General features: G+C 33.7%; 12 protein-coding genes and 1 pseudogene across 13 annotated transcripts in view; 6 read left to right on the top strand and 7 right to left on the bottom strand.

Moving 5' to 3' along the window:
• Nucleotides 1–2,957: 2,957 nt before the first annotated feature.
• On the top strand, nt 2,958–6,415 carry LOC120143299 (methylsterol monooxygenase 2-2-like). Its single transcript, XM_039157658.1, has 7 exons — nt 2,958–3,163; nt 4,213–4,350; nt 4,499–4,644; nt 4,820–4,939; nt 5,045–5,257; nt 5,368–5,448; nt 6,026–6,415. The coding sequence occupies exons 1-7, from the start codon at nt 3,134–3,136 to the stop codon at nt 6,105–6,107; spliced, it is 810 nt and encodes a 269-aa protein (XP_039013589.1). The 5' UTR covers nt 2,958–3,133; the 3' UTR covers nt 6,108–6,415.
• A 16,447-nt stretch (nt 6,416–22,862) lies between these two features.
• On the top strand, nt 22,863–24,534 carry LOC120143310 (elongin-C-like). Its single transcript, XM_039157667.1, has 4 exons — nt 22,863–23,139; nt 23,266–23,371; nt 24,060–24,162; nt 24,331–24,534. Exons 1-3 carry the CDS (start codon nt 23,028–23,030, stop codon nt 24,136–24,138), a joined length of 297 nt encoding a protein of 98 aa, XP_039013598.1. The 5' UTR covers nt 22,863–23,027; the 3' UTR covers nt 24,139–24,162; nt 24,331–24,534.
• Nucleotides 24,535–25,080: 546 nt separating this feature from the next.
• On the bottom strand, nt 25,081–26,268 carry LOC120143320 (annotated as a pseudogene).
• Nucleotides 26,269–27,059: 791 nt separating this feature from the next.
• LOC120139892 (proliferating cell nuclear antigen-like) lies at nt 27,060–43,172 on the bottom strand. The gene is made up of 2 exons (XM_039154996.1): nt 43,050–43,172; nt 27,060–27,440 (listed from the first exon to the last, which is right to left on the bottom strand). The coding sequence occupies exons 1-2, from the start codon at nt 43,155–43,157 to the stop codon at nt 27,240–27,242; spliced, it is 309 nt and encodes a 102-aa protein (XP_039010927.1). The 5' UTR covers nt 43,158–43,172; the 3' UTR covers nt 27,060–27,239.
• A 9,785-nt stretch (nt 43,173–52,957) lies between these two features.
• LOC120141344 (proliferating cell nuclear antigen-like) lies at nt 52,958–53,482 on the bottom strand. The gene is made up of 2 exons (XM_039156255.1): nt 53,233–53,482; nt 52,958–53,073 (listed from the first exon to the last, which is right to left on the bottom strand). Exons 1-2 carry the CDS (start codon nt 53,465–53,467, stop codon nt 52,958–52,960), a joined length of 351 nt encoding a protein of 116 aa, XP_039012186.1. The 5' UTR covers nt 53,468–53,482.
• A 2,530-nt stretch (nt 53,483–56,012) lies between these two features.
• Nucleotides 56,013–61,541, bottom strand: LOC120143328 (alpha-glucan phosphorylase, H isozyme-like). Its single transcript, XM_039157681.1, has 15 exons — nt 61,294–61,541; nt 61,029–61,208; nt 60,704–60,880; nt 60,529–60,614; nt 59,972–60,161; nt 59,623–59,715; nt 59,019–59,194; nt 58,793–58,910; nt 58,596–58,724; nt 58,215–58,433; nt 57,913–58,116; nt 57,406–57,564; nt 56,764–57,027; nt 56,425–56,615; nt 56,013–56,345 (listed from the first exon to the last, which is right to left on the bottom strand). Exons 1-15 carry the CDS (start codon nt 61,483–61,485, stop codon nt 56,219–56,221), a joined length of 2,505 nt encoding a protein of 834 aa, XP_039013612.1. The 5' UTR covers nt 61,486–61,541; the 3' UTR covers nt 56,013–56,218.
• A 766-nt stretch (nt 61,542–62,307) lies between these two features.
• Nucleotides 62,308–63,281, top strand: LOC120143339. The gene is made up of 2 exons (XM_039157689.1): nt 62,308–62,380; nt 62,502–63,281. The coding sequence occupies exons 1-2, from the start codon at nt 62,347–62,349 to the stop codon at nt 62,936–62,938; spliced, it is 471 nt and encodes a 156-aa protein (XP_039013620.1). The 5' UTR covers nt 62,308–62,346; the 3' UTR covers nt 62,939–63,281.
• LOC120141355 (beta-xylosidase-like) lies at nt 63,237–64,338 on the bottom strand. The gene is made up of 2 exons (XM_039156258.1): nt 64,155–64,338; nt 63,237–63,776 (listed from the first exon to the last, which is right to left on the bottom strand). Exons 1-2 carry the CDS (start codon nt 64,336–64,338, stop codon nt 63,262–63,264), a joined length of 699 nt encoding a protein of 232 aa, XP_039012189.1. The 3' UTR covers nt 63,237–63,261.
• A 16,572-nt stretch (nt 64,339–80,910) lies between these two features.
• LOC120143350 (lysosomal beta glucosidase-like) lies at nt 80,911–83,361 on the bottom strand. 2 transcript variants are annotated; one of them, XM_039157698.1, is made up of 5 exons: nt 83,125–83,361; nt 82,934–83,034; nt 82,865–82,885; nt 81,363–81,452; nt 80,911–81,023 (listed from the first exon to the last, which is right to left on the bottom strand). In XM_039157698.1, exons 1-5 carry the CDS (start codon nt 83,273–83,275, stop codon nt 80,928–80,930), a joined length of 459 nt encoding a protein of 152 aa, XP_039013629.1. In that variant the 5' UTR covers nt 83,276–83,361; the 3' UTR covers nt 80,911–80,927. The 2 variants fall into 2 exon arrangements, 1 of the variants encoding a protein (XP_039013629.1); XR_005517930.1 differs by lacking the exons at nt 82,934–83,034; nt 83,125–83,361 and having other exon boundaries at nt 81,363–81,453; nt 82,866–82,933.
• A 40,484-nt stretch (nt 83,362–123,845) lies between these two features.
• LOC120143363 (E3 ubiquitin-protein ligase AIRP2-like) lies at nt 123,846–125,094 on the bottom strand. Its single transcript, XM_039157706.1, has 5 exons — nt 124,941–125,094; nt 124,684–124,834; nt 124,535–124,601; nt 124,257–124,461; nt 123,846–124,118 (listed from the first exon to the last, which is right to left on the bottom strand). Exons 1-5 carry the CDS (start codon nt 125,006–125,008, stop codon nt 123,908–123,910), a joined length of 702 nt encoding a protein of 233 aa, XP_039013637.1. The 5' UTR covers nt 125,009–125,094; the 3' UTR covers nt 123,846–123,907.
• A 2,217-nt stretch (nt 125,095–127,311) lies between these two features.
• On the top strand, nt 127,312–130,965 carry LOC120143373 (protein DAMAGED DNA-BINDING 2). Its single transcript, XM_039157712.1, is given in 11 exon segments — nt 127,312–127,699; nt 127,802–127,892; nt 128,060–128,187; nt 128,757–128,879; nt 128,988–129,076; nt 129,235–129,352; nt 129,455–129,546; nt 129,684–129,813; nt 129,991–130,239; nt 130,329–130,525; nt 130,646–130,965. Coding segments are annotated over 11 exon segments (1,653 nt in total). The 5' UTR covers nt 127,312–127,483; the 3' UTR covers nt 130,866–130,965.
• A 382-nt stretch (nt 130,966–131,347) lies between these two features.
• On the top strand, nt 131,348–143,140 carry LOC120143389 (nudC domain-containing protein 2-like). Its single transcript, XM_039157725.1, has 5 exons — nt 131,348–131,448; nt 131,528–131,674; nt 131,767–131,815; nt 131,982–132,124; nt 142,936–143,140. Exons 1-4 carry the CDS (start codon nt 131,398–131,400, stop codon nt 132,089–132,091), a joined length of 357 nt encoding a protein of 118 aa, XP_039013656.1. The 5' UTR covers nt 131,348–131,397; the 3' UTR covers nt 132,092–132,124; nt 142,936–143,140.
• Nucleotides 143,048–144,179, top strand: part of LOC120143379 (SMR domain-containing protein At5g58720-like) — a 3,230-nt gene continuing 2,098 nt past the window's right edge. The window contains exons 1-2 of the mRNA XM_039157716.1: nt 143,048–143,140; nt 143,245–143,860. Of these exons, the coding sequence (XP_039013647.1) occupies nt 143,258–143,860 (603 nt within the window). The 5' untranslated portion in view covers nt 143,048–143,140; nt 143,245–143,257. The remainder of the gene's footprint in view (nt 143,141–143,244; nt 143,861–144,179) is intronic.

A 144,179-nucleotide genomic window follows, 5' to 3' on the forward strand; every position in this document is an offset into this window, starting at 1 on the left:
TGTGGGTGTTTTATAAGGAATGTCAGATATTTATCATTTCTCATGAGTTTGGACTAAAATACCCTTAAAACAGATGAATTATTTTAAAAATATCTTTATCATGATAGTTGAAATAAAAATATATATATTTTTTATGAAGGGTAAATTGTAAATTTATCCTTAAATTGTTTTAGATTTGCAAAAAAGTCCACAATTATAATTTTATATGAAGTTTATGGTTCAAAATAAAATTAAACTTGTTTATCTTTTAAATTTTGTAAAAATTTATATGAATTTTATGAATTTAAATTTTATAAAGAAAATATATAAAATAAATATAATAAAATAATATATTTTCTATGATTTTAAATAAATATTTTCATTTGAATATTTATAATTCTACAAGTTAAAAAATATATCACAATAATAATTTAGTAAAATATATATAAACCAAATACAATAATATAATATTTACAGTAATGTGTTAGGTAATATTATATTTTGTTAATCTTATCCTCAAAGTTAATTCTACATTCCATGAACCAAACGGTCACTATGCGTAATTGGGGCAGATTTACCACTGGGTAAATGAACCAACTGAGAATGAGAAAGACATGACATAGAGTTAGTCAAAACCGAAAAATCTGATACAACGTGATTAGTGGCTACTTGGACGAGGAATAGAAGGAGCATTACCCACTTTGTTAACCACAGCATCATCAGAAGGTACACGATTGAGAAGATCCAGGATTTGCTTACACTGCTCAAGAGTAAAAGCTGGTGCAGGAGGCAAGGACTGCATCAAGGAATCATCAGTGGAACCAGGGATTTAAAATTACGGTCTCAGATGCATTTTCGGTTGCGTTGCGTTTATCGCGATTGCGGACTTAATGGATGCTATTGTGGTCACTTCGAATATCACGAACGTGATTTTTTTAAAATTTACACAACTTATTATAAAATATAATAATTATAATTATAAAAAATCACCTTTAATATTTTTGTAGAGCTTTCGAACACATATAAACTTCAATTAATACGTGAACATAATTTTTAAAAATTGAGTTCAACGTGGAGTGAGAGTTGCACAAAATTTTCAATGCAACAATTGAATATTACTAAAGAAACAATGTTTATTGAAGTCTTAAAACTACAGGAGAACAAATTATGAAATTAACCTATCAAATTCCCAATTTTATATACAAAGAAACATGAAAATAGAATTAGAATTTAGAAATATAAACAATTCATTATTTCTATTATCAATAATATAATAAAAATAATAATCATTACTAATAATGAAAAAAATAAGATTATTGCATAGAATAATAAATTATAAAAATAGTTTGTGTATAAAATTTAAATTGAAAATTCAATCTCACAAATAAATCTTAACTCATTTAAAAAACTAACCCATAAAAAATTATAATTTAAAACTCATAAAATTAAAAATAACTCATCTTTTATTTAATATAAAACATATGATACTATAAGCTTATAACCCAAATCTAATTAAATTATTATTCTGTTTTAGTCCAAACCCAAAACATTAAAAGTAAAAAAAAATATTTAAAACTTAAAATATAAATAAAATAAAAAATTATTAACTCCTCAAATCCCTTCTTTTTCTTCTATCGTGTTCTTGAGTGAGAGAGGAAAGACAGAAAAAGAAAGGTAGAGCAAAAGTAAGAGAAAATTAGGTTTAATTTTTTTTTTAAAACGTCCATTTGCTTGTTAATCTTTTAAGTTCTTAAAATTATTTTGCTTTCTATTTCGATTCCTACCGAAAATACTCAAATTTTTTTCTCAAAATTTTGCATATTACACCTAAAGAAAAACAAGAAGGAAGAAGAAGTTAAAGCAAGAAGCAAGAAATAAGGTGATCAGGCATGTACTTATTCAGTTGGATTATTTTTCTTTTGTTTTGAATGATTGAATCCTTGTTCTTGACTTCCTGTAATGAAAAAAACGGAAATAACGGTCCGTTATCACTGCGATCGGTCGTGTAGTTGCGGCCGTTATCGACCGTTATCGGCGTGAATCTGATTCACACCGCTATTTTAGACAATAAAGATAACGGACGGCACCATAATCGCGACACGGCCAATATTTGAATCTCTAAGTGGAACTCTCTTGAAAATAACCATCCGAAATTCCGAATTGACCAACAACGCAGCTTGAGGAGGAGTCAATCTTTTGCAATTGAACTTGAAATCAGGAGGAAAGCCAACCAACCAATAACAATTCGCACGTTTATGCCCCTTGACACCACAATTATCACAGTTGCCAGAGAACCGCCGACGAGAGGAACCAGAGACATTAGAAAGCATCATCGAGACCTCCAAAATAGGAGAAACCCCATAAAGATGAAGGCGTTGGGTTTCTTCCTGAATCAACCTAGAGTACGCCTGATTTACAGAAGGGAGGGGATGCATCAACAACAAATAACTCCGAATCGCTGAATAGGTATTGTTGAGCCCTCATTAAAAACCGGAACAACCCCTTGCTGAGAAACACTACAATCACACGTGGTAACTGGAACCAAGGCTAAGTACTCATCCCAAAATGTTTTCAGTTTAGAAAAATAAACAGAAATGATGGAATCCCCTTGTGTGAGAAAGGTTATCTCACGATGAAGAAAAACACACGCAATCCATCAACCTTGCACAACGTGTAAGTAATACTTGGGAAATACTTGGCATATGATTGGGCAGGAAATAACATTTGGGTTAATACTATTGCACCTGGGTTTGTCAAAACTCACCTTGCTCAACGTGAAGTAAGACTCTTCCACGTGCTTATCTTTTATATTTTGTCCACAATTAACCTTAATACAATTTTTAATATTTGAATCCAAGACTTCAACAACGATTTAGAGAGTGAATCTTAAATTTCACAAATTTTTATTATATAAATTATTTAAAAAAAAGGAAAGAAAAAAAGGCCCACAGAGGAAGCCCAGATTCCATTTGACAGTCTGTAGTCTGTACTAATCTCGTGGTCTCTATTTACTCACCCTCTAGATTCACTCTCAGTCTCCTCACTTGTCAGTCTCTCTTTCTATATCCCCCCGTCTCACAAAGATTTCAATTTTCCTTCTCTTAAAAATCCCATTTCGGATTAACAGTATTTTTTTTCTTCCAAGCTCTCTCTCATGGCTTCCATCATTGAATCTTGCTGGCTGGTAAAATTCCTTTCACTTTGGTTCTTTCTTCATGCTTTCGCCCATCGCTTGTTTTGGATCTGTCTTTGTTTGGTTTATATGGTTTTTGGGATGAGAAAAGGTTGTTGATTCGTTGATTATATTTGATTTGAAAGTTTTTAGATTTTATTTATTTATTTTCCTTTTGGATGTTCTTGGATTTTGACATTCGCGATTGATTCTAGACGGTAGGTGGTGGAAGTTGATGTTTACACTACAATAATACAATATTTGATTGGTCGGTGTTCTTGGCTTTTCTTGTCTCATATTTACTGATATTCATTTAACCACCATAGTTTGAATACGAACACATACATATTGCCTTCCTACATATGTATCAACGTATGTATACACATACATACATACATATGTATATTTATATCTTTGTTTTGAACATTACTGTCTTGGTTTACATAACTTGGATGATGATAGCTTCAGAACTGACATTGATTTGGGTTTTGAGTCCTGGTCACTGATTCACCCCCAGTTTTTTGTCGTCTGCGTTTGTGTGTGTGTGTGTATATATATATATATATATATATATATATATTTATGCCTGTGTTAAATCGTTTTAAAGCCATTGATAAGTATCTGGAAATGTAATCCAGGCTAGAGGACCTTGCTTTTCAATGGTGAATATGTGTTTCTTCCGAGTGATTATTTAGATCCTATTTTTTAACCATTTTCCCTTTTCTTTATTCACTGTAAATGCAAATTTGTCTGCTTGTTCTTATTGGTTTAATTCATTCACAACGAAGGATCTTTAGTCGATCTTTGATTGAATTTGTCTATTTGTGCTTATTCATTGTATTAGCCTGCATCAGAGTATCTTCAATGAACCTTTGATTTCTTCTTTTTTTTTCAACTGATTAAGCGCAAAATTATCTAAATTTGCATACTGATTTCACTTCTTGATGCATAGTTTGTTAATTAGTTTGAGAAATATCATGCTCGTACTACATTCAAAAGTGTTTTTATGTCATGTGATATAAGATATTGGCCCTCAAAATGTTGTTTTGTTTACCATGCAGTATCTGATCACACATTTCAGTGACTTCCAACTAGCTAGTTTGGGAAGTTTCCTGCTTCATGAAAGTGTTTTTTTCTTATCTGGACTTCCATTTATATATCTTGAAAGAGCTGGGTTGCTAAGCAAATACAAGATTCAGGTTCACTTCATCTTTGCTGCTATTTTTGTTGATGGTTATGACTTTTCTAACATACAAATCGGGTTGTTGTTCATGATGAAAAAATATATTTTATTTTTGTTTAATTCATAATAAATTAGTTTCGCTTGTAATTCGTGTTTCTATGCAGACAAAAAACAATAACCCTACTGCTCAGGAAAAATGTATCACTCGCCTGCTTTTTTATCATTTTAGCGTCAACCTACCGCTTATGATTCTCTCGTATCCTGTCTTCAGATTCATGGGAATGAGAAGTAGTCTACCATTGCCATCCTGGTATTTTCAGGTTCTTTATATGCTAGTGCTTTTATTTTCCTCAATTTGTACCTCATTCGAACATAGTAGCCTTGAATTTATTACTATCCGGAATATACCATCCATAAATTTGCCTGTGGAAATGAAATTATCGGTTTTGGGGTCTAATTGGTTACAATGTTATTTGTTTCCACAGGAAAGTGATCCTAACTCAGATAATATTCTACTTCATCCTGGAGGATTTCGTGTTTTACTGGGGACATCGTGTTTTACATACAAAATGGCTGTACAAGCATGTACACAGCGTCCATCATGAGTAAGTCCAAACATTAGGTGGTTGTACTAGTAAAAATTACGAGCAATATTATTCATGGTAGGTTCTTCTGCATGTGCTAATTGGATAATTACATAAACCATACAGATACGCTACACCATTTGGACTGACATCAGAATATGCTCACCCTGCCGAGATATTGTTCCTTGGCTTTGCCACAATTGTTGGCCCGGCCATAACTGGCCCACATCTGATTACTCTCTGGTTGTGGATGGTTCTTAGAGTCCTCGAGACAGTTGAGGCACATTGCGGTTATCATTTTCCATGGAGCCTCTCGAACTTTCTACCTTTATATGGGGGGTGAGTTCTGCGTTTGCTTATTGCTTTTACTTCATGAGTGTACGCAGTTCTATTGTTTTATCTTTTATTCATCAGCTGTGAAGTAATTATCCGTATTATCGTTTTTCCAGTTCCGATTTTCATGACTACCATCACCGTTTGCTTTATACGAAATCTGGCAACTACTCATCCACATTTGTTTACACGGATTGGTGAGTTTTTGGATTTGCTTTTTCGAATCATTAGCATGTTTCCCAAGGTTAGATCGTAGGTTATGGCAATTGCCACTATATTTGATTATTGAAGCAGGTGATTTTTTTATGGATCCCATCTTGTCTGTTTTTCTTAGACATGTTGATACATTAAGCTTATTTTGGTCTGATTCTTCTTCTTTTTTTCTTGAAGTACCTTTGCCGGACGCCATTTTTTCATGCACACACAATCATGTGCCGAGGGGTATGATAAATATCGGTCTCCCAACGCCCTCGTTAACACTCATCCTTCCAAATATAATTTTCTATCATCTGTTAAAATGACTGGAACGGTATAGATATACACGGCACTTCGTCACTAGGAACTTCTTTATGCCATTTGAACTTATACCAGCTTTATAGCATCTAATGCACCATCAAAAGTTTCAGTATGGACTTTGTTAAGCTCAGAAGAATTGTCTGCCTGCTCACTTCTATTTTATAAGAATCTAGATTGTTTTTCATGTTTTATTCAAGCCTTGTTAGGATTCATCATGTACCTGTCGATGTGTGCTTTAAATTTTGTAAATTCCGACAGGATATTTGGTACCGATAAAGGCTACAGAAAATTGAAAGCACTAAAGCACAACGGAGTTGAAGGTGGCAGGAAGCAAACGTAATGGTGAATGCTAGTTCAGGATGTTCACGGAAAAGGTCGTCATTGAATCTTTGCATGCGATCGTTGGTTTTCTTGGTTAATCTTTGTCCATGTTGATAGCCATAAGCTATGTGGAATCATTAGATATATTTTCCTTTCAACATTTTTACAGTCCCTTTCTGTGCTTGAACGAAGTTGCCGTTCTACCAAGGTAACCATTTGTTGTTTTCTTCTTTGAAATCATTTTATAAGGGTAACCATTGTAGATTTTGGAGGTTGAATGTTTGAATAATGTACAATTATTTAATATTTGTTGGTTTTTATGGGCAATTTGATGCATTCAATGAGATACCACACCCACACAAGATGCCCTAGTTTGGATATAAATGTTGAATTTGAAAAAGAATTTAGAGTTCAAATTAAATCATTATGCCGTGTTCTCATGCTGGCATAAATCTCCGTACGGCGTCCTCGAAATGAATGTGGATGGTGCTTGTCCCCTGTTCAATGGTGCTGCTGCTATGGGTGTAGTGATCAGGATGAGCGTGGGGATAGTGTTTGATTTCGTGATCCTACTATTGTTGAGATATATGCTTTTTAGCGGGTATTTGTCCGTGGTTTGTGACTACTATATATAGTCGTGAAAATATGTGCAAGTATATATAGTCAAACAAGTAATAAAGTGATGAGTGGGTATCGTATCCACAGGAATTGGAAGAAATTTATAAGCTTAATCACAACAATTTACTATTTCACCTAAGTATAGTTAGTGATGATATGTACAAATGAGAATATTGTTGCAAGATGAAATGGATGTTGTGGAAATGGAATAATGGTAATATGGTAGTAAATGGAAATGTCATGGCAAATTATATTGTGTTTGGTGCAAACAAAAGGAAATGTAAAGGCAAAACAAAATGTTAATGTTGGATTTGATTATCAAGACTTTAGACTCTTCACATGACAAGCTACTATGGGAATGAATGATAAGAGTTACTTAGGAAATTTAAGTCTACTTCTCAGAATGACCTTACTTCTATGTCTTATCTGCCCGACACAGTTTACTAGGAGTACCCTATGCTATCTCTAGTTAAATGACTCGATAGATTGAATGTGCTATGGGAAACCTATTGGCGTTAGCTAATGAAGGGATCCTATTTGTCTAGATAACAAGATATGTCACGGCAATACCTGACATCATTAACATCTAACCTCTCGATCACACACTACTCCTTTTAGTCGACTGAAATCCTAGCCTTATCTCTAAGGGTGCATTAGGCCTAGTTACTATCTAGAACCCCTTATGTGGTTTCTCCCTAGTGTCTCTCGAACACTAAGGATGTGTTACTTAGCCATTCTCTCGAACACTAAATAATCTCCTAAGGAATGACTACTCTCATAGCTCCTACAACCTTAAGGCATTAAACATCATAAACAAAACATATAACAACATAAAAAAACAACCATTCATTAAAGTTAAACTTAAATATCCAAAATGAACTCCCACTAAATAAGACTAGTTCATGGTGGGGTTTGAATGTTTCAAACACAAAGCAAGAAGTTAATATGTTCCTTACAACTCGAATGATAAAAATGAAAGCAAAGAGCAAAGGGAATGAGGAAAAGCCTTCGACGTGCACCGCCAAAGCTTCTCTCGGTCACCACGAACTATCTCAGCGAGCTAGCTCCTCTCGGACGCCTAGTTCGCCATTCCCTCTAGCTTGTCAAAGGAGGAATGCCACGACAATTAGGATAGGTAGAGAAAAAAGAGACCTTTTTCCTCCTAATTATTTGGCTTAAGGCGACGTGCGTAAAAGTCCATTTTCATGGTGGCTTCATATCCTATTATAGGGGAAGAATAAACCTAGGACTTTGTATTAAAATTCCTAGGATACCCCAAACATGCTTAATTCACGTGAGGGAGGTGAGAAGAGGTGGTAGTGGTCCCCTCCAGGCAACTGGCTAAGTACTCGACAAGATCAGGCTGTAGTAGGTCGTGGTCCAGCAAAATCAGCTGCAGTAGTGCGTGGTCCAGCAGGGTCATCTGCAGCAGTGTGTAGTACCCTTTAGGAAGATATATCTCCTCTCGAGTAGAGGTCACGTGAAGATAGAGACAGCTAGCTCTGAAAATATATTCTTTCGTTTTGTTCGCTCTCGAAATGCCAACCGAATCGGCATTTGCATTATGCTCAGCAGTCTCATCATGTCACGACACTTCCCTTTTTCTTTTTCTTGCTTCCAAATCCTGCACATCACCGAACAAGCACCTTCCCCATAATGCAGCACCGATTACAAAATAAAAATGTTGTTGTAATACCCCAAAAATTCAAATAATGATCAAAATGAAAATTGGGAAAGTTTGATGGTCAAAGTAGAAAATTGAGAAAAAGTTTAGGGAATTAAGTGATAAATTTCCTCAAAAGGATTCTATTCTATAAATAGATAGTTTACTCTTGAGAGTGGGGTTTTATAGAAATCATATTTTTGGATTTGAAATTTTAGTAAAGAAAAATTAGAAAGAGTTAAAGCCGGTAAGGAATCGGTAAATTCAGATCGAATTGGAATTTTACAAAAATTTGAAGGATGTTATAAAATGTTTGGAAATATTATTTAAATATTTTGGATTAGAGAAATTTGGTTTGAAAATGTGCAATTTTTCAGATTTAAACAAAACAGTGGAATTTAGTGACTAAAACGCAATTTTTGAAAATTCATGGGAATTTTCATAAATCAAAGTCAAAACAATTTATCTTTGGCTTTGAAAGATGATAAGGATGAGGTGTATAGGTTTTATGGTGAATATGGATTAATGGCAAAAATAGAATTTCCTATTGATTTGAATAAAAAAAATTCCATTATGTTATATTATGCCATGTGATGGATTATTTAATATTAGACTATCAATAATGGTGGAGCATTTTCAGCTTCTTCCTCATCCAAGCTGCCGTGGGTTTTCTCCTAAGGTAAGAGAAAGCTTCAATTCAATTTTCAAGCAATTTCATTAGGATTTTGAGTATGCTGAAAATAGAAAATTGTTATATGCGAAAAACGCTATCATTTGATACCAATATTGCATGATAATATTGTTAGTGTTCAAGTTCATCTTGAGTTGATGAAGGGGATATTGATTTCTTGTGTTTTATGAGTTATGAAGAGTTAAGTGATTTTAAAGAGTTGGTTGTAAGAATTGATGAAGAACCTAAGGATGAGGTTAAAGAAAACAGTTTATATTTGAAATTAGCAGTGGGTTTGAAAATTCACCAGAAATTATAAAAAATTTGGAGGTTATTTTATATATTTGTGTTCATATATCGATCTAGTTTTGTTTAAAAAAACGGGGATCAATTTTAAGGTGTATACAAAAAGATATGAATTTTTAACCAAGGAAAGGTTAGAAAAAAATCGGACAGCAGATTCTACAAAACAGATTCTGTTGGCAAACTTTGAAAATTCACCATAAATTGTACAAAATGAATTATAAAGAGTTCTTTATATGGATAGATTCATATTCGAGTCTAGTTTTCAACAGAATAAACATAATTAAATTCCAGTGTGTATATCAATACATAATATTGATTCTTTAAAGGTAATGCGAGTTGTCTGAATATGGAAAATTGATGGGTTCCAGTGTGTATAATTGATGTACTATGCTAGAAAATGTTGTTTTGGAAGTTTGAAAAGGTTTGTGATTTAAGTACAACATTTGTATAGTTGGGGTACTTAAATGTAATTCTGCTTTTGTAAAAGCATTTGAATGGAAATAATTTCAATGCTGGAATTATTGGTATTAAGAATTTAAGTGGTAAAATGTGAAGGACCATTTTGAGTAAATTGGAAAAGTTGGTTTCAATATTAAAAAGAATTAATAAGTGTTAAAGTAATTGGTGGTGAATAGTTTGAAGTATGATTATGGAATTTATTTTGGAAATATATTTATGTTAGTATAATACTAACATATATATGGGTATGAATCTATATTTTGTACAGATCGTGATTTATTCGGTGTTCAAAGCGATTCGAGTATAAAAGAAAAGGGTTATTGTGGACGGGGTTATTTATTGTGTGGAGGGGGTGTTAGTGGGAAAATGGATAAAATTAATTAAATAAACCCTAAAGAAAAACTAAAAAAATTAAAAAAAGGTGAAAAAGTTAAAAAATTTCCCTCCTCTTTTTGTCTTATTGTCGCCCATTCTCTTTTGCTTCAACCGTATAGTCATCACGTACCGGCTGCGTAGAGCCTAATCTTTCAAAGAAAAATAAAATAATCACTTAAAAGAAAACTGAATAAAATAGTAGCAAAGTAAAGTGTTATTTATCCACATAAGTATATCCAAAATGTAACGGCATCTTCAAGATGCTTAGCAAGTTTCGACATCGTGCAAGAGGAGTGAATATTTGTCATGCATGGGCAGAGCTCCTTGATAGGCCTTCAGATGTTGGCCATTGACTTTGAAAATGGATCCATCATCCATATTCTTGATATCCACAGTTCCATGAGGGTAAACACAGTGTACTTCAAATGGTCCTGACCATCGTGACTTCAATTGGTCCTGACCATCGTGACTTCAATTTTCCAGGGGAGAGCTTAAGCCTCGAGTTAAACAAGAGCACCTGCTGGCCAATATGAAAATGCCGTGGAAAAATCATTTGATCATGCCACTTCTTGGTTTTTTCTTTGCAAAGCTTGGCATTTTCATATGCTTGTGCTCGAAACTCTTCTATTTCATTCAAATCGAGTAACCTTTGCTCCCTAGCTAATTATGCATCGAAGTTCAGTTTTTTGATCGCCCAATATGCCTTATGTTCTAATTCCACATGTAGGTGACATGCTTTTCCATATACCATCTTGAAATGTGACATTCCCATAGGTGTTTTGAATGTTATCTGATAAGCCCAGAGCACTTCATCCAGCTTCGGTAACCAATCATTCCTTCTAGGGTTCACCACATTTTCTAGAATTTGCTTGATCTCCTGATTGGACACTTCAGCTTGCCCATTGGTTTGTGGGTGATATGCCATGGCAATTTTATATTTTTGTAATGCCTTGGCAATTAGCTTATTATCAAAATGAGAGCCTTCTTCACTGATGATGGCTCTTGGTGCTCCAAATCGGGTAAAGATGTTCATGTGAAGGAATTTGAGCATAGTTTTAGAGTCATTCCTCGGTGTGGAAATTGCTTCAACCCACTTAGATACGTAGTCCACAGCAAGCAAAATATACAAGTCTCCAAAAGAAGATGAGAACGGTCCCATGAAGTCAATACCCCAAACGTCAAAGAGCTCTATCTCCAGAATATTTTGTAATGGCATTTTGTGTCGTCTGGAAATGTTCTCAGTGCGTTGGCATCTATCACATGCTTTGCAAAACTCGTGAGCATCCTTAAATAATGATAGCCAGTAAAAGCCTGATTGAAGGACCATAGCAGTAGTCTTCGCACCTCCGAAATACCCTCCACCGAGATTTGTTTGGCAATGGTGTAAAATGTGTAATTGCTCATCTTAGAGGACACATCGTCGAATCATTTTATTGGCGCATTGTTTAAACAAATACGACTCGTCCCAAAAATAGAACTTGGCATTATGCTGGAACTTCTTCTTACCATGGATGTTTAATTCATAAGGAAAAATACCATTAACAAGAAAATTAACAATGTTAGCGTACCACGGGATTGTTGTGGCATATCTCGTTCTAAGTATTTTATAGTTGAGTGATCAGTGTGAACAATGACTTTGGTTCATATCAAGTATGGACTAAACTTGTCAAATGCAAATATCACAACAAATAATTCTTTTTCAGTGGTAGTATAATTCAATTGTGCTTCATTCAAGGTACAACTAGCATAATATATAACATGAAAAATTTTACCTCTACGTTTCCCAAGCACGGCTCCCACGGAAAAATCGCTAGCATCACACATTAACCCAAATGGTGACGTCCAATCTAGGGGAACCACGATAGGTGCAGAGATAAGTCTTTGTTCCAGCTCGGTGAATGCGCCATAGAAATTTTGATCGAACACAAATGACTGATTTTGTTGAAGCAGGTTACATAATGACTTGGATATAGTGGAGAAGTCCTTGATGAATCGTCTATAAAACCCAGTATGTCCAAGGAAACTCCAAATACCCTTTACAGAAGTTGGTGGGGGTAGCTTCTCGATCACCTCGATTTTGGCTTTGTCCACTTCAATGCCTTTTTTAGAGATCTTATGGCCTAGAATAATGCCTTTGGTCACCATGAAGTGAAATTTTTCCCAATTAAGCACAAGATCGACCTCCTCACATTGCTTGAGTACCTTTCTCAAATTACCGAGGCATTTTTCGAAGTCATCTCCAAAAATAGATAAGTCATCCATAAAGATTTCTAGAAAATCCTCAACCATGTCAGAAAACATGGCTTGCATCCAAAAGGTATTCTTCGAAAATCATAAGTGCCATAGGGACACGTGAACGTTGTCTTCTCTTGGTCCTCTGGTGCGATGGCAATTTGATTATACCTCGAGTATCCGTCCAAGAAATAGTAATATGCCTTGCCAGCTAGTCGATCCAACATTTGATCAATGAACAACAAAGGGAAGTGATCCTTTTTGGTGGCCTTGTTGAGTTTGCGGTAGTCCATGCATATTCGCCACCCGGTGAAAGTGCATGTTAGTAGCAGTTCATTGTCTTCACTTGTCACCACGGTCGTGCCGCCCTTCTTTGGCACACATTGGACAGGACTCACCCAAGAACTATTAGAGATGGGGTAAATCACTTCAGCATCAAGGCACTTGAAAATTTCTTTCATCACAACTTACTTCATGATTGTGTTTAATCTTCACTGTGGTTCTATGGATTTGCTACGGCATTCTTTCATCAGGATTTTGTGCATGTAAATGGTTGGACTTATTCCATTCAGATCTTCTATCGTCCATCCTAACACTCTTTTGTACTGTGACAAAACACTTAGCATACTACATTCTTAGTTAAGAGTAAGGGCAGAAGAAATAATCATAGGTAAAGTTTTATTACTACTCAGATAAACATATTTAAGATGTTGTGGAAAATTCTTTAACTCTAGGGTAGGTGCATGTTGTAATGAGGGCTTAGGAGGAATAAACTTATCAAAATTCAGAGGTTCAAAACGCGTACCTGGGCTAGCTATGAGGAAGCTAGCCTGCTTCTCCTCGAAATAAAAATCATTAGGCATTTTGGCCTTTAAGTCTTCAAATAGCCTCTCATAAGTTTCCAGCTGAATGAAAATGTCATGGTAAAATTTATCTGCTTCTCTTGCTAACAATGAATCCATTTCTAAAATGCTCTGGCATTCTTTAGAATCATCCATGTATTTGAGAAAACGAAAGACATTCAGAGTGACACATTGATCGGCCACCCTCATGGTCAGCTCACACTTTTCACAGTCAATAAGAATGCAACCGGTAACTAAGGAGGGTCTCCCCAAAATTATGGGTGCTGTGGCATCGACCTCATAGTCTAAAATAAGAAAGTCTACTGGAAATATGAACTTGTCAACCCGTACAATGACATTCTCGATTCGCCTTTCGGGACGAACATGTGAACAATCGACTAATTGCAAGATAATAGAGGTGGGTCTCGTATTTCCTATTTCAAGCTTCACGAAGATTGACTTAGGCATTAAGTTCATTCTTGAGCCAAGGTCACATAATGCCTTCCCAACTTAGTTGTCTCCCATCGAATATGGAATGATAAAATTGCTTGGATCTTGTCTTTTTGGTGGCAACTTGCTTAAGGCAGAGCAATATTCTTTTATCGTGACAATTGTTTCGTACTACTCAGCCTTTCTTTTCTTGTTAACAATATCCTTAAGGAATTTAACATATGTCGGTATTTGTTCCATAGCTTCCAGAAAAGGAACATTGATGTGAAGTTGACTAAGAATATCAATAAACTTTTTAAATTGAATGTCATCGTTATGCTTCTTCAGTCTTTACGGGAAATGAGGTGGGGTCTGACTTCCTGTAATGACGGGGTGGGAACAGTGTTTTTCTTAGCATTTTTGTTTTCCCCCAAACTTGTCTTCTACATTGATTTGAGTACCACTCCGTAGAGTTAGTACACTGTATTGTTCTTTACCATGAGGTTTTGTGACTTCAGTGTCACTCGGAAGATGACCTGGTTGTCGTTCTTGTAATGTTGTGGCAATTTGACCAACCTGACCCTCCAACGCCCTCATAGATTAACTGTGGCTCTGAAGCAAAGCTCATTGGTTTTTTACGGAGGTCGTATTGTCTTGCAACATGGTATTCGTATTTACGATGAACTCTTGCATTGTGGCATCCAAAGAACTTGTGTTAGAAGAAGATGGCCCTCTTTTGTAAGAATTATGCCATGGCATATTCGTTTAAAAACCTTGGGAGTCATTGGAATTCTACTGCCGAATTGGTTGATTAGCATTGTTGGTTCCTTGATTTCCCACGCAAAGTTTGGATGTTGACTCCATCCAAGATTATATGTGTTAGAATAAGGGTTGTTGTTGCCTTGATTATAGTTTCCCACATAGTTGATGGATTCTTGATTGGTCGGGCACTCTCTCTCATGGTGATTTCCATGGAATAATAAACATACTGAATTGGCTGCCTTTACTTCTCTCACCTCACTTGGTATCTTCAAATTCTTCAACATATTGGTGATATCAGCAAGTTGGGCGGACACCGAATCCTTAGTGTCTAGCTCGAATGCTCCATGTGATTTTTGCCCAAGTCTAAGCCTTGTAGATGGAAATTGATAATCGTTGTTGGCAATCTTATCCAGAATGTCAAATGCCTTTGCAGGTGATTTTTCAAGTAATGTCTCATTTGCCGAGGCATATAGCATCATCCTTATGGGTGCATTAACTTCGTTATAGAACATCACCACTTGAGTCCAATCTTGAAAACCATGATTTGAACATTTACGAAGTAATTCTTTATACCGATTCCAGTATTCATATATTGATTCGTCATCAGCTTGATGAAAAAAAGTGATGGTGTTCCTCAGTTGGGTGTTCATGTTCGGAGGATTATACCGTAGCAAATTTTTTTTTGCACAGATCAGTCCAGGACTGCATTGAACCCGTTAGAACGCCACTTAACCAAGCCCTTGCACGGTCACGCAGAGAATATGGAAATAACTTTAACTTCAATACATCTTCGTGTACTCCTTGTTGACGGAAAGAATCGTACACCTCCAAGAAGTTACAAATATGTTGTATGGCATCTTCATTTGGCATATGCCCCCAAATTTCCTTATGGAATTTAACATATTGAACATGACAGGTTTGAGCTCGAAATGGGTTGTCTGAATCTCGAGTGCCGTAATTCTAGGATTTAAGTAATCCAATATAGGGTTTAAGTGATCACGAATGGCACGAGGTCTGGCTGCATTCCCAGCTTTTGGAATTACCTCGGCATTCGGATCTTCCTCATGACCAATGCCTTGTTTTCCGATTTGATATATATTTGCACATTGAGCACGCCTTATTTGCCTAAAAAAACCTCTCGTTCTCAGGTTCAACTGGTTCTAATGGCTCGTCAGAGTGTCTTCTGGTCATACACCAAGAAAAACCTGAAAAAGATAAGGGAAATAAAAAGTAAAACTATATATAAAAAAATAAACAAGTAAAATAAAATGCTATGAAAAAACAAATTAACTTCCAGTTGTCAATCCCCGGCAATGGCACCAAAAACTTGTCCGCGGTTTGTGACTACTATATATGGTCTCGAAAATATGTGCAAGTATACACAATCAAACAAGTAATACAGTGATGAGTGAGTATCGTATCTAAAGGGATTGGAGGAAATTTATAAGCTTAATCACATCAATTTACTATTTTACCTAAGTATAGTTAGTGATTGTATGTACAAATGAGAATGTTGTGGCAAGATGAAATGGATGTTGTGGAAATGGAATAATGGTAATATGGTAGCAAATTGAGATGTCGTGGAAAATTATATTGTGTTTGTGCAAGCAAGAAAAAATGTAAAGGCAAAACAAAATGTAAATGAAGTCTACTTCTCAGAATGGTCTTAATTCTATGTCTTATCTTCCCGACAGAGTTTACTAAGAGTGCCCTATGCTTTCTCTAGTTAAGGGACTCGACAGGTTGAAGATGCTATGGAAAACCTATTGGCATTAGCTAATGCAGGGATCTTATTTTTCCAGATAACAAGATATGTCACAGCAATACCTGGAAGCATTAACATCTAACCTCTCGATCACGCACTACTCTTTTTAGTCGACTGAAATCCTAGCCTTATCTCTAAGGGTGGATTAGGCCTAGTTACTATCTAGAACCCCTTGTTTATATGGTTCCTCCCTAGTTTCTCTCGAACACTAAGGATGTGCTACTTAACCATTCTCTCGAACACTAAGTAATCTCCTAAGGAATGACTACTCTCATAGCTTCTACAACCTTAAGGCATTAAACATCATAAATGAAACATATAACAACATAAAAAAACAACCATTCATTAAAGTTAAACTTAATTATCCAAAATGAACTCCCACCAAATAAGACTAGTTCATGGTGGGGTTCGAATGTTTCAAGCACAAAGCAAGAAGTTAATTTGTTCCTTACAACCCAAATGATAAAAATGAAAGCAAAGAGCAAAGGGAAGGAGGAAAAGCCTTCGATGTGCACTGCCAGAGCTTCCCTCGGCCACCATGAATTGTCCAAGCGAGCTAGCTCCTCTCGGACACCTAGTTCGCCACTCCCTCTAGCTTGTCAACGGAGAAATGCCACGGAAAATAGGATAGATGAAGAAATGAGAAACCTTTTTCCTCCAATTTTTTTGGATTAAGGCGGCATGTGTAAAAGTCCATTTTCATGGTGGCTTCATCTCCTATTTATAGGGGGGAGAATAAACCTAGGAATTTGTGTTAAAATTCCTAGGATACCCCAAACATGCTTAATTCACATGAGGGAGGTGAGCAGAGGTGGAAGTGGTCCCCTCCAGGCAGCTAGTTGAGAACCCGACAAGATTAGGCTGCAGCAGGTCGTAGTCCAGCAAAATCAACTGTAGTAGTGCGTGGTTCAGTAGGGTCATCTGCAGCAATGCGTGGTCCCCTCTAGGTAGATATCTTCTCTCGGGTAGAGGTCACGTGAAGATAGAGACAGCTGGCTCTAAAAAATATCTATTTCGTTTTGTTTGCTCTCGAAATGACAGCCGAATCGACATTTGCATTCTGCTCAGCAGTCTCATCATGTCACGACACTTCCCTTTTTCTTTTCCTTGCTTCCAAATCCTGCACATCACCAAACAAGTACCTTCCCCATAACGTAGCACCGATTACAAAATAAAATGCCGCGATAAACATAATTCCACCACATGCAACTATATGATCCTAAATGCATCTATATGATCCTACATGGGCTCTTAGACAGTCAATAACTTAAGTGAAAAGGTCCCAAATATGACATTTTTACGAAGTTATCAGTATTCGTCATGCGATTGATCCTCAGTTACCGCACGTCATTTGTCAAAAGTGATACCTTTAATTTAGTTCGCCAATTGATTCATTGTTGTCTTAATTTTCCGGTAGCGAGCTATCACCTTGTTGAGACGCAGCAACTCTTGGATGCTTTTCTTCATGTTGGGTGTCCTATGTCCAACGTTTTGCAAAAACAAGTCGCTCATGACCTTGCTGACTGCCATTTTTCCAATTTGGTTTCCTTTGATTTCAATTAGTCAATAAGATATTAGTTGTGTTGGCAAAGTTGAAGTCATGCGTATTTAAGTATTCAAGTTTGAGTTCCACCATGATTAATTATCATGTGCAAGCTCTCTTTTACATTTATTTTGAGTTTAAATTCTAATATTATGTATGAGTTTGTATGGGTATATTTTCTACTTTTAGTTGAATTATGATTTATATCGATTTAGTTGTAATTATAGTTTTTCTGGACATATTATTTTGTGATTGTCCTTGTAATTACAATTGTAAACCTAAACAAATGTATAGTGGGACTATTACATATAATATAAGGACGATTTGCCTTATTTGATAAAAATTTAAGTAAAAACTAAAAAATTGTCTGAGCCATGGTTTGAACCGGAGACCCTTAGGTGGCGTTTGGTTCGCTTGAATGTTCATGAGAGAATTGAAATCTGTGAAGGAATTGGAATATGAATCTGAAACCGGGGACCCTTAGGTGGCGTTTGGTTCGCTGGAATGTTCCTGAGGGAATTGGAATCTGAATGAATTGCAATTTGAATCTGAAATCTGTTTGGTTGGCATGAAATTGAATTGGAATCCAATTCCATATTCTATTTGGATCGCAGACATGTCAGATGAATTTTATTTCAGTAATGTAAAATGATAGAATTGCCCTTCTTGTTTTTTTGCTTAATTTTAGTTTGTTTTATAACTTACATGTAACAATATATTATAAAAATTTTAAAAATATTAAACTTTCATTTTATTGATTGATTATTCATTTCAATAAATTATAAAAATTATACTAATAAAAATCATAAGTTAAAATCATCCTAATTAGGGATGACCATGAGTTGGGTTAGGTCGGGTTTTTGGTCCACCAAACCCGACCCGAGAACAAGGGAACCTCCACCCGATACCTGACCCGGCCAAAATAAAGTTTCACCCGATCCGACCCGAATATATGAATTAGAAACCCGACCCAACCAGAGATAATAAAAAAATATTTTATTCAATAAAAATAGTGACTTAATTAAAAAAAATTATATATAGAGGGGTATTATTGTAATTATTCCTAAATATATAAGGTAAAATTATATATTTTTTCGGGTCGGGTCATGTATTTTTCACCCTAAACCCGAACCCGACCCGAATATCACACTTAAAAAACCCGACCCGAATATCACAATTAAAAAAACCCGACCCAACCCGAACCCGAACCCGATTTTTTTTATAAAAAAAAATCCGACCCGATCCCAATTTTTTTTTAAAAAAAAATCCCACCTGACCCGAATATCACACTTTAAAAAACCCGACCGACCCGAATATCACACTTAAAAAAACCTAACCCGACCCTGAAATTTTTAAAAAAAATCCGACCCAATCCTAAAATTTTTTATAAAAAATCCGACCCGAATACCAAAAGATTGATGAGGGTAGTATGGTCAAATTTCACATTCCCTCCTCCAAAGGATTTCAATTTCATCATGTTATGGATGTAATTTACTTTCTCTCCTTTGATAGAATTGTATTCCAATTATCTCTTTGAAAACTTGAATCAAACATGAGAAATTAGTTGAATTGAATTCCAATTCTCCCTAATTCTAAGGGATTCCAACGAACTAAATGCCACCTTAGTGTGTGAGGCTAACGTGATGACCAAATACACCGCCCGGACGATTAAACTTGATTTTGGTAACAAAAAAACTAATCTATATCTTATTTTAGTTTAATTCGACCTAAAATTGGAAATTGAAGTGTCTGAGCCATGGTTTGAATCGGGGACCTTTACTATGTGAGGCTAACGTCATAACCAACTCACCACCAAGAGAATTTAATTTTGGTTTGGAGCTAGTCAAATGCAGCTGCACCAAAGCAAAAGGTTGTTTCGCATATGAAGAAGAATACTCGTTGGGGTTAAAAGCAGAGAGCGTAGATGAATCGAGTTTTTCATTGGTTTATTTTTAAGGTATTTATGTTTAATTTATGTTTGTTTAAATTTTTAATATCGTATTTATGTTTATTATTTTTTTAAGGTGTTCGTATTCGGTTTGTTTAAATTTGCGAATATATTTGTCAATATACCCGATTAGGCAGTGGTGGTACTCAATATTATCTTTCTGGAGGGTTGTTTTTAATATATATATATATATATATATATATATATAATACCTTTGTCAATGCAATTATTTATCAAAATATTATACTAATAAAAGAAAATTTTACAAATTCTTAAAATTCATTTGTTCACATAAAAAATTTAAAGAAATAAAATACATCAATAATAAACTATTAGTGTCCCTAAGTTTTTATTTTTAAAAATGCAAATTCATAAACCCACATAATAAATATAGATATTTAAAATAAAATCATAAATAAAAATTAAAAAATAATACTTCAATTAAAATAAAATTGAAAATTGATAACTTAATTGAAATTCTCAACTCAAAAAGGAAAAACAACCAAACACAGAAATGCACAAAGAATATTTTTATATCATGAAATAAAAAATGACAAGAAAAATGGATTTCACTCATTTAAAAATAAAATAATAATACAAAAATGATTGTTAACTGTTTTTTAATAAACAATATTTAATTATTTTTCAATTCTAAAATAATATATATTATTAAAATTATTAAATTTAATAACTTATACACGTCTTTATGAAACCAAACTATATAATTTAATATATATATATATATATATATATATATTATGTGTATAAATATATAATATATATTATTTTTATATTTTTATATAAATATATAATATATTTTTTAATAAAAATTTTGTTTGGGGTTGCCCCTCTCTTGTCCCTTAAGCCTACGTCATTTCATTTAAGGTTTATCAACATGTTCTTTTAGGGTTTGTTAATATGTTCGTTTAAAGTTTATTAACATATTCGTTAACATGTTCATTTTCAACATATTCATTTAGCGTTTGTAAAAAACATTGTTTATATGTTCATAAATGGTAAAATTATACCACTAATCTCCTTAGATTTCACAATTTGGAGTTCAAAATTCACATTGTGTTTAATTTGATCCCTACCTTCACCTATATTTAAAATATAAAAAATACACGTAAAATGAGAATTGGATAAATGAGCACATAAATGAGTTAATAAAGAAACTTGATCACAAACATAAATGAACCATACACACCGATTAATATTACAAGACCTTGTGAAAAATAGTTAGTATGTTAAAATAGTAAGTTAAATGGTTGGCATGTTATATATGTTTTACAGAATTCCATTATAAAATGTACTTTGTATCTTGGTAATATGTTACTGCATTTTAACATATCAATAGCCATTTAACTTGGATATGGCTCTACTAGCATCTTCCTTATTCACAATGGTGACAAAACCAAGTCTCATACAAATTCCACTTGTCCGATGCAGCACAACATGAACCCCACTCACCTTACTGAATGACTAAAAAAATTATCTTCAATGATCATATCTCATAGCAGATCAACATGTTTTCTTTGACTGACTGAGTATAAAGACCATTATGCCTAAAAATAAATTCAGACTTCAAAGGAAGAATTATGTTAATCCTTCTTAATAAACGATGTTTCTCTCATTTTCATCTGACTCCATCATTACTATACACCATGCTTAAGGTTGTATAAAGACTTTCGTAATCTACATATCAATGACTTACCATCTAATCCAACTTAAATTACAATATGTCGACTCTTTCCATTAAGTCCCCACTGAGGAATACCATCGAGTACTCAATTACTGGAAAGAGTTATACCCAATAAAATTTTAACAAAAAATACTTTAACCACAAGACTATAAATATTATACAAGTCAAAATTAGTTAGGGGCAGATGTATTAATTTTCCTAAAGGGTCAAGTACATCTTATTATTTCGATTTTTTTTTAAATGATCTAATGTATTAAGAAGAGGAGAGAGAAAAATAAAGAAGTTTGCATATTCAATTTTTTTAAAAAAATGAGTGTATTAGAATTATGGACCCTATTTTTTAATTTTTAGATCTATCCCAGTTATCAATCGAATCTTCTTTTAAATGATACTTCCGTCAATATTATATTTAATTTTAACATGTATCGATTGAATTAATAAACCACATTTTATTATCAATTGAATGTTTTATTTTTGTATTGCAATTTGAGCCGCCGCTTTGTACCATTCTTAATCCATGACTGATGATTCCCCCAATTCCCAAATAATGCGAGGGTAAACCCAATACTCGCACATCTTCACGTGTGTGAATCACGTGCTCTACCCGAGACCATTCTAAATCTGCACCCAAATTGGTAAGATGTAATAAAAAGAGAAAAAAAAAGGAAAAAAGGCTTAATTTCCAAATAAGTGTCCAAACTATCCCTTTTATGTTAAATAAGTGCCAAATAAGTGCCCACGGTTTTTTTTGTCCATCCAGGTGTCTAATGTTTGTAACATTGCCCTTTTAAGTATCCAGTTCGTCAACGTCGTTAGTTTTTCCTGTTAAGTGACACGTGTCAACACCTGGTAATTTTTAAAACTTTATATAAAATTTTTAAAAATAAAATTATATATTTAAAAAAAAGAAAAAACATAAATTTTGAAATAACCCCTAAACTTTGAAAACTTTAACTTCAACCTCTAAATCCATGTTGATCGCCGCCCTTTACCGTCGAAGAAGCTCCACCTGACCTTCCCTCTCCCGGTGACTATAACCCCTATGAAATCGTGACCGGTTGACGATCAATCGACCACAAATCGACATTTTAAATCTCACAAACTATAGGATGAAAATCGTGATCCCATGTGATTTCAATGGTGAATCAGTGACAACTACGATAATATATAACAAGTATGATGTCAAGTACTACGTCGGTGACGGTTGTGGCCGAAGAAGGCGTCGACAGAGGATTAATGTTAGGATTTAATATTTTGGGGTTATTTTATAATATTAGAAAAGTTAGAGTTTTTTATAAACATAAAAATATTTTTAATATTTTTTATAAAAAATTAATTTTAAAATTACCAGTATTGACATGTGATACTTAATGAAAAACTAACGGCATTGATGATTTAAGTATCTAAAAGGATAATATTTATAAGGTAAAAAAAATATAGGCACTTCTTTGAAGGAAAAAAAAGCATAGTTTGGGCATTAAGCCCCCAAAAAAAAATCCCTTGATTTAGAAGTTTCTATTTCCGTTTGAAGTATCATCGTCGCGAAGAATTAACACCCAAGAATCTGATTATTCCCGGAAAATCACTGACAATTTGACGGACTCTCTTGCGATCTCAAAGGAAAGATGAAGAAAGAGGACACAGTGAAACTCATCAGCGCTGAGGGGATGGAATTTGTTATCGACAAGGAAGCTGCCATGGTTTCTCAAACCATCCGTAACATGCTTACTTCTCCAGGTCTAATTATCTTTTCATTTCTTGTTATTTGATCTTTCTGGGCAATTGGGTTTTCTGGGTTCTTGCTTTTTTTTATTGGAAAAGCCTAATTTTGGACTTTTTTTTCTGTTTTGGGTGATGATGAAGGTGGTTTTGCGGAGGCGGAGCATGGGGAAGTGACTTTTCCGGAGATAAGTGCTGTGATTCTTGAGAAGATATGCCAGTATTTTTATTGGTCTCTTCAATATGCCAGGTTTGGGTTTTGTTTATTCTTGATTGTTCTTTTAGTCTTACGAGCTTCGATCCATGTCTGTTTTGGTGTCTTTTGGAAAGAAAAGTCCATGAATTGCAGCTTTATTCAATTGGTTGTTTTTTTCCTCTAGGAAAGTTCTTTGTATTGATTATATTGGAAGTGAATTATCAAATTATACAGTGGAATACTTTCATTGTTCTTATTAGGAACCAAATATAGTGTTCTAATGAAGTCATTGACAATTCATAGTGGCTCCTTCTGTTTGAGAGGAGTTGTAATTAAAATGGGAATCAAGAGACAAATGTTTCATTGCTATATGCTATAAAAAAGATTTGTCAATGAATTGTCTGGAAATGGAATGGAGAGAGGATGGAAAGTTTGTTATTCAAATTGTTGAGATTTATGATCACTTTCTTACTTCGTAGCTTAACCATTAGATTAACAAATTTTTCATCTTCACTCCTTTCCATCCTTTGTACCAAGTAGACCCTAAATATTTTCCAAAGATAGGAAGTTTTCTGAACATCTCTTTAACCACGGTATGGTATTTTAACAACTAATGAAATTCTTTAAACTCATCAAACTTAGTCTCTTATGCAAGAGCTATCAACTGGCTTTTTTTACTTTTGTTGCGAGCTCTTCCAATTTTTGTTTTAAGTTGAAAAGAAAAAGGATATAATTTTCCCAGGGGCAAAGAGACTGAGTTCCACATTGAACCTGAACTGACGCTGGAGCTGATGATGGCTGCTAATTATCTCCATACATAGCGATCTACTTTCCTTTATTATTAGGTAAAATGTTCTAGTTAACGCTGTGGAGCTTTTTGGTGCGCAAATGTTATCATTTCTGATTGTTTTTAGTTTGTCAATCTTTTGATTCAGCAATGGATTGGTTATTATTATTTCTGTACCAGTGTCGTTTTCAAGTTATCATCTGTCTCCTTTGTGTCTACCTTGCAGAAAGTACTCTGGCTTGGTGTTCTTGCCCGAGAGGAGTATCTATGTTGTGCGCGGTTTAGCTCTCTGCTGCAATGCATAGTGGTATATCTAAAACTATCTTATGTGATTGTTTTGACTTGGAACATAGACTGTTGTAGGCAAATGACAGCAGTTAATGCTAGACGTGTTATTGATTCTATACACTGAAATCACAATTTTAGACTACGAATGTTTATCGACTAATTGTATGTTTAGTTCAATGGATTTCCTTGTATGTTTTGTTGAATGGCTTTCCTTGTATGTTTTTCTTTTTATGGTATCGTATAACCTCGTATAGTTGTGCTACAGTGCAGGACCTTTTTGCTGCTTGAATTATATGATAAGCCTTCCGAAAGGCTATGTTACATTTTTCTTGAAGTATCCATGTTAGACACCCTTGTTGGACACATCCAAACATTGGTATAACTAAATGGTGTTTGGGAGTTTTACCTGCGCCTCGAACTGGTCATAATGCCTTGATTAAACATTTGAATTAGACGCTATTTTCTTATGAGATCTTTATGATGCAAAATAGGCCATAGGATAGGATAATGGTTGCAATATTGAGATCGAATACCAATCCTTTCAAATGTTGTCTTTAAGTAACAAATGCTTGAATCGTCGGATCTAAGGTCCAGGCTCAAATTTGCATGATGATTGAATTTAAAAGGAAAATGAGATTCTTTCACAATATTAAGAAAAATGAAACAGAAACTGGAAGTTGAAGTATTGCATCATCTCATTATTCCTCATATTCAGCTTCCTCTTCCTCATACTCTTCTTCATCGTCAGCTGTTGCATCTTGGTACTGCTGATACTCTCAGACCAAATCATTATTACTCTTCCTCATACTCTTAATTATTCCTCATATTCAGCTTCCTCTTCGTCATACTCTTCTTCATCCATGCCTTCACCTGTATACCAATGCAAGAAAACCTTCCTCCTAAACATAGCCGTAAACTGCTCGCTCACATGCCTAAACATCTCCTGTATCGATGTTGAATTCGCGATGAATGTCGATGCCATCTTGAGACCAGTTGTGGGATCTCACACCGTCGATTTCACATTGTTCGGAATCCATTCAACAAAGTAGGATGAGTTCCGGTTTTGAACATTCAACATCTGCTCATCCACTTCCTAGGTACTTGTTTTACCACGGAACATAGCCGATGCAGTCAAGTACCGGCCGTGTCGTGGGTCGGCTGCATACATCATGTTCTTTGCGTCCCACATTTGTTGAGTGAGCTCCGGAATGGGTTAGAACTCGGTATTGTTGGGATCCTCTAGAAGTGAGTGGTGCAAAGCTCAAACAAGTTTTTTTTAGATTAAAATAATTCTCTGTTACCTTGAAGACAATCGCAATTTTCAGCTTCTTTTCGAACAACATCAAGGACGGAGTCCATTAACTCAGCACCTTCAATGTAATGGCCTTTAGCCCAGTTGTTACCAGCACCAGACTGACCGAAAACGAAGTTGTCCGGTCGGAAAATATGTCCAATGGGACCGGATCTGATGCTGTCCATGGTACCAGTCTCAAGGTCCATAAGGACGGCACGAGGAACAAATCTACCACCACTGGCTTCATTTTAGTAGATATTGATCCTGTCGAGCTGAAGATCTGAGTCTCCATTGTAACGCCCAGTTGGACTTGGATCTATGCCGTGTTCGGCGCATACAACTTCCCAGAACTTGGCTCCGATTTTGTTGCCGCATTGGCCACGTTGAATATGAAGGATTTCACGCATTTTTGTTGGTCACCGGGAGGTTTCTTCAGGTTGAAGATGATGAGGGTGATTTAAGATTGCATTATTAGGAAGGTATTACAATGGGATTCTAATGGAAGAGCTGAGCTGTTCTTCACTGTATTAATTATTATTTTTTAGCCAATGGCTTTTCCTACATTTTTCAGTTTATGAGGCTGGCTTGCTGGTTCGTTACCACGGAATTTTGTACCGGCTATGAAAGATGCCTACTAAGAGATAATATACTAGATTTTTATAAATTTAATTACGTGATGTTATTTAAATAATATTTAATATGTATTTGAACATAAAAAATCATTATTAAAAAACGTAATTATTTTTTATAACAATCAATATTTTATCTATTGGTTGACTAATCTGAATAGAATAATGTAGGAATAAAGACAACTCTCCAAATTCTATATATTCCATTCGTCAACACCGAATTGAAAATATAATTGTATTATATCAATTAATAATTATATTTTTATATAATTATTGTATGATGTGAAAACACAAATATTCTAATAATTGGAATCATACCATGTAAGTGAATTATAAGGGAGAAACAATTATTCATCAAGAGAGCCTGTATTACCCCCATGTTTTTAAACTGAGCATGGCTAAACAATTTGCCAATGTCTGACACAGGCTAAAGACTTAACCCAGTTTACTTTGCTTAATCCAAATCTCTCCAGATCGGCCCATAAGCGAAATGGAAAATTTCCCTTAAACTTGGAGATCAATCGTTACCACCGGAGATGTCATGCTTAAAACATTAGACAAATTAGGTAAAATTGAGTGATTACATTTGTATTTTACCCAACAATATATATATATAGTGTTACCATCAATACATTCTCGAATTCATTGTAGCCATCAAATACTCAACATAATTAACTAGAACATATTAAATTGCAACAGAAATGAATACAAACAAGAACAAAATATGCAACAAATATTTATGACTTATCATCCATCGATACTAAACTACTTGATGTCTAGCTACCAAGTTAAAACTCAAAATAGAACTCTGATGGAACTTGGAAGCGCTAATAGCACAAACATGAATGCCCCATTTCACTAAACCAAGACAACCAAATCCATACCACAATCAAATTAAACTTCTGGTTTACTCTCATCTTCATCCTATTCAATCTTGGGTGCCAAATATAACCTAATATAGCCCATCTCATCTATCTTGTACTCAACCACAACTGGCAATTCCGAAGACAAGCTGATTGTCACAGTACTTGACAATGGAGTAGCCTTTGTAAATGAGTTCATGTACCTCAATGCGAATGTCAAAGAAACCGGCTCATTCATCTCTATGATTGTTGCTTCTTCTGGCTGCAAAGTGTTTTATAAAAAAAACTTCAACAAGACACCAAATTAATCAACTTAGATTGTATAGAATTACCCAGATTCAAGCAAATCACATTGCTTTTAGGAAAAGAATTGATGTGATCTCAATCAGCCCTGACTTTCGTCTTGATCTGATTAAATCATTGAAGTTCACCAAGGCTGATTTAAAGAGAGTTTTACCTTACTTCATCCTATATCTGCTCATTTATGCACTATATTTTATCATATGTTTGTATTTATCTCTTAGGATATGATTATCATATGATATCATTCATTGCATGAATTTGCATGAGTTTTATTAGTTGCAAGACATTAATTGCATTTAATAAGTGTGCTTTTCATTTAAGCATGCATTGCATTTAAAGCATCTAGTTCATTTAGGGAAGTAGTTCATTTATGCATATTTAGATCATTTAGTAAACTACTTCATTCATGCACCTAGTTCATTGAATAAAATTAATTCATTAATTAAACTAGTTATTCATCAAACTAGTTCATTTACTAGACTAACTCTTAATTGTTTCATGCATGTTTTCAATTAAAGATTGAATAAAATTCACCTGTGTCTAGATACATGAGAGAAGTTGAACGGTTTCAACATATGAAATAATATCTGTCAGAATATTTTCTAATTCTGGATGTGATACAGACGTTTTTGGGTCCATAAATCAATTGGAAAGTATTCTTCAATCTCTTAGCTTTCCAACGCCTTTTGAATCACCTCAATCCGATATCGGGAGCTTGAGATATGATTGATTTACTAAAGATAGTGCACGCTGGAATTTTCATTACGGGAATTTTATACACTGATGATTTGGATGAGTTTGAGCCAAGGAAGACTCATTTAATCTTCTACCAAGAGACAAGCAATTGATGGCCATCTTAATTAACCAATTCAAGGCATTCAAGATTGATATTATCTCCCATTGAAGGTCATTCATGTTCAAGCAAGGGGACGTGCAATAACCAACATTCAAAACTTAGGATTCAAGGCCTTTATCATCTTTTGAAGGTTGATCATATTCTACAAGGGAACAAGCAATGAAGGCTGATTTTGTTTCATTTAACCACCAAATTAAGTGATAAAATCAATAAGGAATTTGAAGAGACAAGTTGATTTGGGGATGTCCACATTTATGCTATAACTTCATTTATCCTCTTTTCTTCCATTTGCAAGCAAAACAAGGCAGTCCAAGAGTCACCCCTCCTTTTTGGACGAATTTAAGGATAGAATTACCTCAAATTAAAGCTTAATTCATCCATTTTCAATCTACATAATTTTCCATCAAAGGATAAGAAGAATGACAAGTCATTTAATTGAATTCAATTGATTTAGGTGATTGTTTATTTTAATTGTAAAAACTCTTCATATAGTGCCTATAAACACTATAAATAGGCACCTCAATGGCATTAGTACTTAAAACTTTTTGCATAATAAACTCTCTGAAATGTTGCTTTCATTTTAGTTCTTGGATTAGAACTTTATTGGTTTCTTGTCAGTTTTAAAGCCTTTTCCATTTCATTTTATTATAATGTTGATTCCTAGCTCACCTATAGCTAGTGGGTCACGTTCCATCCTCTTCCACCTCGATTCCATCATATTATATTGTTGGTTCTTAGCTATATATAACTAACGAGTCACAATCCATCATTTTTCTATATTCCTCCTCGCCAACTACAACCATCCTTCACCATTTTCGTTACATCCATTCAACCATTATAACCACCACACTTCTTTCATTTGAAAACCACTTTAAATCCATCCACATTCTTTTCAATTTCATTCTTTATTTGTTTATCTCATATTCACAACGTTAATTTTGCACTTTCAGAATCATTTCAAGCATTGCGGGGTTCTTTACAAGAATCATGATCAGGAAACAACGTATATGACACGAAACACATAATCGATATCATATCATTTGGTATCATAACGTAGGTTGGTTCAGTAAGATTGTAGTTTTCTCTCTCCCGAGTTAGTAAAAAAGAAAAAATTGAAAAAATAAAAAATAAAAAATTTAAAGAAGGCATGAGCAGTTCTTTTCATCTTTGAAAAAAATAATTAAGAAGGTTTCGTATTCGTTTCATCGCTTCTTTTATTATCTTTACAATTTCATTGTCTATTCTCATCTTCGTTTTTTCTTATAGCCAATTATTTCCTTACTCACATCATTTTTCCAACAAAGCCCCAATTGTTTCAGCCGAAGTCTACGAGACGCCTTGTAAACCTCGAGGGAGTTCCACAAGAACTTTAAAGGAAAGCAATAGCGGTAAAAGGCAAGAGACATTAAGGGTAAAAGCCATCCCGAGTGAAACACGAGAGGAGAAACTTTTCCTTGGAGTGTATTGGTGAGATTTTATTGGTGAGGATTTAAATCTTGTTATTTACTAACTATGTCTCAATAATCGAGAGATAATTCTCATGTTTTAGGAAAAGGTGACAACAAAAGTTACGGTGTTGCACCTAAATTACAAACGCAAACAATGATTCATGAGTTGTCAAGATTATGGAGGGAAGAAATAAGAACCATTTCAAGAGAAAGAAATATTGTAAAAAGATTATGGAGGGAAGAAATAAGAACCATGAAAAGATGACATAGTTTCTCAATCGAAGGAGTACATGTCAAAAGAGAATACTACTCCAACTAAATGCAACTTATATCCATATTTTAGATGCTATCATTGCTTGCGAAAAGGGCACACACCTAGTCATTGTCAAAATTGGAGTGCTAAAAAGCCTAAAGGCATTTATAAAGTCATCGCCAATTGTAAACCAAGAGAAGAAATCAATGTAGAGGCGATTGAACAAGTTAACCGAAGCCAAGATGAGAGCAAAGTTACAACCGTTGTAGATTCGAGAGATGAGATCTATTTGGAGATAAGTAAGTATGATCTTCCTTTAATTTGTACCACCAATGTTGGAATTGTTCCTAGTGCAAGCAAAGGTGTAAATATGTTTACATCAGAGGAAGAATCTAACTTCAAAGAGGAAAGCAACATAGAGTCTTCCACTGAAGGATATTTCTCAACAGGTCAATCCACAACCATTTGCAACGTCAATGATGAAAATGTTTGTTGTGTGCCCAAAGGCAAAGGCGAAGATGTGTCAAGAGCTATTCTTGAAATTAGTTACTGCACCAATGAACAAATAAAAAAAGGGCATTTGCATGAAAGGAAAAAAGTGGAAAAATGAAAAGAATGAAATTGAGAGAGTGGATGAAAGAAATGCTGGAATTGAAAATAAGTGTAGAAAAGAAAAAGAAAGTGGAGAACAGATTTTACCTAACAACTCTTCTTCTCCTATTATTTATCTTGTTTTGCAGGACAATCTAAGAGAAATCTTTTTCAAGAAGATGAGTCAAGAATCATGACTTTTGGAGAACTAAAGGACGTGTCATTTGAATCATCAATAGACATGACTTTTGGATACTCACAGGACAAGTCACTTGATGTTACAAGAGTTAAGCTATTGAAGTTCTAAAGAATGTCACTTGAAGTCCTAATAGTTGTGTTCGTTGACATTCCAAGAGCAATGCTAAGCTTGAAAAACATTCAGCAACCAACACCCATTAAATACCCACCATGGTTAGTTATTTTCATTCATTCTATTAATTACTTTTCATTTTCTAATTTTGGTTTATTTTGCACCAAAATAATTCATGTGCTTGGAGTTATCTTACCTACCTATGAGGACAAGTTCCATTTTCATTTGGAGGAAGATTGTCCCAACAAAAACAAGGCTACTCTACAAGTATATATTATGTCCAAAATCAGTCGATTCAAGAGTATGAAGCAAGCATCGTCCACCTACTCAAGAGCCATTTTATGGAAGGGCACAAAGATTAAAGGAGATGGTGTAACCTACCTACTTGAAGGAGTTCAAAAGTAAAGACTCTCCACCCACCCTCATGATGATTCAAAGGAACACAAAAAAGGAGTGCAAAGAACATATACCTCTTCAGATGAACAACATGGAAATGAAGTGCACAAGCAAGCAAAACTTAATTCCAAAGAATGAGGCTTATGCAAAACAAGAATGAAGAAGTTCCCAGCTAAAAGGAAGTCAAAAGTGTTTCTTTTTGTAGCAAGCTTCGATTTGGGGACATGTAACACCCCAATTTAGGGGCTAAATTTTATGAATTTTAAAGTATTAAATTTAATTGGTATTTTGGAGAAGAAATTGAAGATTAAATTGTAAAATTTTAAAGTTAGCATACTATTTTATAAAGTGCAGGAAATTCAGTGACTAAACTCATAATTTAGCCATTTTCCTTTATAAGAGAATTATAAGTTCTCTTCCCTCGATTGTTTTCTGCAAAATTTCCTCATTTTCCTCCTCCGGTCAATCCACTTTGAGCTCCGATCTACTCACCGTCCGGTCACCGTTCGACGAATCGAAACCACCTTCGTGTTCGTTGTCGACCGATGAACAAAACCCATCAAACCTCTCGTCGTGAATCGGCGTCGTTCGTCGTTAATTTTAATCGGAAGTATCATCAGTTTTAACTCAACTTCCGTTAGTTTTCCGTCAATTCAGTTCGATCCGGCCATCTGTTTTCGACACATCCCGCACCATCGTGTTCCTTGCATCGTTCTGAGTCCACAGGTGTCCTCCGTGTCTCCGTCGTCGTCGACGCGTGAGGGGGGTAAGGAAGTTAAAGTTTCCGACGTTTCGAAATCGAGCACTCCGCCATTCAAAATTGTGAACCGAGCTTGGTAAGTGTCTCAAAATGCCATAAAATATTTTTTATAAATTTTTCTGGAACTTTTCGGACAACGTAGCACTGTTCACGCGCCCCACGTGCCACCCCCTGCGATTGGGCTTCGTCTGGCAGCTTGGTGAACAGTTGAGCCGAGCCGCTGATCCGAGCCGAGCCAAGCCAACTAAGTCAACATGCGCTGAGTTAACACGGCTGAGCCAACTCACTGGGTCAACTCGTTGACTTTGACCGAGTCAACCTGTTGACTGTTGACTTTGACCGAGTCAACCCGTTGACCGTTGATCGTTGACTTTGACCAAAAAGTCAAAAATTTTGAAAAGTTATATTTTATGTTTTGTCGACGTCCCGAGTTCGATTCCGTTGTCCGTTTTACCAAATTCAGACCGAAAACCTCAAAATTATCAGTCAAACCGGTTGACTTTGACCAAAAAGTCAAAATTTTTTGAAAAGTCATATTTTATGTTTTTCGATGTCCTGAATCCAAATATGAAGTCCGTTTTGTCAAATTCGAACCCAGTAAGCTATTTTTCACTGATTTATAATCCGATTCGATTTGATTTTCGTAATTAAGCTCCGTTTTTGATGAAATTTCTGTTGATATGTATCTGAGGAATTATTGGAAATTGATTTCGAGATCGAGGACGTTCGAATGAAGTTAAATGGTCGATTATTATGACACAAAAATCGAGGTAATACATTACTACCTCTTTATGCTTTATGGAACATGTTGATAATGGATAAATGCATGAATGTATATGATTGGTCTATTATGCCTGTTTGATTATGGATAGATTCAAACCGAATACGATTTAAGTGATAAATTAGTTAAGATTCTATTGAATTTAAAGTCTTGTGATTAAGTGATAATGGAATCAGTCCTGAATATGTAAATTATAATTTATCTCATTAAAGGTACTTGGATGATAAATTATGAGAATACTTCGACTAGGTAAAATTAAAAAAATACCCTTATGTTGTAATAAAGACAAAAATTGACCCTGGAAGTTTGATAAGAATTTTAAAGACATATTGGTATGATGAAACCACTGATGTGTACAGAAAGTACTGGTTTTGCTTAGGAAATCTGGATAACCGATTTCTAAATCAAAGATGACTTGTACCAGATACTAGAAGTTTTTTTAAGGAATAATTTAAAGTTTAGAGATTATCCGGGAAAGAGATTAACCCTAGAATCTCTAAATTATAATTATTCTTGTTAAGAGTTTTAATAATGAAATTATCAGGCTAAGAAATTATGAAAACGCCCTTGAGAGGTAAAAATAGTCCGAGTTGACCATGAACGAGAAAATACTTTGAGAATTCGTACTTAACCCGATAAATTATAGATTTAATTGTTAAAATCATGTCTTTGTACAAAAAAGTCCTGATATCATGTTTGTAACATCTGAGAAAGCAGTTGACCTGAAAATCTCCGAGTTAAGAGTATATACTTGAAGAATAAATTATTGAGGGTTCTTCTTTATATGAATTGTTCGAAAGGATTAGAATAGATGATAAGTTTAAATTAAGTAATAAGATCGGACGAAAGGAAAGGATTTAAATACCCTGAATCTATAAAATGACAAAAATACCCCTGAAATAGAAATGACCCAAGAATATCACCAAGCCCATGAATGAATGGTTATCCTCAAGCTCTGAAATGAATGGAAAAATATTAAGCACCAAAATTACCAAAATACCCTTATGGACTAGATTAAGTAAATGTCTTGGATTAATTAAGGAATCCAAATAAGCATAGGTGTTGTACTACCCTTAAAAGTTATGGAACACATTAAACTGGTCAAGCAACGCTATGGCTATATTAGTACCTGAATGGCATAGATGCTACTTGAATGCTTGTTCTTCTCCTTAAGTTTGGATCGATGATAATTATAGAAGTACTCAGCTCAGCTCAACTCTAAATCGCATTCGATACTAAGAAGTGGATATTCGTTAGAAAAATCAACAAAGAAGACCAATTTGAACTGAACAAAAATACAATATGTATCCGAAATTCAGAAATGTCCGAATTACTCTGGAAAACTCTGAAGTAACCGGGATAGACTTGAATACTAAGTGAACTAAGTAAGCTCAATGACTGATGATTAAATAAGTTATTTGGATGAGTTTGGGAATGCTAATGAACTTACATGATGTACTGTCCTTATGGGTCATGGACTAAAAATCAAGCACGTCAACATTTCATGGTATTGTTGAAACGTGGAAATGAAATAAAAACTATTGGAAGATTTATTCGTCGATGATTCTGAAGATGATCAATGGACAAGAATTTTTGGTATTAAAGAGTAAATAACCTGGAAGGACAATGAATTGACCAGTCGACAAACATGAATTATGGGAGTTGTTCCTCTCGAGTTATTCGATCGATATATTTTGTATAAAGGTTTCTGAATACTTTTCTGATGCACATGAATCATAGTGTAATTCTAAAGTATCAACCTTAAATGTTGGATTAGATCAGTTAGTAATTGATTCCCTTCAATAGGACCTCGTTTTTGGAATCCGATCAAATTACATCAGTTTCATGTTATCCATTCTGATAACTACTAGGTGTCTCTGAAAATACTTGGATATCCTAGTGTGTTCCACATGTACTACATGACGATTTTATATGTTTTTAAATGAGTTTCACCGAAATTATTGATTTACAAGTTTATGAACCATGTCAACATGTTATATGTTTTCCGATTATGGTTTGCACCGAAAATATGAATTATTCTTGATTTATGACATCATGGAATCTACTGGTTTTATAAACTATGGTTACTTGAAATATATTATCGGGTTTCCTGTTCTCACTGGAAAATATGATCTTGATAAATCACATACTGCATATTTTTATGAGACAATACTCGATATTCTGAATACAGTTTATTTTGATATCTGATTTACCACATATTTTTTATATGGGTTCTGGTTACGGTATTTTTGTACATGATTTCTAAATATGGAACATTTTCATATTTTAATGGATTAATTACCGTTACCGCATGTTCCTTTGTTGTGTGCAAGGGTAAGCCTTACAGTTTCCCCAGGTTCCTTTGCTGTGTGCAAGGGTAAGCCTTACAGTTTCCCCAGGTTCCTTTTCTGTGTGCAAGGGTAAGCCTTACAGTTTCCCCAGGTTCCTTTGTTGTGTGCAAGGGTAAACCTTACAGTTTCCACAGGTTCTTTTGCTGTGTGCAAGGGTAAGCCTTACAGTTTCCCCTAGGTTCCTTTGTTGTGTGCAAGGGTAAGCCTTACAGTTTCCCTAGGTTTCTTTGTTGTGTGCAAGGGTAAGCCCTTATAGTTTCTCAGGCTCTTTTTCTATGTGTAAGGGTAAGACCTTATCGTTTTTGCATGCTCCTCTACTTTCTGAATAGAGTAAATATGTTTTAAAATGCTACTGTTTTAAAAGAGAACTGTATATTTTTACTGGTTTTGCGGGAACACAATAGATAACCTATTTTGATCTCCTGAACTCAATCATTCGAAATATTTACCTGAACTGAAAGCTCATTGTCCGTTACCACCTGAAATATCAGTAGGATCTCCGCTTAGCATAAAAATATGTAGATGTTCGGAACCAATAAGGAAATATATGTTTATATGTATATGCACGTTCTTCAGCATCACCTAGTAATTATGTATTACTGAGCTTTCCAAAGCTCACTCTTTACTCATCTTTTCAGGTTAAAAGAATCATACCAGTGCATCTATCAACATCAGTAAAGAAGCTTTTCCGGCGTGGCTTGCAGAGAATGGTACATGTGATTAGGGGCATGTAATTGTATTTTGTTTTATATACGAGTCTGAAAATCTGTTTTATTTCTGCATACTGATAAATCATTTTATAAGTTACATGTTTTAATAAAAGTTTTAAATTTTCCACTATTTTTACAATGGGTCGCTTTGGTGGCCCTAATGTGACACTCCAGATCGAATCTGGTTACCCGCATTGGTTTGAGGGGGTTACATTTAGTGGTATTAGAACGATAGTTGAGTTAAAATTTTCATGATAGACTGACCGGTTGAATTTCAAAAGATGTCTTATCAGTACATGCCCCTAGAATACAATCGTACTTCTCTGAGCCGTAACTCCAAGGTTGAGTCCCTATCTGTAGCGAGCAAACCTAAGTTTTAATCCGTTAGGAATCTACCATTGCATAAAGGAATATCAGTAACGTCTGTCTAAATTCTGTAAGTACTTCACGAGCCATGTGATAGTTACTCATTTGAGAAATTCCAAACCAACTCCAGAAATGAAATTGGGATATGTTATTGCTCTATGGGCCTATTCTCATAACCAATGATGAATTGATTTCACAAGGATAAATTTGTTCTGATTCTTTTATTGAAATGAGGGAGTTATGACGAAAATGTATACTCAACTGGTTAAGGATTAGTAAAGAACACGTACTTATGTAAAAGTTATTTGAAGATATGAAAGAACAGATGGAATTTTCATTTCTATATTTCAGTGACATGAATGAATTTCAAGGATGAAATTCTTTTAAGGATGGGAGAATTATAACACCCCAATGTAGGGGCTAAATTTTATGATTTTTGAAGTATTAAATTTAATTGATATTTTGGGAAAGAAATTGAAGATTAAATTGTAAAATTTTAAAGTTAGCAGACTATTTTATGAAGTGCATGAAATTCAGTGACTAAACTCATAATTTAGCCATTTTTATGAGAGAATTATAAGTTCTCTTCCCCCTATGTTTTTTGCAGAATTTCCTCATTTCCTCCTCCGGTCAACCCACTTTAAGCTCCGATCTACTCACCGTCCGGTCACCGTTCGACGGACTGAAACCATCCTCGTGTTCGTTGTCGACCGATGAACAAAACCCCTCAAACCTCTCGTCGTGAATCGGCGTCATTCGTCATTAATTTCAATCGAAAGTATCATCGATTTTAACTCAACTTCCATTGGTTTTCTGTCGATTCACTTCGATCTGACCATACGTTTTCGACACCTCCCGTACCATCGTGTTCCTTGCATCGTTCCGAGTCCACCGATGTCCTTCGTGTCTCCGTCGTCATCGGTGCGTGAGGGTGTGAGAAACGCAACGTTTCTGATGTTTCGAAATAGAGCTCTCCGCTATTCAAAATTGTGAACCGAGCTTGGTAAGTGTCTCAAAATGCCATAAAATATTTTTTAGAAATTTTTCTAGAATTTTTCAGACATTGTAGCACTGTTCACGCGCCCCACTTGCCACCCCCTACTAGTGGGCTTCGTCTGGCAGCTTGGTAAACAGTTGACCCGAGCCGAGCCGCTGAGTCGAGCCAAGCTGATTGAGTCAACCTGCGCTAAGTTAACTCGGCTGAATCAACTCACTGGGTCAACTCGTTGACTTTGATCGAGTCAACCCGTTGACCGTTGACTTTGACCAAAAAGTTAAAAATTTTGAAAAATCATATTTTATGTTTTTCGACGTCCTGAGTTTGATTCTGCAACCCGTTTTAGCTAATTCGGACCCGAAAGTCTCGAAATTGACAGTCAAACACGTTGACTTTAATTTTGACCAAAAAAGTCAAAATTTTTGAAAAGTCATATTTTTATGTTTTTTGACGTCCTGAATCCGAATATGAAGTCTGTTACATCAAATTCGAACCTGGTAAGCTATTTTTCACTGATTTATAATCCGATTCGATTCGATTTTCGTAATTAAGCTCTGTTTTTGATGAAATTTCTGTTGATATGAATCTGAGGAATTACTGGAAGTTGATTTCAAGATCGAGGACGTTCGAATGAAGTTAAATGGTCGATTATTATGGCAAACAAAATCAAGGTAATACATTATTACATCTTTATGCTTAATGGAATATGTTGATAATGGATAAATGCATGAATGTATATGATTGGTCTATTATGCCTGTTTGATTATGGATAGATTCGAACTGAATACGATTTAAGTGATAAATTAGTTAAGATTCTATTGAATTTAAAGTCTTGTGATTAAGTGATAAAGGAATCAGTCCTGAATATGTAAATTATAATTTATCTCATTAAAGGTACTTGGATGATATATTATGAGAATACTTCGATTAGGTAAAATTACAAAAATACCCTTATATTGTAATAAAGACAAGAATTGACTCTAGAAGTTTGATAAGAATTTTAAAGACATATTGGTATGATGAAACCACTGATGTGTACAGAAAATACTGGTTTTGCTTAGGAAATCTGAATAACCGATTTCTAAATCAAAGATTGCTTGTACAAGATACTAGAAGTTTTGTAAAGGAATAATTTAAAGTTTAGAGATTATCCGGGAAAACGATTAATCCTAGAATCTCTAAATTATAATTATTCTTGTTAAGAGTTTTAATACTGAAATTATCGGGTTAGAAAATTACAAAAATGCCCTTAAGAGGTAAAAATAATCTGAGTTGACCATGAACGAGAAAATACTTTGAGAATTCGTACTTAACCCGATAAATTACAGATTTAATTGTTAAAATCCTATCTTTGTACAGAAAAATCATGATAACCTGTTTGTAACATCTGAGAAAGTAATTGACCTGAAAGTCTCCAAGTTAAGAGTATATACTTGAAGAATATATTATTGAGGATGCTTCTTTATAAGAATTGTTCGAAAGGACTGGAATAGATGATAAGTTTAAATTAAGTAATAAGATCAGACGGAAGGAAATGATTTAAATACCCTGAATCTGTAAAATGACAAAAATACCCCTCAAATGAAAATGACCTAAGAATATCACCAAGCCCAAGAATGAATGATTATCCTCAAGCTCTGAAATGAATGGAAAAATATTGAGAACCAAAATTACCAAAATACCCTTATGGACTATATTAAGTAAATGTCTTGGATTAAATAAGGAATCCAAATAAGCATAGGTGTTGTACTACCTTTAAAAGTTATGGAACACATATTAAACTGGTCAACCAATGCTAGGGTTATATCAGTACCTGAATGGCATAGATGCTACTTGAATGCTTGTTCGTCTCCTTAAGTTTGGATCGATAATAATTATTAAAGTACTCAGTTCAACTCTAGATCGCATTCGGTACTAAGAAGTGGATATTCATTAGAAAAATCAACCAAGAAGACCAATTTGAACTGAACATAAGTACAATATGTATCCAAAATTCAGAAATGTCTGAATTACTCTGTAAAACTTTGATGTAACCGAGATAGACTTGATTACTAAGTGAACTAAGTAAGCTCAATGACTGATGATTAAATAAGTGATTTGGATGAGTCTGGGAATGCTAATGAACTTACATGATGTACTGTCCTTATGGGTCATGGACTACAAATCAAGCACATCACCATTTCATGGTATCGTTGAAACGTGGAAATGAAATAGAGACCATTGGAAGATTTATTCGTCGATGATTCTGAAGATAATCAATGGACAAGAATTTTTGGTATTAAAGAATAAATACCCTGGAAGGAAATGAATTGACCAGTCGACAAACATTAATTATGGGAGGTGTTCATTTCGAGTTGTTTGATAATCAGATCAATCGACATATTTTGTATAAAGGTTTCTGAACACTTTTCTGATGCACATGAATCATAGTGTAATTCTAAAGTATCAACCTTAAATATCAGATTAGATCGGTTAGTAATCGATTCCATTCAATAGGACTTCATTTTTTGAATCCTATCAAATTACATCACTTTCATGTTATACATTCTGATAACTACTAAGTGTCTCTGAGAAATACTTGGATATCCTAGTGTGTTCCACATGTACTACATGACGATTTTATATGTTTTTAAATGAGTTTCACCGAAATTATTGATTTACAAGTTTATGAACCATGGTAACATGTTATATGTTTTTCGATTATGGGTTTCACTGAAAAATATGAATTATTCCTTATTTATGACATCATGGAATCTATTGGTTTTATGAACTATGGTTACTTGAAATATATTATCGGGTTTTCTGTTTTAACTGGAAAATATGATCTTGATAAATCACATACTGCATATTTTTATGAGACAATACCCAATATTCTGAATACAGTTTATTTTGATAATTGATTTACCACAAATTTTTTATATGGGTTTTGGTTACGATATTTTTGTACATGATTTCTAAATATGGAAAATTTTCATATTTTAATTATCGTTACCGCAGGTTCCTTTGCTGTGTGCAAAGGTAAGCATTACAGTTTCCCCAGGTTCCTTTGTTGTGTGCAAGGGTAAGCCTTATAGTTTCCCCAGGTTCCTTTGTTGTGTGCAAGGGTAAGCCTTATAGTTTCCCCAGGTTCCTTTGTTGTGTACAAGGGTAAGCCTTACAGTTTCCCTAGGTTTCTATGTTGTGTGCAAGGGTAAGACCTTATAGTTTCCCAAGCTCTTTTGCTATGTGCAAGGGTAAGGCCTTATCGTTTTTGCATGCTCCTCTGCTTTGTGAATAGGGTAAATATGTTTTAAAATGCTATTGTTTTAAAAAAAGATCTGTATCTTTTTACTGGTTTTGCGGGAACATAATAGATAACCTATTTTGATCTCATGAACTCAGTCATTCGAAATATTTACCTGAACTGAAAGCTCATTGTCCGTTACCACCTGAAATATCAGTAGGATCTCCGCTTAGCATAAAAATATGTAGATGTTCAGAACCAATAAGGAAATATATGTTTATCTGTATATGCACGTTCTTCAGCATCATCTGGTAATTCTGTATTACTGAGCTTTCCAAAGCTCACTCTTTACTCATCTTTTCAGGTTAAAAGAATCGTATCAGTGCATCTATCGACATCAGTAAAGAAGTTCTTTCGACGTTGCTTGCAGAGAATGGTACATGTGATTAGGGGGCATGTAATTGTATTTTGTTTTATATACGAGTCTGAAAATCTGTTTTATTTCTGCATACTGATAAATCATTTTATAAGTTACATGTTTTAATAAAAGTTTTAAATTTTCCACTATTTTTACAGTGGGTCGCTCCAATGGCCCTAATGTGACACTTCAGATCGGATCGAGTTACTCGTATCGGTCTGAGGGGGTTATAGGACAAATCACATTAAAGAGTGAGGGAATGATGTGATCCCAATCAGCCCTAACCTTCTTCTTGATCTGATTAAATCATTTAAGTTCACTAAAGTTGATTCAAAGGGAGTTCTACCTTACTTCATCCTATACATGATCATTTATGCACTATATTTTATCATATGTTTGTATTTACCTCTTAGGATATGCTTATCATATGATATCATTTATTGCATGAATTTGCATAGTTTTATTAGTTGCATGACATTTATTGCATTTAATAAGTGTGTTGTTTATTTAAGCATTCATTGCATTTAAAGTATCTAGTTCATTTAGGGAAGTAATTCATTTATGCATATTTAGATCATTTACTATGCTACTTCATTCATGCATCTAGTTCATTGAATAAAGCTAGTTCATTAATTAAACTAGTTCATTCATCAAATTAGTTCATTTACTAGACTAACTCTTAATTTTTTCATGCATGTTTTCAATTAAATATTGAATAAAGTTCACCTTTGTGTCTAGGTGCATGAAAAAAGTTGAATGATTTCAACAGATGCAAGAATATCTGCTAGAATGTCTTCTAATTTTGGATCTGATACAGACTTTTTGGGTCCATAAATCAATTGGAAATTATTCCTCTATCTCTTAGCTTTCTAACGCCTTTTGAATCACCTAAATCCGATATCGGAAACTTGAGATATGATCGATTTACTGAAGACAGTGTAAGCTGGAATTTTCATTACGCGAATTTTATACAATGATGATTTGGATGAGTATGAGCCAAGGAATACTCCTTTCATCTTCTACCAAGAGACAAGCAATTGATGGACATCTTAATTCACCAATGCAATGCATTCAAGGTTGATGTTATCACCCATTGAAAGCCATTCATGTTCAAGCAAGGGGACATGCAATAACCAACATTCAAAACTTAGCATTCAAAGCCTTTATCATCTTTTGAAGGCTGGTCATATTCTACAATGGAACAAGAAATGAAGGCTGATTTTATTTCATTTAACCACCAAATTAAGTGATAAAATCATCAAGAAATTTGAAGAGACAAGTTGATTTGGACATGTAAGATGTCCACATTTATCCTATGACTTCATTTATCATATTTTCTTCCATTTGCAAGCAAAGCAAGGCAGCCCAAGAGTCACTTCTCTTTTTTGGACGAATTTAAGGCTAGAATTATCTCAAATTAAATCTTAATTCATCCATTTCAATCTACATAGACAACCATCAAAGGATAAGAAGAATGACAAGTCATTTAATTGAATTCAATTGCATTTAGGTGATTGTTTATTTTAATTGTAAAAACTCTTCATATGGTACCTATCAACACTATAAATAGGCACCTCAATTTCATTTTATTATAACGTCGGTTAGTAGCTCACCTATAGCTAGTGAGTCACGTTTCATCCTCTTCCACCTCGATTCCATCATATTAATTGTTGGTTCTTATATAGCTAATGGGTCACAATCCATCCTTTGAATTTATATCATCCTCCTCGCCGACTACAACTATCCTTCACCATTTTCGTTACATTCATTCAACCGTTATCACCACCGCACTTCTTTCATTTGAAACCCACTTCAAATCCATCCACATCTTTTTCAATTTCATTCTTTATTTGTTTATCTCATATTCACAACGTTAATTTTGCACTTTCAGAATCATTTCAAGCACTGCGGGGTTTCTTATTAGAATCACGATCCTCGAAACACAATCGATATCATATCAAGAATAATAATAGTTTGGCTAATAACTATACCTATAAAAGTTAAATAAATTTAATGATCATTTTATTAATTTTATAAGCTCAATGGACAAAACAATAATTTGAGCCTAATAACTACAAAATTGCAGTCCTAAAGGGTAAAAAGCATACTTTATCCACTGAGGTATTTTGCCTGAGAACAATAGTTGCAGTTCCAATATCACCTCTTGCGGAAAATATCACACCTTTGGTTACAGAGATAACAACTGCAAACCACATCGAAGAAGAGTTTACTTTGAACAAGTACATGGGACAAACATAATGGATGATACCATAGTCGATTATGGTCAGTTTTTGTTCATAAACGACAACATTCCATAAAATAACAACGTATCATGATTCTATAAAACATCAAATCATTTAAAGCAAAAAGTTTCAGCAGTACCAGTATCACCAATGCTAGCAAGATCTTTACAAATCCTTGCCAACTCAGCTGAAGGCATCTGTTGAGTTAATCGATCGACGGAATCAGCCAAGAGGGAGGTGAATTGGCAATTAAAGATTACGTGGAAGCTTTTGCAGAAAAATTGAAAGTAATTGCACAGCGATTTACAGTGGTTCGACTTTCTCAAACAAAGTCTACGTCCACTACCTTAGCTATCCACACTAAGGATTTTCCAACAAATTCACTAATTTGTTCTTTCTTTTGAGGCCAAAGAGATAACCTTACAAAATCCCTCAAGAGTATACCTCAACTCTTGAGAACACTCTTTTTCCCAAAGAGAAGATTACAAATTTGCAAACTTACAAGAAAACCTCACAAGGTAAGATGTTTGCACAATTCTAGAACAAGAAAAGAACACTCAAAGATAATTACAAATGAGCACAAATGGTGTTCTTGAAAGCAAAATGAATATTGAAAGGAAAATTGGCTTGATTTTCACAAACTTGGTGTTTGATGCTTTCTCTCTTGTTTCTCTATGATTTCTTGTTGATCAAGGGCTTCAGAACTTGTTTAAATACACATTGAATCTCTTCTGAACGTTGGGGATGATTAGTGAAGATCATATAGCCGTTTTAGTGTGAAAACAATTAATAAAACAGTTTAGAGCGTGGGGGGAATCGGTACCCCCTATGGGGAATCAGTTCCCTAAGTGTAAAATTCAAATATTTCGACCGTTGAACAGGGGGAATCGGTACCCCCTATGGGGGAATCGATTCCCTCCGAGCATTCTGGAAATCTCGGAGCCAAACCATTCAGGGGGAATCGGTACCCCCTTGGGGGGGAATATGTTCCCTCTGAGCAATCTGGAATTTTTGGCTTTGAAATGGTTCGAAATACTTTGAAAGATTATTTTGAAATTATTTTAAGATTAAAACTTAATTTTACACTTAAGTAAGGATTAAAAATGATTTTTGAAATATTTTAAGTAATGTTTTGATATTCGAATAATTATATTGAATATACTTAGAAAATCATTTTGGAAAATCTTAAAATTCATTTAACTTAATTTGTTATATCGAAATATCAAAATGTTTTCAACAATCTCCCCCTTTTTGATATAACAAAACATTTTAGTAATTTTAAGATTTTGAAATCAAGTTTTGAAATTACTCCCCCTTACTTTAACACTTCTCCCATTTATCATTTTAAAAACACACTTCTCCCCCTTTTTGTTAAATCAAAAAGATTCAAATAAACGTGAAAAATATTAAGCCAATTGATTAGGTATATGTATGCATAAGCTGCTAAGATCACAATTAAGAGAAACGTTAGCCATTAGTTCCGTAATCAATATTCATAAATAATGTGATATGGCAAAATTGGTCATATTGCTAATAATGATGTAAATGATGCAATAATAAATAAATCACACCAAACATATAAGTTCAAACCATCCATAAATCCAAACAAGTTCACAATCCTCAAATTCAAACATCCCAAAATATTCAAAATGTTAAAACAATAAGTTTGGAAAACAAAGTAAAACATTTAATCATATATCCGGATTAGGAGGAGGAAAACGAGCTCGCATAGCGGCCATTTCGTTAGTGAGGTCATTAATACGTGCGTTGGTTGCTTCATTATTTGCACGCATTTCCCGAAGAATTTCTAATTGTTGAGCTCCCATTGTGGATAAATGGGACTCTATAGAAATAAAGCGCGAATCCATGGTCACATATCGGTAATCAAATGTCTCCATAAAAGATTAAAAATATGGATGCATTTGAGTCGATTGTTGTGCTTGCTCTTCGGGCTGCTCCTCGGCCTGCTCAGGTTCAGCTTCAGCTTCATCGATGTCTCGCATTAGTTTCTCAAGCTCGAGATCTTCGTCAGCTTCGGGTGGAGCTTGTGAAGAACTAGCTCCCGGAGTAGTTGTAGAAGTTCGAACCCATTCCCCGGTTTCCTTATCCTTAATCCATCCCGCTCTCGTTAAGGAAAGAAGGTTAATTTGTTTCTTAAGAGGAAAAACGACATCTAGACCGACTCTAAGCCCAGCTTTGGAAAACAGATTACTCAAAATACAACCGTAAACAAGAGATGAACAAAGTTTTTTATTAGGAACAAGATTTGCGGTTTCAACAATTTCAGCAAAAATAATCTGAGGTAGGTTGATTTTAATATTGTTTTCGAAACAATGTAACCACCAAAGATCTAAGGCTCTAAGAGTAGAATAACGACCTCCAGATGGTCGAAACCACCAAGAAATCATTAGATGAAGAAAACGTTCATGAAGGTCTAGGACACTTGCACTATCCCTTCTTTTATAACAAGATCCTAAAACCTGTTTTTCATTTGAAATCCCTTCATTATCTAATCCGAATGTATTGGCTATGTAAGCCGAGTCAATATATAAGAATTGTCCTAGAAGGTAGGAACAAATTCCTATGGTTTTGGTTTCAGTTTGGTCTTTAACACAAACGACATTAGAATAGAAAATACGAACAAGGTGATGGTAAACGATGGGTTCAAGGTCAAAGAGTTTATCAAATTTCCACTCTTGTAAAAGAGGAAGATATTTAAAATTGATAGCTAACATAGCTTGACGAGAAGGAATACGTTCTTCCCGGATTTTGTAAGAGTCGAAATATTGATAATACCAAAAACGATGATTTCTAGGACCAGGATGACTGAAACACGAATTTTGGATAGTCAAATTAGGATCAATAGGATTAGGAGTAGAAATTGGAATAGGTGGAGGATTTGGAGGTGGATTTGGTTATCGGTGTGAACGACTAGATGAAGACCTAGCACGTTTAGGATTAGACATGGTGAAGGAAATCAGAATAGATTGGATAACCTGCAATTTTAAAAACAAATGTATGCAATTCAATTAATCCCAAAACTCAATTGAGTCCTCAATATTTCAAGGTTCTCTAAATCAATCCTAATGGGCAAAGTTTTTGAAAAACTTTTTTTAAAAAATATGGTTTTGAGAAACAATATATGTATAGTTTTCATAACAATAACATAATTTAATCAAAACACAATGATTTGAAAAACAACAATAATTTTTTTTTTAATTTCGAAAATTTAAAATTTTTGGAAAATTTTTGTGTTTTTGATGAAATTAGTTGTAACATCTAGTTTCTAATCACTAAACAATCAATGTCCGATCACTATTTCAACCTAGAACTAATTAAAACTAATCCTATGTTCAAAATCAATGAAATAGAGAGTTTAAAAAAATTTACCTTGAAAGATGAAGATTGAGGGGATTTAGATGTTGTTTGCACGATTTTAATGATGATTGCAAGTTTAGGAGATGATATTTGAAGTGATTTTCGATTAAAATCAATGATTTGAGGCAAGAATGGAGATTTGAGTGTTTGAGGGAGAGAAACGACGGAATAGGTTTTGGGGTTTTGGGTGTTCTTGCCCGATTTTAACAGAACCCCAGGGGGGTATCGATTCCCCTGTGGGGGAATCGGTTCCCCTTCAAAGGGGGAATCAGTTCCCTTATGGGGGGATCGATTCCCTCTGTACCAAAATGCTAAAATCTGACTTTTAAGCACATAAAATGCTAAATTAATCTTCTCTAGTAGTATAGGCAACTCATATATTGAAAAATAATTATGTTCAAACAATTAAATTAATCTTTAAACATTATTTGAACATAAAATTAATTTTCACTAAGAATCATAAACCCCCCCTAACTAATAGCAAGAATGCAATAAAAAATTATTATTATAAGCATTTTTCAGTATTTATTAAAAGTGCTAAATTATTTTAAACACTAAGTGAAGATAGGTTAGTTAAACCTAATTCTCTTCTAAGTGTCCAAAACTTTTCCTTGTCTAAGGGTTTTGTAAAGATATCCGCTAATTGATGCAAAGTATCAACATATTCTAGAACTACATCTTCCTTAGTGACATGGTCTCTAATGAAGTGATGTCTTATTTCAATGTGCTTAGTTCTAGAATGTTGGATGGGATTTTTAGTGAGACAAATAGCACTAGTATTGTCACACTTGATAGGAATGGTACCTACTTCAATTCCATAATCAAAAAGTTGTTGTTTCATCCATAAAACTTGTGCACAACTACCGGCTGAAATGTATTCCGCTTCAGTGGTAGATAATACAATACAATTTTATTTCTTTGAAAACCAAGAAATCAGCATGTTTCCAAGGAATTGACAAGTACCGGAGGTGCTTTTCCTATCTAATTTGCATCCTCCATAATCCGCATCAGAAAAGGCATGCAAGCTAAAGCTAGAGTCTCTAGGATACCAAAGTCCTAAACTAGGAGTGTCCTTAAGGTATCTAAAGATTCTCTTAACCGCTAGTAAATGTGATTCTTTAGGACATGATTGAAACCTAGCACACAAGCAAACACTAAACATAATATCCGGTCTACTTGCGGTTAGATAAAGCAAAGAGCCAATCATTGACCTATATAATTTAACATCTACACATTTACCTCCTTCATCTAAGTCAAGCTTTGTTGAAGAGCTCATTGGAGTGTTATGAGGTTTCCCATTTTCCAGTCCAAACTTCTTGAGCATATCTTTGACGTACTTAGCTTGATTAATGAAGATGCCATCTTTTCTTTGCTTGATTTGGAGTCCCAAGAAAAATGAGAGCACCCCCATCATGCTCATCTCAAACTCACTTTGCATTAGCTTAGAAAATTCTTGGCAAAGAACATCATTAGTAGAGCCAAATATTATATCATCAACATAAATTTGAACTACTAATAAATCTTTACCTTTATGCTTTAAAAACAATGTAGTGTCAACCTTTCCTTTTGAAAAACCTTTTTCAATTAAAAAATTTGACAATCTTTCATACCAAGCTCTAGGAGCTTGTTTTAAACCATAAAGAGCTTTTGTCAATTTAAGAACGTGATCTGGAAATTTTGAATCTTCAAAACCTGGAGATTGTTCCACATACACTTCTTCTTTTATAAAACCATTTAAAAATGCACTTTTAACATCCATTTGATATAATTTAAATTCATGAAAACATGCAAATGCTAATAACATTCTAATTGCTTCCATCCTAGCTACGGGAGCGTATGTTTCATCATAGTCTATGCCCTCTTCTTGAGTATACCCTTGAGCAACAAGTCTAGCCTTGTTTCTCACTATATTACCACTTTCATCAAGTTTATTTCTAAAAACCCATCTAGTACCTACAGTAGATTTATTACTAGGCCTTTCAACTAATGTCCATACTTTACTTCTCTCAAATTGATTTAATTCTTCTTGCATAGCCATAATCCAATGTTCATCTTTTAATGCTTCTTTGATGTTGTTAGGATCTATGCATGAAATAAATGCAACATAATTACATATATTTCTAAGAGAAGATCGAGTAGTTATCCCTTTTGATGGATCACCTATAATTTCACCATCCTTGACATAGTTGTACTCTCTTGGAAAAGATACTTCCCTTTCTTCACTGGTTGGATTCTCGAGGGGATCATGAGTTTCCTCATCTTTTGTTTCTTCCTTTGATGATGATTCTCCAACGTCATGTCTAACGTCATTTGCTTGTACAATACCTACATCATCATTAACAGAAGAATCCTTCCTCGAAAGGGGATTATCATCGAAAACAACATGTATAGACTCTTCTACAACTAAAGTTCTTTTATTAAATACACGACAAGCTTTAGAATTTAAGGAATAACCCAGAAAAATTCCTTCATCACTTTTAGCATCAAATTTGCCAAGGTTTTCTTTATCGTTGTTTAAAACAAAATATTTACATCCAAAAGGATGAAAATAGCTAATGTTAGGCTTTTTTATTTTTGAGAATTTCATATGGAGTTTTCTTTAAAATTGGCCTAATCATTACTCGATTTACAACATAACAAGCGGTATTTGTGGCTTCCACCCAAAAATATTTTGGCAAATTATTTTCACAAAGCATGGTTCTAGCCATTTCTTCTAAAGTTCGATTTTTCCTCTCAACAACTCCATTTTGTTGAGGGGTTCTAGGTGCTGAAAAATTATGGCTAATACCATTAGAATTACAAAACTCAATAAATCCAAGATTTTCAAATTCAGTTCCATGATCACTTCTAACACTAGTGATAAAGTAACCTTTTTCATTTTGGATTATTTTTGAAAATGTGATGAAATTTTCTAATGCTTCATCTTTAGTACTTAAGAATAGAACCCAAGTGTATCTAGAATAGTCATCTACCAAGACAAATGCATATTGTTTTCCTCCCAAGCTAGTAGTTCTAGTTGGCCAAAAAAAGATCTAAATGGATCAATTGTAATACTCTACTAGTTGATACATCATTAATAGATTTAAAAGAAACTCGCTTTTGTTTTCCTTTAGCACATGCATCACAGATTTTATCATTATCAAATTTAAGCTTAGGCAACCCTCTTACTAAGTCTCCTTGAATTAACCGTTGCAAAACACTCATACTAGCATGACATAGTCTCCTATGCCATAACCAACTATCATGCTCATCCTTAGCAACTAGGCATAAATTAGTCATATCAATAGAATCTAAATGCACCATGTAAATGTTTCCTATTCTATGACCAACAAGCATAATCCGATTAGATGCAATGTCAATGACTTTACAACCATTAATTTCAAATAAGACATTGAATCCTTTATCGCATAATTGACTAATACTCAATAGATTATGCTTTAATCCATTCACATATAAAACATTCTTAATTTGTATGGAAAAGGTATTACCTATTGTACCAATACCTTCAATGTGACCTTTTGAATTGTCTCCAAAAGTCACTTCTCCTCCATTTTTGGCGTTAAGCTCAATGAACCGGCTTTTGTCTCCGGTCATATGTCTTGAGCATCCACTATCAAGGTACCATGAATTTGAATTTGTTTCACGTGCCTTGTAGCAATGCTCCTTTTCCCTACAAATATAGATTAATTTTTGATTTTTTGGTACCCAAATTCTTTTGGGTCCATATTCATTAGTTTCCAAAATCCTAGTCCCCTTAGGTATCCATTTGTGTAGGATATTTTTATCTTTAGTAGTAATGAGTTCTTTAGGAACCCACATACTTCTAATGATTTTTCCATTAGAGGTTCTTTGGGGACCTCTATGATTGTAGTTTCTAAAACTTTTTCTAACAAAGTTGGATTTTGAATTTCCACCTTTTTCAAAATGTTTTGTTCCAACTTTATCAAAAGAAGTTTTAAGATCATCAATTTTCTTTTGATGATCATCATTGATCTTTGAAAGTAAATTTTGCAAATCTAAAATTTTCTTTTCAAACTCTTCTAGTTTGATTTTCAAATCTTTGATTTTACTTTCAAGATCGTTGTTGGTTTTTGGATATGAGTTTGTTTTCATTTTTCAATTTTGAAACATCATTTTTATATTTTAAAAACAATTTCTCATAATCCGAAGCCAACCCATTGTACTCCTCAAACAACTCATCATAAGATAAATCATCAAAATCGGATGAGTTAGAGGTTACCTTAGAATCTTCCCCGAATGCCATCAAGCACAAGTTTGCTACTTCTTGTTCCTCTTCATCGGAACTTTCTTCATCGCTCCATGTAGCCACATGAGCCTTGTGCTTATTCTTTGATTGACCATTTTTCTTCAATTGTGGACAATCATATTTGACATGCCCCGGCTTTTTGCATTCATAGCAAATGATTGGGTCCTTCTCTTTTGGTTCATTTTTGAGGCCTTCGTTTCGTTTGAATTTTCTTCCTTGGTAAGGTCTCATCATTTTTCTGAACCGTTTGGCAAACAATGTCATTTCCTCGTCATCATCATCATTATTAGAATCACTCTCATCTTTTGTGGATTTGAGAGCAACTCCAATATTTTTCTTCTTCTCCTTTTCCTTTGGTGTTTCTTCAACTTTATCAAGGTCCACCTCATCTTCAAGCATCATCTCATGAGTGAGGAGTGAACCAATAAGTTCTTCAAGAGTTAAGGACGATAGGTCCTTAGACTCGATGATTGCCATCTTCTTTGATTGCCATGATTTTGGGAGGGAGTATACTAACTTCCTCACAAGCTTTTCATTTGAGATGATCTCTCCATATGATTTGAGACCATTGACAATCGTTGAAAATCTATCTGTCATAGCTTTGATGTCTTCATTTGGTTTCATCCTGAAATTTTCATAGCTATGCGTTAGAATACTAATTTTTGATTTCTTTACCTCATCTGTACCTTCATGTGTGATTTGAAGCTTGTCCCATATTTCTTTGGCGGTTGTACACGATGAAATCTTCCGTATTCATCTGGTCCAAGAGAACAAAAAATAATATGGATGGCTTTGGAGTTGAGCTGGAACATTCTTGTCTCTCCTTCACTCCACAACTTTGGATGAGTGAGAGGTTTGATGTATCCTTCTTCTACATCATTCCATGCTCTCATGTCACTTGCTTGAATGAAGTACATCATTCTATTCTTCCAATAGGCATAGTTAGCTCCATTGAAGAAAGGAGGCTTGTTGACGGGCATCGAATCGAGACCGGAGTCGAAGTTTGAAGCGGAGGCCATTGATGACTTTAATAATCGATATAACTCTTCCCGAATCGACTCAAGAGGCGATTAAACCTTCAAATGAGTTAGGCTCTGATGCCAATTGTTGAGTTAATCGATCGACGGAATCGGCCAAGAGGGGGGTGAATTGGCAATTAAAGATTACGTGGAAGCTTTTGCAGAAAAATTGAAAGTAATTGCATAGCGATTTACAGTGGTTCGACTTTCTCAAACAAAGTCTACGTCCACTACCTTAGCTATCCACACTAAGGATTTTCCAACAAATTCACTAATTTGTTCTTTCTTTTGAGGCCAAAGAGATAACCTTACAAAATCCCTTAAGAGTATACCCCAACTCTTGAGAACACTCTTTTTCCCAAAGAGAAGATTACAAATTTGCAAACTTACAAGAAAACCTCACAAGGTAAGATGTTTGCACAATTCTAGAACAAGAAAAGAACACTCAAAGATAATTACAAATGAGCACAAATGGTGTTCTTGAAAGCAAAATGAATATTGAAAGGAAAATTGATTTGATTTTCACAAACTTGGTGTTTGATGCTTTCTCTCTTGTTTCTCTATGTTTTCTTGTTGATCAAGGGCTTCAGAACTTGTTTAAATACATATTGAATCTCTTCTGAACGTTGGGATGATTAGTGAAGATCATATAGTCGTTTTAGTGTGAAAACAATTAATAAAACAGTTTGGAGCGTGGGGGGAATCGGTACCCCCTATGGGGAATCGGTTCCCTAAGTGTAAAATTTAAATATTTCGACCGTTGAACAGGGGGGAATCAGTACCCCTATGGGGGAATCAGTTCCCTCCGAGCATTCTGGAAATCTCGGAGCCAAACCATTTACGGGGAATCGATACTCCCTTGGGAGGAATCGGGTTCCCTCTAAACAATCTGGAATTTTTGGCTTTAAAATGATTCGAAATACTTTGAAAGATTATTTTGAAATTATTTTAAGATTAAAACTTAATTTTACACTTAAGTAAGGATTAAAAATGATTTTTGAAATATTTTGAGTAATGTTTTGATATTCAAATAATTATATCGAATATACTTAAAAAATCATTTTAAAAAATCTTAAAATTCATTTAACTTAATTTATTATATCAAAATATCAAAATGTTTTTAACAGTATCTTAACAATGTATTGGTATTCCGCCTCCGGAATTCGAAGGTGCTCACTGTCAATATCCATCAGCTTCATCTCGAAATCTGATATCTTGTCTTGTGCTTTAATCCCATTAACGCGTACATAATACGCACAAGGAGTGTCAGATCATCTTTATATTGACAACAAAACTAGCAAATCTTTAAGAATCTGTCTTGATTTAAGACTAAGACCTCAATAATAAAAGATGTCAAAAGAGCCCAGAGAAACGATGAACTTACTGGGGCTCTCGATCATGAAAGTAACGGTATCGCTTCCATCATGGGCCTTGAGCGTTATGATATCATCATTCCCGGCACATTTCAGCATCTTGGACATGTTATTGAGATTCATTCCCATGGAAATGTTCCTGTCGCAGCGATAGTGCTCGAAACCTTCCGATCTCAGCAACAGAGCCACCAACGCTACGTGGCTTGCAACGAGAACCCCGTCGCCAACAGTCGAAGTTCGCGTCATTGACCAAATCTTTAATCGCTTCCAACACTTTCTTCAAAAGCGAGCCTTGAACTAGCCTAAGCTCAAGCATTTTTGGGCCTTTTTCTCCTCCTTCGACTGCTTTTCTTTGGGACAAAGATTACGAATTCTAGGGTTAGGGGTTGTATAAAAGGGAAAGAGAAATTTCTAATCGTGAGGTTGAATCGGTGGGATTTGTAGGGATTTAGTTCCCGCCAAAGAATTTAGTAAAAGGGGCGGCCGGTAAGGATTTAGTAGAAGAATTTAGTAAAAGAGCTGTGAATATCTAATATATTTTTAAATATATATTACTTTATATTCATTTTGATTAACAAAAAAAAATACTATATCAATGGTAGTTAAACAAATTATGTTCACTTCCAAATACCAAATTTCATTTAAATTAATTTATATTTATAAAAACTTAATGATAATGTAAGAGTTTATAGAATACGTCACATACCGTAATTTACTACTAAAATGACATACCGAAACGTACTACAAAAAATTATTTTTATCATATAACTATTAAAATGTATAAAGATTTATTTAAAATTTAATATTACTTTTAATAGATTTATAATGATTTTGATTTCTTTTAATAGATATTAAAAAAATATACGAACTATGATTGACACTGACATGATCTCCAGTTTTATACCTGTAACTGTTTCACTTATTAATTGCAATAGTAAAAGATCATAAAATCAGAAAGCAGTGTTATCTTTCATTCTTTCTTTTTAAGGCCAAAATATGTGATGTCAAAAGCACTTAAACGCAGCAAAAATATTAATACTACTTTCACATGGAATTCCAGGAAATCAATTTTATAGAGTAGCAAACATTAGAAAGCTTTGAACTTACGTTATACCAGTCCCTGATATGTCAAATTCCATATGCACGCAAGAACCATCAGATTCAGGCTTGTGGAGCTCTTTCTTAACGGCAACATTAACTGTGTGCAGATCATTTAATGATGATCTCAAAATGGAAACAAAAGGTGGATGTGGGGGAGAAAACCAAGACAACACACATCCCTGCTTATTACCTGCAAGGATGGTGGATGTCATGTGAAGATTTCCCATTTGTGATATTTGAGTGATTATCCTCGATGTGAATCACAGAAGGATCACGAATCACTACTCTATACTCGGGGAGTCGGGAATAACAGCTGTATATAGGGTAGACACAGTCTTTTCATCTTATTCACCTCTAAGAAGTTGATCTAACTCTGGCCATAGCAATTCTTGTTAGAAAAATCGTGCATTAACCCGAGAATGACATAGAAAATAATAATAAATAAATATCATTATAAAAATGAAAGGTATAAGTTGTCTTTAAGATTGTTGACCACATAAATAATATGAGACGAAATCAAACATGAGAAAATCAAACAAAGAAGTTAAACTTCAAAGAGTAATTATCCTACTAATATTCAAATTAAATAATATATTTAATCTGCAACGGTCAAATGATAAACTCCTTTTACTATTCAAACTTAAGCAAATATGATTTTAATTTGAAATATACAAAAATATATAATTATCTTTAATATTCAAAATTAAAAAGATAAAAAATACTTTTTAAATTGATTTATTAAAAGAGTAATTATCCTACCAATATTAAAATTAAAAATAATCTTTTAATTTACAATAATAATAAAAACTATGAATTTAATATGAATATTAAATACATCAATTAAATTCACCCTTTTTCCAACAATTATCTCCTAAAGAAATCAAAGATATTAAAGGTAATATTAAAAATAATATTTAAATAAATTTAGACTTTTGTTTATGCCACCATTCATATTTTTTTTGTTAATTAACACTCACTATTTCACTGATTTTATGATTTTTACTATTGCAATTAAAAGTGGAATTGTTAATGATATGAAACTAGAGATCATGTTGGTGTCAATCATAAGTTCTTATAAATTTTTTAGTATCTATTAAAAGAAATAAAAATCATTATTAAATTATAAATCTATTAAAAATAGTATTGAATTTTAATTAACAATTAATTTTAAATAAATCTTTATTTTTTTAGTATTTGTATAATAAGGAAAAATTTGTTTATGATACGCATCGATACATCGCTTTAGTGGTACGTTGCAATTAGTAACGTGCGCTATAAACTCTTCCTAATGGTAATTGACATTTTAAATATTTTCTAAAAAATATATATTTTATTTAATATTAATAATTATGTATTTTTTATTTTTTATCAATTTTGCAAACATAAACAAATTATTTCACTTTTAATATTTATCTTATAGCCAATTTTTTACATAAAATAAATACCTTAATATTTAAAAAAAACAACTTATCATGAAATTAAAAATATTAGGCAGATATAGTTATTTAAAATATTAGGCAGATATAGTTAGTTAAAATATTAGGCAGATATAGTTGAATGGCCTAGTCTTAGAATATTACTCTAACAGTTATTTTTCATTCATTACCAAAAAAAATATCAAATGCAAAGATAGATTAATATAGACAAAAAAAAAACATTTTCCAAACAAAGCATGTATATGAACTAGCTATGTATATAATATAAAAATATATTCTTAATATTTTCAAGGTGTCTAAGGATTTAATCCTGCTTACTATGATGAAAGCAGTCCAAAATTAGTGAGAAACAATTCAGTAAAAACACAACTGAGTGGAAATGGAGACGCAGGGTTTCTCGCTTATTTTCGTTTTGCTAAACACAAATTATGTAGGAAAGGAAATCCGAAAGCCATAGGAACTACGGCACACGGCACTCCTGGATGTTCCAGATTTCCTTGGCATACTGAGCTATAGTCCGGTCGCTGCTGAACTTGCCGCTCCCAGCTGTGCTTAGTATAGACATCTTTAGCCACCTCTTCCGATCCCTGAAATGTCACAACATATAGCATGGATAATTTTCTTCATGTAACTCGAACCATTCAGCTTAAAACCAAAAAGACTTACTTGTAAGCTTCATCTACTCTGGCTTGAGTATCCAAGTAATCTGGGAAATCATGACCAACAAGGAAATAATCACCTCGGCCGTAACCCGAGTCACCCTCTAGAGAGTCGAGAAGTGGGTTGTAGTCATAACTTCCAAATGCTCCACTTCTTATGTATTGCTTGGCCTCTTCAAACCGAGGATCGGGTTTGAACTATTGTATAAGATGGAAGTAGTATTACACTAGGGTAAAACGATGCAAATAGTTACAACGTGCATGGCTAACTAGCATTTTCAACAACTTTCAGCTTCAGACAATCGGAGAAACGTATATGGATAGATATATAAATCAGAATTCATACCAATCCGTTCTCTCGCTCCTTGCGCAACCTAGGGACTTCATCAGCTCTTGCACCGAAAAGAAAGAAATTTTCCTCCCCAATTTCCTCTCGGATTTCCACATTAGCACCGTCCAGTGTTCCGATTATGAGGCAGCCATTTAGAGCAAATTTCATGTTGCTTGTCCCACTAGCCTCCATACCTGCAGTACTAATATGCTGGGAAAGTTCGCTTCCTGGAATAAGCATTTCAGCTACGGATACATTGTAGTTTGGAACAAATACCACCTGAAAATTCCCGATGATAGAACAACAAAAGAATGATAAGTTCAGAACATACTGTTTTGTAGGATGAATCAGACATAATTGGAACAAAAGAATTAACACATCAAAACGTTTACCAAATAACATATGAGAAATATCAGAGTCTGCTGAGGCCCTAGACTTGAGGAATTTTGTACCAATTACGCAATTATAACTACTTTCCATTTACACTACGAATACGTTATGTCAATTGCGCTGGTTACTTTGCTAAATAACACAGTCTTCAAAGTTCCACAAATAACAAATATGATACAAAATATTGATGTAGCAGAAATGGGAAAAGGAGTTCAAACCTACACAATAAAGATCTTGAAAATACGAGTAGAAAAATAATTAATTCACCTTCAAGTAACTATTAACTTCAGGATCATTGTTGACTACTTCACCAACATCATTCACCAATTTGACTATACGTTTAGCATTTGTATAAGTAGCAAATGCTTTTCCTCCTATCATAATAGTGCGAGAAGTTGTATTTTTCCGCTGCTCAGGATTCATCTCCTACCATAAATTAGTTTCAGGAAAATAAATCAGTGTAAATTGTCATCGACTTTGAGTTGATATAAGCATCAAGTAAAGCCCAAAAAATGATCTAAAATCAATGAAATTAATGAAAAGTGAGATATATGAAAGCTCATAGAAGGTGAAGCAATTAGTTTGAGTTCTTAAGTAGGTAAGTTTATTCTCAAGTCGTTTTCATAGCATAATTTGATTAAAGGCAGCAATAGGATTGAAAAATGTGCACATACACGATAGCAATAGAAAAGGCATATTGCATTGGTTGAAATGTCGGAAATGAAATTATATTAAGCGAACAAAATGCCAATAATGATTAGTATGCTTTGATACCTTTAACTTCTTGTACCTATAGATTGCACCCAAAATGTTCAGCAGCTGTCTCTTGTATTCATGAATCCGCTTAACTTGTATGTCAAATAAACTGTTTGGATCAATACTTACTCCTGTTACACGCAATATGTATTGTGCCAAACGTTGCTTATTAGCCATCTTAGCAGATGCCCATTCGTCTTGAAATTTTGCATCATCGGCAAACTGTTGGAGAAGCATAAGTTCAATATGCAACATTACTGCAGCTATAAGTTTGAAAAAGATAAAGAATGTATAGTCCATAGAATTATCCTGATGCATACTTTTCTAAGACCAGAAAGCAGGTCAAGGTTGGTCACCCATTGATCAGTTTTTAGCCACTTGGTGATTATGTTACTGAGCTCTGGATTGCAAAACCGAAGCCATCGACGTGGAGTAATGCCATTAGTCTTATTTTGGAACTTGTTAGGCCATATAGAGACGTAATCAGCAAACAACTCATCCTTTAAGATGTCACTGTGCAGCTGCGCTACACCATTCACCTTAAAAGAGGCCAAAAACACTAAGTTAATTTTGAATATCACGTGCAATATCGTTGAACAGCTGAAAAGTAGTACTTTTTGATTTATGAAAGAAAGACAAAAATAGAGTTTCCGACTACAATTTTATAGTCTTAGTGGCTATCGTAGAATGATTTTACTTACTGTATGTGCAGACACCACACATAAGTTTGCCATCCTCACTACTGGTTTCTGGGGATTATGATCCAAGATGCGCATGCTAGGAAGCTTATGCTCAAGATCAGGACGGGTGTCCTTGATCATTGCAAGAAACTGCAAAAACTTAAAATTTGCAATTAGAACACTCTTAACAAATAGAAAAGAAAAGACAAGTGAATCACCCTTTTGTCAATTTCTTCTATGATTTCCATGTGGCGAGGAAGAAGCTTCCACATGACTGGTTGAGACCACTTTTCTAATGCTTCAGGAAGGACAGTATGATTGGTATAAGCAATTGTCCTGATTCAGTTATTTACATTTACTTATGTTAAAAAAAATCTGATAGCAAAATATGCCATAAAAGCAACAGAAGCTACTATAAACACTCTCAGAAGTTGAACTAGGCACCTTGTTGTCACCTCCCAAGCCTCATCCCACCCAAGTCCTTCATCATCCATTAATAAGCGCATCAGCTCAGGAATTGCAAGTGTAGGGTGAGTATCATTCAGTTGTACAGCTACCTTGCTGGAAAATTCAGACCACGTGTATCCACCTCTTTGAACCTTGAATCTGGAAATAATGTCCTGGAATAATCCAATATTGAGATTCAAGACCAATATAATAAATTCTAGCAGAAGAAATCAAAAGCTCATGAAATTGTTGAATTGGGAGAAAATGATCTCAGTAAGAACTGTGGCATTCTTCATAGCAGAAAAGGTGTACCTTCATATTTAGAATTCATATACACTTCAAACTTATTTGACCAGAAAATTCTCACATGGAACTATGACCGAGATTATTCTTTCAAAACATATTATATCACGCCCGAATTCTATAAAGCATGCAGTAACTTTTACATGCAATAAACCTCTGTCATATGTTATTTACAAATGTTCCTTTGCTTACAAGAATGCGCTAACAAAAGAGGCCAGTAACAACAGGAAAAAAAGCAATAGAAGAATCAAAAAACCAGAAATGACATTGAAAGAAAGCAATAACTGTATCAACTAACCTGCAATGAAACACTACAGAGGAAAAATTGTTGTTTCAGACGTAAAAGCTTCCCATTTTCAGTAGCATCTCCAGGATACAAAACAGCACATATCTGCAAGTACAAAGTACATATATTGTAGGTCCCAAGTAACATGTGGTGAGATGAGTGTATGAAATGTAGACAATTATTTTCAGAAGCTTATATAAGCTAGTCAACTGAATCAATTTAGAAGCTTGGTGATTAATATCATTCTGTACCCAGAGACCATCAATGAAATAGATTATCTTCCATAATTAGCATAGTAGGTTCACCCTGCAATATGAAGGCTTTCAAGACCAGCTTTTCAATAATGGTCTTAGTAATTCACCTGTTCAGCTCTAGCATGAAGCAGTGCAGCAGATTCATATTGTCCATCATTAAACTGAAAAAGATTGAAATCCTCAGCACGAGATCTTGCTTCCCAGAGGCGAAGACTTATTGTATTTTTGGTTTTATATCCCGGAATTGGAACATCATAAGCCAGAGCTTGCACTACCTCTCCTCCAATCCATTTTCGACTGCAATGCATTTAAATCAAATAACATAAATCAATGAAATGTTAGTGAAATCCATATTCATATTCATATGAAAACCAAAGCAATTGACAATGACATTCAGACCAGGAAATCACCAGCATAATAAAGTTCTAAACCTCCATCTGGCTGTTTCTTTTACTACTTGCTTTTGCTCCCAAAACTTAATTGCAAAAGTGCATCGGAGAAACTAGTAATATTGAGCAATTGCAAACTAAAACTGAACATACCTTTTTTTTTATTATTATTAAAAATGCATGAACTAACTTTGCAAATTTTGGGTAAGTTTAAAACAAAACCAAGTTAAAATATCAACCAAACATAGCATATCATGTCTTAAATTAACACTTACGACCCATCTGGATTAACCTCAACACTTCCAAAGAATCTGACAGGATACACTAGATCATGCCTAACAACCTCCCAAGGACTAAACTTCTGCAAAAAAATCCCAATCAAAATAGAAACATCAGTGCATATTCCAGGACATCTATGCAACTTCAAGGTGAGAGACAAGCTGAACCGACTTCAAGCCAATCTTCCGCAACTTCCTCTTGTCCTTGTTTAGTGATCCGCTGTTTGAAAAGCCCATATTTATACCTTAAACCATAACCCCAAGCAGGCATATTCAACGTTGCCATTGAATCGAGAAAACAAGAAGCAAGTCTTCCCAAACCACCATTTCCAAGAGCAGCATCTTTTTCCTGCAAAATTTTCAGTCATAAAAATAATGCAATTTAAAACTAAAATAGGCTTCTTCCGATTATCTGCACATTAATTGTTTGATATAAAATTTTCTGAAAAAGGTAGCAATTAACAAAATAAATATGACTTAGTTGATTTACGAATTACCTGCTCAACAACCTCTTCGAGTTCATGTCCCAACTTACTCAAAGCCTCGGCGTAAGCATTTTCAATGCCGAGATTCCCAACCGCATTAGTCAAAGCTCGTCCTTGAAGAAATTCCATTGAGAAGTAATAAGTGTGTTTCTGATTAGCTCTGCCAAAATGCCAGAAAGTGTCCTCCCATTGCTTCACAAAAAAAATCCATAATTAGCCAAAAGACTTGTACAAAGAAAATAAATTAAAGAACACAAAACAAGGACACACTAAATACTTTGATGAGACGACTGCGAACGCTCTCGGCCGTAGCAAAGAACGCTTGTTCTGGCTCAAACTTGAGCGGAGAGAAATGAGGATTGAACTGCACGTGGTAATTGATATCCGATGCGATTTCCGTCGGATTCTGGCTTAACGGATGCGCAGCTGCCGGTACTTTCTCCGTTTTAGATTTGCCGTTTTCAGCCATTTTCAAATCTGCTTAACAATAACAATAATGAACTTAAAATTTAGAAGAAGAAAAAATAAAATTGAGTGAATGAAAAGAGTGTTGTGTAGATAGTGGAAACTCACTATAAAAATCTTTTTATAATTTTTCTCCAAACGAAAGTTCCAAAATTTCCCAACGCAAGTGGCGAAGTAAAGATATTTTTTGGGCTGATAATATGCGGTTGAAATGAGATATTTTAAATCAAATAATTAGATTTTGGAATGAAAAAATTGTTTGTTTCCGAGAAGGCGTGGAGGAAGCCATGTTCGCTAGCTTGTTTGGGAGTCGGACAAGGCAGTGAACACGTGGTTGGATTAAATGTAAAGCGCGCCGAAAGAGAAGCCGATCCGACGGATCTGAGAATAGAATGGGCTATTTTCACGGATTTCATGTCTTTGCTTGACCTTTTTCGGCTGATGGAGACCCCAAAGCCAACCTTTTTAGTAAACCCTGAAAATAATCGAGTAAACTACAAGGATGGCCACATTAATTTTAGCTTTGTTCATTGATTTTTCTTTCGAAACAAGATAATATAAATTTTCTTAACTATACGATTATTTTCAGTTCAGTTGGTAGAGCAATGCTCTTTAACCGTCGGAGGTCTTTCTGGAATATGTTCTCATCTTCACGTTAGAGACAGCCTATTATTTTACCTCACCTTATACTATATACAATTATTTAATAAATCTCAAAATAATTTATTTTCAAATTTATCCCTACATTTTTCAATTCATTTTTTATTGCAACAAAAAACAAATACTTTTTCATCCTTTCTTGTGTGTTATCATCCGACGCACTCCAATTATTTCTTGATCAGCGGGGTTTTCGTCTCTTAAAGCAATGGTTCGGAAACAATATCAGGAAGCTAAAACAGGTAAAATTCCATCGTCAAATGATGAGCAAGTTAGCGTTATTTTTCCTTCAATTAGTTGACTTCAACGCGTTTGATGAAATGCCTAAATGAAACTAGTTTCTTTTCTCTCTCAAAATTCCAGGGTTCCAGTTGTTGAAATCGATAGATGTGGATAAAACTTTGAGGAAGATAGGATTAGGCAGAGAAGATCATCACTTTTGGAAACTAATTGGGAAAGCATTGTTGTGCAGGTACACGCTCTTCGGCGTCTCATGGCACTACAATGAAACGTCGCCGCTGGGGTGGTGGACATTGAAGCCTAGGCCGAAGGAAGAAAGGGAGTTAGCCCGTTTATATGAGCGCAGAGAGTTTCCTTATCCCGGTGATGCTGAGGCCATGGAAGAGTTCATTGCCAAGGGAGGCATGATTGGGACGACGCTTGGCCCCAAAGGTATAATTGAGACTGATAAAGATTCGTTTAATTATCAGAAAGAGTTTGAGCAGGAAGCAATGAAGCTTGGGCTCAGGATGAGGAATGAAGTTATTTCAGAGCTTCAAGAGAAAGGGAACGGTGCTTAGTGAAGTGGTTTTCTGCAATGGTGTTCAGATTGTTAAGCTCGGTTAAATTGTGGAGGGTTTTGCATGGTTTTCTTTGTTTCTTGTTTGGAATTGGAGTTTTCCAGGATGATGTGTGTTTATCAATGGTTCTGTTAACCCTTTTAAATGTTGCATATTATTTCTTGTTTGATATCCCAGTTACGTGCTTACGTTGGGTGTAACTGTGTCGAGCTCAAGCTGTACTAGTCTCAAGCTAGCCTTGAAATTTGAGGCCAAAGCTTGATTAAAGCTGGATCACGTTTCATTTATAAAGGCAATGTTGAACCAGACTTTAGTTCATAGCTTTATAATGACAATGTGTTTGAGCACAAACATTTACAGGCAATATACAAGTGGTACAACAACAAATAAGAAGCGTACTGATAGAACAATTGTTTATCCCATTGATTATCCATAAATCTAAGACCAGCAGCATGCCCTGAACTTGTGTACTCTTGATGTTTCCTCTCCATATTGTATGTCAATCCAAACCCTAGGGGAAACAAAGGGTCATATGAATTATGCCTGGGATTCATCGGTAGCTGTTTGGTGCTTCTAAGCCACGTCATTGGTAATCTGCTATTGAATTTGAAATCTCCGAATACTAAATCTGTTATACCCCTTCCTTCAGTTCCAGGAAACCAAGCATCAACTAATGCTTCGACTTTTTCCAAAACTCGAGGTTCTAAAACCAAGGGTCTTCCGGATATCAGCATTGCCAATGTGGGGATTTTGTCGGCAACCAAACTGATTATATCACTTCCATTGAGAGGGACTACAAGCTCTTCATTGTCGCCCGAGTTTCCGCATAAGGTGGTTCACCTACAACTACAATGGCAAAATAGTACTTTCCTGCTAAGAAGTTTGTTGAGGGATATTGATCATAGATCACCTCTGTTCTATCTCCTACAGATTCTCTAATGGCATCCAAGATGGTCGTACCTAAAATAATATTTAAAAAATCAATCCAATGCTTACATCACATGAATTTGGTAATAAAAAGCATCTCACTCGTTGGTTATTGGAAGACACAAAACAAGTATGATCATTTCATTCATGCAATCCTTTTGTCAAATATATGAAAGTACAAAATCTATGTATCATGTCTGCGCATGCATTTTGTCAGTAAATGGTATGGCTTAATGAACTAGTGATATAAACTTTAAGGAAGCATAGGGAAGAGAAAATATCAACAAACTGCATGAAAAAATGCCTAAGAGAGAAATGGTATCGATCGAAAAGCTTTTGAGAGCAGCAGGAGTGGCAGCAGTTCGCTCGATTTGAGTCATTTGGCCCATTTTTTCTTGTATAGTTCTTCGAGAAAGAAGGTCTTTGACTCGATCCTCTACGAGTGCATCTGGGTTCTTGTAAATGCTATCCATTGACAAAATTCGAAGTGTAAATCTTCTGTCGGCTCTTATTCAATGGAAGATTTTAAAGAAGGTTAAACAATTTGATTAGCAATAATAATGGTTCTAGTAACTTTATAACATGTCTTAATTTACATAATGTAAAAAAATTATTAAACAAAAAAACAAAAGGGTAAACTTTATCATTAGCCACCAAACAATTATCAAATTTCTTATTTATTGATCATACTATATGTAGACATGAGAAAACATTTTTCTTTTTTGGGTAAAAGATATGAATCCTTTTTTTTTTTTAAAGGAATTTGATCTCGGCATAGGCAATGTGCTTACGTCCTCGGTGCCTAGGCGGCGCTAGAAGTTTTATTCAATGATCTTTTAGGTCTAGGTTACATCTCTATTTATAATAGAAAACCCTGGTACATAATTACAAAATCAACCCTGTACCGTACCGCGGGGGCTGCGCCCCCACACCCCCAACCCACATAATTCGTAACCCCACAACGAGACTTTTTATGAGCCATACATAACAAATCTCCACCTTGGCGAATATCCTGCCCCTTGGAAACTTAAATGTGGGTTGGGTTACCTTGCTTCTTTAACAACTCGAAAACATTCAACAAGTCCAAGCAATGCTTGAACTTGTCTGTCGTAACTGGCTTGGTGAACATATCAGCGGCATTCTCATCAGTATGTACCTTCTGAAACAAAACCTCTCCAGATGCAACCAACTCTCTGATCTTGTGGAACCTTACATCAATGTTTAGTTCTAGCACGATACACCTGATTCTTAGCCAAGTGAATAGCACTTTGATTATCACAAAGCAACTGAACTCCACCTTGTTGAACACCCAACTCCTTCACTAAACCAGTAAGCCATAAAGCTTCTTTTGCAGCTTCAGCCGCTGCCATGTATTCAGCTTCAGTTGTAGATAGTGCCACGACAGATTGAACAGTAGACTTCCAGCAAATAGGCCCTCCACCAAGAGTAAACATACCCTGTCGTAGATCTTCTATTATCCAAGTCACCTGCATAATCTGAATCCACATATCCTACAACCAAAGGATTATCCCGCTGACTCCCAAAAACAATTCCATGTCCCACAGTACCCTTTAAGTACCGAAAGATCCACTTGACTGCATCCCAATTGCTTACCAGGTTTAGACATGTACTTACAAACTTGACTAACAGCATGAGCTAAATCAGGACGACATACCATCGCATACATCAAGCAGCCAACAGCATTAGAATACGGAACCTTTGCCATATTTTTCAGCTTCCTTATCTGTCTTAGGGCACTGTTCTGATGAGAGCTTAAAGTGATTCGCCAATGGAGTGCTAACTGGTTTCGCGCTGCTCATCGCAAACCTTTCTAGCATTTTCTCAACATAACCCGTTGAGATAGCCGCAGTTTCCTTGAGTCTCTGTCCCTGCAAATTTCCATTCCAAGAATTTTCTTTGCAGCACCTAAATCTTTCATCAAATTCCTGACTCAATAAAGTTTTCAAACCGATAACATCATCCATGTTCTTCGCAGCAATCAACATATCATCAACATACAGTAATAGAAAAATAAAAGAACCATCATCAAGGCTCTTAACATAGACACAACAATCATACTCACATCGGTTGTAGCCAATCTTGATCATATAGGAGTCAAACCGTTTATACCACTGTCTCGGAGACTGTTTTAACCCGTACAAAGATTTCTTCAATCTACAAACTAAATGCTCGTTTCCAGGTTGAGTGAAACCTTCAGGTTGCCGCATGTAGATCTGCTCCTCTAAATCACCATGCAAAAAAGCAGTTTTAATCCATCTGCTCTAAATGCAAATCCCAACTAGCCACCAATGCAAGTACTGCTCAGATTGAAGTGTGCCTGACCACAGGAGAAAAGATTTCATCATAATCAACTCCTTTCTGCTGTGAAAAACCCTTCGCTACCAAACGAGCCTTGAACTTCTCCCCCCTCTTTTTCTGTTTGCTGGTTTCTTCTTATACACCCATTTGCAACCAATCGGCTTCTTACCCTCAGGAAGGGGAACTAACTCCCATGTGCGATTGTGATTCAAAGACTCCATCTCCTCAACCATGGCTGCCATCCACTTGTCGTTTTCCTGACTAGTAACGACATCATGAAAAGTAACTGGATCATCACTGCTAACAGTAAGTGCAAAAGATACCAAGTCTTCAAAACCCAATATGTTCGGAGGCTTTATATTCGTCCGTCTCACCCTGTCTCTGGCGAGACTATAATCCTGCAAATCATCCGTAGTGGAACCACCAGAAGTCGGTTAAGAAGTTTCTGGTTTCTCAACTGGAAACTGTTCGAAATCTACCACTGTCGTGTCTTGCTTCTGCTGCAACATAGACTGTTCATCAAAAACGACATCTCTACTAATCACAACTTTCTTCGCAACTGGATCCCAGAACTTGAATCCTTTGACACCTTTATTGTAACCCAGAAAAATGCACTCCTTCGATTTTGCATCAAGTTTGGATCTCTCATCAGCAGGTACATGCACATAAGCAGGACAACCAAAAATCCGTAAGTTATCAAAACTAACATCATGACCAGTCCATACCTCTTCTGCAACTTTCCCAGCCAGCGATGCCCTTGGCGATCTGTTGATAAGGTAACACGCCATGTTAACAGCCTCAGCCCAGAAGTGTTTGGGAAGCCCCGTATTCAACCGCAAACATCTGGCTCTTTCATTCAACGACCTGATCATTCGTTCCGCAACACCATTCTGTTGTGGTGTCTTGCGCACTGTAAAATGCCTCTGAATCCCATGTTCCTTACAGAATTGTAGGAACTGTGAATCTGTGTACTCCGTACCATTATCAGACCGCAAACACTTGATTTTTCGTCCTGTTTGGTTTTCTACCTCAGCTTTCCACAGCTTGAACTTCTCAAAAACTTCAGATTTCTGTTTCAAAAAATACACCCAAACTTTCCGTGAAAAATCATCAATAAAAGTAACATAGTACCTAGATCCACCCAAAGACGATGTCGTGGAAGGCCCCCATACATCAGAATGCACATAATCAAGAATCCCTTGAGTTGTGTGCTTCGCAGTCTTGAAACGGACTTTAGTCTGTATACCAAGAACACAATACTTGCAAAAATCGAGCTTACAGCTTTTGACACCATGCAACAAGTTTCTCTTGTGTAATTCTGCCATACCACGTTCACTAAGATGAGCAAGGCGCATATCCTCAATTGACGGACAGTCTCGCTTCATATGTAAGAGTAGTCACCATGTGTTCGTAAGAGGAAGGCAACGAACACAACAGAATCATCGCTCTGTCTTCATCCTCAATTTTCACATCAAGCCGAGCCAGATCAGAAACGATTTGATTGAAGACATTCATGTGTTGCGCCAAATCGTGATCGTCCTGCATCTTCAGCCCAATACAGCCGCTGCTTCAGATACAGTTTTGTCGTTAAGGATTTGGACATAAACTGACTTTCCAACTTCCTCCAAATTTCGTCTGGAGACGATAGATGCATGACGTGATACATGACCTCGTCCGCCAAGCATAATCGTATGGTTCCTGCCGCTCGCTGCTGCAATTCTTCCCAATCTTCCTCATCCATCGACGCCGGCTTTGTAGGTCGCAAAGCCTTCAAGATCCCTTGCTGCGCCAATAGATCCTTCACCCTCGTTTGCCATAATCCGAAGTTACCCTGACCATCGAATTTCGCGACTTCAAATTTTGCTCCTGACCTCTGATACCAATTGTTGACGAAAACGGGTAAAGAAAACGAAAGAACACGAGAATTTTACGAGGTTCGACAATGTGCTTACGTCCTCGGTGCCTAGGCGGCGCTAGAAGTTTTATTCAATGATCTTTTAGGTCTAGGTTACATCTCTATTTATAATAGAAAACCCTGGTACATAATTACAAAATCAACCCTGTACCGTACCGCGGGGGCTGCGCCCCCACACCCCCAACCCACATAATTCGTAACCCCACAACGAGACTTTTTATGAGCCATACATAACAATAGGTAACACAACTCTGTAGTAATAGTGATGATCTTCTCTTGTCTCATCCCAAGATACCTCGTTCCTCGATTATGGCATTCACTTTTCAAATGCATCTCCAATTTCACAAAGATCTGCTTCGGGAGTGTCCTTTCTTTCATCGTAAAATTCCAGCTCTTTTATGTCCATCATTAGCTGGATCAAGGCTCTAAATTTGACACATTCTTGTACATCATGTCCGTCTTCATTGTGATAACAGCAATGACTGCCACCTTTGCAATCTGATGTGCTAGGATGCAGTGCAAGAAACCCCACATTTATTATTTGCCTCCATACCCAAGCCAGAGGTGACTTCACTTCGGAAACTTTGGTTTTGACTTTCTTACCCTTCTCCTTGGTGATTACATTTTCCCCATTCTCTTGGTGATTAGACAGAGGGTTCTGTGTAACGTTGGGTGATTCTGAATTGTTGAAATGAATCCAGTTCATGTTGCACATTCTTCAGACAATTCTCTTAAAGGCGAGGCAGTTTTCAATAGCATGCCCTGGACACCGCCATGATATTCACAGTGTGCATTTTCATCATACCACCTAGGGTATATGGGGGCTTTAGAGGTTCCTTTGGATATGGTGACACCACATGTGTGTCAAAAAGCTATTGATAAAACTCCTTATATGTCAAGGGAATATGATCGAAATGTTCCTTTCTTCTTTCTCTCATTGATTCCCTCGAATCTTGTCTAGAAGTACCTGACGATACATATGCAGTTGGTTTCAATTTAGAGATCGTAACGTTTTTTCCTGGTGTTGAAAGCGTTGATGTTGTTAATCTCTCATTCTCTCTTCTTCATGTGAGGTTTTCTACTTGACCTACCTCTTTTTTTCTTTCCTTGCTTAATGGTCGTTTTCACCATCTCTCAAGCCATCGTCAAATCAGAAAAATTCCTAGATGTAATTGCAACCATATGCCCTAAGAAAAATTCCTTGTACCATCTCTCATGTGATTTACATGCTTGTATTGCTCCAAAAATGACTTGTCAAGATCTTTCCACGTCCTGATGTGAGAGCGGTTTAATTGATAGTGGTTTAATTGATTGTACCACCAGACGACTGAACCTGTCAGACTCTCTTGGAAGTAGTGAATCAAGAGCTGGTCATTCCTTACATATCTTGTCATCTTTCGACATAACATGGTGATGTGAGCTGAGGGGCAATTATTACTATCAAACTTCTCAAAATTTGGGATTTTAAACTTAGGAAGAATAATCCAATCTGGGACTAAACTTAATCCACAGTGTCAACTCCATAATAATTATCTTATCCTCTAACTGTCTTCATTTGATCTTCTAGCTTCTTGATCTTTTTCTTCATCTTTGCTTTATTTTCCTTATCAAAATCTAGAATATGAAAATTATCTAGATTATTTTAAGGATTGGTTACAGAGGCATGTACTTTCGCGGCAGATGAATTTCCTTAAAAACATGGTAATATTCCTGGTGAAATAACCACCTGCGGGGTAGGTGGCACAGTCACTCCTTCAAATATCCATGCCCAAGGTGTACTTGCTTGATTCATGCCATATAACTTTACGATGATTTGATCAACTAAAGACTCTTGGCTTTTAGTGATTTATTCCAAAGTGCTTTAATTATTCTGACTTATTTTTTCTTCAAGCTTCTTTGTAACCTCAACATATTCTCCTCAAGTTGAGCGATTTTACTTCCATTTGCTTTTTCTTTGTACGGGTATTGTGAGAATGATGTGTGTCCAACGCTTGAGAAGGTAGACCTAGTATTTGTTCCCTTATTTGATGAGACATTTTCTGTTAGTTAATATGAATGTAAAGCAATGAAAAGAAAAAGAAAAATAATGTGAAATATGCAATAATGCATGATGTATGAAGTTTCGAGGCACTGATCCAAAAACATGTTTGTTATTATAAATAATATTTATTGGGACAAAAATGTTATTTCTAAGAGATCAAAACAATTCAAATGAGCATTATGACTAAATCCTCTAGACCTCGAACAACTTATAATAGGTTAACAAGTCTTCTTCCTTCATCTGTCAATGGCTAAATACCTTGTCAAGCTGCGTCGGCTTCTCTCGCCAAACCGTATAAGTGGCGTGCCACTTTTTGTACTTGCTCTAAGAAGTCTCAAATGACCATATATCTAGCTTTCACCATTTTCTTGTCCTGCTCTCAACGAAAATGCCATTGAATTCCTCCGTCAAAATGAACTATCTGAAGCTCACTTGCCTGCTTCTTGAATTTGTCAACAATGGCCTCCAATTAAGCTATAGTTTTTCCATCATATTCTTGTTGTCTTTGAAGGGACTTCTCCAGATCAGCTACCTTGGTCTTCAATCTCTTGTTCTGGTGTTGGCTTTCTAACAAACGTCTTTGGGAAGTCTTTAACTGATTTTTCAGTGTTTTTCTTTCATCTGGTCCCTCAAACTTCTTTTTCAAGCTGCTAGCTTTGACTTTCCAGTATTCGAAAGACCTTTTAAGTAGAAATTATTCTAAACTACCTCTTGATACCCTTTTCTCAAATCTTCCAACTCAAAGAAGACTTTTTTTATGTTCATTTTATAACATGTCTGCTCGATCTTTTTGAGTGTCAGCATTCAACTTCCATTGGAATCTCTTAACTTCGAGTTCCTTTAGTTTTTGTTTCAACTCCATCTTTGCTATATCTAATTATAAGGAAATTGGTTTAAGATGCTCTTATATGGCCCGAGTATCTTCATGATCTGGTGAGGGAACGGTGTCATTCTTCCTTAGCTTCCTCCATTCTTTGTAATCTAGAGTAAGCATGTCTTTAGCAACTACGACATAGGTACAAAATATCTTCCTTCATGATTCAACTACATCTTTAACATTCGTTTTGTAGTTGTCCTCAGAGTATACAAACTTTGATCCAAATATCTCATGTGTAATTGGGACAAACTGACGTGCCCCATACTGCCGAAGTGCTAAAAACGGAGAATAACCAACTCCTCCCTACAACCCAAGTAACATTATGATTCTTGAGTCTCCACATCGATAAAGGATGTCACTATGGGTTAGCCAAGGGGCTCTCCAGACATTGTCCTTATCTTGAAGGTGCATGAATACCTTCACCCATTTTTCCTTCGGAATGCCTTCTCGCCACTTTTGTGTAAGGAATTCCTCCAAAGGGGAGTAAATGGTGCTGGATCGATGGTAAGAAATTTCATCAGTCTTCTAAAAGTGACTATGGATCCACACCTGAAGAAGTTGTGTGCACCCTATAAATCTTCCGCCGCCAGTCCTTCTGCAATGGTTTAGTGAACAAAAAGTTTCAGCTAAGATTGTTGGCGCAGGGTTCACTCGCTTAGGCAGTTATTCGAACAGTTCCACTACAACTGCCTCAATGTATCCCAAAGTTTTTGGAAAGATAACCAAGCCGTAGATACCTAGTGTGAAAAGGTTAATCACCTTTCATTCATCAGGATGATTCCGCATTAATTACTTGATGTGGGTCCAAGCAATTCATTCTCCTTTACCTTTGTGTTGAATCCAGTCAATTACCCACTTTTCATCTACCCCTACAACCTTTGCCAACCCATTCTTGAAAGGTTAACTTTTGATATATTTGGTGTAGACCCAGTTCATTCTGATTTCTTCACAATGTAGTAAAGTAGTATACTCCTCAATTGTGGGCACCATGTCTTCTTGGTTGAACGTAAAGCATATGTACCCCGGATTCCAAAATTGCACCAAAGCTCGAATTAGGGGCTTCTCTATCTTGACATTGAGCAAATGTGTGATATCACAGTACCGCTGACAGAACCTTTTTTTACTGTCATTTTTCCAACTGTCCCAAATGCTCCGCAACTCTTGAACATCGTTATGTTTATGGTTGACAAAATCATAACCAACCAGATCTGACACATAGTTACTTTGTAGAATGTCTCCCTTTTCCTTCTGAGTCTTTTCTGACCATAGTCGGACCTCTGCATTTTTCACCTCTTGCAATACAACCCCTTTTTCCATTAATACAAATTATTTGAGATTAACGAACACTTTTTGCGGATCAACACCTCTTGAAATGATACAAATGATGAAAATAAGAGAAAAACCAAGATGAAAAGAAAACAAGTTAGTAAGAAAATAATAATCAAAATACTAATGAGAATAAAAATTCCTACCCCACATGATTATTATTCCTACTCGGACATTGTTGAGTTAATCAATCGACGAAATAGCCAAGAGGGGGTGAATTGGCAATAAATATTTTGGTGGAAGCTTTTTTAGAAAATAGAAAATAATTGCACAGAGATTTAGAATGGTTCGACTTTCTCAACCAAAGTCTACGTCCACTACCTTAGCTATCCACACTAAGCATTTTCCACAATTTGAGGACAAAGAGTAACCTTACAAATCCCTCAAGAATTATACCCCAAATTCTTAAGAACACTCTCTCCCAAAGAGAACAATACAAATTTTGCAAACTTACAGAAAAACCTCACAAGACAATGTGTTTTCACAAATCTAGAACAAAGAAAGAACACTCAAAGATGATTACAAATGAGCACAAAATGTGTTCTTGAAAGCAAAATGAATATTGAAGGAAAATTGGCTTGAAATGCACAAACTTGATGTTTAATGCTTTCTCTCTTGTTTCTCAATGAATTCTTGTTGATCAATGGCTTCAGAACTTGTTTAAATACACCTTGGATTGATTCTAGCCGTTGTGAATTATTTGGGTGTGTAGTGTGAAAACACTCTTGAAAAAAAAAGTCTGTTGAGAGCGTAGGGTATCGGTACCTGCAGTGTAAAATTCAAATATTTCGACTGTTATATGACTAGGGGTATTAGTACCCATGAGGGGTATCGGTACCCATAGGGCATTCTATTTTTCTCAGAGCCAAAACTTGCATAGGGGTATCGGTACCCTAGGAGGGGTATCGGTACCCACTGGGCAATCTGTTATTTTCCGAATCCCTTCTATTTAAAAATTATTTTTGGCTCGATTAAGGCTCGAAATACTTTGCAAAATTTGTTTCAAAAATATTTTAAGATTAAAACACAATTTTACACTTAAGTAAGGATTGAAATTGACATTTGAAAAACTTGGAGTAATATTTTGATATTCGAATAATTTAATCGAATATACTTTAAAAATGATTATAAAATCTTAAAATTCAATAATACTTAATTTGTTCTATCGAAACATCAAAATATTTTCAACAATCTCCTCCTTTTTGATATAACAAAACATTTTAGTAATTTTAAGATTTTCTTTCAAAAATCAGTTTTGAATTCAATTTTGAAAAATTACTCCCCTCCCCTTACTATAATACTTCTCACCCTTTTTGTTAAATCAAAAAGACTCTAGAAAAAGATTTTAAACAAGAATTTAAAATTTAAGCCAATTGATATTTAGATATAACGTAAGCTGCTAAGATCAAAGTCAAGAGAAGATTAGCCATTAGTCCATAATTCAATATTCATAAACAATGTGAAATGGTAAATTGATCATATTCTAAATAATGTAAATGATGCAAAAATTAATAAACATTAAGTTCAAATTAAAAATTCAACCAAACCAAGTATTCAAGTTAAACATCCAACATACAAAACAAATTCAAACATCCAAACATATCATTCCAAGCACATTCAAAATGTTTTAACAATAAGTCCTAAATCCAAGAAAACAAAGCAAGAACAATCTAATCATCTATCGGAGGATCGGGAGGAGGAGGATAACGTACTCGCATCTCGAGTGTAAGCACATCTAAACGTTCATTCATCTCCCGTTGGTGAGCCCTCATAGCAGTTAGATGGGACTCTATGGATGCAAACCTTAGATCAAATGACTCTAAAAACGATCAAAAATATGGAGGCATTTGATCCTCTTGCTATGCCAGCTTGTTCTCGGGTGCTTCATCGTCAATATCATCGATATCTTACATAAGTTGTTAAAGCACTGGATCATCGTCCGCTGTCGGTGCCCGTGGAGCTCGTGAAGAACTAGCTCCATGTGTTTTCTCAGGGGATCAAACCCATTGGTCACCTTCTTTTTTCCATCCCGATTTCTTTAAAGATGTCAGATTAATTTCGTTTTTGAGATGGATGGCTACATCAAGCCGAACTCTAAGTTGGGCTTTGATAAACAGGTTACTCAGAAGACAACCGTAAACTAGAGTTCCATAAACCTTTTTATTAGGGACATGGTTTACGGTTTCAACGAGTTTGGAAAAGATAATTTGAGGTAGGCTTATTTTCTTATTATTCTGGATACAATGTATCCACCAAAGGTCTAAAGCTCTAAAAGTGGAGTATTTGCCTCCGGATGGTATAAACCACCAAGAGATCATCAGATGGAGAAAACGATCGTGGTGATCTAGCACACTCGCACTCGACTTGACCTTGTAAGGAGAACCTACTACTTGTTTTAATTATCTAATCCGCTATTATCTAAATCAAATGCGTTAGATATGTATTCCGAGTCAATATAAATGAGTTGGCCTAGAAGATAGGATCAAATTCCTATTGTTTAGGTTTTAGTTTTTTTTTATACAAACAACATTTGAATAGAAAATTCAAACAAGTTGTTGGTAAACAATTGGTTCGAGTTGAAAAGTTTATCAAATTTTCAAGCTTGTAAGGTAGGAATATATCTAATATTCATTTCTTACATGGCTCGAAAAGAAGAGATGTGTTCTTCCTGAATTTTATACGACTCGAAGAGATAGACAACCCTATGGTAAAGATTATCCCTACGGCCAGGTTCGTTAAAACACGAGTTTCGAATTGTCATTTTGGGATCATCGGATTTAGGAATTTGTTGAATAGGAGGTGGGTTTGGTGGTCAGTTTGAACGACTACAGGATGACCTATGACGTTTATGAGACATGGTTTAAGAAATCGGAATAGGATATATACATGTAATTTAAAACATATATATGCAATATAATCAATCCCAAAACTCAAATGAGTCATCAATATTTCAAGGTTCTCTAAAATAATCCTAATGGGCAAATTTTGAAAACTATGTTTGAAAATAATGTTTGAAAATCAATATGTAGTTTTCAAAACAACATAATTAAATCAAAAACAACGATTTTAAAATCAAAACAATTTTTTTATTTCAAAATTTAAAAAAATTTGAACAAATCTTATGTTTTTGATGAAATTAGTTGTAGATTCTTGTTTTAAAACAAAATCTAAGCAATGTACGATCACTATTTCAACCTAGAACTAATTAAAACTAGTTCCATGTTCAAAATCAAGAAAATAGTAGTTTTAGAAAAATTACCTTGAAAGATGAAAATTGAGTGGATTTTGATGTTGTTTGCACAAAATTAATGATGCTAGTAGGATTAGGAGTTGAAAACTGAAAAGTTTCCGACTTGAAACGTTGATTTTGAGCAAAGTAGAGATTAGGGGTGAGAGAGAGGGTGAACGCATGAGAGTTTTAGAGAGAGAAGGGTTTTTGCAAAAATGAGGTTTTGGTTTTAAAATATCAGAACCCGAAGGGGGTATCGATACCCTCATGTACCCATTCAAAAGGAGGGTATCGATACCTAACAAGGGGGTATCGATACCTGTCACATAAAAAAAGTTAAAAATCTGTATTTAAACACTCAAAATGCTAAATTAATTAGCTCAATGGTATTGATATTACGAAAATTAACTATGTTCAATCAATCAAATCTATCCTTAAATATTATTTGAACATACAATTAATTTTCTCTAAATATCATAAACTCTCCCTAACTATTAGCAAAGAATACAATAAAAAATGTTATTTTTATAAGCATTTTTCATTTATAATTAAAAGTGCTAAAATTATTTTAAACACTAAATGTGGATAGGTCAGTTAAACCTAATTCTCTCCTAAGTGTCCAAAATCTTTCTTTATCTAAAGGTTTTGTAAAAATATCCGCTAATTAATGCAAAGTAACAACAAATTCTAGAACTACATCTTCTTTAGCGATATGATCTCTAATGAAATGATGTCTAATTTCAATGTGCTTAGTTCTAGAGTGTTGGATGAGATTTTTAGTAAGACAAATAATACTAGTATTTTCACACTTGATAGGTATGGTACATACTTCAATTCCATAATCTAAAAGTTGTTGTTTCATCCATAAAACTTGTGCACAATAACTACCAGCTAAAATGTATTCCCCTTCAGTGGTAAATAATGCAACACAATTTTGTTTCATTGAAAACCAATCAGCATATTTCCTAGGAATTTTTGATTGTCGTCTTCTTTGATTGCCAGGATTTTGGAAGAGAGTAAACTAACTTCCTCACAAGCTTTTCGTTTGGAATAATATCTCCATATGATTTAAGACAATTGCCAATTGTGGAAAAACCTATCCGTCATAGCTTTGATATCTTCATCTGATTTCATCCTGAAATTTTCTTAGCTATGAGTTAGAAGACTAATTTTAGATTCTTTTACCTCGTCTGTGCCTTCATGAGTGACTTGTAGTTTATCTCATATCTCCTTTGCAGTTGTACAAGATGAAACTCTCCCATATTCATCTAGTCCAAGAGCACAAAATATAATATGGATAGCCTTGGGATAGCCTTTGAGTTGAGTTGGAACATTCTTGTCTCTGCTTCACTCTATAATCTTGAATGAGTGGAAGAAATACAATATCCGTCTTCTATGATATTTCATTCTCCCATGTCACTTGCTTGAATGAAATACCTCATTCTATTCTTCCAATAAGAATAATTAGCTCCATTGAAGAAAGGAGGCTTGTTGACGGGCATAGAATCAAGACCGGAGTCGGAGTTTGAAGTGGAGGCTTGATGACTTGAATATCGATATAACTCTTCTCGAATCGACTCAAGAGACGATTAAACCTTCAAATGAGTGAGGCTCTGATACAAATTATTGAGTTAATCGATCGACGAAATAGCCAAGAGGGGGTGAATTGGCAAAAAATATTTGGTGGAAGATTTTGTATAAAATAGAAAATAATTGCACAGCGATTTAGAGTTGTTCGACTTTCTCAACCAAATTCTACGTCCACTACCTTAGTTATCCACACTAAGCATTTTCCACAAATTCACTAATTTGTATTTCTTTTGAGGACAACGAGTAACCTTACAAATCCCTCAAGAATTATACCTCAAATTCTTGAGAACACACTCTCTCAAAGAGAACAATACAAATTTCACAAACTTACAGAAAAACCTCACAAGGCAATGTGTTTGCAAATTCTAGAACAAGAAAAGAACACTCAAAGATGATTACAAATGAGCACAAAATGTGTTCTTGAAAGTAAAATGAATATTGAAGGAAAATTGGCTTGAAATGCACAAACTTGATGTTTAATGCTTTCTCTCTTGTTTCTCAATGAATTCTTGTTGATCAATGGCTTCAAAACTTGTTTAAATACACCTTGGATTGATTCTAGCCATTGTGAATCATTTGGGTTATGTTAGAGCCGTTGTAGTGTGAAAATACTCTTGAAAAAAAGTCTGCTGGGAGCGTAGGGTATCAGTACCTCTTGTATGGGTATCAGTACCTGCAGTGTAAAATTCAAATATTTCGACCGTTATATGACTAGGGGTATCGGTACTCATAGGGCATTTTGTTTTTCTCGAAGCCAAAACTTGCATAGGGGTATCGGTACCCTAGGAGGGGTATCGGTACCCACTGGGCAATCTGTTATTTTTCGAAGCCCTTCTATTTAAAAATTATTTTTGGCTCGATTAAGGCTCGAAATACTTTGTAAAATCTGTTTCAAAAATATTTTAAGATTAAAACACAATTTTACACTTAAGTAATGATTGAAATTGACATTTGAAAAACTTGGAGTAATATTTTGATATTCAAATAATTTAATCGAATATACTTTAAAAATGATTATAAAATCTTAAAATTCAATAACACTTAATTTGTTATATCGAAATATCAAAATATTTTCAACATACATAATCTCTATCTCGTATGTTAATTTTTTGAATAAATCATAACCGCATATATTTCTAGTTCGCATGCTTTGAACAGAAAATAAAGCAGAAAATAACTCAAGCAACCTAGGTTTTGAAATGAAGTTTTGGGATGGGCTCTAATTCCTTGCAATATCTCGGTTTAGGTTCTAAAAAAAAGGTACTCGGGTTCTCCTTGCTGGTGCCCCCTTGGGCTTGCCTAACTCTCAGGCCTAAGCCCATTATAAGCTCATATGGACCAAGTTAAACTCGAGATGATACATTCCCTCATGTTTGTTTGAAGAATAAATTCACACGAGGACATAATATATATGAATCCCGAAGGTTACTTACTAGGCCTATACGGAGAATAAATTCCCACAAAGGTGTCACTTTCACCTCCACTATGAAAGGGTTTAGAGCTCAGGTATAGAGCTTGAGATGAATTTTTGAAAAGCTGAAATCATTTAAAAAAAATCAGTACAACTATTTATTTTGAAAAATAATCAAAGGAAAATAATAAGGATCGAAAAGATAAATTAAAATTTAAACTTACAATTTTCGCTTAAGAAGACAACCAAAAATTAATTTTGGCCTCGCTTACTTACCTGTCCCCAGCAGTGTCGCCAAGCTGTCGTAGTCGTCCTTCGGGTGGGCATAGAATTGGGCTTCGACTTAATTTCGTTATGATGGAGCCGCCACCGATCAGTTCTTTTTTAAAAGTAGGTTGACCGAACACCTCAGTTTTCTATCTTACCTGATCTGCATTTTACCATAAATAAATCAGATTCGAGAGTTGATTACAGTCAATGAAGGATTAGCACCCTTGTACTGCCCTTTCGGTACCAGTTTAATTTTTTGGTTGTCCTAATCGCGAAAATTACAAGCTAAATTAAAATTTAAAATTTCTATTCAAATTACTTACCTTTAATCGATTAAAAATATTTCTAAAAGAATAAAAAAATGTTAAATAACGGAATAAAAAACAAGCATTAGGGTTAAAATAAAGTAAATAAATAATTAAAATAACATAAAATAAATATTAAATAAATAAAAGAAAGAAAGAAATAAAAGAAATTTTAAATTAATTGAATTAAATTAAAAAAAGAAAAAAAATGTCAAATTGAATTAATTGAAAGCTGCAAGGAGAAAAAAATAAAGGTTGGGGGTTAAATTGCAAAGATTATAAAAAATAAATAAGGACTGAATTAAATTAATTCAAAATATCATGGCCAATTTACAACAGGTGACCAAAATGAATTACGCATCAAAAGTGCAAGGACTTCGAAAATAATTTAAATTTTTTATAATTACACCAAGACCACTATAAATACCCCTTAAGACCCAAAAACAATTTATTTGTAACCAAATTCACAAAAAAAAAACTCTCCCATCTTCAAAAACCTCTCAACCCAATCCCCCAACTGCCCAAGTGTCGGCCAACTTCCCCGTAACCAAATTCACAAAAAAAAAACTCTCCCATCTTCAAAAACCTCTCAACCCAATCCCCCAACTGCCCAAGTGTCGGCCAACTTCCCCGGTGGGACACCACCTCCCATCGCTCCGGCCATCGTCTCTAGTGGCCGGAAAAAACCAAATTTAACCAAAATGTTCCTCCCAATCACGTGAGTACGAAATCGAAGCATGGTCGTCCCAAAAAGATTTCAATCGGCGTAAATCTAAGTTTTAAGGCTCAGATTTTTACCTTTTCCAGCGAGCCTTTTTAGCTTTCGGTGATTCTTCTTTTCCGACGAGATTCCTACGTGCTCACGATGAAGCAAAGCTCAAAGCTTTAACCTTTTTGTTTTTATATTTCGAATGGTTTGGCTTAATTTATTTGGTTGCTCATTTTTTTGGGTGATGCTTTGTTGTTTTTGTTGTGGTTGTCGTTCGATTTTTTTTAGTATTCTGCTACTCGTATTTCTCCTGTGGTTACTGTCTTTTGCTTGGCCTCGCCGGAGGCTTTTTATAGCCTTAAGTCCGGCCGTTTTGAGTCTCAAAAGGGACAGGATTCCTGTGGGTTGTTATGGTTTTGTGATTATTTGGGCTATTCGTGGTTCATGTGGTCGAAAATCATCCCTAGGCACTGCTGGGTCAGGTAGATGGGCTCGGGTTGTTGGGCTGGATCAGGCCTGCTTCGGTTGGGCCTCATTTTGGATCGATGTTGGACTCTCTAAATCTAGACCAAATAAAAAATTAATATAATATAATAAAAATAATACATAATAAATATAAAAATATAATATTATAATATATGATATATATATATAATATAATATATAATAAAAACTATATAATATTATATTTTCGAAAATAATATGTTTTCAAAAATTTTATATTATACATGTTTCCAAAAAAACAATTGTTTTAAAAAACTATAAATATGTTTTCCAAATATGTTTTTAAAACTATATCATATACGTTTTCAAAAATCGTTTTTAAAACTATAAATTATACGTTTTCAAAAATGTGTTTTCAAAAATATATAATATATGTTTTCAAAACCGTATTATATATTTTCAAAAACCGATTTTTTTTAAAACTATATATTATATGTTTTTTTTAAAACGTTTTCTAAAAACTATATATTATATGTTTTTAAAACATATTTTCAAAAACTACATTTTATTATACTAAATAAACCCCGGACGAAAATGAGTGACTACAATTCCACTGATGGTTTTCCCTACAAACATGTAATAATGGAAGTCATTTTTCTAACGATGTCGACGTCTTCGCTATAACTCTCGTAACATCTTCCCCATCTGGGATCCTTGCATACCTGTGATAATCCATTAATACAAATTGCTCGGATAAAATGTTGTTTCAAACTCAAATATTCAGATAATACTATAAGTAGGAATCCTATATCCACATGAAACTATGATTCAAATGCTATTGTGATACTGCCAGTTAGTGTGATAGGGACATGAGAAATGTGACGACCACTGCAAGCTGTACATTAGACTTGGGAATATTAGACATATATGATTACATGAAATGAATATCACATGGAGAAATAAAACAAAACGATAAGAATTCACCAATATCTCAAAATCTTTATAATACAAATTAACATGATATCAGAGCACATTTGACTAATTGCTTTTACAGTACTTACAGCCACACAGTGAGCAAAGGCATAGTGAACGCCGCTTGCCCTAACTTCAAGAGCAGTGGCAACCCCTATTCTTTGAGCCAAATCTGCATCTCTATCATGCATTTTCAACAATTAGAGGCATTGTTACTGCATTACAACTAATCTTTTCCCATTAACCTTTTAGTGTAAAATGTTGAATGAGGAAACAAAGAAGTCCAAATACAAGAGTACATAGTTCTAGTTAAATATATTAATTTCTGCTGGGTTTTTGGTTCAAACCTCTGTTTTGAAAACCGGACTAGACCGGCCGGTTCAACCGGTTCAACCGGGAACCGTTGTTTAGTCCGGTTCAATCTAAACCGGTTGAATCGCTATTAGTGAACCGGCCAGAACCGCTGAACCGTTCGAACCGGACCGGCAGAAAACCGGAAAAAACCGGGATTTTTGTTTTAAAAAAAAAAATTAAATCAAACCGTTGTTTAGTATTGCTGAGCTCGACTCGAACTTGAAAACTTTAAAAGTAAGCTCAACTCAACTCAAACTCACAAACTAAAAATTATCAAGTTCAACTCAAACTCGAAATATAATATTGAAACTTGAACTCAAAAAGGCTTGAACTAAAAAAAAAATTAGAAGCTCGATTGAAGCCTAAAATTCGAGCTTGATTGAAGTGAAAGAATAGTTATATAATTATAGTTATATAATTATGTTATGATTTTTTAACCCCAAATTTATTTTTTAATTATAGTTATATAATTATATTTAATATTTAATATGTTTTAGCATAAATATTATGTTGTAGTTAATTTGAATCATTTTGTTTCACTTGATTTAATGGTTTTTAACTTCTATATGTTATGATATAAAAAATTATTTTTTATTAAATATTTTTGATATTTTTATTTAATTTTTTAAATAACTATGACGTCGTCCGGTTCTTCCGACCGATCGGACCGGTTCGACCGATTGAATCAATAAACCGGTAGCATGACCGGTTCGCTAACCGATCCGGTTCTGAAAACCATGGTTCATACATCAGAAAACAACAATTGTTCAAATTGAGCCTAATTTATAACAGTCGTGATTGAATTGATGTCACCTATTAACAAGGTGTCAGTTCAGTTAGAAAATGACCAAAATATCTTTATTTTGGTCTTTCCATATTTTATATAATCTTTAAATAAAATAACTAAAAGAAAACATAGAAATAAAGATGAAAACTATATTTAATAAATTTTTAAGATATATTTTTTATATAAATGTTTTCTTTCACCCATGGTGTGATAAAATCTATCAGTGACACACCCTTAAAACACTAAACAAAATAAGGCCTTCTAAATTTCAACAAAAAAAAAATCAATCCAAACTTTTTTTTATGCTTCTTTTTCTCTCTAATGAAAACGTTTTAGGAGAAAAAAAAGTATACCAACATCTTCGTTTCTTTCCTCCATTAGCATTGACATTGATAAAAGAAACTCTTTGAAATTATCATAGAAGACTTGAGGACCAAAGAAGGAAACAAACCTGGTAGCTCCAAGGCCAACATTGTGAGGAAATATAGTGGCACCATAAACGTTATTGTCACCATAAACATTGTGAGGAAATATAGTGGCACCATAAACGTTATTATCAGCCCAATCAGCTGACATTGCTTTCTCGAACGGCGCACTTCCACCAGCACTCAGTATACTACCTGCCAAAAGAAAAGGGCAAATCATGGTTCTCTAGTTTTCAAAATTGTCAACAAACTGCATGAAAAAAATGCTTAAGAGAGAAATTGTACCGATCGAAAAGCTTTTGAGAGCAGCAGGAGTGGCGACAGTTCGCTCAATTTGGGTCATTTGGCCCATTTTTTCTTGTAGAGTCATTCGAGAAAGACGGTCTTTGACTCGATCCTCTATGAGTGCATTTGGGTTATTGTAAATGCAATCCATTGACCAAATTGGAAGAGAAAATCTTCCGTCGGCTTTGATTTAGCGGGAAGATTTCAAAGAAGGATTAAGAGTTTGATTAGAAATAATAATCGTTCCAATAACTTCAGACAAAAAAGAAAAGATAAAGGGTAAAACCCAAAGCTATGCTAATGGTCTTGAGTTAACCAAACGTGTGGCTACCAATAAACGACAAAGCGTGTGGTGTGAGCTAGAACTTCTTCACCAACCAACCCACGTGTTAATATCACAAAACTCTATGTAATTCTCGGTATCTTCAACCCTGCATTGCTACAGGTGTGTGTGTGTGTTTTTGGTATGTTAGTATTATGAAAATGAGTGAAGCTAATGCACTTTTTTTTGAAGTGTTTTTTTGAGTAATGCACAATGATTAGCGAAAAAGTTATTGTGGTATTTTAGATACTCCTTAACGGCAATCCCTATTTTCAGTTAATACTCCTTAATTCCTTCTATCGCCTTTATATGCTCATGTTTGTAACATGAGAAATTCGGAAATCTGTAGGAGTTTAAAAAAATGGCAGTCTAATTTAAAATTAAGGAAGGATAAGAAATAGACACAACTAAAGAATTCAAATCGGTATATACTAGTTTGGTGCTCGAGGAGTTATCCTGGACCCTGGTGTAGCGGACACAATGGCAATTTCAAATAAATTAGTTGAAGCTTTGCTTTCACGGTGTTGAAGAGGCGTTTAGCCTACAAAGTAATCGGTTATGTGCAAAACATGACTAAACATCAAGAATTTGTTGACCTGTTAAATAAATTTGGAAATACGATTATCATTTATGGTTTTATTTGTGTTATAGGTGTGTCTTCCTGGGACATGTAATTTAAAGTTCTAAATTAAAAAGGTTATATAATATTTTTAAAGTTTTTTTTAATACATAGGGCAAAAGCAGCGTCGAAGTGACACTTACAGTCTTAGGGTTTCTGATCCATTCTTATCTGCTTCCAAAAGAGGCACGAGAGCTGGCGGTGGTTCTCTCATTTCGTGAAATCCATTGTCCATTTCGAAAGCCAATTTCGTTAGTTTATCTACTCATCGGTTTCCATCTCTCCATCTGTGGCGGAGCCCGATAACTCAATCTTTGTTCCTTAACGTAATACCTTCTCTAATCGTTTCATTCTGTTCCAAATCTTCTGAAACCTCTCCATTTAGAGCGTCAGTGGCTGTCATAGCATCCGTTTCAATGATCAAAATTTTCGCTCCCAAAGATTTTGCTAGAGTAATCTCTGTTCTCGTCCCTAATGAGATCTCCTGTTGCAGTTCTTCTCGTTCTCAGATCGCAGGCTGCATCGGTGTTCAAGATCCATTGGTTTTACGGCTGGTTTTTCCCATTTTATCCAGTGCGGTTCCAGGTTTCGGTTCGTCATGTTTTTTTTTGGCTCTTTGGATGCTTGTTACTATGTTGAGGCTAGATTGGATGACATGGTTTAAAGTTTTAAGGCTTAATACTAAAATAAGTGTCTAAAATATATCCTTTTTTTCAAATAGGTGATTAAATTATTTTTTGACTCATCTAGATGATTAACGTTACAAACGTTATCTATTTACGTGCACGGACAGTAAACAATGTTAATTTCCTCATTAAATGTAAAACTCATAATTCATATACTTTTCAAAATACAAGTTAAAGATGTTACATAAATCTTATAAACGTTTGTTGAACATAAATGTCTAAAATTTTGTTCATTCTAAAACATTCCTTTGTCCACTTTAAAATTATTTCATTAATTAAATAAAATCACAAAATAATGTTTATGCATATGATTTGGATAATCTAGAGCCAACCAAAATGAAATAGTTCTAGTTTATTATTATAGACCATAGTAAAATAAAACCAATAAATTAAACTAACAGATATAATATACACGCCAATAAAAGTCCAAAAGAAACATCAAAGATATTTGATTGATATTGATAATAGAGATGATCTCCAAAAGATGCTCAAAAAACTCCTCACTTCACGTTTGATTTTTTATCCAAATCTATGCATGAAAATTATCACGCGCTAAGTAATACTTAGAGATGTAATAACGTAGTTAAGATGAGATAAAATATAAATAAAAATATTGAAAATTTCAAACTAGACCATTCAAGCCAATTTCCTCTTTGAAAATCTGAAAATCTAAAAATCATTATCTCATGATTTTATCAAAATTCATGTAAATCAACATCAAATTTAACAAATATTTCATATTCATTTTCATTCATACATGTTTCAGAAGTTTCATTTTATTTTCATATCATTTTCTTTTATATACTAGTCATAACTTTCACATCTACTTTCATAACTCAATTTAGCAAGATACATAAATCTTTTTACGAATATAATGGCAGACCAGCCTTAATAATTTGCACATTTAGTGCATTTTTATCATATGCACCCATAGTGCTATAATCAGCTTGGCACCTTTTATGCCTTTTATCATATGCACCCCATAGTGCTATATAATCAGTTTGGTACCTTTTATATTTTTTATCATTTGTGTAGAGTACTGTAAAACAAAACAACCTGTTCCATAAATCCAAGATATCCCATAGTGCCATAATGTACCTTGTTACTTGTATTGTACATTAATGTACTCATATTATCTATCAATAATCTCACTACTCATGGCACCTATAATGCCAATTGTACCAAATACTCAACACATATATAAAGGGCCTTACTACAATTTCATAATCTCTTCTTAATCCATTTAACATATATCAGTATTTTTGGGCAAGTTATACCCGAAATCATTCGTTGCATTTATCAAAATATTATATAATATGCTTTGGGCATTTCATGCCCTAAATAAAATTATAAGTCATTTTCAATTAATAAAATAAATAAGTAAATATGTACTCACCTTTGTCTCACTACCGAACCTTTATATGATATTTCTTTACTCGTGTGCTTCCTCCTTTTATTTAAGGTCGTTTGGATCACTAGATTTATCGTGGTCTAACAACTTCACATATTAGCATAAAATATTCAAACTATATGTTAGTATTGTACTAACATAATATAAACTTATTAATATAAAAGTCTATAGAAATAAAATCGATACTTAATCGATTTAAAACTAAATCACATTTCCATCATAAATTTCAGTTTTCCCAAAATATTCATTCGATTCTATAAATATTTATTTTCATCATCAACCCTTCAACTTTTACTAACTTTGCATTCAAGTTACTAATTATGAATTTTTCTTAGAATTCATATCAACTTTTTTCCATTTAGTTATAATGATCCTTCATTATTATGATCATTTCACATTAATTACTAAAATTTCCAGCACTTTAATAAAATACTCAAATCAATATTTTAACATGCAAAAACTTACGATTTCATCTTCAATTCCCTTAGACTTTTCGAATTCAACCACATACTTCAATAAACTTGAAATTCGATCCCATTCCAATATTTGAACTTAAAAATCAGGATACTAATATAAATTTCCAGCATTAAAAATTCCATACCAAAATAATACCATCACATTTGGAAACTCAAGTCCCAACTTTTGAGACTATTTGAATTCCATCACTAAGTTTATCCAAATTTGAACTTTGATCCTAAATCACCTATTTAACTTAAAATTCCAGCATTTCATCAATAAAATTCAACATTGAATACTCCAATTTAAACATTTATACATTAATGACCCACAATTTTTCGTTACTTTTTTCCCTTTGGCCAAATACTTTTAAGTTTTCCTAGCATGGATTACATTTTGATTCAAGCATGAATTCATCCTCTAATAACATTTTTTATGAAATTCTCCTAATTTCATCATATGATAAATGACATAATTATCATTCTAAGATAATAGGTTTGGCTCATTTCAAACAATTAAGATAGCATAGAACATAAGAGTATCATAAAATGTATAGTTTACCTTAATTTCATATTCTGGCATTTTACACTACCCTAAAAGAAATATTATTATGTCTTAAAAATTATTCCATTTGTACCATCATAAACTAGACTCGAATACAAGTCTAACCATATAAGACACTTTTTCTAGTTCCACTTGTACAATTTATGGAAAAATTTCCAATTCAGTTTACATAATCTGTTTTGAGCAGAATCTGCAGTCCAAATTTTTTTTACCTGTTATCGGTTAAAAATTCATATATTTTTGTACACACATCTAAATCAGTAGTCGTTTGTTTTGAACAAACATATACTGACTTATGAATCCAATGGTATAAAAATCATATTCTAATCATTCTTGTAGAATTTATGGTGATTTTATAAACCTACTGTTAAGATTACCAATTTAGACAAATTTCACTAATTTGCATTTCTTAGCTTAATCACTAATTCTATTAGCTTATTGTAACCACTATTTTTTTGTTTTTTTTATTTTATAAAAAAAGCAAAAAAGCAAAAAAGAAAAAAAATATTGTATTAGTTGGGGTTAAAATAACCCCAACCAGCTTTGTACCAAGACCCCATTTATGCCCCGAAAAAGCTAAAATAAAAAAGTTGCATTTTTCTTCTTCTTTTATCCTTTCTTATTTTCTTTGCTTCTGCTTCGGGGGCTCATGGTTTGATTAGGGGGTGGCCATCGTTGAGCGATGGCCGAGATGCGAGAGAGTTCATCTCACGGCCAAGTAATGCAGGTTGTTGGTGGTCGGTGGTGATCTTGTGGGGGGCTTTGGTAGAAAGCAAAGAGAGGGAGAAAAGCTTGCAGTCACATAGATTTTTTAGTGGTTTTCCTCGGTCGATTCAGGAGTCGGTCGGACTAAGGGGGTCACCAAAGTGTGATGGTTGGCGTTGAGGCTCGTTTTAAGTCTTCTCAGCCATCGTATGGGGAAGAGAAAGAGTGAGATAGGAAGGGAACGTGAAGGTTTTTTCGTCCGTTCAAGTAGTTTAGTCTATCCTCCTCCGGTCATGGTAAGGGTCGTCGATTCGAGTACGATGATCACCGGCCTAGCGACCGGCGTGTGAGGGTCGGCGAGCGACGACTGAAGGAGTTTGAGAAGCTTGAACGCTTCTCGGCCGAATTGCATACGTGGGGAAATATTTTGGTTTTAAAAAAAGGGTAAATTAGCCTAGGGCCCCTCATTGTAGTACCCCTTTCGTATTCTAGCTAGTTGTTTTAAGGGAAAACTAAACTTCAGTCCTCCAACCTCTGCCGCATTTTTGCATTTTGGTCACTAATTTTTTGGGTCTTTTCACGTAATAGTCCACCTTTGTTAAGCTTGTTTTTACATTCCGGTCACCATCTTCCTTTTTATTTATTTTAAATTTGACGCATCATTTGTGTTAATTGCATTCTGATCATCTGCTGCTGGTTGCTTTGTTTACTTGCATTTATATTCGATTAGGATTCCCACTGGTATTTAATTATGTCAGATTCTATGCGATGTTTTTTTATTTTTATGTTTATTTAGTTTTATTTTATTTTATTTATTAACCATTAGCTTTTATTTTATCGCTCCTAATTATTATACGATCTTGTGGTGACCCGATTCGGGCTATGATCCGCATTATTACGATCCGAACTTTACTAATTTCAAACTCTAACCTTTTTATTAATTTGTTTGAATTATTATACGACCTTGTGGTGACATGATACGGGGTATGATCCGCATTATTATGGTCTGGACTCTATTAACTCCTATTTTTTTATTAATTTGTTTGAATTATTATACGGCCTTATGGTGATCCGATCTGGGGTATGATCCACATTATTATGGTCTGGACTCTATTAACTCCTACATTTTTATATTAATTTGTTTGAATTATTATATGACCTCGCGGTGACCCGATCCGGGGTACGACCCGTATTATTACGGTCCGGACTCTATTAACAACTAACTTTTCTAACTTCTAGCCGCTAACCAGTAACCGCTAACTTGTTATTTATTTATTTATTAATTTTATGTTCAAAATATCGTACAACCTTCCGACGATCTTCCCCGGGGAATGAATCGTATTATTTACGGTCCATGTTAAATATTAAAAATTAACACTAACATTTTATTTTTATTTCTTATTTATTGTTGTTATTTAATTTTATGTGCATTCAAATTTCTTCCCTTTACTTTTTATTTATTTAATTTCAGTCCTTTAATTTCATTACTTTAATTTACTATTTTTTATTTTATTTTATTTTTACCCTTCATTTTTTTGTACTTTAATTTTAGTCCTTTTATATATTTTAATTGTCTGTAAATATTTGTATCCTTTTTGTCCTTGATAGATCACCTTTTTTAGATTTAGTCCATAGTCTTTTAATTATTTGATTCATATTTAGTTATTAAATTAGAAGAATTCTTAATTTGGTCATCGTTTTTGCTCGAGGTTCCAATTTAATTATTCGAATTGTAATATTGATTAAAATCAAGTAGCATTAATATTAGAGTCTGCATTTTTAGAGATCACCTTTTTTAGATTTAGTCCATAGTCTTTTAATTATTTGATTCATATTTAGTTATTAAATTAGAAGAATTCTTAATTTGGTCATCGTTTTTGCTCGAGGTTCCAATTTAATTATTCGAATTGTAATATTGATTAAAATCAAGTAGCATTAATATTAGAGTCTGCATTTTTAGGTTTATACCTCTAGGTTCTTTAATTTTCATAATTTGACGTTGTAAGCTAGAGAAAGCCTTAATATATCATTAGTTTAATTAAGATTAATAATAAACAATTTTGATTGTATCATGTTTTAAAACCTAAGGCAATGTTCACTTATTAGGGAGTCAATAGTATATCTCTCACAAGTATGCTTAGGGGGTGACTACTAGTGATTCCTGAAATAGGTCGACATCATTTTCAATACCGCATTATGATTTCTAAAATTAAGGCAATGTCCGGTTATTAGGCATAATAGTTTATTTCCATCATTCATGCTAGAGGGCGAATGCTATTGGCTTTAATAAACGAATACCCTTTTCAACTTTGCATCCGTAATGATTTTTAAATTAGATAAAGTTTTAACTCAATTTTTTATTCTAAATATAGGGTAATCAACTAGGTACCAATTTTTGGGCGCTGTGGGAGTGCTAATCCTTCCCCACGTGTAATCTACTCCATAACCTGATTTCTGAATTTTTTCAGACCCTAAAACTTGGTATTTTAATAAAAATAAAATGTTTTATTAAAATCACCTGATTTTTATGGTGTTCAAATCGCACCTTAAATGATTGGTGGAGACTCCTCACATTTCAAAACCTTTTCATATTTAAGATTTTGGAAATTATGAGTTCGATCTTATTTTAATTTACGGTTCATTATGTTATTTCAAAAGAAAAAGAAGATTTTCTCTCTGTTTAATGCTTACACTTCTATGAATTTATTTAGGATTGTTGCATATCATAGCTCTAAACCCGAGATCAATCTTGATTTATTTATATAGGGGAAACGTCACAGTTCGTGGGGAGCATTGGGCTTCATCGTGTGGGTTTGAAAAATTACTACTGGAAAGCATCATAAGTTTCATGTTCGGATATCAGTTCTGAGACACACTTTTAGCGGTGTGATCCCCTGAGTCGAATCTAATTCACAAGTCCGTAACGGGCCAGAATTAGAATCAACCCTAGTAGCCTGTAAAGATGGCTTGGATACCTTTGCTAGAACACTGCCTCACGTAGATAATTTAGTAAACCAACCCCGCTAGAGCCATGTGGATACCTTAAGAGAACTAGAATGAATACAGTTATGGTTCTAATTTTATTTGTATGCTTTATTCACTATATTAATGGTTTATGTACCGATTGAATTTAATCATTTCAGATTGTTTGAACACACATTTATTTTATTTGATCATTATTTCACTAACTTGATTTCCTCCTGTCTTGTTGTGTGTTTTGTTGTATTTTATTTAGGGGATCAATGTCTTTTGCATAACATTAGTATTGATCAATACATTTCCAAATCATGCATTAAAACATTCATTCATTAAAATAAAAAAATAATAATAAGATAAGGTTTTCGATCGTAGTGATTCTGGTTTCTACTAGTAACAAAAATGCTCAGCATCTGCATGGCACAAGAAAAATGCCTAAAGAAACAGAGGATAGGTTAGCCCAGATTGAGAAAAAGTAGAAAGAGATGCAAAAAGAAGTGAGAAGCTAGATAAAATTGAGGTTGATATCGCAAACTCTTAGCTCGATCTACTGAAAAAATGGAGGTTATTAGGCATTTAACCACTAAAAGAGTCTTGTTGAAGACCTCACACGTCCTTCGGGTTTTACATTTGTTCACATTCCTGAGCATACCTCTACACATCAAGAAATCCCACCATCAATCTGCTTACTATTGAGAACCCACAATATTAGGCTGGAGCTTCATTCCCCATTAATTGTCCTGCTGCTTATGGGTTGAAGCCAGGTGATTTCTGTACTGATAATGAGGTCTCTGTCATGAACGAATTAGCTGAAAAGGAAAAATTTACCCAACAACTTAAAAGTATAGAAGAGGTGATAAAATCTAGGGAGAGGGTCAAGTCATTCTATGGGTTTGACGCCAAAGAGCTAAGTTTGGTCCCCGATCTGGTTCTCCCACAAAAGTTCAAGGTTACAGATTTCGAGAAGTATAATGGGACCACATGCCCTTCATCCCATATCACCATGTACTGTCGTCGGATGACTGACTATGTGGAGAATGAGAAGTTGTTGGTCTACTGTTTTCAAGATAATTTATCTGGACCTACTTTCAAATGGTATAACCATCTAAAATGTACTCAAATATGTTATTGGAAAGACTTAGCTTAAGCCTTTTTAGGTCAATACAAGCACATGACTGATATGGCCCCTAATCGAACAACGTTGCAAAAATATGGAGTTGAAGTGTAATGAGAGCTTCCGACAATATTTGTAATGATAGAGGGACATTACTTCTCAAGTGCATGCACTAGTGACTGAAATGGAGTTCACTATTTTGTTCATCAATACATTAAAATATCCCTATATTAATCACATGATAGAGGCTGCCACAGAGAATTTCTCTGAAACCGTCATGTATGGAGAAATGATCAAAATAACTATCAAGAATGGCAGGATAAGATGCTTTGATAGTACTGATGTCGAGAAAGGATCTGAGGATAATACAATGAGGTCTTATTCAACTAATCATGGGACCAAACCTTATAGAGTGACTCGAGAGAAGACTCATATTGGTGAAATTCCAATGACATATGAAGAACTGCTCCCATTATTGGTTGAGAAGAATCTCGTGACTCTAGTTCAGTCTAAATTGAAAGAGCCCCCATTTTCTGAAGGGTATGATGTTAATGCAGTATGTAGCTACCACATGGGAAGCTCGGGGCATACTACTAAGAATTATGGGGCATTGAAGCGTAATGTTCAGAATTTAATTGATTTAGGGGCATGGACATTCGATGAATGATAGGGCATTCTGATGCAAACCAAGAAGGAATCACTACACCCATTAGGATTTTTTGATGCACTCGCATATTGTCTTGTTTGAATTTCTTTTCTTTCTCTTTTCGTTAAAAGGTTTATAAGTCACTTGACAATCAAACATATTAAATAAAATGCCACCTTCTGAGGTTATGAGAAATGAGTAAATTTCAATCTTGACATTCTTTAAGTATCAATTGGATTAAAAGATCTTTCAAAAAAAAAATTAGAGTTATAGATCATTGACAAAGTGACAAGATTGAAAACTGATAAAACAAGGACCCTTGACCTTACACAAAAGATACACTCGAACACCATACCCTTCTTTTGTAGGGACCAATATAGCCTTCTCTTCTCACGAGTAAATGATCAAGAGGCTTGGTATTCAGGTATGAATAGGAGTGGACAACATGAGGCATCTCTTGTGTATGACATTGTAAAACTGCCTAGACTACACTTATGTTAAGGACGTTCAGTGATGATCCTAATCTTTGCAAATAGAATTGTAGAGTAGACGACTTTTGTTTAAGTCAGTTGTTTGGGAATGAACTCTAAATATGGGATTTTCTGACCATCAAAGACACCTAGACTATAACAACTTCTTCTCGATGAGCTTAAGAAATTCAAAATCTGAATACTCAAAAGATTAATAAATTATTATTATTATAAATTATACAATAAAGCTAAGCAATTCCACTAAGGCAATTGGTTATAGAGGCAACTCAAAGGCTCTGGATTTATGAATAGATTACATTCAAACCATGATATTGATCGGATACTTGGTACTTCAGTGTTTGCTCCACTGTGATTGTCAAGTCAAAGACTTTGTGATAAGATGAATCCTTCAGCTATGCCTGAACAAAGGCAAACTAAATAAATTCCAATAAATAAAGGCTATAATGCCTATGCTTGATCTAATAACGAGTTTCGATGAAAATGGACTAGGGGAGTTGAGGAACACCTGTTATAATCGACCTCACACAAGATCATGAATTTTATATTTAGAATGATGTCTCTACAGTACCTCTGCTAAGGGAGTCTATGAAGCTTGAACAAATGTAAGATTTCAGAGAAACGAAATAGAAATGTTCTAGAAAGTCTAGTAATTGATTATGCTAGTTGCGTCATTTTGTCCGCATCCGATTAAAATACCAAGCCAAGAAAAAGGGGCATGTTATAATGTTCACAATAACCGAGAAAAAAAATGACATATTTGATTACTGAAACCTTAGGAACCTTAAGGAGCTAACCTGAAACCAACCCATCAATTTTGACACTTGTTAAAGAGCTATAACTTTGAAAATATTAAAAGAGTTGTTGAGTCTGTTGATATTTAGTGAACTCATGTTTTGTGATTTGCTTCAATTGTGACCTAAGAGAAGGGCACAACTTTTTGTCTCTTCAACAAACTTTTCACATTTTTTGGAAAAAAAAAATAAAAAGAAAGAAAAATATTTTCAAACATAACAATCTCTATGGGGAGTGTATCTTGGAAATTGACAAAAGCCTCTCATACCTAGAAGCTCAGAATCAGAAACTGGGGCAAATAATTTGAAAAGTAGATTTTTGCAAAAAAATACAATGGTACACTCTAGTGTGGGAAAAGAATGAAGACAAATATATCAAGAAGAGAATCAAGATTGCTTGAGCACATCTTCATTGCCATTAATCAAAAAACAAAAAAAAACATGCATTGACATACACATACATGATTTTGCATCATGGCATCAAACATCCATCATTTTATGCAATAAAAACGTTGATTTTCACCTCTTATGAGGATGCATTAAAATTTCTCTTGCAAGCCTGAACTTCTTAAGGACATTTTCCCCTCTTATGAGGACAAATTCAAAAATTCATTTGTATTTCGTAAGAACATTCAATAGTTACATTCAGATACACATTCTTTGCAGATCTTTCAGGAAAGAATAAAATTAAAGATAGCTAGACGTCTTCAACAAGGAGGAGTGATTATCTTCATATTCAACATTTTCAAGCAAAGATAAAAAATTTCTCACTTGAGATGGTTTTCTTAAAATCAATTTCATTTTTTTTGAAATACTTCCCCTTGGAACACATATTTTGAAATTTTTTCACTCGAAACAAAAATTTATCACTTGAGATGGTTTTTCTTAAAATCAATTTTGCTTGAAATAGTTCCCCTTGGAACACAGATTTTGAATTTTTTTCCCCTCGAAACAAAAATTTATCATTTGAAATGGTTTTTCTTAAAATCAATTTTTCTTGAGATAGTTCCCCTTGGAACACATATTTGGAATTGTTTTACTTAAAGACAAAATTTATCTCTTCTCAGATAACTTTTCTTCAAACAAATTTCTTATTCATTTTCATTCAGATGTCGAAGATTTGACGGGAATTCTAAAGTTAACAAAGATTTCACATTTCTTTATTGAAGAAAATTTTAGCAAAGAATTAGTCCACTTTTCAATCTTTGAAAATGGATCTCATCAAAGATTTGAGAACCTTTAGGTATTTAAAAAACAAAGGTTACTAACATATGATAATTCTTTTTGCAAATTCAAATCCATCACAGAAAGAGGTGGATCAAGATTTCTAATGGAAGGGTTCATAATGAGAAGAACTCATCCAATGAGGGAGAAGAAGTTCATAATGAGAAGAACTTGTTCAACCTTAGCTTGATTCTTCGCATATGGAGTTGAACCGGAAACACCTCACTCGATGGATCAACATTTCCAGTGGAAAGTTCATAAAGAGAAGAACTCATCCGACGAGGGAGAAGAAGTTCATAATGAGAAGAACTTGTTCAACCTTAGCTCGTTTCCATCACATAAGGAGTTGGAACGGCATCAATACTTGGCTCATCCATTAAATATGGAGTTGGATCAGCATCATCACTTTGTTCGATTTCATCACATAAGGAGGTGGATCAACATTTCCAATGGGAGAGTTCATAATGAGAAGAACTCATCCAACGAGGGAGAAGAAGTTCATAATGAGAACTTGTTCAACCTTGGAGATTCCATCATTGAACGAAGTGGATTGACATCCCCAACGAAGAGTTCATAATGACAAGAACTCGCCAGATCAAAAGAAATTAGAGCTCAAGATTTTAGCAGCTCAGGCTAGATAAAAAATTGTGCTTATTATCTTTGCTCTATTTCTGTTCCATAGCAATGAGTAAAGAGGGGCAACTATAACACCATTTTTTTTATTATTTTATCAAAAAAATAAAAAAAAATTAAAATATTGTATTTGTTGGGGTTATAATAACCCCATCCAGCTTTGTACCAAGCCCCTTTTTCCCTGAAAAAGCTGAAATAAAAAATATGACTCTTTTTTTTCTTTATCATTTTCTTTGCCTAGGTTTCGGGGGGCTCATTGTTTGTTAAGGGGGTGACCATCGTTGAGCAGTGGTTGACATACGAGAGAGACTATCTCACGGCTAGGCAGTGTCGACTTTTGGCGGCCGTCAGTGATCTCGTGTGGGCTTTAGTCGAAAGCAAAGAGAGAAAGAAAAGCTTGCGTTCACTTAGACCTTCGAGTGGTTTTCCTCGGTTTGTTCGGGCGTCGATTAGAATAAGGGGGTCACCAAGGTGTGGTTACCGACATTGAGGCTCATTTTAAGCCTTCTCGACCACCATATAGGGAAGAGAAAGAGTGAGATATGAAGGGAGCGGGGAGTTTTTTTTACCGTTCAAGTAGTTCGGCCGGTCCTCCTCTGGTCATGGTAGGGGTCGCCTATTCGAGTATGGTGATCACCGGCCTAGTGGCTCGCGTGTGAAGGTCGACGAGTGGTGGCTGAGGGAGTTTGAGAAGCTTGGACGCTTCTCGGCCGAACTGCATGCGTAGGGGGAATATTTTGGTTTTAAAAAAAAAGGTAAATCACACCTAGGGACCTCATTGTAGTACCCCTTTCGTATTCTGGCCACTTGTTTTACGGAAAAACTACACTTCATTCCTCCAACCTCAACGCATTTTGGTCACTAATTTTATGGGTCTTTTCACGTAATAGTCCCACTATGTTAAGCTTGTTTTTACATTCCAATCATCATCTTCCTTTTTATTTATTTTAAATTTGAAGTATCATTTCGTGTTAATTGCATTCTGGTCATCTGTTGGTTGCTTTATTTACTTGCATTTATATTCGATTACGATGCCCAATGTATTTAATTATGTCTGATTCTATGTTTTTTTTATTTTTATGTTTATTTGGTTCTATTTTATTTTATTTTATTTTATTTATTAATCATTAGCTTTTATTTTATCGCTCCTAATTATTATACGATCTTGTGGTGACCCGATCTGGGGTATGACCCGCATTATTACAATCCAAACTTTACTTATTTCTAATCTAACCTTTTATTAATTTGTTAAAATTATTATACGACCTTGTGGTGACCCGATCCAGGGTATGATCTGCATTATTATGGTCCGAACTCTATTAACTCCTACTTTTTATTAATTTGTTTGAATTATTATACGACCTTGTGGTGACCCGATCCGGGGTATGATTCGCATTATTATGGTCCGGACTCTATGAACTCCTATTTTTTTTATTAATTTGTTTGAATTATTATATGACTTTGTGGTGACCCTATCCCAGGTATAACCCGCATTATTATGGTATGGACTCTATTAACAACTAACTTTTCTAACTTCTAACCTCTAACCACTAACCGCTAACTTGTTATTTATTTATTTATTTTATGTTCAAAATTTTGTACGACCTTGTGGCGATCTGCCCCGTGGAACAACTCGCATCATTTACGGTCCTGGTTAAATATTAAAAATTAACACTAACATTTTATTTTTATTGCTTATTTATTGGTTTTATTTAATTTTATGTGCATTCAAATTTCTGCCCTTTACTTTTTATTTATTTAATTTCAATCCTTTAATTTCATTACTTTTATTTACTAGTTTTTGTTTTATTTTATTTTTACCCTTCATTTTTCGTACTTTAATTTTAGTCCTTTTATATATTTTAATTGTTTGTAATATTTGTATCATTTTAGTCCTTGATGGATCACCTATTTTAGATTTAGTGTATAGTCTTTTAATTATTCGATTCATATTTAGTCATTAAATTGGGAGAATTCTTAATTTGGTCATCGCTTTTGCTCGAGGTTCCAATTTAATTATTCGAATTGCAATATTGATTTAAATCATGTAAGATTAATTTAGAGCCTGTATTTTTAGGTTTATACCTCAAGGTTTTTAAATTTTCATAATTTAACGCTGTAAGCTAGAGAAAGCCTTAATATAACCTTAGTTTAATTAGGATTAATAATAAACTGTTTGATTGTATCATGTTTTAAAACCTAAGGAAATGATCTCTTATTAGGGATTCAATAGTATATCTCTCGCATGTATGCTCACAGGGTGACTACTGCTCATTCCTGAAATAGGTCGACGTCCTTTTTAAGATCGCATCATGCTTTCTAAAATTAAGGCAATGCACGGTTATTGGACATAATAGCTGATATCCCGCGTTCATGCTGGGGGCGAATGCTATTGTAATACCCCAAATTTTGTCTGGTGAATAAAATAAAGTTTTGAAAGTTTAGTGGCTATAGTGTAAATTTTGAAAAGTTTAGGGACTGACATTGTAATTTTTAATAGTTATATATTTTAACCTGTAAATGAAAAGTTTGGATTAAAACATATATTTTAATGGGAATCAGATTTTTGGTACGGTATTTGTGTTAAAAGCTATAAAGCGGTAAAGTTCGGTATTGAAATCAGATAATCGGATAGAAACGAAATTTTAAGAAAAATTGAAGGATGTTAGAAAATGGTTGAAAATATTATTTTCATATTTTAGATCATAAAATTTGGCTTAGAACAGTGTACTTTTTTAAATTTGACCGAACAGTGGAATTTTAGTGCCTAAAATACAATTTTCAAAAATTTAATGGCTAAATTAGAAATTAAAAGTAAAGATTATTCGTCTTTGACCAAGGAATATTTTAATGGATGATATGACATTGGCATTTGGTAATTTTCAAGATTTATTAAGGGTATTTTTGAGATTTCTCATTAATTGAATTTAAATTCAATTAATTGAATAAATGCCATGTGCCTTATCTTTTAAATACTAGAATAATCAAGATAATTAGCACGTACATTTTCAGCTTATTTCTTCTCCAAGGCTGAAACTTCAAGTCCTCCAAAGGTAAGAATTTTATTTTTGATTTTTTAAGCAATATATATGATTTTTGGATTTAGCTATTAGATAGAGAATTAATCTACATGAAATTCTCTATTATTTGGTACCAAAATTTCATGGTGAAGATGATTGTGTGATGAGATTTTATGATTAGGGTTATGAAGAGTTTAGTGATTTTGAAGAATTTATGAAGGTTTTTTATGTTTTTGATGTTGATGATTATTTTTAAAGCATGTATGATGATTAAAATTAATTGTACATATATATATAAAGTTTGGATTGATTAGGGTTTATGGAAGTGTTAGGATTTTGATTTAATTTGATGTTATGATGATTTGAAATGCATGAATTTAATCATAGGAGGTTGAACTCGTGTTTGAAATTGAACTAAAAGTTCCCCTATGTGATATAAAGCATTCGACAATATAGAAGAAATTGGGGGAAAATGTTGAAAAGTTTCCTATGGATTAGAAATGATATTAGAAGTTTTCCATGTGATTTGGAGATTGATGTGGATCAATTTGGAACTTTGAAAGTGTTAAAAGGGCTAGTTTATAAGTTTTTGGAATTGTGGGATATTATTGTAAGAATGTAATATTTGAGTGATTCAATGTTGATTTTTGATATTTTTATGCTGGAAATTAAGTTGGTAAGTTGTTTGGAGCCAAATTTACAAACTTAGTAAAATTAGTAGTGGAATTCAAAAGGTCCCAAAACCATGGGAACTTGTTTGCAAGTTATTAAATGTAGAGGTATTATTTGGGTAAATTATTGAATGCTGGAAAATTTATTAGTATACTGAATTTTGAATCAAATATTGAGTTGAGGTTGAATTACAAATTTATAAAGTTAGGTGATGAAAATCAAAAGTTTAGGAAAGTTTGGGTTGAAATTTATTATGTTTTGAATATTGAAGTATTAATTTGGGTATTTTATTTAAGTGCTGAAATTTTAGTAATTTATGTGCAATGATCATAATGGTGAAGGACCATTATGAATTAAATGGAAAGGTAGAGGTAAATTATAAAAAGAATTCATAATTTGGGGCTTATTTGTGTAAATTAGCAAAGATGAAGGGTTAAGGATGAAAATAAATATTCATGTATTTGGACGAGTGTTTTGAGAAGTTGGAAATTATAATGGAAATATGATTTAGTTGATATCGATTTAATCTAGATTTTTAGTTTATAGATTTTTAAATGTTAGAATCAGCTTATGTTAGTACGATACTAATATGTAGTTCAAACATTTTGTGTTATAATTTGGTATTGTCAGACTATGATAAATCTAGCAATCGGAACTATCCGAAAGGAAAGGATAAAGCTCGTGACTAGGACTATTGTATAAAAATTATGTAGTGAAGCAAATGTGAATGCAGTTTATTTATTTAATTATTATGATTGAGGACAACTTGTGTAAGCCAACCTCGTTTATTTTCGAATATATGAATTATGTTTTAATTTTCGAAATATATTCGTAATATTTTAATAAGTTTAATGAATGATTTTGGGTATGAACTGCCCATGTCATGTTTTACGAATGTGAATTAAATATATTTCTGATTTTGATATGATTTTTATTAAATGATTTCGAAGTGAACTGAAAACCCAATGTATGTTATATTGAGAGTCAAATGTATAATTGGCATGCCATGAGGTGGAGTGATTATCTGTTCTGATTCTGATATATTTCGGTGTACCAGAGTGTACACTAATATATATATTCCGATCTGAATGCACTCTGTGTGCATATTGTTATTTCTGATGTGAAAGCAATGTGTGTGCTTATCTGTTTTGATTATGATTATGGCACTAAGATATGTATTGTGCACACTCGTCTAACTCATGTACCTTATATTCTCTTAAATATACTCTGGGCTATAAAAATGAAATATGAAAGTTCTGAAAAGTGTCTTACTATAAAGGAATGTTGATTGATTATTCTGTCTGATATGATTTATTATGATCTTATGAAAATTATGAGATAATTATTTCCGAGTTTCCTGTTAAAGAAACAACATGAGATATCTAGTTTGAACGTTCTGAAAGTTTTGTCTGTTTTATTTTTAATGATTTTATATATTTTTTATATTTTATTTATGTGTTCTCACCTTTAGTATTACTGCCTCACTAAGTTTTACTTAGCTCATGATGATTTTCATGCGTAGGTTCCGATTGAGACTCGGACGTTTTGTGAGGAGCCTCTCAAGGATTGTGTGCAGATCATCTGTAATATTAGTATCAGTCAGACTTCATCGATTTTCTTTTGACTAGTAGTTGCATGTATATTTTATGTTATTAACCTATTTTATCTGTTATGACTAAATGATATGTAATAGTAAATTAGAACTATTTAATTTGACTAGTTTAATTTAGTGGTATTTTCGTATGGTGAATATATAGTAGTTAAAATATTCTGTTTTAAATTGTACATATTTTTAAATAGAAAAAAATAGTTTTAATGTTGAAATTAGGAATGTTTTAAAAGAAATAAATTTTTAAGCAACTGTGAATAGAGATTGTTGGTCAGTTTGATGTGACGTATATGGTTTGTATTCTTAAATGTTTACGGGCTATGGGTGTTACATTTATTTGTATCAGAGCTGCAGGTTTAGCCGATTCTCAACCTAAATCGAGCATATGTTATATCAGAAATATGTACATACCACTATGATGTCGAAATTACTAATCTGGTATGGTCTGATGATTTTATTTATGATGTTGCTCCTCACTAACGTAAATTTGTGCTTTTGTTTATATGTTGGGTTCAAAAGGCATAAGACGGGCCACCTAACAAGAGCTTCTCAAGGTAACCGATAGTGGGTGTAGTAATGAGGTAGAGCATGTACCTCAAAGTCAGGGAGAGCATGTACATCAAGGAGTACCCGCTCGAGATCAGGGAATGTTTTTACAAGCTCTGGAGGCTATCCTGGCTCGATATCATCCGGTAGTAGCAACTCCCCTTTCTCCGCCTCCACCTCTTCCTCCAGTTTCAAGAATATCGGTTACGAAAGAATAAAAAAGTTTAGGAGCTGCATAATTTAAAGGCGATGGAAACGAAGGCCCAATAGTGACAGATATGTCGCTGGATGATGTGAAAATAATGTTGAACAATCTTCATTGTTCCGAGGATGAAAGATTGGATGAAAATATGGTGGACGAACGTGAAGACACGTGTTCCTCCAGATCATATCACGTGGCAATTTTTCTTAGAGGCCGTTCAGAAGAAATATATCGGTGAGCAGTTAATTACCCAGATGAAGAAGGATTTCTTTAATCTAATTCAGGGTGGTAAATCTGTGTACGAGTTTGAATGTGAGTTTAATAAACTTGCTTGTTATGCCTCGGAGATTGTTCCCACCAAGAGAGATATATGTCAGAAATTTATTCGAGGACTCCGTCCCAAACTCAGGGAACTTGTGTTGGTTACGAACTTGACCACTTTTTAGGAAGTGGTGAACAAAGAAAAAGATTTATAAATGGCACAAAATGAGAATTATCTGATAGAGCCGAGACGATAGTCTAAAAGATCAGGAGTATCATCATCTTTTCAGTCTAAAAGAGGTTGGGGTTCCAGTTATCGATATCAAAATAAATCTGAAAGTGGTAAAAATACCTCGGAGTTTGTAGAATGAAGACTAGAGCATGTTTTCATTGCGGAGATACCGATCATTTTGTCAGGGACTTCCCATTAGCAGGAGAGAGATCAATACAGACCGAGAGGTCTGAAGCAATGCTTCATAGAGGCGATAGAGGCAGAGGTAGAAAGAGGGGATATTCAGAGACAACCTCCCAGTCTGATGTTCTTGCTCCAGTGAGAATTTATAACATAAAGACTAATGAGGATCGTGACGACCCAAAGATCATATTAGGTACTTTCTATCTTTATGATGAGCTTGTATTGGTTTTGACTGATCTGGTTCTACACATTCCTATTTTAGTTCAGAATTAATTAAAAATAAGAATATTTCGTTAGAACCCATCAATAGTGATATGATAGCTATAAATCCACTGGTTATAGTACTAGAGTTACACGGATTATTAGAAATTGTCCGATCAAGATTCAAGGAGTTGTATTCCCGGCAAATATTTTGAAGTCCTTGTTTGACGAGTTTGAGATTATATTAGGCATGGATTGGTTATCTCGGCATTATGGTTGAGTAGATTGTCGCATGAAGCGTCTATTTATAAAGACTATAGAGGGCATCCAGATAATAGTAATTGGAGAAAAACGGGATTTTTGCCCAATATGATATCAACAGTGATGACAACGAAAATGATGGAAAAAGGTTGTAAAACTTTCTTAGCAAATGTGATTGATACTCGGGCATTTGAAATTCGATTGGAGGATATTTCGACAGTTCGATAATTTCCAGATTTATTTTCTAATGAATTTCTCGGATTACCTCTTGATCGAGAAGTGGATTGATATTTTCCCGGGCACTGCACCTATTTTAATGGCTCCATATAGAATGGCTCCAACGGAACTCAGAGAATTAAAGGATCAATTACGAGAACTACTTGATCGATGTTGTATTAGATCGAGTGTATCTTTGTGAGGTGCACTAGTACTTTTTGTTAAAAAGAAAGATGGATCGATGCGATTATGTATAGATTATCACAAACTAAATAAAGTGACGGTAAAGAATAAATACCCTCTTCTGAGGATTGATGATATGTGATCAGCTCAATTATGCTTTAGTATTTTCTAAAATTGATCTTCGATTAGGGTATCATCAGCTAAAGATAAAAAAGGAAGATATTCCAAAGATGGTTTTCAGAACCCGATATGGTCATTATGAGTTTGTTGTGATGCCATTTGTACTGACCAACGCTCCAACAACATTTATAGATTTGATGAATTAGGTGTTTTAGTCGTATTTAGATCAATTTGTGGTCTTGTTCATTGATGATATTTTGGTGTATACTAAGACTAAGGAAGAGCACGACGCGCATCTCCGTATCATACTTTAGACGAGATAAAAAGTTATATGCTAAATTATCAAAATGTGAACTTTGGCTGTCAGAGGTTGCCTTTCTGGGTCACATTATTTTAGTAGAAGCAATTAGAGTAGATCTAACGAAAGTGCAAGAGATAGTGGAGTAGAAACCTCCTAAAAATGTTTTTGAAGTCCGAAGTTTCTTGGGGTTAGCTGGATATTATCGAAGATTTTTGAAGAAATTTTCAATAATTGCATCTCCAATTACCAAGCTACTTCGAAAAGATGTATTATTTGTCTCGACTGAAAAGTGTCAAGAAAGTTTTGATATGCTTAAAAAGATTTTAACAGAGGCCCCGATGTTAGTGTAGCCAGAGTCAGGAAAGAATTATGTAATATACAATAATGCATCCCATAATGGTTTGGAATGTGTTTTAATGTAAGAAGGTAAAGGGGTAGCCTTTTCTTCAAGGCAGTTAAAGACACACAAACAGAATTATCCGACGCATGATTTGGAGTTAACAACTGTGGTGTTTGCTTTGAAGATATGGCATCATTACTTGTATGGTGAGCGATGCTACATTTATACAGATCATAAGAGTTTAAAATATTTTCTGACTCAGAAAGAATTAAACCTAAGGCAAATAAGATGGATTGAGCTTCTCAAAGACTATGATGTGATTATTGATTGCCATTCAGGGAAGGCTAATGTGGTAGCACTTAGCCGAAAAATATTTGATGCTATGAGAGGGTTAAATGCATAATTATTAATGAAAAATGATGGTGAATTGATTGCATAATTACAATTGAGACATGACTTATTGGATCTCATTAAAGATCTATAGAATAAGGATAAAAAATGTTTAGACAGAATAGAGCAATCGAAGAAAGGAGAAATGAAAGATTTTGAAATTAAGTCTGATGGATGTTTGTATTATCAGAATCAGATTTGTGTACCAGATGACGAAGAACTAAAGAAAGATATTCTTACTGAAGCTTATTATAGTCCTTTAAGTATGCATCTAGGAGGAAATAAAATGTATCAAGATTTGAAGAGTCGGTATTGGTGGGCAGGTATGAAAAGAGCTATCACTGAGTTTGTTTCTAAATGTCTAACCTGTCAATAGGTAAAAGCAGAACACCAAGTACCTTCAGGGTTGTTGTAACCTATCTTCATTCCTCAGTGGAAACGGGAACGAGTTACCATGGATTTCGAAACATGTTTATATGAAAGATTCGATCTAGGTGATTGTGGATAGGTTAACGAAGACAACACACTTTATCCCAGTTCGAGAAGATTATTCTATGAACAAATATGATGAATTATATGTCAGAGAAATAGTATGACTTCATGGAGTACCTATTTCGATAGTTTCAGACATAGATATGAGATTCACTTCTAGATCTTGGAAGTCTTTGCATGAGACATTTGAAACTCGACTAAATTTTAACACGGCTTATCATCCTCATACATATGGTCAATCTAAGCGAACTATTCACATACTTGAAGACATGCTAAGGGCGTGTGTTATTGATTTCAAAGTATCATGGGAAAAGTATTTGCCTTTAGCAGAGTTTTCTTATAACAACAATTATCAATCGAGTATCAAAATGGCTCCTTTTGAAGAATTGTATAGAAGAAAATGTCGAACGCCATTGAATTGGTATGAACTAAATGATCGAGAAATAATTGGTCCAGAGTTGATTAAAGAGGTGGAATACAAAGTGAAAGTAATTCAAGATAATCTCAAGATAGCTGCTGATAGACATAAATCTTATGCTGGTTTAAAGAGAAAAGATATTGAATATCAAGAAGGTGATAAAGTATTTCTTAAAATGTCACCTCGGGAAAAGATTCTGAGATTAGGGCACAAAGGGAAATTGAGTCCAAGATTTATCAGGCCATATGAGATTATAAAGAGAGTTTGACCAATAGCTTATCAGTTGACATTACCTCGAGAGATGGATAAGATTAATAATGTATTTCATGTACCGATGCTTCGAAGGTATCGATTAGATCCTTCACATGTGATTAAACCGGAGGAAATCGAGATTCAGCCAGATTTATCATACGAAGAGGAGCCAGTAAGGATTATAGCACATGGAGTCAAAGAATTCAAAAATAAGACGACTCCATTGGTAAAAGTTCTTTGGCAAAATCATAAAGTTGAGGAAGAAACTTGGGAATGAGAAGAATATATGAAGAAAAGGTTTCCTCGTCTATTTCATGCAAGTATGTAGATACGTACGGAAAATTTGAGGACAAGTTTTATTTAAGGGGGAGGAATTGTAATACCCCAAATTTTGTCTAGGACTAAAATGTAAATTTTGAAAGTTTAGTAGCTAAAGTATAAAGTTTGAAAACTTTAAGAACCAAAATTATAATTTTTAAAAGTTATATATTTTAGCCTGTAAATGAACAGTTTGGATTAAAACAGAGATTTTAGTGGGAATCATATTTTTGGTTCATGATTTTTGTTAAAAGATATAAAGCGTTAAAGTTCGGTATTGAAATCGGATAATCAGATCGAAAAAGAATTTTACGAAAATTTGAAGGATGTTAGGAAATGGTTTTAAGTATTATTTTCATATTTTAGATCATAGAATTTGGCTTAGAACAGAGTGATTTTTCAGATTTGACCGGATAGTGGAATTTTAGTGACTAAAATGTAATTTTCAAAAATTTATTGGCCAAATTAGAATTCAAAATAAAGTTATTCATATTTTACCAAGGAATATTTTAATGGATGATATGAAAATGGTAATTGGTAATTTTCAAGATTTATTAAGGGTATTTTCGAGATTTCTTATTAATTGAATTTTAAATTCAATTAATTAAATAAATGTCAAGTGTCTTATCTTTTAAATACTAGAATAATCAAGATAATTAGCACATTTTTCAGCTTATTTATTCTCCAAGGCCAAAACTTCAAGCCCTCCATAGGTAAGATTTTTATTTTTGAATTTTGAAGCAATATACTTGATTTTTGGATTTAGCTATTAGATAGAGAATTAATCTACATGAAATTTTCTATCATTTGGTACCAAAATTTCATGGTGAAGATGATTGTGTGATGAGATTTTATGATTAGGGTTATGAAGAATTTAGTGATTTTGAAGAATTGATGAAGGATTTTTATGTTTTTGATGTTGGTGATTATTTTTAAAGCATGTATGATGATTAAAATTAATTGTACATGCATATATAAAGTTTAACTTGATTAGGGTTTATGGAAGTGTTAGGATTTTGATTTAATTTGATGTTGTGATGATTGGAAATGCATGAATTTAATCATAGAAGGTTGAACTCATGCTTGAAATTGAACTAAAAGTTCCCCCTAGGTGATATAAAGCATTCGACCATAGGGAAGAAATTGGGGGAAAATGTTGAAAAATTCCTATGGATTAGAAATGATATTAGAAGTATTCCATGTGATTTGGAGTTTGGTTTGGATCAAATTGGAACCTTTGAAGTGTAAAAAGGGTTAGTTTATAATTTTTTGGAATTATGGGATATTATTGTAAGAATGTAATATTTGAGTGATTCAATGTTGATTTTTGATATTTTTATGCTGGAAATTAAGTTGGAAAGTTGTTTGGAACCAAATTTGTAAATTTGGTAAAATTAGTAGTGGAATTCGAAAGGTCCCAAAACCATGGGGACTTGTTTGCAAGTTATTAAATGTAGATTATTAAATGTAGAGGTATTATTTGGGTAAATTATTGAATACTGGAAAATTTATTAGTATGCTGAATTTTGAATCAAATATTGAGTTGAGGTTGAATTACAAATTTATAAAGTTAGTTGATGAAAATCAAAAGTTTAGGAAAGTTTGGGTTGAAATTTATTATGTTTTGAATGTTGAAGCATTGATTTGGGTTTTTTATTTAAGTGCTGGAATTTTAGTAATTTACGTGCAATGATCATAATAGTGAAGGACCATTATGAATTAAATGGAAAGGTGGAGGTGAATTCTAAAAAGAATTCATAATTTGTGGCTTATTTGTGTAAATTAGCAAAGATGAAGGGTTAAGGATGAAAATAAATATTCATGGATTTGGATGAGTATTTTGAGAAGTTGGAAATTATAATGGAAATGTGATTTAGTTGATATCAGTTTAATCTAGATTTTTATTTTATAGATTTTCAAATGTTAAAATCAGCTTATGTTAGTACGATACTAATATATAGTTCGAACATTTTTTTGCCAAAATTTGGCATTGTCAAACTACGATAAATCTAGCAATCCGAACGATCCGAAAGGAAAGGACAAAGCTCGTGACTATGACTATTGTATACAAGTTCTGTAGTGAGGCAAATGTGAGTGCAATTTATTTATTTAATTATTATGATTGAGAATGACTTGTGATAAGTCAACCTACTTTATTTTCAAATATATGAATTATGTTTTGATTTTGGAAATATATTTGTAATATTTTAATAAGTTTAATGAATGATTTTGGGTATGAACACCCATGTCATATTTTACGAATGTAAATTAAATATATTTATGATTGTGATATGATTTTTATTAAATGATTTCGAAATGAACTGAAAGCCCACTGTTTGTTATATTGAGAGTCAAAGGTACAATTGGCATGCCATGAGATGGAGTGATTATCTGTTCTGATTATGATATATTTCGGTGGACCGGAGTGTACACTAGTATATATATTCCGATCTGAATGCACTTTGTGTGCATATTGTTATTTCCGGTGTGATGGCAATATGTGTGCTTATCTGTTTCGATTCTGATGATGGCACTGAGATCTGTATTGCAAACACTCATCTGACTCACGTACCTTATATTCTCTTAAATATACTATGGGCTATAAAAATTAAATATGAAAGTTCTGAAAAATGTCTGACTATAAAGGAATGTTAACTGATTATTCTGTCTGATCTGGTTTATTATGATCTTATGAAAATTATCATATAATTATTTAAGGTTTCCTGTTAAAGAAACAACATTTGATATCTGGTTTGAACGTTCTGAAAGCTTTGTCTGTTTTATTTTTAATGATTTTATATATTTCAATATTTTATTTACTTGTGCTCACCTTTAGTATTACTGCCTCAATAAGTTACATTTAGCGCGTGATGATTTTCATGCGTACGTTCCGATTGAGACTCGAACGTTTTGTGAGGAGCCTCCCAAGAATCTTGTGCAGATCATCTATAATATCAGTATCAGAAAGATATCATGTGATATGATCTCAATTATAAGTTTCGAGTTATAAGTGATTCTAGTAAGTAACTCCGCAATGCTTGAAATGATTTTGAAAGTGCAAAATTAACGTTGCCAATATGAGATAAACAAATAAAGAATGAAATTGAAAAGGATGTGAATGAATTTGAAGTGGTTTGAAAATGAAAGAAGTGTGGCGGTAATAACGGTTGAATGGATGTAACGAAAATAGTGAAGGATGGTTATAGTCGGCGAAGAGGATGATAGAAATTCAAAGGATGGATTGTGAGTCGTTAGCTATATACAGCTAAAAAGCAACAATATAATATGATGGAATCGAGGTGGAAGAGGATGGAACGTTACCCACTAGCTATATGTGAGCTAGGAACCAACGTTATAACAAAATGAAATGGAGGAAGGCTTCAAGACTGACAAGAAACCGATAGAGTTCTAATCCAAGAACTAAAATGAAAGAAATCTTTCAAAGAGTTTATTATGCAAAAAGTTCTAAGAAAAATTCCATGGAGGTGCCTATTTATAGTGTTGATAGGCACCATATAAAGAGTTTTTACAATTAAAATAAAACAATCACCTAAATGCAATTGAATTCAATTAAATGACTTGTCATTCTTCTTATCCTTTGATGGTTGTCCATATATATTGAAAATGGATAAATTAAGCTTTAATTTGAGATAATTCTAGCCTTAAATTCGTCCAAAAAGGAGGGGTGACTCTTGGGCTGCCTTGCTTTGCTTGCAAATGGAAGAAAAGAGGTTAAATGAAGTCATAGGATGAATGTGGACATCCTACATGTCCAAATCAGTTTGTCTCTTCAAATTCCTTATGGATTTTATCACTTAATTTGTGTTTAAATGAAATAAAATCAGCCTTTATTGGTTGTTCCCTTGTAGAATATGATCAGCCTTCAAAAGATGACAAAAGCCTTGAATGTTGGTTATTGCATGTCCCCTTGCTTGAATGTGAATGGCCTTCAATGGGTGTTAACATCAACCTTGAATTCCTTGAATTGGTGAATTAAGATGGTCATAAATTGTTTGTCTCTTGGTAGAAGATGAAAGGACTCTTTCTTGGCTCAAACTCATCCAAATCATCCTTGTATAAAATTCCCGTAATGAAAATTTCAGCCTGCATTGTCTTTAGTAAATCAATCATATCTCAAGCTCCCGATATCGGATTGAGGTGATTCAAAAGGTTTTGGAAAGATAAGAGATAAATGAATAATTTCCAATTGATTTCTGGACCCAAAAAAGTCTGTATGACATCCAGAATTAGAAGACATTCTGAATGATATTCTTTCATCTGTTGAAACCGTTCAACTTCTCTCATGCACCTAAACACAAAGGTGAACTTTATTCAATCTTTACTTGAAAATATGCATGAAACAATTAAGAGCTAGTTTAATAAATGAACTAGTTTGATGAATGAACTAGTTTAATTAATGAACTAACTTTATTCAATGAACTAGATGCATGAATGAAGTAGCTTACTAAATGATCTAATTATGCATAAATGAACTACTTCCCTAAATGAAATAGATGCTTTAACATGATTAAATGAACAGAACACTTATTAAATGCAATGAATGTCATGCAACTAATAAAACTCATGCAAATTCATGCAATGAATGATATCATATGATAAGCATATCCCAAGAGGTAAATACAAACATATGATAAAATATAGTGCATAAATGAGCAGGTATAAGATGAAGTAAGGTAGAACTCCCTTTGAATCAACCTTGGTGAACTTCAATGATTTAATCAGGTCAAGATGAAAGTTCGGGCTGATTGGGATCACATCATTCCCTCACTCTTTAATGTGATTTGTCCCTAATCGATGCTTGCTACTAAAGGAAACAATCTCGACTTCTTTTTAGCTGGGAACTTCTTCATTCTTGTTTTACACAAACACCATTCTTTGGAATTAAGTTTTGCTTGCTTGTGCACTTCATTTTCATGTTGTTTATCCGAATAGGTATATGTTCTTTGCACTCATTCTTTGTGTTATTTTGAATCATCAAGAGGGTGGGTGGAGAATCTTGACCTTTGAACTCCTTCAAGTAGGTAGGTTACACCATCTCCTTTAATCTTTGTGCCCTTCCATATGATGGCTCTTGAGTAGGTGGACGATGCTTGCTTCATACTCTTGAATCAATTGATTTTGGGCATAATATATACTTGTAGAGTGGCCTTGTTTTTGTTGGGGCAATCTTTCTCCAAATGAAAATGGAACTTATCCTCATATGTAGGTAAGATAACTCCACACACATGAATTATTTTGCTGTAAAATAAACCAAAATTAGCAAATGAAAAGTAATTAATAGAATGAATGGAAATAGCAAACCATGGTGGGTATTTAATGGGCATTGGTTGCTAAATTTTCTTCAAGCTTGGCATTGCTCTTGGAATGTCAATGAAAACAACTTTTGGGACTTCAAGTGACATATTCTTTAGAACTTTAAATAGCTTAACTCTTGTAACATCAAGTGACTCGTCTTGTGAGTATCCAAAAGGCATGTCTATTGGTGATTCAAATGGCACATCCTTTAGTTCTCCAAAAGTCATGATTCTTGAATCATCTCCTTGAAAAGATATGTCTCTTAGATTGTCCTACAAAACAAGAGAAAAATAGGAGAAAAAGAGTTGTTAGGTAAAATATGTTCTCCACTTTCATTTTCTTTTCTACACTTATTTTAAACTCTAACGTTTCTTTCATCCACTCTCTTATTTTCATTGTTTTCATTTTTCCACTCTTTTTCTTCCATACAAATGCCCCTCTTTTTTATTTGTTCGTTGGTGCAGTAACTAATTTCAAGAATAGCTCTTGAAATATCTTTGCCTTTGCCTTTGGGTACACAAAAAACAAGCTCATCATTGACGTTACAAATGGTCATTGATTGACTTGTTGAGGAATATCCTTCGGTGGAAGACTCTATGTTGCTTTGCTATTTGAAGTTGGATTATTCCTCAGATGTAAACACATTTCCACCTTTGCTTGCACTAGGAACAATTCCAATAATGGTGGTACAAATTAAAGAAAGATCATACTTACTTTTCTCCAAAGAGATCTCATCTCTCGAATCTACAATGGTTGTAACTTTGCTCTCATCTTAGCTTGGGTTAACTTGTTCAATCACTTATACATTGATTTATTCTCTTGGTTTACAATTGGCGACGGCTTTATAAATGCCTTTAGGTTTTGTAGCATTCTGATTTGGGCATTGACTAGGTGTGTACCCTTTTCCCAAGCAACATAGCATCTAAAATCTGGATGTAAGTTGCATTTAGTTGGAGTAGTATTCTCTTTTGACATGTACTCCTTCGATTGAGAAACTACGTCATCTTTTCTTAGTCTTTGACTCGAGCTACATATGAAACCCGAAAGGTGCTTTACAACATTTATTTCTCTTGAAATGGTTCTTATTTTTCCCTCCATAATCTTGACAACTCACGAATCATTGTTTGTGTTTGTAATTTAGGTGCAACACCGTAACTTTTGCTGTCACCTTTTCCTGAAACATGAGAATTGTCTCTCGATTGTTGAGATATAGTTAGTAAATAACAAGATTTAAATCCTCACCAACAAAATCTCACCAATACACTCCAAAGAAAAGTCTCTCCTCTCATGTTTCACTCGGGATATCTTTTACCCTTAATGTACACTCTTGCCTTTTATCGTTCTTGCTTTCCTTTAAAGTTCACTACAAGAAATTTTTATTATTATGACAAATTTAATTTTCTCAAATTTAATTTTGTCACTATTAATAGTTTTTTGGTGACAAAATAAATAATCGTCGCATTAAATTAAAAAATATATACAATTATGACAAAAGTTTAAATCGTCATAATAATTTGTCACAATTATCAAACATGTGTAACATATGGTGACAAAATAAATTTTATTACAAATTTTTGTCACAAATGTTTCCCTCCATTTTTTTTTTGGTGCCAAATTAAAGGCATATAGTGACAAATTTTGTAACTAGAAGTTTTAGTAACTATGACAGAAAAAAATTGTCACAACAAATAATGAGATTTAGATTTGTTGTGACAAAATTTTTTTTGTAATTATATATTTTAATTATAGTGACAAAATGTATATTCACAAATGATTATCTCCAAATTTTTGTACAAAAAACAAAATCATATAGTGACATGTTTTGTAACTATAAGCTATAATTATTGTTACAAAAAAAGTTGTCACAACAAATAATGAGATTTAAGTTTTTAGTAAAAAATAGTTTTTGTTGTTATATATTTTAATTATAGTGACAAAATATACTGTCACAAAAATACCCCTCTATATTTTTTTGCGACAAAAAAGTCATATTGTGACAAATTTTGTAACTATAAGTGCTAATAATTATTACAAAAAAACATTGTCACAAAAATATTACTATTCATGTTTTTGTGACAAATTATATTTATAGTTATAAATTTTAACTATAGTGATAGCATATATTGTCATAACTATTTTTTCTCAACTTTTTTATTTCAAAAGTTATATTGACAATTTTTATAATTATAATTTATAGTTATTGTTACAGAAAAAATTATTACATCAAATAATAAAATTCAAGTTTTTTTGTAATAAATTATTTTTGTACTTAAATATTTTAATCATTATGAAAAATAATACTATCAGAACCATTTCTCCCTATCTTTAGTGTCAAAAATGTTATGTAGTAACAAAATATATTGTCATAAAGGTTTTTCTCCATATTTTTTGTGTCAAAAAAATCATATAGTAACAATTTTCGTAACTATAAGTGTTTATAATTATTAAAAAAAACATTGTCACGAAAAATAATGGTATTCACACTTTTGTGGCAAATTATACTTTTAGCTATAAATTTTAATTATAGTGATAACATATATTGTGATAAATATTTTTCTCCACTTTTTTGTTTCAAAAATTTATATTGATAAGTTTTGTAATTATAATTTATAGTTATTGTTATAGAAAAAATTATCACATTAGATAATAAAAATCAAGTTTTTGGTAATCAATTATTTTTGTAGTTATATATTTTAATCATTATGAAAAATTATACTATCAACAAAAATAAATAACTGTAATATAGATAAAATATAATCAACAAAAAACAACATGCAAAATTAACTATAATATAGATAAAAATAAATAAAAAATAACACCAAATTGTATTAAAAATAAATAATAGAAACATGAATGACCAAAATATATTCAACAAAAAACAGTATGCAAAATTAAAATAACTATAATATAGATAAATGGCCAGAATATAAAACAATAAAATTGATATGCTCAAATTTTAAATAAATAAAAAACAGAGAAATTAGGTGACTAAATTGTAAATACTAGGCAAAGTTAAGGGGGCCTATACGATGATTAACCCTAAACTAGTGACTAAAACGAAAAACAGAGCTAAAATTACGGGGATAGTTTGACGATTAACCCATAACATAGGTGAACAAAGCAAGAAGATCCAAGCAATTGGGGACCTGATAGTGATTTATTCAAAATAATTAAAATGAAAACCCCTCCCCCGTTTATTCTGCTTAACTCTCAACTAACCTAAAAAACTAATATACTCTCAACCCCCTCTCACATAGCAGCCACTCACCTCAACACAATAAAAAAACCGGACGCCGACCACCATGCTCTTTGCTATTTCAAATCAATTGGAGGAAATTGTTATTCTCCACTGGTTTTAGAAAAGAAGAATTGGTAGATAATTGAATAAATTAATAATTGCAGCTCCTGAGTCGGAGACGAGGAGCAACATATTTTACGTACCAAGAGATGACTGCTTCTCGGAGGTGAAGCAACTGACGTTCTCGGCAAATACGATGTACTCGGTGTTTCACGCAGTGATACCGTCGCTGCAGACGGCTATTGTAGACAAGGATCTTGGGTTCCCGTACTTCACAGCCATCGACAAGCTTTCAATGAGGGGATTCACTTGCCTCCCCAGAAAGGACAAAGTTTGCGGAGATCAGTTCTACCCAGACTTCTCAAATCCATTTCTGACACGAATGCTTTGCGCTTTGAAACGCCTGCCACTATGGATCGTAAGTTCTCTCTCTTATACACATATTTTAGGTACCATTTAAAAAGATACTTGGATTAACGTATAACTACGTGAAATTTTAGAGTAATGAATCACCATCGTAGTTATAAGTTTGTTTATGTTTCAACTGTTATTCCCTATTTATTTGTTTTAGAAAATATATTGATCAATTGCTATTTTTCAATTACTTCATTTTTTATTGAGTTGGATCCATGAATTAATCCTTATTCCATGGTATTTAATATGTGATTCAACTTTTTCTATTCTTACGCAAGTCCCTAAGGATTCCTAGTTGATCCGCAGTTTTTGTTTCTCCTTTCGCTACCTATTTGTTTGTTTCGAAAACTATATCTATCAATTACTTTATGTTCTAATAGAGTTGTATTGATCCATGAATCTATGTCTATATTCCTCCTATTGGTTCTCTCCATGAATCTATGCCTAGTTGTGTACTTGTGCCAATATTTGTCTATGCATTGATCTTGGATATTTTAGTTGTGTTATGTATTGGGTACATGTATGCAAACTTATGCTGACATAGGAGGGGTCAAAATTCTAAAATACGTTTACCCCTGGTTTTTATGCAGCTGATACATATTTAGCTCCAGCTTACACAACTCATGTGCAAGTTCTTCCACCTACTAATGAGAATACTAATACCACAGTAAGTGAGGTATCCTCAAGTTATTTTAGAAATTATCTCTCATCTCTTGGACTAACTATCATACTTTTTGAAGATTTTTGTTGGGATCGAAATGTTACAGAAGAGGAATTGAAACAATTCTTTTCAATAGTTGGAGAGATTGTATATGTCAAGATTCCTGCAGCCAAAGGGTGTGGTTTTGTACTGCTTGCAACCAGGTAAAATCTGTTGACCTTACTAAGAAAAATTTTGTAGTTAATTAAATATGCACAAATGTATTTTTTTTATTTGCCAATAAGATTTCAGAGATTCATGAGTTATAAATTCAAAATCAACACAAATGACATCATATTCCAATCTTAAACCCTCAAAATCCAATACAAACGTGGAGTTGATCATATCTTTGTTGATCACCCGATGTCCTTGAGAAGGTTTGTATTTTGTTCTGCTAACCCTGTTTCCTTAACATGTTCTATTTTATTATTCTATTTCCTTACTTACACCAAAATGATGATTCAGGTATGAGGCAAAACTGGATAAAAAGATCTATGTCCCTAATGCATGTGTGGACTACAAAGACAATCAATTGCGGTTTAGCTTGCTATGCCAGGCCGCTCTGGAGGCACACAGGGTTTTGAATTTAAACAACAACAAATATTTTTCAGGACCATATGGTATGGACTGTTCTTCTTTGGTCTTAAGCTTGAAAGTTTCAACACATTTTTCCTGTGAAAAGTGCTTCATCTTCTGCAGGGGAAGATGTTATCTTTATAGCCAATGATTGGCACACTGGTATTCTTTCATGTTATTTGAAAAGCATGTACCAGTCAAGGGGTTTAGGGTGCTTCATCTTCTGCAGGGGAAGATGCTATCTTTATAGACAACATGTAACTCTTCTATGATTTTATGTATACATTTATTTATTTGTTTGTGTAGGCAAACTTTTTTTTTGGCACAAAATTTGCACTTTGCTTTTCTCCTGGTGGTAGTGGTTTTGTTGAGTGTATAAGCGAACACATAAATATTAATTTCTCAATATAAAAAATTATGACAAGTAATATTTTTTCACAATAACAAATTGTAACAAAATGATTTAGTCACAATAATATGTTAAATTTAATCAAAGTAAAAAGTTATGTCAAATTTATTTCGTCATAATATTTTTGTCAAAAGAAAAAAAATGTGACAAATTTATTTAATCAAAATAACAATTTATAACTAATATTAATTTCTCATTATAAAAATTTGTGACAAATAATATTCTTTCACAATAACAAATTGTAACAAATTATTTAGTCACAGTAAAAAGTTATAAAAAATATTTAGTGACGAAATAAAAGTAGTGAGAAAATAAATTTTGTTGTAATATATATTTTTGTCACGAAAACGTTTTTGTTTGATTTTATAATTTAAGTTAATTGTGACGAAATTTACTCTTTGTGATTAAATAATTATTTTTATTTTAACAAATATTTTGTCTCTGTAACTTACATTTAGTGACGAAATAGCAACTGTGACAAAATAATTTTTGTTGTCTTATGTATTTTCGTCACAAAAACCATTTATATTTGATGCTTAAATATAACTTAATTATGAAAAAATATACTTCTCGTGATGAAATAGTTAATTGATTGTGACAATTTTTTTATTGTGATAAGTTAATTATAGTAACGAAATTTCATTGTTAATAAAAACTATTAAATAGTAACGAACACACTTTTGTCACAATATACTTTACATGACAAGGTTGTTCTAACAAACTTGGTAACAAATAAAATTGGTCAGAATAAATATATCGTGACAAATTTAGTACTTTTAATGATAAATAATTTTGTTGAAACAACCAAAATTTCTTGTAGTGGTTCTTGTGGAACTCCCTCGAGGTTTACAAGGCGTCTCGTATAATTTGGCTAAAACAATTGGGGCTTGATTGGAAAAATGATGTGAGTAAAGAAAGAATTGGTTACAAGAATGAACCAAGATGAGAATAGGCAATGAAATCGTAAAGATAATGAAAGAAACGATGAAATGAATCCGAAACCTTCTTAAATATTTTTTTCAAAGATGAAAAGAATTGCTCCTACCCTCTTTAATTTTTTTATTTCTTTTTTTTTTTGATTTTTTTGATTTTTTGATTTTTATTTTTTACTAACCGGGAGAGAGAAAACTACAATATTACTGAATCAAACTACACTCTGATACCAAATGATATGATTTCGATTATGTGTTCCGAGTCATCTATGAGTGTGCCCAATCATGATTCTAGTAAGAACTTCGCAGTGCTTTAATTAAAGGCTGAAAATACACAAACGACTTTACAAGAAGTGAAATATGTATATGAAAGTAATGGAGATGATAGAATGAAGTTGAAGTGGATTGTAAATGAAAGAAGTGTGGTGGTGATAACGGTTGAATGGATGTAACGAAAATGGTGAAGGATGGTTGTAGACGGTGAAAAGGATGATAAAAATTCAAAGGATGGATTGTGACTCGTTAGCTATATATAGCTAAGAACCAACAATATAATATGATGGAATCGAGGTGGAAGAGGATGAAACGTGACCCACTAGCTATAGGTGAGCTAGGAACCAACGTTATAATAAAATGAAATGGAGAAAGGCTTTTCAAAACTAACAAGAAACCGATAGAGTTCTAATCCAAGAACTAAAATGAAAGCAACCTTTCAAAGAGTTTATTATGCAAAAAGTTCTAAGTACAAATGCCATAGAGGTGCCTATTTATAGTGTTGATAGGCACCATATGAAGAGTTTTTACAATTAAAATAAAACAGTAACCTAAATGCAATTGAATTCAATTAAATGACTTGTCATTCTTCTTATCCTTTGATGGCTGACCATGTAGATTGAAAATGGATGAATTAAACTTTAATTTGAGATAATTCTAGCCTTAAATTTGTCCAAAAATGAGAGGTGACTCTTGGGCTGCCTTGCTTTGCTTGCAAATGGAAGAAAAGATGATAAATGAAGTCATAGGACGAATGTGGAAATCCTATATATCCAAATCAGCTTGTCTCTTCAAATTCCTTGCTGATTTTATCACTTAATTTGGTGGTTAAATGAAATAAAATCAGGCTTCATTGCTTGTTCCCTTGTAGAATATGATCAGCCTTCAAAAGATGACAAAGGCCTTGAATGATGCTTATTGCATGTCCCCTTGCTTGAACGTGAATGGCCTTCAACGGGTGATAACATCAACCTTGAATGCCTTGAATTGATATATTAAGATGGCCATCAATTGCTTGTCTCTTGGTAGAAGATGAAAGGATTCTTCCTTGGCTCAAACTCATCCAAATCATCCTTGTATAAAATTTCCGTAATGAAAATTCCAGCCTGCACTGTCTTCAGTAAATCGATCATATCTCAAGATCCCGATATCGGATTGAGGTGATTCAAAAGGCGTTGGAAAGCTAAGAGATATAGGAATAATGTCCAATTGATTTCTGGACCCAAAGACGTCTGTATCGCATCCAGAATTAGAATGAATTCTGACTGATATTCTTTCATCTGTTGAAACCGTTCAACTTCTCTCAAGCACCTAAACACAAAGGTGAACTTTATTCAATATTTAATTGAAAACATGAATGAAACGATTAAGAAGTAGTTTAATAAATGAACTAGTTTGATGAATGAACTAGTTTAATTAATGAACTAATTTTATTCAATGAACTAGATGCATGAATGAAGTAGCTTACTAAATGATCTAATTATGCATAACTGAACTACTTCCCTAAATGAACTAGATGCCTTAAATGCAATGCATGATTAAATGAACAACACACTTATTAAATGCAATGAATGTCATGCAACTAATAAAACTCATGCAAATTCATGCAATGAATGATATCATATGATAAGCATATCCCAAGAGGTAAATACAAACATATGATAAAATATAGTGCATAAATGAGCAGGTATAAGATGAAGTAAGGTAGAACTCCCTTTGAATCAGCCTTGGTGAACTTCAATGATTTAATCAGATTAAGACGAAAGTTCGGGCTGATTGGGATCGCATCATCATCGATGTTTCTTTTGACTAGTAGTGGCATGTATATTTATGTTATATGTTTTATCAGTTATGACTAAATGATCTATAATAGTAAATTAGGATTGTTTAATTTGACTAGTTTAGTTTATCAGTATTTAGGTATGCCTGAATATATAGTAATTAAAATATTATGATTTTAAATGATACATATTTTTAAGTAGAAAAAAATAGTTTTAAAGTTGAAATTAAGAATGTGTAAAAAAAATTTTAAGCAACTGTGACTAGTGATTGTTAGTAAGTTTGATGTGACATCTATGGTTCGTATTCTTAGATGTTTGTGGGCTATGGGTGTTACAATTATTGGCTTTAATAAACGAATACCCTTTTCAACTTTGCATCTGTAATTATTTTTAAATTAAATAAAGTTCGAACTCAAAATTTGTTATTATAAATATAGGGTAATCAACTAGGTACCAATTTTTTGGCGCTGTGGGGTGCTAATCCTTCCTCATGCGTAACCGAATCCCGAACTTGATTTCTGGATTTTTGCAGACCCTAAAACTTGATATTTTGATAAAAATAAAATGTTTTATTAAATTCACCCGGTTTTTATGGTGTCTCAATCGCACCTTAAATGATTGGAGGCGACTCCTCACATTTCAAAACTTTTTCAAAGTAATAAGTCGGTACCTGTTTTCCCTGCCCAGGCAAAAAACAGTGTCGACACTTATCAAATGAACACCTATACATAAATTCAAGTTCCTATCATCATTTCCATGATATCTCAATCAATTTCATAAACCTTAATATTTACCAAATTCATCTTTAAACATTTCCAATTGATTTTAATCATTATTCAAGCTTAGAATTAATCTACAACATCAATAACACAAAAATCTTTCATCAAATCTTCAAAATAAAACATGTTCCTCAACCACTCAATTCATGAAACTTAACATCTAAGCATGATTTTCATGAAATTTTTATACCAAATGATAGAGAATTTCAAGAGGATTAATTCTCTATCTAATAGCTAAATCCAAAAATCAATCGAATAAGCTTAAAACTCAAATTAAAAAATTTCCCAGACCTAGCTATGGAGCTCACGGCTGGAACAAGAAGAAGAAGATGATTTTTTCATGATTTTTCCACACTTATCACTTAATACACTTGTCTTTAATTTAATATAATTGAATGTCAAATTAAATTTATGAGACTTTTTAAATTTTCCATTAATGAATCATGATAATTACTAAATGTCATTGAAATATCTTCCATTAAAATATCCATATTTAAAGATGAGCCAACTTGAAGTTGACTTTCTACTTTAACCCTACAAATTTTCAAAAATTACAATTTAGTTAATAATTTCTCCCAATTTCGGCTAAATAGGGAAAATTAACTTCAATTCCACAAATCATGCTAAATTTCACTGTTCTAAAATATAGAAACAATATTTCCAACATTTATCTAGCATCCTTCAATTTTTGTGAAATTTTGGTTCGATTTGATTATTCGATTCCTTAGTCCTTACCAGACTTTACTACTTTAAGTTTTTAATACAAATCCCGAAACCAAAATTTTGATTCCCCCGAAAATATTTATTTTGTGACAAACTATTCATTTACTGGCCAAAATATATAACTTTTAAAATTTATATTTTTGGTCCCTAAACTTTTTAAATTTTATACTTTAGCCACTTAACTTTTAAAAATTACATTTTGGTCACTTTTCAAATTTGGGTTATTACATTAAGTAACACGTGTCACAACTTGGTAATTTTAAAAAATGTATTTAAAATTAAAAAAAAAATTAAAATTATATATATATATATATATTAAAAAGAAAACATGAATTTTGAAACAAACCTAAAACTATGAAAACCTTCATTTCAACCCCTAAACCTACGCCATCCGTTGCCTTTTATTGTCGACGAAGCTCCACCCCTCCCCTCGACATCCAAAACCCTCCATGAAATCGTGACTGATTGACGACGAATCAACATTTTATACCACGTGAAATCTAAGATGAAAATCGTGATCCCTCGCGATTCCGACGTCCAATCGATGGAAACTACGATGACGTATGAGTAGGAGGATGGTAAGGGCTATGTCAATGGCGGTGGTCATAGCTAGAAAGGGCGGCGACAACAGATTAAGGTTAGGATTTGAGATTTTGGGGTTATTTTATAATATAAGAAAAGTTAGTTTTTTTTATAAATATCATAATGTTTTTAATATTTAAAAAAATAAATTTTAAAATCACCAGATTGTGACACATGTCACTTAACTGGGGAAATTAACGTTGTTGACGGCCCGAACACCTAAATGGATAACATTTGTAACGTTAGGCACTTGGATTAGTCAAAAAATAGTTTAGACACCTATTTAGAAAAAACGATATAATTTGGACACTCATTTTGGTATTAAGCCAAGTTTTAATTGACGTGAAATTGCAATAATGGAAGTTTAAACAAAATTCGTATTGTTTCAATTCAAATAATTATGATTATAAGGTACAAATCAACTTATCTCAGTGGTTAAAGCAATCGTTGTTATTACTAGAGGTTATAGGTTCGGACACCAGCAACTACAGCAGGGTGATTGAGTGTTCATTGTCAAATGGTTGAGAATATTTACAACAGATACTACTTTGTAATTATCTTAGTTTAAAAAAATTATGATTATAGGCTTGTGAATTGAAATCCAACTAAATGTGTTTAAACGACATCGTTTATGTAAAAGCCAAAGGCATCTTACTAAAGTTCACTCAAAAGTCAAAACTCCTAAAACCAATGCCAAATAATTCCCACAAATCCAATCTAATTTCAGTTCTTTGCCCAAAGCATCAGTTCTCTAATCAAAAGATGGAGAATCTATAGCGAGCAGCAATGGGTCAGAACCCGAATCCGGATAATTACAAAGGCGTTGAGTTCTGGGCCAACCCAGAGCGAGCCGGTTGGCTAACTAAACAAGGCGATTACATCAAAACCTGGGGACGCCGCTGGTTTATCTTGAAATTTTCTTTTAAATCTATTTTCTTATTTTTAAAAATATGTACCGTAAATTTGGTTTGTGGAAATAAACTAAAATACTTATGTTTGCTTTAATATTACGCACGCTTTTAATATAGAACTTAAACTTAAAACTGTGTGTTCGTTAAATTTCTGGATTTGATTGCAAGTTTGGGTTAGTAATCCTTATAATGAAGAATTCATTGCATAATTTCTTTTCGCGTTGAACAAATTAATTCTCTCTTTTGAGAAAATCCCAAACATTTGTAAATTTGCGTCGGACTTGATTGTATTGAATCATATTCATTTGTGTTTGCTCAATTTGCATTGTTTCTCCTTCTTGGGTTTTTGCCTCGACTTTCACTACTACTGCTTCTTCTTCTTCTTCTTCTTCTTCTTCTTCTTCTTCTTCTTCTTCTTCTTCTTCTTCTAGCTTGAAGTAATGGATACATAGCATCAAGTACATGATCGGGCATTGCCATCTTTATGAAATGATTTAGTTTTAGGCCATCTTTGAATATGCCATTTCCGGGTCTTTAATCTTCTATAGCTGTACTTGTTCCCACTTGCTTTTACATCTGGTGCCGTTACTATTTTACTATCTGATACAAATGACGTTTAATCACCATTCTTAAGTTTGATTTGCGTATTTTCACGAGTAATTCCTCCATATACGTGAATGATGATAATTCATGAATCGATAAGTAATGGATAAAAATATAACGGACTGGAACTTAGGTCTGTGAATTATGACCAGCTATTCTCTTGCCCTCAAACTGTTATTAAGATTCAAATCTCGACTGAATGAATTGAATTAAGAGTTGTAACAGGTAAATTAGAAGAATCTTGTGGGTAATTTTGGTGGTTGAATCATTGTACTTTAATAATGAAACTCAATTAGATATAAATATCAAATTTCAAATAAACCGAGGCTTTTACAATTAATGCTCGAATTCCGTCTTAACTTTTAACATGGACGTTAATAATGAAATTTAATGTTGCATTCATCAAAATATCAGATTCAGAATAGATTGCAAATAAAAGTCGAATTCAATCTTAACTCTGATCGAATCTATTGTCGGTAAGTCCAACCTACTTGAACATACAAATTGGCGATGCAAGCAAGGTCACAAGCTTGCAGCCACTGAAAATCATGGATGCTTGAACCGGGAAGAATTTGCACTTTAAAATAGCAAGTATACTGGTAGTTAGTGTCCTGTATGTATTAAAAGTCCACTAACGGACATGAACATCAAAGGGTGCATATACGGTTACCGGGATGACGAGAGGCAATCTGTCGATGTACATGAAGAGCCTCTTACGGTTCTCTATGAGGATCGATAACAGATCGGCGATCTCACTTTGTTCTATGCAAACCCAAAGGTCACATGAGTTGACCCTTTTGAGACCATCCCGACAAAACGGACATGACTGAGACCGGCCACGCCTGAAATTAAACAGGAAAGAAATACAACATCAGGTCACTCAGACAGAAACATGAATCCCGAATCTATAACAGAACCTGAAACACAGAACTTGAGTGCAGAAGAAGTGGTAACTGGTCATATCCAGATGAATAACCTACCAATCTCGATAACAATTCAAACACATAGAGTGGCTGCAATTAGGCAACACAACCATGTCCATCATCTCCATGCAGATCCCACACTCGTTTTCGAAGCAGGATTCATCTTTCCTACGATACCTCATGCTACAAGCTTCTTTCTGTTTTCTATCTTCCAAATCAGTGATGCCTCTTTGAAGTTGCAACAAAGAAGGAAATATAACCGCTGCATACCAAAAAACCAAGCCTGTGAGCCGGACTTTACTTCAACGAGCTAAGCACAAAGAGTGAGCATTTACCATAGAATTCTCTAATGCTGGCTTTCCTATCGTAAATGGACATGGTGGTCTTACCATCAGCATATGTCTGCATCAGTAGTTAATAGATATGAAGGGATGTGAGGCGTTAAATATAACATGAACGATCGCCTTGCCGGGGAAGACCATACCATATAAATCTGTACTCGGAGCAAACCGAGGGCGCCGGCCAGATGACAATCTGTCCATTGAACAAGGAAAAGGAAAAATTGGGCGGCCGGACTGTAGCAAAGTCTCATTTGAAGTCTTGCTCCATCTTTCTCCCTCGGAAAATCCAAAGCCCTGAAATAAGACCATCGGAAAAAGTTGCACGTCAAGAGTGCTTGAGCAATCAAAGACAGTAGCAGAGAAAATTAAAACGTAATCACATGAAAAGAGGGGGCCATACAGAGTGTTGGAGTGTTGAATATCAGCTTCGAGCGTCTTGAGTGAATCCTTGAAGGACGAGTTTCTCATGACCGGCTATTTTCCCGGAAAATTTATTCACATCAAACAAACACAAGGAAATCAAGTAGCTGAAGATACAAACTTAACTGCAGTCTAAGAACGCTGTCAGAGTCTTAGGATTGTTTTAAATTAAAGGGACAAGGGGTTCTGAAATTACAATCTCATCCTCTTTGAAACCTAATCCTGTAATGACGTGGTACAACGTATGAAAGAGAGAAACAAAACGGGATGTATTTACTACATTGCCCCCTGATACTGACGTGGCGAAACACTATTGGTTGTCGGTACAGAAGTCACTAGGCCATTGTAGCGGCGCCATGAGTTTTATAAAACAAGGAGCCGCATTCAAAGAATTCAAAAACATTAAAAAAAGGTGAGGGTTATCCCAATTATATATATTATTAATTACGATCATAATTATAGAAATTAACTATTGTTTAATTCTGGGGAAAAAAAACGATATTCCTCTACTTTTCCTAATTAGATTTCTTCACAATATTTAGATTTTCATTAAATGAAATTAGGAATTTACTTAATTTTTGAAGATTTCGAGATCTCTATGCTTTCTTATTATAACATTAATAATAACATATACGCTTTATTGTTTAATCTATTATTCCGTTCAATTCTTATATGGAAATTTAAATTATTTATTAATTTACATATTTTGTATTGATAAAAATTCAAGAGGTAAAATACAATAGAAATATGCTTAAATGATTATGATAGATACTAACTTTTAAAATTTATAAAGTAATTATTGAATTTATTAAATGATTAAAAATTATTTAATTTATAAATTTATTATAACATTTTCTTTAAATTTATCAAATTTTTACAATTACTATAAAGACACTGTAACATCTTATAATAATTCAATTAATTTAATAATTATTTTATAATTTCTAAAATTTTATTAATTAAAAGAATCATTTAAATATAATTTAAAAATATCTGATATATTTTATCTAAATTTAAATCACAGAATATACCAAAATTGAAACATATTAGTTCAAGGAACACGGGAATTCTTGCCAATAACCAGCCGTGTTATTAGCTAAATTTTCTCCTAAGCAAGAGATTCAGTATGATATTTCAACCCTATTTTGAATATATATATAATACGAAGGGATAACATAAAAGTAAGGGACTTAAGCATTATATAATTCTAATGTAATGATACGTTAAGTTTCTTAAGAGGGTGTTTAGCCTATAAAATATATTATTTATATAGTTATGATTATCGAAATATATAATTATTTAATGTATTATTGAGAATATATATTAATTTATTCAATTTGTTTTATCAAAATATTAAAATATAGTCTTCTATTAATGAAATGTAAAATCATACAAGTGGAGTGGACATTTTATTTCATTGTGTTAAGGGTAAATTATGTAGATAGTTCCATAAATTATAAGGTATTTACAAGTATATGAATTTATATAGGGGTAAAATATATTTTTAACACTTAAACTATCAATTTTGATCCGTTTTTGTGTTTAAACTTTTAATTTTTCAAAATCATTTTTTTTAGTTTTTGCTTTATTTAGTATCTCATTAAAAACTTAACGTTTGAAAAAATTGAAAGTTTAGATACTAAAATGGACTAAAACTGATAGTTTATGTACCAAAAGCATTAATATTTTTAACAATGAGGTACTAAAATAAAATAAAAACTAAACGTTAGAGATGATTTTGATAAAATTTAAAATTTTAAATACTAAAACGGACTAAAACTTCAAAGCAAGTTCTGACAAAATGGATGTCAGATTCGGACTCAAGGTATCAAGGTGAAGCGACCAATGAAATTTGGGACCGAAAGGTCACTATCTACGACGGTCGACGATGACCGACAATAACATTCAACCACATTCTATTTTTATTTTATATTTTTAATTATTTTTTATATTAAATTAATAATAAAAAATATTATGTCATACAATAATAATAATAAAATAATTCAGAGTAATTAAAATGAGAGTAATTCAAAAATTCAATAGTAAATTAAAAATTAAACGTACAATGAATAACATATGAGAGAAAATATTGTTTAGTGACTAAAATACGAGAGAAAATATATTTCAGTGAGTAAAAATATGAGAAAAAGTATAGTTAAATGAGTAACTCTGTAATTTATTTTTATATTGTAAAGCTTCAAAAGTACAAGGGCACCGTTTCTAAAGATCCACGTGGGAGACTCCTAGCGGATTACAATGAGCCACGTCATCTCCAGCCATGAACTGGATCGGAATCCCGAAACTAACCCGACTTGCACTATACTTGTGCTGTCGTAAGGATAATTTCGTAAAAGCGAAATCACGTGTGCTTCGATGTTCCCATTACTAAGAGTCTACGAGCGAAGTCAGTTCTGTTCCCTCGAATATTTCCCCCCTTTGCCCAAAACACTCCGATTCTGACTTTCATTTTCATCGTATCGGATCTCTGTCCTTTCTTGTTTAGCGCTTTCTAAAGTTCTGAAAATGGCCTCCCAAGCACGAAGAACGGCGTTCCCTAAAGTACTTATAGAGAGAGATACAGACTCCGAACAAAGCTCTACAGACGAAGACGAAGGAGAAGAAGACCCGCCATCAGAAGAAGACAGTGGAAACGAAAATGATGAGAAAAATGATGTTTTCAGTGATTCCAAAAAGAAAGGGAAATCACCCATTACTGTCAGTCTCAAGAAAGTCTGTAAGGTAAGTCCACTGGAATTATCTTGACATCATATGTGCATTTTTAAGTGAGAAAAAAAGAGCGTTATATATACATATAATCTGTAAAATTTTGTTGGGGTTCAGGCTTGTAAGAGAACGGGCCATGAAGCAGGGTTTAAGGGGGCTACTTATATTGATTGCCCGATGATGCCTTGCTTTCTTTGCAAAATGCCTGGTCAGTTGCCTCTCACTGCTTTCTTAAACGCCCATGAAACTGTGTTCTGAAAATTTGGGTAATTTTTTACCAATCATTATGTTCTTTTGAAATTTCGACTTCATTTATGTTGTTTTCCCCCCATTACATTGTGGTAGATGTCTTTGGAGCTTGTTTAAACATGGAAGGTCATACTACAATGACATGCCCACATAGGGTAGCTACAGAGCATGGGGTTATCCCAGCACCCCATATTAATACTCAGAACCCCGTGGAATTCATATTTGAGCGCCAACTTAGACCTCGAATTACTCCTGTGAGTTCCGGATTTCATATGTGCAATCGTTTTCTTATTCTCCTTTTGCAATTGCTCAGTTAGATGCAAATTATTTGCAATTGCTCAGTTAGATGCAATTAAACATTTCCGGTTATCTTAGGTAGTGTTTCATCAAGCGATGTTTAGGTGAACTCATTAAGTTCTTTAAACGTATAATTCAATTGTATGTAAGCTGAGTAATATCTTTTGCTAACAGTTTCAGGATTTTTAACTTAACAGCAGCTTGCAATAGATGAGCTTGCTTATCTTGTGCATGTTCAAGTTGTGTTCTTTGACAATATACGTATCATGTCATTTTGCAATGTCATTGTAAATTTTTAATATGTTGTGCCGATATCTTTTCAAGATGCAACATATAGTGTGATATTATGCCATCCGTTGTCGGCACATGCTTGTTAAGTACTTTCACGTGTTACCATTGTGAAGCAGAATTGGTTGGAATTTATGTTCAAATTTCTAAAGTCAACCTTTGGGACTTACCTGTAAGAGAGATTCAGTGATTATGTGTATAAAATTGAATTTATTTTACTATTTTATTTGTTTGATAGATCAAGCCGGCATATTTGATCCCCGATCAAGTCAATTGTGCTGCTATCCTATACCACAGTAGAAGAATAACGTGTTTGGAATTCCATCCCACCAACAATCACATCCTTTTGTCAGGGGATAAGGTCAACTTGGTCTAGACTAAGTTGCTTCTTTAAATTTCTATTGATTGAGAATATCAAGGTTCTGATTCTTGATATTTGTCTCTCATTTTTTTCTAATTCATTTAAAAGAAAGGACAACTCGGAGTTTGGGATTTTGATAAAGTGCATGAAAAGACGGTTTACGGAAACATACACTCATGTATTCTCAATAATATGAGGTTAGCAATATCATTTGGAGCTGTTTTTCCTTTTGTGTGCATACACATTGCAGCTTTCTGGAAAAAAAAAAGATTTATATGGAAACACTTCAATATTGTAGGCTCTATAATGCATTTATTCTTTCATTGTCAGAAGTCTCGAATCCAAACCGTTTCAGGTTCAGTCCTGCAAATGACGGTACAATATACGCTGCTTCCTCGGATGGAACTATCTGTTGCTCTGACTTGGAGACTGGGATTTCATCATCTTTAATGATTAATCTTGATGGTTGGCATGTAATGATACAATTTTCTTTAACTGACTGGTCAAAGTTCTGCCTTTGATGAGTTATAATTTTATAATATTATTGAGCATGACTGATACGTGTTCTATTTTAGGGGCCGAAGACTTGGAGGATACTTTATGGCATGGATATCAATTCGGAGAAATGTGTTGTGCTTGTGGCTGATAACTTTGGTTTCCTCTACTTGTGAGTAATTGTCTTATCAATGCATTCGCTGCAAACCCTTGAAGCACCACGAGTACAAAGCTACGAGTTTCTCATTGTTTGAGAATTGTGAGCATTATGCTCGAATTTGATTGATTTTTTCATTATGGCATATCCAGGGTGGATAGTCGCTCCCACAACCAAACAGGAAACGCAGTTATGATTCATAAGAAAGGAAGGAAAGTTGTTGGCCTACACTGTAATCCTCTCCAACCGGATCTTTTGTTGAGTTGCGGAAATGATCATTTTGTAAGACTGTTAATAACATCACTTGATATTTTATGCAATTCATTTAACATGCTGTATTGCCAAGCATTCACGGGGTTTTATGGTGTGTTTTTTGCTACTATCTATAGATAAAAAAATGCTTTAAAAACTCTGGCATGTGCTACTGTTCTGACAACGGAGCATCTTATGTTATGATAGGCTCGTATGTGGGATATGCGTCAATTAGAAGCTGGATCTGCCCTTGCTAGTCTCCAGCATGGACGTGTTGTGAACTCTGCTTATTTCTAACCATTGTCTGGCACCAAAATCCTTACCACATCTCAAGATAATCACATTCATATATGGGATTCCATCTTCCGTGATTTGGACTCACCAAGTAGGGAAATTGTACATAGTCATGATTTCAATCGACATTTGACTTCTTTCCGAGCTGAATGGGATCCCAAGGTCATAAAAAATATAGAAGATAGTACAGTTATTGTTTTTTATGACATCTTCATTTTATTTTTGACGTTTATCTCATTCATTTTGTGCAGGATCCGTCGGAGTCTCTAGCTGTTATTGGCTGATGCATAAGTGAAAATTATAATGGAACTGCTCTACATCCCATTGATTTCATAGATATCAACACGGGGCAGTTAGCAGCTGAGGTTATGGATCCGAACATTACTACTATTAGCCCTGTGAACAAAATACATACACGAGATGATGTTTTGGCAACGGGTAGTTCAAGGTCTGAATTCGTTCTCTGTTGTTTACTCTTTCATTCTGTGATGCCAATCACTGAACTTGTATAACTTGTCATAAAGCCGTTTCGGTAGTTGTCTTCGTATGATTTGATCTATTCTTTCAGGTCTCTTTTTATTTGGAGACCGAAGGAGAAGCATGATGTTGCAGAACGGCTAGAAACGAGGAAAATCGTCGTCTTTGGAGGAGATGAGAAAAAGCTGGGCAAAAGGTCCAAGGATGATTATGATGACGATTCAGATGATGGTAAATTCAACTTCAAAGGAAAGAACGTGAAGGTCAAGAAATCCACGAAGCAAACAACCCATCGGAAGGAGAAAAGTTGAGTAAAGAACATCGTCGTAGACCTCTTTGTTAATTTTTTGTGTGTCGACGAAGTAGTTACTTTATTTTTTTTGTTTTGAAAGCTTCCATCGGCAAATCAGCTAATCATGTATGTCACAACCCTGTCCAACTTTCTTTATTATATCGGTTTCTGTTTTGAAATTGTGCTTAAAATGTAATTGAAGTATAAAGATCAAGACTTAAGATTTTAATTATCAACTTTGTTGTATTTATATTAAAATTATAAATTATATATTTATGTTTATATTATTAATTGATAATAAAAGAGTGAAAAGGGGTAAAAAAAACTTAACACAAGCATACACATAATACTAGAAATTGAGTCACTCAGGACGCGTGTGAAAAATAAAATCAGTTAAAAGCTCACAGTGACAGTCTCCTTAAACTACTGTCCTTGAAAGTAATATAGTAAAACTATAAGGACTATCGGATAAATTCTAAAGTTTTAGCGAAGCCGTGAGTCCAGAACCGAGAACAGTAAAAGAGAGCGCGGGGGTTCCAAACGCTACAAAAATGACGGAGAAATTGGCTCCTGAAAAACGACACAAGTTTCTTCACAACGGTATTCATCTCTTTCCCTCTCCTCATATCTCGATGTTCTTTTAGGGTGTCTTGATTTGAAGTTTAATTTAATTTTTTAGTCAAAAAGGTATTCGAATGGTATCAAACTTTGGAAGAGGTAAATTTTTATATAAACTTACCGCCATATGTTTGCTCCAAGCAGTTTTATTGTAAGATTCAGTCCAAACATGTCGAAGTTGGAATCAAAGGCAACGCCCCTTATCTCGATGTTAGTGTGAGTGGAATACAAATGAGTTACCATTTTTTTTTTAATTTTGAGATTGTTTTCATTCGTTACATAATTTTTTCCTTTCTTTTCAGCATGATTTGTTCTCCCCTGTGAAGACAGATTCATCTTTCTGGACACTAGGTACTTCTTTCTTCATTTTTCTGGAAATTGTTTAGGAACTTGAAGAATTGAGATAGTGATGAAATGGATTTTATATTGTTTTAAGTTAAATTCATTATTTAGATCGATGAACTATAATTTAAATTCTTTGTTTTTTTTTTTACAATTGATATTTGAATGTGGTTAGAGGATGATATAATGCACATAACTCTGCAAAAGAGGGACAAGGGTCAGACGTGGTCGTCACCGATACTAGGTCAGGGTCAGCTGGATCCATACGTCACCGATCTCGAGTAGAAGCGTCTCATGCTTCAGATGTTCCAGGAAGAGGTGAACCACTTGTTTCTTTCTTAAACTTGCTTGCTCTAACTGTTATGAAAGATTTTTCTATGATGGATATTTCATTGTTTACAATATCAATGTCTTATGCCATTGCTGAAGTTAATCTGTTTCCTCATCCATTCTTAAGGTCCACTAAGAGACTCATATTTCTAAGTATGCTCTACCTGAATTGTATTTGTACCATGAAGCTGCAAATTGTGAAGTCTATTTGAGTCTCAATGCCGCATGTGACTAACTCTGTGGTTCTTCTTCTGTATCTTGCTGCTTAGCATGTGTGAGAGTAACCACCATGCTAACGAATTCAGGCTTTAGAGACCTTAAACATGGGTGACATAATCATATAAGGAAGTTTCTAACCGAATAATAGGTAAAGCATTCAATAATCCGTATATACAACAAAGCAAGATCATATAAAAAGGAAATCTCTTCAAAGAAGCTAGCTGTAACGTCTCGAATCCTGGGTTAGTAGTTTTAGGTCAACCCGAGATTCATAAAACGAGCCCAATAGACTAATAGAATAACTTGGACCAAGTTATGTTTGGAAGTGGGCTTGTATTCGGCCCAATTGGCAGAGAATTGGGATCAATTTAAAATATAAGTGGAAGAGGAGGACTAAAAGGGGCATATACCCTCTTTTAAACCAAAAGCTGATAGTTTTAATGGGTCATGATGTATGTTGCTTTACCCACTCCCCCTACTTTCATCCTTCTTTGTACCCTTCTTTCTTCTTCTCTATTTCCATTGTTTTCCTTACCAATCAAGTAAAAAGGTAAAAACTTGATAACCCTCCAAATTTATTGTGGAAATTCTATGGTAAGAATCATAACTTCCTCATCCCAAGCTTTCATTTGAGCTCCTAATCTCATAGTTTAGCCATAATGACCATAGTTGCGAGTTTAATGGGGGTTTAAGAATCTAGGAATTCTTTCTCATTTATGGGGTAAGATGAGTTTAGGAAAGTGTCCTTAGACTTACTTTAGTTGTCACAACTATATTTAGATCAATTAATTTAAAAATTAATTATGACTTTATTTTTGAAAAATTGAGATTTTTGATGAAATTTGGTTTAATTTGAATTTGTAGTCGCCATCGACCTTTGGGTTAGGTAGGTCGAATACCTAAAAAATGTATTTTTAACGAATTTTAGAAAAATCATTTAAAAGAAAAAGATTGATTTGAGTGTACCAAAGATTCGTTTTTAAGGATTCGAGAGTCAGTTACGTGTGGGGAATAATAAGCACTCCCGTAGCGTCCAGAATTGGTACCCTCGATTATATATTTGTCTAAAATGGTGGAATTTTAAAAATATGAATTCAAAATTTAAAGTGTGATTCTTTTATTTCTATGAATTTAGAAAATGGAGTGAATTTCTTTATAAAATACTTGATTCGATAAAAGGTGATTTAATTAACTCAATTTTATTTAAGAAGGATGTCTCCTTACTATATGAACTAACGAAAATTGAAATCAATCATGTTGGACGCAATTCCATTAACCCACAATGCAAGATGACATTGCCTTTGAATTAAAAAACGAGAAAAAAACGTATGATTTATGAATGCAACAATAATAAATGTTATGTACAAGATGTATGAAATATTCACATGATGTAACAAATAAATAAATAAATCAAAAAAATAAAAAGGAACTAAAATAAATAAAACACACAATAAATATTTATTTATTAAAATAATTTCATTATAAAGAAATATGCAAATGTAAAAAATTATACATTTATTGGAAATGAATAAAATATATCTAATTAACTTAATATATCATAAATATGAATAAGTAACAAATAATAAAATTAATATTATTTTATTTGAATAACCCTCGAAAGGGTACTCATGTATTTGGAGGTTTTCCACTAATTAGTCGTACAATTAACAAAAGATCTCATATAATTTTATAGTGGTAATAATAACATTTTTTATGAAATATATATAATACAATTCTTAAAAAATATTTTCTTTAAAAAAGTAAAGTATACATGTATAAATAAAATGTAATATATATATATATATATATATATATATATATATATAACGGTTAAAAGAAAATAAGTAAATAAATATTTATATGCAATATAAAATGTATAACATATTCATACATGCGAAAAATAAATCTGCCATACATGTACATAAGCATATATATATATATAAAATGTTATAAATATAAGGCTAAAAAGAATTAAAAGAACGTATATGCTAAGTTTGAAAATAATAGAACCAACGTTATACAATAAATACGAGGGTTTAATTATAAAGAAAATGGATCCATACGCTCTAGCATGCAATAAGACCAAAGAATTCACCAAACATTAAGCCTAATATAGAGACTAACAAATACACATAACAGAATCACAAGGATCTAGAACACAAAAAGAGCATTTTTCTAAATATAACAACACTAAGGACTAAAATAAAATAAATATAAAGTTCACTACCCAGATCAGGTATTTAACCATAGTACATAAATAAAGCATTGTGACTACAATATAACCACAACAAGATTCAAAGGTTGAGAAAAGGAAATTATCCGTTGTATTTTAATAACTAAAATGAAAATTGTTGAACTTATATTTTGATATAACAAATATTTGTAAAATTGATTTTGGACTTAATCAAATATTTCAAAAATAATTTAAAGTCCAAAATAAGTTGAAAAATATGTTTTCTTAATTGCTTTATATATATGAAATATTTTTGAGTTAATTAAAATATGTTTAAAGTATTTAAAGTTTTTTAAATATGAAAAATACTATTCAATCATTATTTGACACTGTTCATGATATTATTCATACACAGGTACTGTTCATAGTTTGGAAAGTTTGTAAGAGTTTCGAAACTTTACAAAAGTTTGTAAGAAACTTTGCACCCATAAACTGTTTTAACGATCCGATTTTCTTCAATGGTCATATTTTTAAGTAAGAGTTCCAAAACTTTATCAAAGTTTCGAAACTTTCAGTTTCGATACTTTCACAAAGTTTTAGAAACTACATGTGCAAGTGGCCTTTATTGCATGTTTTTAAATCTTCCCAATGGCTATAACTCATCCCCAACGGTCATAAACGGTTAACAACTCATTCCACACAACAAAAATACTCCAAACACACTTGAAGAAGGTTACTACACCTATCCAAGCTTAAATATCAAGAGAAAAGAGTTTTTCATTCTTATTTTTCATTCTCTTGTATATATATATTGTATTAAGCATTATTGAATATCTTTGTATTCATTCTTTGTGAGCTTAAATATTTGTAAACACCTACCAAGTGAGGTATTCTTGTTTACCCAAATCAAACCTTGTAAAAGGGGAGTAATTATAGTTTAACCTCAGAAAAACTTGAGAATTATAAAGGTTACACCTTATCCTTGAAAGATAAGAACAAAATAGTGAATTTGTTAGAAAATCCTTAGTGTGGAGCTAAGGTAGTGGATGTAGACTTGATTGAGATGTCGAACCACTATAAATCATTGTGTCAAATTTTGTATATCTTATTGCTTCCACACCAAAGATTTTAAAGGCCAATTTACTTCCTCTTGGCGGTTTTCAATTGATCGTTTCGAGCCCAACAATTGGTATCAAAGAGGGTCACAATCGACGGTTTAACAACCTTGTGAAGATCCTGAAGAACTCTATCAACTTTCTTTATAAACCGATAAAGATGGCTTCAACCTCCGGCTCCTACTACATTGAAGACTCACAACCAGTTAACAAGCCACCATATTTCAATGGAGTTAATTATGCATATTGGAAGAATATGATGATACTCTTCATTCAAGCTAACAACGATCTAGGAGCTTGGAGCTCTATCTTGAGGAGTCATTTTACTCCAACTAGAGCTATGGCAGAGTGGAGTGAAAATGAGAAGAAAGAGTTCCAACTCAATGCTAAGGCCATGCACATTTTGTTTTGTGCATTAGGCCTGGATGAATGCGGAAGAGTCTCCTCATGTTCAAATGCCAAGGAGATTTGGGACAATCTCCAAGTCAATCATAAAGGAAAAGATGAAGTGAAGGAAAAAAAAATTAGTCTTCTCAACCATAGCTATGAGAATTTCAAGATGAAATCAGATAAAGACATCAAAGTTATGACGGATAGATTTTTCGTGATTGTCAGTGGTCTCAAGGGATATGGAGAAATCATCCCTAATGAAAAACTTGTGAGGAAGATGATTTACTCTCTTCCAAAGTCTTGACAATCGAAGAAGATGACGATCATCGAAGCAAATAACCTAAAGTCTCTCAATCTTGATGAGCTTATTGATTCCTTGATCACTCATGAGTTGATGATAAAAGAGGAAGATCAAGAATAAGAAAAGAAAGAAGAGAAGAACAAGAAAAAAGAATGAGGTGGAAATTGCCTTCAAATCCACTAATGAGAGTAATCAAGACTCAAGTGAAAAGGTGGATGAGGATGAAGAGATGACCAAGATCTTCAAAAGATTCAAACGATTTATGACATCTAAAGATGATAGAAAGCATGAATCGAGCAAGAAGAAGAGTCCCCCAGTGTGCTTTGAATGCCAAAGGACGTGACATGTCAAGTATGAATGTCCTCTCTTAAAGAAGAAAAGATCAAGCAAAAAGAAGGCATTTATGGCATATTGGAGTGATGAAGATCACTCCAATGATGAAGATGAAGTAACCAACTTATGCCTCATGGAAATCGAAGAACATTCAATGGTAACTTCTAACTCTTGTGATTTAAATTCTTATTAATTTAAAGAGTTACAAGATGCCTATGATGAGTTGTATTTGGAATTTGAGACCATGAATTCCAAATATAAGAAATTAATTTCAAAATTTAAAGTTGAAAATGATTTGATTTTGAAAAACAAAATGAATTTTGAAAAAAAAATGATTTTGAGCTTTCAAAAATCAAAATCAATGATTTAAGAAAAGAAAATTTTAATTTGAAAGTTAAGCTTGAAAGCTTAACAAAAGAAAATGAATTAATTTCTCAAAATAATTCATCATGTTTAAAAATGGCAAAATGCTCACATGGAACATACTTGTCCTTTAAAGCTTAGAAAATATTTTAAAATTAGACAAGTATGGGTTCGTATAGGAACAAGGGACATTAGTACTAACAATCAAGGATCCAAAGCAATTTGGATACCAAAATCCAAATGAATGTCTCTTGTAGGTGTGTTGGAGCAATGGTGATAAAGGTAAAAACTTTCAAATGCTCTAATAACACAAAGAAAAGATGGGTAACCTCTAAACTTAAAGCTTTTTAATTTTGTATATTGGTTGCCTATGTTGTTTTATGCATGCATGAATATTGAGCATAAATGATTACACGTTTGTTATCTTATGTATGTTGAAAATGTACTATGATGGACATGCCTTAAAGTTAAAGTTTTTTTTATCAATTTTTAGTTTATCATAATGTTTTTTTGGTCAAATTGTATTTTTATGTTTTAAATGATTCTTTTAAAATATTTCGATATGAATTTATGCTTTTATTAAAAATTGTTTTCAAAACAAGTGATGTCCTTAATTTATTGAATATTTTTAACATTGGAATCACTTTAAGCTTATGATGCCAAGCTTGATAATGTTTTGAAATCTCTTTCAAATTGTATCATTTAAATGATGCATATGTAAGAAAAATTTAAAAAAATTTCTAACTTGCATATGCTTTCTTTGACATCCTCCATTCCTAAAACTGAAATTGTATTTTTTTCCCAAATATCAATTGATATCAATTTTTGTTTATATAATTAGTATTCCATGAGTTTTATCTTTAAAAGTTTTCTTGGGATGTCTAAGTAAGGGGGATTCAGAGAAGATGATTTTAATAGATTTGCATGAATGCAAATCTAAATCATGCAAAATGTGATTTATGAAATATATTTTTCTATTGTATGATTATATGGTAATTAGTTTGAATTCTCATCAATTGATTTTAAATGTTTGGATCTTGATATTTTGATGATATCCATTCTTTTATTTTTTGTATATTTGCATATATATGCTTTTTCATCTTTAATACGCAAATGCAAATTGTTAAATGTTGATGCATATGCTATCATTAACAATTGATATACATATTAAATGCATGACACTTTGTAGTGATTCAATATGTCATTTTTAATTATTGCATAAAGTATAACAAGTCATGAATTTATTGAATTTCATGTGTTACTAACATACTTTCTCATCTTATTGAAATTAAATATTCTTCTTAAGTGTATGTGTTTTTGTGCCAAAATTTTTCATGGAATGCTTTCATTAAGGAAGAGCTTTTTTAAATGATTTATATGCTTGAACCTTTTATTTTTTACTTATTCTCAATTGTTGAATTACCATTGTTGAATTATTTTTGATATAACAAAAAGGGGAGAAGTAAGTGAAAAATTAAATTTGTCAAAGAAAAAAAGGGAGCTTAAATATTTTTTTTTATTAAATTCTCTTTTTCAAAATATATTTTTCTAAAGGGTAGCTTTTGTCAAAAACAAATTTTCAAAGAAGTTTTGTTATATCCAAAAGGGGGAGATTGTTGAACTTATATTTTTGATATAACAAATATTTGTAAAATTGATTTTGGACTTAATCAAATATTTCAAAAATAATTCAAAGTCCAAAATAACTTAAAAAATATGTGTTCTTAATTGCTTTATATATATGAAATATTTTTGAGTTAATTAAATATGTTTAAAGTGTTTAAAGCTTTTTAAATATGAAAAATACTATTCAGTCACTATTTGACACTGTTCATGACATTGTCCATATACGAGCACTGTTCATAATTTGGAAAGTTTGTAAGAGTTTTGAAACTTTTATTAGGAGTTTCGAAACTTTTGCACCGAGAAACTATTTTAACGGCTCGATTTTCTTCAACAGTTATATTTTTAAGTAAGAGTTTCGAAACTCTCTTAAAAGTTTCAGAAACTGCATGTGCAAGTGGCCTTTATTGCATGTTTTAAAGCTTCCCAACGATCATAAACGGCTAGCAACTCATTTCACATAATAAAAACACTCCAAGGACACTTGAAGAAGATTACTACACATATCCAAGCTTAAAAATCAAGAGAGAAGAGTTTTTCATTATTATTTTTCATTTTCTCTTGTATATAGTGTATTAAGCCTTATTGGATATCTTTTTATTCATTCTTTGTGAGCTTAAATATTTGTAAACACCTACCTAGTGAGGTATTCTTGTTTACCAAAATCAAACCTTGTAAAAGGGGAGTGGTTCTAGTTTAACCTTAGAAAAACTAGAGAGTTGTAAAGGTTTCACCTTATCCTTAAAAGGTAAGAACAAATTAGTGAATTTGTTAGAAAATCCTTAGTGTGGAGCTAAGGTAGTGGATGTAGACTTGGTTGAGAAGTCTAACCACTATAAATCATTGTGCCAAATTTTCTATCTTTTATTGCTTCCATACCAAAGATTTTAAAGGTTAATTCATTCCCTCTTGGCGGTTTTCGGTTGATCGTTTTGAGCCTAACAAAAATGTACAAAAACAGGGTGACCCTTCACGCAATTAGACTAAGCGTTTTACACAGAAATCATAACCCCAAAATGGTATCATTTTAGAGAAGATTTAAATACCCTGTTATAGAGTTTGAAAGAACCCTAGATTCATTTCGTTCTCTTCCTCGCCGTTTTCATCTTCTCACCCCATCTCTCTCTCGTTTTCTCTCAATTGAGAGGGAAAACTTTCCTCGTTTGCCTCCCCAACGGATCCGAAGAGAGACAAGTGGCCCTCTTTTGGAGTTTTTAGACCTCCTCTTCACACTACACACCAAATCGAGAACCAAACCACAACTCAACGCTCATACTCTATTAAATACTGAAATATGGAAAATAACTACCTTTGAAGATCTCTTCAACTCCGGCGAAGCAAGGAAGTTTGAATCCAAGGGTAATTTTTTCTTCGAATGGGATTTCTTTTTTCCCTTTTTTTTGTTCGAATCCTCCCCCACTTTTTGTTGCCTCCCCTTTAAATATTGTCTTGCATGTCCTCTGTATCACTGGTGGAGTGCTTCCCCCTTTAAACAATTAAAGTTTAAAATTATAATCTAATAATATTATAAAGAAATGACTCGGACAAAAACGAGTGTCAACATTTGTTTCATAAACAAGTTAGTAACCCATTTTCCATGTTATGTTAGTGAGAGAAGTTCGAAAAAGTTCTAAAAAAAAGGAAAATAGAAGTTAGCTCTTGGTTGATTTGAAGATGTATTTCTACAGCTAAGCACTAAGGTAACACATTTCTAACCTACCTATACCATTTGTGGGCCTTTTAGTGCATTTTCTTATCTTGTATTAGATACATGGTTTTCAGAACCGGACCGGTTAGCGAACCGACCATGCTACCGGTTCACTGGTTCAACCGGTCGAATCGGTCCGACCGGTCGGAAGAACCAAACGACGTCATAATTATTTAAAAAATTAAATAAAAATACCAAAAATATTTAATAAAAAATAATTTTTTATATCACAATTCATATTCAAAGCAAGTCATAACATATATAAGTTAAAAACCATAAAATCAAGTGAAATAAACTGATTCAAATTAACTACAACATAATATTTAAGGTAAAACATATTAAATAATAAATATAATTATATAACTATAATTAAAAAATAAATTTGGGGCTAAAAAATCATAACAAAATGATATTGTTTGGTTTAATTTTTTTAAAAAAACAATCCCACATGGCTAAGAAACATAGAAGATAATCCTAACTAACTTCTATAAATAATAGAGGTAATTTGGCATTCAAAATCATGGAGCCTTTTGGTAAGCATTGAGTGAACTATTCTTTCACTTCAATCAAACTCGAATTTTAGGCTTCAATCGAGCTTCTAATTTTTTTTAGTTCAAACCTTTTCGAGTTCAAGTTTCAATATTATATTTCGAGTTTGAGTTAAACTTCATAATATTTAGCTCGTGAGTTTGAATCGAGTTGAGCTTACTTTTAAATTTTTCAAGTTCGAGTCGAGCTCATCAATACTCGAGTTCGACTTGGCTCGTTTAACAAACGACGTCGTTTGGTTTAATTTTTTTTTTTAAAAAAATTGACAGTTTTTCCCAGTTTTTTTCGGTTTTCAGCCGGTCCGGTTTGAACGGTTCAGCGGTTCTGGCTGGTTCACTAGTAGCGGTTCAACCGGTCTAGATTGAACCGGACTAGGCAACGGTTCCCGGTTGAATCGGCCGGTCCGGTCCGGTTTTCAAAACAATGATTAGATATGAAGCATATGAGCATGCCTATGTTAAATCTTGGTTTGAAGTGTTTTTAAGATATAAATTGGCTCTTTATGACCCTTATAAACTCGCATAAGATTATAATAATGTTTGGGAACCTCAGTAGGGCATTTGGGGTGATTAGAGACTGATTTTCGTGCCCAAGTAAGGTATTTCTGGGTTTGGGTATTGGTACTGGAAGAATAGTACTGATACTATTCTTACGTAGGGCAATATAAGGGGTTTTGATTAGCAATATCGATATTCATTCATTGAGTATCGATATTCAGGTTCTAGTCTCGATACTAACATGAGGGGCTTCGAGACCGAGATTTCATTAGCCAATTTTTAAAATATCGAACCCAAAATTGGTATCGATACCCCGGTTGGTATTGATACTCTAGGGAGAGTATCGGTACTCATAGGTCAGTACTGATGCCAAGAGTCTCATTATCGGTACCATCATACATTTTTTTGGGGCAAAAGTCCAAATGAATTAGAGACATTTTGAGGGACCCAAGAACACTCAAATTACCTCAAATAAAAACATAAGAGATAAAAATGCTAAAATTTTCAATTACACCTAGAAACCCTACAAATTTAGAGAATCATAAGACTAGCATTTTATGATGATCAAGAAACGATTTGGACACCCGAGTTGCTTTAGTAACAGGATGAACATTGTATGTTGGAAAGTCCGTACAAGTCTAAACTAGTGCATAAAGCACTTCTGTACTGACCGGGCATAGATGACCCAAGTACTTGTAAGAAGTTGGTTGGTTTAATGTTTTCGATGTAGAAATTCAGGATCTCACCCTAGGTAGACTAGAGGGGTGTGCGTCTCTGGGATGTAGCGAAACCCTCCGACCACACCATGATGCCTACCTCTGTATGTATGTTAGCTTAGCATATTTGTATGCTTATAGTTATGTTTATTAGCATGTGCATGTAGAGGACACATGTAGTGTAGTTTGGTTATTAATGTGGTACTGAGCTTGTGAGCTCAACATTCGAAATTTGTTTACGTGCCCATGTTCTTAGGAGCGTTTGAGGAGCCATTGCATCTGCTTTCCAGGCCGACGCCAACTTTTGAGTACGTCTTGAGTATTTTTAGAGGGTATGTATTGTATATAGACCTTCATGTATTCGAGTCGTAATTGTATTTTGAAATATTGTTAAACTTAATTTGGGCTGTAAATTGGGGGCTGTAAATATTTTCTAAATCAAATACTATGAGTTTGTTTTGTTATTGTCATTAAGGATGAAGTCAAATGGATGTTTTAATTGTTTTAAAAAAAGTAAATAAAAAATTTGGGTTAACCACTTCGATATTCTCGTGTGGCGTCTAGATCCGTTGATCTTCAGGTCATACTGGATCAGGACGTTACACTAACTCTTTGATTAGAATAAAGAACTTGCTATTACATCCACATGTTTATTGCCACTTTGATAAGGAACTTGCTATTTCGTTCACATGTATATGCATGAGTTGATAGCTTGTTAGAATCTTGTACCAATTAGTTGTATTGGGCTGGCATGCAAATTTGCGAATTACGGTACCCCTGTTATTTATCCTCTTATTCTTTTTTTTTTTCGGAACCCAGGTTTCGATTTCTCCCAAGCTCAGTTTACGGGAAGCTGACCTGATCCAAGGACTTTTATGGGCGGCATCCGTTCTTATTGACAGCCTTCATATGCTGGTTTGTTTACTTATATTTTGTTCAAGTAAATAAACAATCTAATGTGCTTTCTCTTGCTTGGGGCAAGGCTTGAATTAACTGATCGACTCGGCCATCATTTTGGTAAACATAGTTCGAAGAAGAAAACATTTTGTTTGTTTGTTTTTGAATTAGCCCTTTCAATCCAACTTTCTTTTTAATTTTTAGTCCATTTTCTTCTTTCAAAGAGTCTCAGAAAAAATGAAGCACACCTTGACGAAGAAGAAAAAGAAGTATCATCGACCACGTGCGACGAAAACGCCGACCGTCAATTATTATTCATTACCTGATATGACACGTAAGCAGGACCAGCTCCCAACAGAAAATGATAGCCTGTCGGCTTTAAATGATTCGTCACCTGATATGACACGTCCGCAGGATCAGTGGCCGGAAAAAGAAGTTCTGCAAAAGAAAGCTCTCAACTCGATCAGTTTAACCTTTGGATCGTTGTCTCTTGAAGAAGTCAAGTTCGCTTTTAACAAAGCCGATCCCGGTTTAGATAAATCGACGGAGGCTCTATCCAATTCGATTAATAAAGATAACAAAAGTGAATATCAGGAGCTGTCGACGAGCTTGATCCGGGATGGATCTTCTCCGTCGGGTTTATCTGGATCGAGTTTTGCCAAAACGGGTTGCGTAAAGAATCTGAGTAGCGGGAACGCCGGTATGGGACGGTGCAGAGGTAGAAAGCAGCCGAAGCGATTGGCGGCGGCAACGGGGACGGTGTCGACGGTTATCGGGAAAGAGTACGTAAAAGCAAGCGCACGACGAGACTCAACTGCCGAGGCAGCCACGTCATATACGGTAATATGTATTCTATTCGCATAAACTTTTATCATTTTGATGAAGGTAAAGTTTTTATTTTTATTTTTTACGGTTCCTATTTAGGGTAAGTGTAATGCAAATTTTGGATTAAATGTTTATATATATAATATTTACTATAAAATATATATTTAAAATTTTAAATAATGTATAGATTGATATAATATAGGATAAAATATAGTCGTCAGTTTATATGCAACATCCTAAACTTGATTTGGACTTAAAGTGTTACATTGAGCTACTGAGGTGACCCGAATTTTTAAACTTGCTCATTTTTCTTTAAAACATATATAATGATATC

Source organism: Hibiscus syriacus, unplaced genomic scaffold, assembly GCF_006381635.1.
Source record: "Hibiscus syriacus cultivar Baekdansim isolate YM2019G1 unplaced genomic scaffold, ASM638163v2 tig00002237_pilon, whole genome shotgun sequence".
Taxonomy (NCBI): Eukaryota; Viridiplantae; Streptophyta; class Magnoliopsida; order Malvales; family Malvaceae; genus Hibiscus; species Hibiscus syriacus.

Bases quoted from the DNA above. Each gene is read 5' to 3' on its own strand.
- LOC120143299 (XM_039157658.1), top strand. From the start codon at position 3,134: ATGGCTTCCATCATTGAATCTTGCTGGCTG. The intron at 4,351-4,498 runs GTTCACTTCATC...GTTTCTATGCAG, and splicing joins TAAGCAAATACAAGATTCAG to ACAAAAAACAATAACCCTAC. The intron at 5,258-5,367 runs GTGAGTTCTGCG...TCGTTTTTCCAG, and splicing joins TTTCTACCTTTATATGGGGG to TTCCGATTTTCATGACTACC.
- LOC120143310 (XM_039157667.1), top strand. From the start codon at position 23,028: ATGAAGAAAGAGGACACAGTGAAACTCATCAGCGCTGAGGGGATGGAA. The intron at 23,140-23,265 runs GTCTAATTATCT...GTGATGATGAAG, and splicing joins TAACATGCTTACTTCTCCAG to GTGGTTTTGCGGAGGCGGAG. The intron at 23,372-24,059 runs GTTTGGGTTTTG...TAATTTTCCCAG, and splicing joins TGGTCTCTTCAATATGCCAG to GGGCAAAGAGACTGAGTTCC.
- LOC120139892 (XM_039154996.1), bottom strand. From the start codon at position 43,157: ATGTGGTTTGCAGTTGTTATCTCTGTAACCAAAGGTGTGATATTTTCC. The intron at 27,441-43,049 runs GTATGCTTTTTA...AACACTTTGCAG, and splicing joins AAAATACCTCAGTGGATAAA to CCAGAAGAAGCAACAATCAT.
- LOC120141344 (XM_039156255.1), bottom strand. From the start codon at position 53,467: ATGACGCGAACTTCGACTGTTGGCGACGGGGTTCTCGTTGCAAGCCAC. The intron at 53,074-53,232 runs GTAAGTTCATCG...ATGGGATTAAAG, and splicing joins TTTCATGATCGAGAGCCCCA to CACAAGACAAGATATCAGAT.
- LOC120143328 (XM_039157681.1), bottom strand. From the start codon at position 61,485: ATGGCTGAAAACGGCAAATCTAAAACGGAGAAAGTACCGGCAGCTGCG. The intron at 57,565-57,912 runs GTATCAAAGCAT...AATTTATGGTAG, and splicing joins ATAGGTACAAGAAGTTAAAG to GAGATGAATCCTGAGCAGCG. The intron at 56,616-56,763 runs GTATGAATTCTG...CTTATACAATAG, and splicing joins AGGAGCGAGAGAACGGATTG to TTCAAACCCGATCCTCGGTT.
- LOC120143339 (XM_039157689.1), top strand. From the start codon at position 62,347: ATGGTTCGGAAACAATATCAGGAAGCTAAAACAG. The intron at 62,381-62,501 runs GTAAAATTCCAT...TCAAAATTCCAG, and splicing joins ATATCAGGAAGCTAAAACAG to GGTTCCAGTTGTTGAAATCG.
- LOC120141355 (XM_039156258.1), bottom strand. From the start codon at position 64,338: ATGGATAGCATTTACAAGAACCCAGATGCACTCGTAGAGGATCGAGTC. The intron at 63,777-64,154 runs GTTTGTTGATAT...GTAGTTGTAGGT, and splicing joins CTTAGGCATTTTTTCATGCA to GAACCACCTTATGCGGAAAC.
- LOC120143350 (XM_039157698.1), bottom strand. From the start codon at position 83,275: ATGGATTGCATTTACAATAACCCAAATGCACTCATAGAGGATCGAGTC. The intron at 82,886-82,933 runs GTTTATGGTGAC...TTTCCTCACAAT, and splicing joins CCACTATATTTCCTCACAAT to GTTGGCCTTGGAGCTACCAG. The intron at 81,024-81,362 runs GTAAGTACTGTA...GGATTATCACAG, and splicing joins CCTTTGCTCACTGTGTGGCT to GTATGCAAGGATCCCAGATG.
- LOC120143363 (XM_039157706.1), bottom strand. From the start codon at position 125,008: ATGAGAAACTCGTCCTTCAAGGATTCACTCAAGACGCTCGAAGCTGAT. The intron at 124,835-124,940 runs GTATGGCCCCCT...GTCTTATTTCAG, and splicing joins ATTCAACACTCCAACACTCT to GGCTTTGGATTTTCCGAGGG. The intron at 124,119-124,256 runs GTAGGTTATTCA...GTTTAATTTCAG, and splicing joins TTGAATTGTTATCGAGATTG to GCGTGGCCGGTCTCAGTCAT.
- LOC120143389 (XM_039157725.1), top strand. From the start codon at position 131,398: ATGACGGAGAAATTGGCTCCTGAAAAACGACACAAGTTTCTTCACAAC. The intron at 131,449-131,527 runs ATTCATCTCTTT...AATTTTTTAGTC, and splicing joins ACAAGTTTCTTCACAACGGT to AAAAAGGTATTCGAATGGTA. The intron at 131,675-131,766 runs GTTAGTGTGAGT...CTTTCTTTTCAG, and splicing joins GCAACGCCCCTTATCTCGAT to CATGATTTGTTCTCCCCTGT.